Below are 121,896 nucleotides of genomic sequence, written 5' to 3' on the forward strand. Positions count from 1 at the left end.
TTGCCCAGGGGCTTGTACCACATAATTTAGCACTCAACTGTGCTCTAATTGTTTCCCTAATGCCAATTATGCTTCCCCAACAGACTGTAGGAGACTGTTAACTCTTTGAGGTTATAGGATATGCCTTCCATTTAAATATATTTAGTCAAGCTCTAGCTGGGATGCTCTTTAGAGGGAAATGAAAAGCACAGTTCAAACATGACTTTAGGTTTTTAAGCCAATTCCCAGATAACAAGAGAATTTCTTCCTGTGCTCCCGAAATCCTCTAAAATAAGAATGTAAAGTTAGGACAATAGTTTGTTTATTTGCTGAACTTACATCCCCCAAAAAGTCCTAGAGTCTGTAAGGAAATCTTTAAAACAACAAACATACCTTAAATCAGACAACAGCAAGATTAGAGGGACCAGCAGGAGAGAAATACCCAACAAGCTCAGAGAGGGAGGAAAGGTAAGTACAAAAAATGTCAGATTCCAAAAAACGCTTAGTTTAGAGTTTAGCCCAAACAATATTCTTCTGGGCCCCCTCACACTCTGTGGAATCCAAGCAGGCCAAGAAAACCCAGAAACAATACAAATGTCATCAATAAAAGACTGGTTAAAGAAGTAATGGTGCCTTCATACTGTGGGGTGGTATGTGGAAAAAATAAAGAAGGTAAAGCTATATACACGGACATAAAAAGTTTGATCATTATATAGTTTAAGAAACAAGTCTCGGCCGGGCGCGGTGGCTCAAGCCTGTAATCCCAGCACTTTGGGAGGCCGAGACGGGTGGATCATGAGGTCAGGAGATCGAGACCATCCTGGCTAACACGGTGAAACCCCGTCTCTACTAAAAAATACAAAAAACTAGCCGGGCGAGGTGGCGGGTGCTTGTAGTCCCAGCTACTCGGGAGGCTGAGGCAGGAGAATGGTGTAAACCCGGGAGGCGGAGCTTGCAGTGAGCTGAGATCCAGCCGCTGCACTCCAGCCTGGGCGACAGAGCGAGACTCCATCTCAAAAAAAAAAAAAAAAAAAAAGAAACAAGTCTCAGAGCAATATAGATAATAGAATCCTTTCAATTTAAAAGTTGTATGTATATATGTATGTGTATGTGTGTGTGTGTATATATATATATACACCAAATTGTTTGCCATGGATATTTCTGGTAATGGGGTTATAGGTAATAGGTTGGGGGAGACAGGTAGGAGAATTTAATAACTTATTTTTGCTTTATATATTTGTGAAATGTTATATATCCTACATTTGTTTTATTTAGAATGAGCGTGTATTGTTTTGATAAAACAATAAACAATAGAAACAACCACAGCATTCATTGATCTTTGTTTTGGTGAAGACACACATGTTGTAAGGAACATGATCATTACTACTGTTTGGTTTGCTCCTTGGAGAATTGTAGGTGCCTTGTGTACCTGTGGGAGCACTTCTGGAGAGAAATCCTAAGCATTTGTCAATGGACTGTATGTGGTTATCCCTTAGGGGACACTCCTAGGGGGAACGAAAGCGTATCCAAACTGAAGACATGGCAGGGCACACCAGGGGAGAAATGTGGAGGCAGCTAGAGGCAGGTTTCACAAGTTTACTTCCTAATGCAACACAAGGATGCACTGAACAAATGCCTTCATGATTTTTTTGTTGTATAAATGAATTCCTAGAAAAATATGTATAAGCAAAATTTTATATCAACTGTAATTTTAAGCAGTAAGGGAAAACACTATTTAAGAGATGCTGAGGTTAGGAGCATGGCTTTGGAATGTTAGAGATATTTTGAATTCTAAGTTTGCCACTTACTAGCTTTGTGATTTGGGGCATATTGTCACCTCTCATGTTTTCTTACTACCTCTCTGAGTCTCTTTTGGGGACTCTTCCTTCTCTTTCCATTCCTGAAATGCTGGCACTTCCCAGGCTACTGGCCAAGGCCCTCTTTGGTCTTTTCTGGGTAATGTCATCTTCCCATAGCTTCAGTTCCCACTGCATGCCCATGGCACACATCAACTCAGGTCAAATCTCCTCAGTTACATGCTTGGACTAATACCTAATGAATCTCCATAGACACACAGTAAAACCCTTTAAGATATTTTATAGGGTGCTTCTAAATCTGGGTCCAGTATATCTTTTTAAAAATTGATACAAAATATTTTACATATTTATGGGGTACATGTGATATTTTGTTACATGCATGGAATGTATAAGAAGTCAGGAGTATTTATTATTTGTAAGTGTTGGGAACATTTCAAGTCCTGGCTTCCAGCTATTTTGAAATATACAATCCATTGTTGCTAACTCTTGTCACCCTACTCTGCAACTGAATATTAGGACATATTTCTTCTAACTGTAAGTCTGTATCCATTGACCAACTTCCCTTCATCCCCCTGCCATCCCACACACCCTTCCCATCCAGTGTACCTTTTCAGTCTTATTGCTGAAACCTCTCTTTCCTCTCTACTCTAATCATACCAAATCACTTTTCAGTTCTTTAACCATGTTATATGCTTTCTTAACTCTGGGGCTTTGCAACTGCTATATCCTCAGCCGTGAGCCCCCTTTCTCCTGCTTTTGTGTTGGCTAATTCGTGCCCATATTTAGATCTCAGCTTAGACCTCACTTTTTCTGAGAAACCCCCCTTGATCCTCCTTGTCTAGGCTAGTGTGTTAGCACCTAACCTAGCAATTTCCTAGAACTGCTCTCCTCACACTGCAAGGAATGGTTCATTTATACATTTGGATTCCTCTCAAGATTGTTAGTACCATGAAGGCCAAACAGTTGTGAGTCCCTCGGTATCTGGGGGGAACTGGTTCCAGGACCCCTGCAGATACCAAAATCTGGAGATGTTCAATGCCCTTATATAAAATGGCATAGTATTTACATGTACATTCTCCCATATACTTTAAATCATCTTTAGATTGCTTATAATGCTTAATACAATGTAAATTCTATACAGATGGTTGCTATACTGTATTGCTATATTTTTATTATAATTTTTAATTTTTTTGTCCCAGATATTTTCAATCAGCATTTGATTGAATTCATGGATGGGGAAGCTGCAGATTGGGAAGACCAACTGTATTTGTCTTGTTTGCCGCTGTATGCTTACAGCATAACCCCTAATACTAGCACTTAATAGTCCCATAATAATTGTTGTATGAATTACTGTTATTATGAATATGAGTAAGGTGATACAATGGTTAAGAGTTGAACTCTGGTTTCAAATTGGCTAAAATCAGCAGATACTATGACAAAGTCATGTGGCAGCATCGGGCTCAGCAGGGACTTTATTGGGAGTTGCCTTCCAGATGGGCATCCGAGACGTTGGCACTGGATGGTCTCTGGGAGATGCCTCTGCTTCAGGGAGTGGTCTCTGGGGACTGTTGTTATCTCCAGAAGAACCCTGAAGATGAACTGGCTCTACCTTTAACAGGAACAGCTGCTGAGAACCCAAGTCTGGGCTTGGCAGCCAGTGGGGAGGGGAGCTGTCCCCAAGAGGTGCTGCTTGAGGATGCTGTTGGGAACCCTGGCTGGAGGTGCTGCCCTGGGCAGCTGCAGGTAGTAGCATTGCTTCTCAAAGGGGCCCCAGGATTACCTGCAGCTAGATTCACCTAGAGAGTTTGTTTAAAATGTCTATTCCTTGGCCCTGCTCCAGATCTTCTGAATCAGGATCTGTATTTTAAACATCTTTTTAAACATCATTTTAAAAGTCTGCTTCACAGATTTTTCCGAGGTATGTTAAGGTTGGAGAACCACTAACAGAGGCTGAGTTGAGGAGACCTTGGGATACCAATGCATCCCAGCCTCTGCTGTCTGGAGTGCAGAGGCATTTTTGTTTCATTACACTCCCCTTCCTGAAAATCCAGCAAAATTAGAGTCCCAGGCCCTCTTTGTGGAACTTCACACTGACTTCTCAGAACTTAAATAGTCGCCAGCCCTCAAAGACCAGCTGGAGGATGTAGCCTGGAAGAGATGTTTGTAAATCAAAGTATAACTTTCTTTGAATTATTAGGCATTATATGTACTTTTCTGAGGAGAACTTGAATGAGCATTTGGTTTGCAGGAACTGTCTTGCTAAAAATGATTTTCTTTTGTGAGAAATCTCAATTATTGTAGACGAGCCTTGGTCTGGATTCTTCCTGTTGGGTCCTTTGAAGGCAACAGGGCCATCCTAGCACACTTGGTTCAGGTGAGTGAAATGTTTTGTAGGTGACATCTACTCTCTGTATCTGTCAAACAAAGATGGATGAGCAGGGCCTCGGCTGCCGCGGGGGACATTACCGCCTTGGTTTTTTCATCAAACGCTGTCAGGCTTTGTAACTTGAAGAAATGAAACAGGAGCTGGAGAGGGACAGTTCCTAACAAGCTGTCAGCAGGGCTGCCACGGGCTGGAAGCCTCCCTCTCTGTCGGCCTGCCTCAGCCCTGACTTTGTTCCAATGCCATTAGGACAAAATCCTTGATTTTCTCCTAGAGAAAAAGAAATGGTCTGGAGCTGAGAGGCACAGATTTATAAGTAGTTTCTCTCATTATGCACTTCCAATGCTTAATCACCATTTCAAAGAGGAAGAGCTATCACAGCAGACTTCGAGGATTTCTCCCTAGACAGGATGCAGATCCCTTCTCCTACAGCTTCATCAGTGTACTTTTCTCACTTGCCTGAAATGGAAGCGACCTAACTCTCAGCGAGGCTGAGTTGTAGATGGCTGTCTGTCCCCAGTGATTTTTAGGGCTAGACCAAAGAAGAATTTACAAAGTACTAACATCAAGATCCTCCTAGAAGTACAGTGCTCGCCTGGGTGAGTTTTCCAAGGAACCAGAGAGGCTGTTAGAGTCAATGCCAAACATAACGTTGGATAGGGAGGGTGTCCAGAGAAGTCAGGGAAACACAGTCCCAGCCATCTCAGGGTCAAGAAGTGACAGGCTCCATAACAAAAACCCTGCGTGTCCTAGGAGCTTTTAGTTTATATTTAGATTTGCTTTGTTTTTTTGTCAACCACTATATTATTTATTATAGAATTATTCATTCAAAATCGTAATATTAAAATAATAGTTTAAATAGTCTATTATCCAGGATTATAGATGGTATGACAGCTGACAGCCCTGGAATATGTTTTGAATAGTTATGCAAGTAGTACATGAATATGTTTCTGTTGTAAAATGTTTAGAGGTTTACATAGTAAAATGTCCCTTTCCCTCCCATTCCTATTCCCAGATGTAACCACTGTCAACAATTTGGTGCACGTCCTTCAGTAATCTTTCTAGACGTTTATGTATATGTGCATGTATATATGCACTAGCTTTTACATAAATGAGTTCATGTATCACATATTGTTATGTAACTGTGTTTTGTTTTACTTAATTATATATCTTGGAGATGTTTCCACAGCAGTACATATAGGTCTGCCTCATTAATTTTAACAGTGCAGTATTGTGTCATATGGATGTGCCCTACTTATGTAATCACTCACTAATTGGTGGACATTAAAATTGTTTCCATTATGTTTGTTATTACAAACAATGTTGCCACGAGCCTTCAGGCACATACATCCTTGTACAATATTTTGGCAGGACAGATTCCTGGAGGTAGCCTTGCAGGGTCAGTAGCAAAGCTCAAGCTATATTTTTCAAGCAGTTTTTAGCCCCTTAGCATTTCTATGTTTGCTTATTACACAATGGATCTAACTCTGCTCATCTCATGACTCATCACTATCAGTGGTTTTTAACTCTGGCAGTATGTTAGATTCATTTCCACTGAATCAGAATCTTTTGAGAATAGGGCTCAGGCTTTGGACTTGCAGAAAAATTTAGAAAATTCTAGTGTAGCAAGGATTGAGAATCATTGATCTAAACAAAATAAAATAGAATTCTAGAACATTTCAAGATAATATTTAATAACCAATTATGGAAACAAATAGTCATTGATTAATCTTCATTTACTCTAAAAAAGTTTGAATAAGTCAAATTGTCCAGGTGCAAATACATTTGGTATTTAATAATTCTATTGCACTTTTATCTTTTGAAAATGATCTTTTTTTTTTTTTTTTTTTTTTGAGACGGAGCCTCACTCTGTCACCAGGCTGGAGTGCAGTGGTGCGATCTCGGCTCACTGCAACCTCTGCCTCCTAGGTTCAAGTGATTCTCCTGCCTCAGCCTCCCCAGTAGCTGGGACTACAGGTGCGTGCCACCACGCCCAGCTAATTTTTGTATTTTTAGTAGAGACAGGGTTTCACCATGTTGGCCAGGATGGTCTCGATCTCTTGACCTTGTGATCTGCCCGCCTCAGCCTCCCAAAGTGCTGGTATTACAGGCATACCTTGTCCAGCCAAAAAAAAAAATAAATAAAAAATAATAATAATAATAATTTTTTAAAAATCTCAGAGCATCTTCCCTTCAAAGCTGTGAGCAGGGTGGGTCAGGAATGACCTTGTACATTTTACAGTCCAGGAAGCTCATGGGGATAAAATGATGCTTCTTAATTTACTGTGCTTGGGAAAAATCTGAGGATCATCTTAAAACACAGATCCTGATTTAGTAGGCCCAGGGTGGGGCCTGAGATTTTGCATTTCTAACAAGCACCTTGGTGGCGCTATACTGCTGGTCTGAGGACCAATCTTTGATTAGAGCACCTAGATAAAAGTCAGCTTAATACAAGGAAGAAGGAAATTCCCTAGAAGAAACTATATGTCATCGAAATGATAAATACTTGCCATAACAAAGAAGTGAAAGGAGAAGGAAATACAGGGTGGGGAAAGGTGGGAGACAAAGAAGCTCTTCCTCTACATCAGCTAAGCAAGGGTGTCCTTCATCTTAGGGTCCCCTGCCCTAAACAGGGGCATGTCCTGAATATGACATTAAAGGCATTCTAAGCTGTTGGTTGTCACACCATCTATAATTCTGGAGCTTTTCCAATATTGTTTCTTGCCTCTGACTATATATAACCTTCCCTTCTGGGGGATGCTGATGGAGCTCATGGACCCTTTAGTTCTCACTGCACGGCTTTCCATGCCTCACTCACAGCCCAATCCTCCCTTGGGAGAACCAGAGGCCCCAACTCTGAGCTTGACCTGTCTGTGCCCATCACCTGCTCTTTTGACACAATGGTCTTCCAGAGGAGAATTTGCAGCCTAGCTCTGGCCCCCATGTCCACCACACATGAAGGAGATGCTGCGTGTGACTCGGTGATGTCCACGTACTACCAATGACAGGGCTGTCCTCTTTGGGCAGTGCCAGTATGTTTTCCTTTTAACCTTTGGAGATTCTTGTCCTATGTAGAATAACAAACACAAATAGATGTTTCTGGTTCTACCTTCTCTTGATATTTGTGTCTTTCTTTAACTTGATAAAGATCTATGTTATTCTTACAGGAAATGTCTTATTCTTCACATTTCCCAACAGAAACACAAACATAAAAGTACTTATATCTTATGAATGCAAATTAGATTTTTAAAGTGATATTTTTGTCTTTTGGGAAAAAAAGCTAGAAGCAATAATAAAGTGACAAGACAGTAAATTAAAAATATTATTTTTAATGGGCCATTTTCAATTGAAAACACTGGCTGCCAACATGGACTCCAGAACTTTGTCATATGTGCAAACTGTAAGGTCTAAGAGGTATAGCTGGGGTAGGAATTAGAAGTGGAATACTATCCGTGCTGGATGGAAGATTCTGAGGGGGAAAGAACTGGCCTCAAGTAAATTAATTCCCTCTATTTTATGCTTTCATGGACTTTTTCCATGAAGATATGTGGCACTTACCATGACTGTATCTTAGTAATCTCAGATTACTAAGATATGTAGCACTCATATATGGTTACAGTTTAGTAATCTTAGTATTTTACTTGTGCAATACTCTTATTATTTGTTTCCCCATTAGATTACAATCCGTGAAGAAAGGGATTTTGTCTTTTCGTTCACTATGTTATTCTTAGCACCTAGTGCAATGCTGGAGCACAGTAGATGGTCAATAAATATTTATGGAATGAATGAATGAATAAATGAATGAATGAATCATGAAAAAAAGAAACACTGGTATTGTTATGGAATGGAGTTAAACTAAGGCTAAAATGAAAACTGGCTGGGCGTGGTGGCTCATGCCTGTAATCCCAGCAGTTTGGGAGGCTGAGGTGGGCGGACCACCTGAGGTTGGGAGTTCGAGACCAGCCTGACCAACATGGAGAAACCCCGTCTCTACTGAAAATAGAAAGTTAGCCAGGCGTGGTGGCACATGCCTATAATCCCAGCTACTTGGAAGGCTGAGGCAGGAGAATCACTTGAATGCAGGAGGCGGAGATTGCGGTGAGCCGAGATCACACCATTGCACTCCAGCCTGGGCAACAAGAGCAAAACTCCAACTCAAACAAAAAAACAAAAAACAAACAAACAAACAAAACACCAAAAAACGAAAACTAGCCAGCAGGTGGGTTGTGCTTATAATCCCAGCTACTTGGGAGGCTGAGGTGGAAGGACTGCTTTTGCCCAGGAATTTGAGGCTGTGATAAGCTATGATCACGCCACTGCACTCCAGCCTGGCAACAGAGACTCCATCTTAAAAAAGGAAAAGCCTACAAAGCTTAGATACCAAAAAAAGATTATTGATTGAAAAAGTTGGAGACTCATTGCTTTAGTTATGCAAAAGATTAAAAGACACACACACAACCTTACCCCTTTAAACAATTTTGACATTGTTATGTAATTCTCTGTAGGCCCCATGCCTCTTCCATTTCTAGAGCAAGATGTTTCTGTGTTTGGAACTTGGAACTGTTGTCATGGAAATGAATATGATGTCAAAAAACAAATACAGTGACTTTATCATAGGAACAATGACCTCCCATGTTCTTTTTAAACACAACTAGTAAAGCAGTAATATACTAAAACATGATTTTAGAAATATGCTCTACCTCAAAGGGAAGTTGTGGGAATGATTTTTACGCATGGTTTGGTATAAAATATTCTGAGCTCTCTGGGGCAAAAGCATAATATAATTGCAAAAACAGTAACACTTTATTCATTCTTACATTTAGTAAGTTTTTATCATGTGGGATGCAATATGGCACCGTGGAGAAGTGACCCTGGAGGCAGACTGTGTTCATATCCCCACCATTGTCTAGCTGTGTCATCGTGAGCAAATTACTTAATTGTTCTTTGCCTCAATTGCCTCATCTGTTAAACGGAATAATTAGACCACGTACTTCACTTATACAACTTGAATGAGTTAGTGTTTGTAAAGAACTTAGAACAGTACCCAGCATATAACAAGCACTATATAAATTCTTTTAAATAAACAAACCTTTGTGATGTGTTAGGCAAGTAGAAGTAGTGAAGTAGTATCTATTAAACATTTGTTGCAGACCAAGTAATAGTCATTAGGCAATTTTACATCTATTCTTATAAAAACTTGGGTGCAAATATCCTCATTCATTCCTTCAGCCAATATTTATCATCTGTTTGATGTCAGGAGCTATTCTAGGACTTTGGATACAGAATTGTGGTAGTCATTTTTTTTTCTTCAACTCTTAAGTTCAGGAGTACATGTGCAGGATGTGCAGGTTTGTTACATAGGTAAATGTGTACTGTGGTGGTTTGCTGCCTAGATCATCCCGTCACCTAGGTATTCAGCCAAGCATCCATTAGCTATTCTTCCTGATGCCCTCCCTCCTCCTACTCCCACCCGACAGGCCCCAGTGAGTGTTGGTCCCTCCATGTATCCATGTGTTCTTCATCATTCAGCCCCCACTTATGAGAACATGCGGCATTTGGTTTTCTGTTCCTGTGTTAGTTTGCTACGGATAATGGGGATTCATATTTTTAAAAATTATTTTATTAACTAAGGAGCGTCAATAGCTCCCCAGATTTCCAGATCAACTCTAAACTATAGCACACCACATTGTTCTTTATTTAAAAATAGTTTCTCATAATATCTGAAGTTTTAAGTTACTACACACATACATACTTTGCTTTGGAGAATTACTTTTTCCTGTCTGTTCTACTTCATTATCATTGTTAGAAACGATCTTAGTTTTCTATTCCTGTGAAGTGTCTCTCAAGCCTGTTTTTTAAAATTTTTTATTTATTTTTATTGACTCAGCAGGTGAGTTGTTACACATGCCTTAGTGGATTCCGACTTCCATGGCCACTGTCCTGCTTCAAACCTGTCATTTTTTCTTTTAGTAAAAACTTGATTTTTTTTTTAGGCTACAAAAATAATACATGTGTTTACTCTTTTTCTATTAAAGCAAAGCTACAATGCATAACTGTATGCCTACATATCTATCTTTGAAAACTTGTATACATTTCTTTAGGATATATTCCTAGAGGAGAAATTGCTTGGTCAAATGGTATTATGTGCATTTTAATTTTGACTGTTATTACCAAAATGCACTCTAAGAAAAGGCTTTATTGATTGACAGTCTCCCCAGTAGTGCATGTCAGTGCTCTTTCCCCTCAACACTATTTTTTCAACATTTAAAATGTTTGTCAATCTAATGGGTAAACATTGATAGAGTGGCTTCAATTTAATAATGAGGATGATTTTGGGTATGTTTATTGGTTATTTGTATTTATTCTTTTCTGAATTTATTTATATCCTCATTTTCCACCAATACAGTAAAGCTCTGAGTATATAACAGATGTGACTAATAAGCATGTTGCAAATATTCTTCCATGTTATCACATATTTATTTATGGTGTCTATAGCCATGCAAAGTCAATTATTTTCTTTATAGCTTCTGAGATTGTGCTATGATTAGGAAAGTCTATTCTACCCTAATACTATGTTTCAAAAATATTATTTTCCCAATATTGTTTAAAATATTTAAATCTATCCATCTAGAATTTATTTTGTGCAAAGGAGAAAACCAATTTTTTAACATATCAAACAAATTTGACATAATTGATAGTCACAACATCAGATGAAAATCTGTGCTAGAAAAGGTGCTTTGTTTTTAAGAGTTAAACACAATCTTGCCATCCCGAGAGTTCCAGAACTCTCTACAGCCAATGCAAGGTCCTTTTCTGGGACAGTTTCCCTCCATACTCCAGGCCTCACACATACCGGCCAAATAAAAATGCTATTGTGATACCAATAGTGATTAGAAATAATACTTTATTTTCGGTAATTAACAAAAGGCAGATATCCTGAAAATCAAATAATTGGCAAGCGAGTTTATATTTTAAACTGATAATTTCCTGCTCATAAATGTTTAATTGTATGTTAGACAAAAATCACTCATGAAAGCATTTTATAGCGGCACCTTCTTTTCTGGCATCTATTTTCAGGTTTATAGAAAATGGCTAGGCCAGGCACAGTTGCTCAAACCTGTAATCCCAGCACTTTGGGATGCTGAGGCAGGTGGATCACTTGCGGTCTGGAGTTCCAGGCCAGCCCTGGCTAACATGGTAAAACCCCATTTCTACTAAAAATACAAAAATTTGCCAGGCATGGTGGCAGGCACATGTAATCCCAGCTACTCAGGAGGCTGAGGCAGGAGAATCATTTGAACCTAGGAGGCAGCAGTTGCAGTGAGCCAAGATGGTGCCACTACACTCCAGCTTGGGCGACAGAGCAAGGCTCTGTCTTGGAAAAAAAAAAAAAAAAAAAGAATTCTGGACGAAAAAGTCCTAGAGATGTGTTGCACAACAACGTGCATATAGTAAACACTAATATACAGTATAGGTAAAAATGGTTAAGATGGTAAATACATGTTTTTTACCACAATTTTAAAAAGAGTTAATTATGTCTTATGGTTTATGTTTTTAATCAACCAACAAATATTTGAGTACCTAGATACCTTGTTGTGGAGGATACCAAGAAGTGCAATTGATGGTTTCAGTTCTCAAGGAACTAGCAACCAAGTTGGGAGAAAACATTAAGCATGCATAAAAGTTAATTAACAATCTCAGGCAATAGAATGATATCAAATGAGAAGAAGAGACATAAAGTCTTCTAGGCAGGAATCTTTTTCAGCTACAGGGATAGAAATATTTGTTAGGTACTTAAATGGCTTTCAAACCATTTTAATATATATTTTCTAAACTGACCCTTTTAATAAATCTAGGAGGTATTATCTCCATTTAACAGGCGAAATAAAAGCTCAGAGGTTGTAATTTGCCCAACTTCACACGGCAGAGCTGGGAACTAGACTCAATGTCTTTCAGTGCTTATTCCTAGTGGGATTTATCTAAATTGGCATTGAAGATTTGCTGCCAAAAGTGTTTTCAGGGTTAAACAGAATCCAAAGGTGCTAGAATTACCATGGTTTTATATTTGCTAAAATTAGAATTATTCTGTCATCCTGCTAAAGAGCATCAAGTAACTTTTAGTACAAAATAACAGATCTTTTTTTTGCTATTTACTGGTTAGGGAAACTCAAATCATACTGTGAGAGAATCAGGACGAGCATACAAGGCTTCAATTTCACTACTTATACACAGCCATTTAGCCAACTGCAGTCCCATGAAAGACATTCCTTACCCATCATGTCTGACACCATTTCTTAAAGTCATAATACACATACTGTATTTGAGATAGTTCTGACCTGACCCATGTAAAACAGAGAGCAACACTAACACAGCAGAAAGGGCTAAGCCTATACGAGTTACACACATTTCTTTAAAACCACATCCTGCTATTTCAGTAGATTGACTTCTATCCAGAAAGTGCAGGAGCATTAAGTCTGTTCATACAATAACCCTATCTGATTACCCAGGGTCAAGCTACTGTTTATCTTTGCTAGACAGAACCCATATCCTGAGTGGGGGACCTCAAACCTTCCGTGTTTTTTGCATTACCTGGTGTACCACTTCCAGGCAATCCAGGCTCTGACATTCTTTATACATAATCACCTAAACCATAATAAAAATACTCCGATTCTTTTTTTTTTTTTCTTTTTATGGTAAAAGTAAACACAGACAGAGGGATCAGGAGCTTTGCCTTTATTTTCCTTCTCAAGAGTGCTCAACATTTTGCAAAAGAAGGACAGTGCTGCCCTCTACTGCTGAATGTTGAAATATTATTAATACAAGAGATTCCTACTAGCTTTGTGTACTAGATTACCACAATCTATTACATTGTTCTAAATGAACCTTTTAAGAGTTATTTAAAAGACTGTGTTCTTGGCAAATACACTGAATTTGTTTCCTTCATTATCTCTTCATATACCTTCATCTTGTAACATCTTGCATCTTAGGACATGATGCAACCAAAAGAAGGACATTACAACTTAAGGGGAAAAAAGCTTAACATGGCTCTAGAAGTAAGAGACTGTACTGGTGATCCATTTAAGGAGAAACAGGGCAAGGAGAGGAAATTTTCTTCTGACTTCAAGGTCTGTAGCTTTCCCATTCTTCTGTTATTTGGAGTGTCTTTGTTTTTTTGCTAAGGCAATTCATTTCCTTCTTTGTGTTTCTTTGGAGAAGGCTGCTGCCCCAGGATGTGGACAGAATAGTGTTTCTAAAACATTTTCTATTCTTCAGAAAAAGATAATACAGGTATACAAAGGGCTATCATTAACATTTACATTTTAATTAATTACTAATAAAGTTGTCTTGTTACCTTTAAATTGCCTTGAGATTTTATAGATCTCTACAAAGACTTCTCGGAGGCTTCTAGATATTTTGAAAATTGTGTTCTCTGCTTTCTTTTTCATTTGAAAAATATTTCGGAGTACATGCCTGCAAGGGGCCAGATCAAGCAGACTTCAAAGAGAGTTTGCCTAACCATTACCACCCTACAGCAACCCAGGGGCTAATTTCTTATCTATGACAATAGTAAAAATAATAATTTCTATAACTGTGTTAAACATGTGTATATCAACACTAAGCAAAATCCTTTTAAAAAATAATTTACATATAAGAATATTAAAACTCAGATACATCAAGTAATTTACTCAAAGTTTCAAAACTAGTAACAGGCAAAGCTAGAATTTGATTCCAGGCCCAAGCCTATGTATTGTTCTACTATGCTGCTCATAATTTAATAAAAAAGCTAAACAAATCTCAAAGGCAAGTGCTTGTAAACAACATCTGTAATGATAATGACAGGCCCAGTTAATATGTGAGTACTAAGTGTCAAGTACAATTCAGAGTTTTGTATGAAATCATGTAATTAAATTAAATAATTTAATCCTCATAGCAACCCCATGAGGTAGAACTATCATTATTCCCAGATGAGGAAACTGAGGCATACAGAGGAAATCTAGTTCCAGAGGCCATGCTTTTAACCGTTAGGCTAAACTGCTTCTTAAGCAACGTACAAAAACTATACAGCACAATTTTAAAATGGTGCCATGGAACTTAATCACGTTCAACAAGTAGGTAAAACCATCAGTTTTCAGTCCTATTGATCTATCTGTTATACAAAGATTTCAGCAGCTTTAAATAAAGTTCTGCATGTGTGGGTACTCAGTTCAGGAACTAACCTTAGACTCTGTCCACTCTATGCCCTTCTATGAGGTAGGAAGCAGATAAATATTCTCAGTTGGTTCAATCCATGTGTGTGGATTATGGGAGGAGTCATACATAAGGGAGGGAAGGAGATAACTGAGGGAAGAGAAGGAGACATGGTTCCATGAAGGCACACTCAGGAAACAAGCCAGTTAATTTGAGAGGAGAGGTTGATAAAGGATCACTTTCCTTAGCAAGAAGAGTAAACTCATTACAGTGGGAGAACAGCACCACCTCAGGAGCCCTATGCTTATCTTATAGCACACTATTTAGCCACACTGTGACTCTAGAACAGATCTCTTCATACAGCTTTGGTTTTTAAAGAAGTATTTGCTCAGCACACAACTCAGCTTCTAAATAATATCCTACTCATAGTGCAAGCACTCACCCAAATATAACGACTCCAAAGCACTTTGTGCTTGAGTGCAAAGAACGATAAACTCATCCCTCCCCTGACTTTTTCCTAAGTTTAGGCCTTCTGGGTATTCAGGGGAAAGACTGAGTAAAATAAGCATGTGTGGCCTGGTGCAGTGGCTCATGCCTGTAATCCCAACACTTTGGGAGGCCGATTGCTTAGCCTAGGAGTTCCAGACCAGCTTGGCCAACACAACAAAACCCCATCTCTACAAAAATTCGCTACGCATGTTGGTGCACACCTGTGGTCCCAGCTACTTGAGAGGTTGAAGTGGGACAATCACCTTGGCCCAGGACGCGGAGGTTGCAGTGAGCCAAGATCGTGCCACTGCACTCCAGCCTAGGCAACAGAGTAAGACTGTCTCAAAAAAACCCAAAAAACAAAAAACCATCCACATGCTGATTTGCTTACAGGTTCATGCAGTGCTCACTGCTCTTCTTGCCTGTCCAGCCCTGCAGGCTTTAGATTTCCAAGACAGTATGTTCTAAAGGAATTCATTCCAGGTGATGCTGTTGCTATATGGGTTCCCTGTTCCTCTTTTCCACTTCTTTTGAAGAAAAGGTTTCAGGGAAGGGAGCACGGCAGAAGGGAGATGCTAGGAGGACTCCTGAACAGACAGTCATAAGGAAGGCAGGAGGCAGTGACAACACCAGCCTCTTTCTCTTCTGACCCTTACTGCCCTTTCCCTGGGCACTCACTTCATCTGGCTGCCTACCTGTCTGGGCAGCATCCAGCTCTTGAGTCTTTTGCTTGAATTATCCATTCAGCAAGGAGGCAGTGTTGAATCAATTCTAAGCCAAAGTGTTAAAATTAGCGATGACTTGGAAAGCATTCTGTTTATTTCAAGACTGGCATTAAATTAGAGGGGCAGCCTACAGGGCTCAAGACAGAAAGGCACTGCACTTAATCTCCAAGAACCTCACACTCCCCAGGAAAGCAGTTTGAGACTTGGATCCTACATAATATATAGGCTTCCTTCTCCCCCAGTAATTGCCCTTTTTAAAATTCAGATCGGATACTGCGGGGACATGGAGAAAAACTGCACATGGCACCCTCTTTGTCCCTATCAGCGTTGGCTTGATTATGGGGCTGCTTAGGATGTTAATAAATATTTGGTCTTAGCCAACAGTGTTTAGGTAACCTAGGGCTGTTTTTCTCCCAGGGAATGACGTAGGGAGTGACCATGATATTGCTGGCCAACGCTGTGAAGATCATACTTTCAAATCAAATTCTGAGAAGGTTAGGCTATACAATGTCCCCCTCAGCAGTTGCCCTCTGCCCCCGCTTTTGGAAGCACTGAAAGTTCATTGTCATTTGACCTTCGGTGTTGAACTTGTAATGCTTAAAATGTTATTAGTGAAACACTGTGGGCAGTAACCTTTAAAACCAGAAGCAGTGTTTTGGAAAAGTAGATAATACAAAAAGTTGACAGATGTTACATATCTACAAAACTTTGGCTTGTGTTTATTACTCCGAATGAAAATTCATTTTAAGATTTATAGTACTATCCAGTGGAGAGGGTCTGTGATATTGTTTTCTTCTGAGACACCAAGAGAACTGACTCTTCTACCATTTGTTGAAGGCTTAGTAAGTGCAAGAAACTTAGGGAGACTTACAGGTCCCTAGACAAAAGAAGCTACATGGCCAAGAAGCATATAAAATACTCAACATCACTAATCACTAGAGAAATTCAAATCAAAACTACAATGAGATATCATCTCACACCAGTCAGAATGGCTATGAATACAAGTCAAGAAATAACAGATGCTGGTGAAGTTGTGGAGAAAAGGGAATGCTTATACAATGCTGGTGGGAACATAAATTAGCTTAGTCACTGTGGAAAGCAGTGTGGCGATTTCTCAAAGAACTTAAAACAGAATTACCATTCGACCCAGCAATCCCAGTATTGGGTCTATACCCAAAAGAATACAAATAGTTCTACCATAAAGACACATGTACATGTATGTTCACTGCAGCTCTATTCACAATCGTAAAGACATGGAATCAACCTAAATGCCCATCAACCTAAATGCCCATCACCTAAATGCCCATCAGATGGGATGAAGAAAATACGGTACATATACACCATGGAATACTATGCAGCCATAAAAAAGAAAGAGATCATGTCCTTTGCAGCAACATGGATGGAGCTGGAGACCTTTATCCTAAGTGAACTAATGCGGAAGAGAAAACCAAATATTACATGTTCTGACGTATAAGTGGGAGCTAAACATTGAGAACACATGGACACAAAGAAGAGAACAAGACACCAGGACCTACTTGAGGGCAGAGGGTGGGAGGAGGGAGAGGATCAGAAAAAGTACCTGTCAAGTACTATGCTTACTATCTGGGTGACAAAATAATTTGTACACCAAACCCACCTGACAAGCAATTTACCTATAAATCAAACATGTGCATGTACCCCTGAACCTAAAAGTAAAAAAAAAAAAAAAAAAAAATAAAGTTTACCATCTACGAAGGGTGTGGCAGATATGCAATGGTAACAATAGCTGACATTTAGAGAGTGGTTCTTATATGCAACTAACCACTTCGTATATGTAATAACTCACAAAATCCCCACACCAACTCTGAGGAAAATACTATTATTTCCACAGAGCAGGAACTTCCACAGAAAGGTTAAAATAACTTGACTAAACCTGCCAAGTTCGTAAGCGGCAGCCAGAATCTAAATCTAGATAGTCCGGTCCCGGGGATAGGTTCTTAACCACAAAGGCATTTTCTAAAATTGTTAAAAGTACAGAAGCACAGGAAAGAGACATTTTGGCCAGAATAAGGGTTAAGGGAAGGTTTCATGGATGAAGTGGCATTCGCTCTGGGTCTTGAAGGTCAACAGATGGAGAGGGCTCCTGGGGAGGAAGGACTCTAACGGGGAAGGAACAGCCTGACGAAGAGGCACTTTGGGTACCAGCCAGCTGACGACAGCAAGATTTGGTCCGGTGCGCGCGGGAGGAAGCTGGGAAGGGACGCCGCGCCCAGATCCCGAGGTCCTTGAGCACCAGGCCCTCTGCAAGGAACCGGGGAGGAAAATCTCAAACTATTAATAGAAGAGCGGCAAAAAGGAATTCGTGGGCACCCCTCCCTGTTGGAAGGACTTTCCCTGCCAGAGACCAAGGCTGGCAGCACAGCTACACTTCCCTCAAGGGGAAACAGCCGACCAAAGTGGTCAAGGTCGCCCGCGCGGGCTCCGGAGCTGTACGTCCCGGCCGAACACTCGCGTCCCGAGCACAGACGCTGCGTATTTGGCTGCTAGCCCGTGCTCAACAGGCCGGGCCTGGCAGCGCCAACACCTGCTCGGCGTGAACAGGAAGACCTGTCCTCGGAACTCCCTCCGGACACTTCCCCGTATCCTCCTGGTCCTCGAAGGTCGAAGGGGCGCCCTCTCCGGGACACCAGCCGCGCGCTCGGCTCCTCCCCTCAGCCGGGAGACCGAAGGAATAACAGCCTCTGCGATAGGAGCACGCTCTACCAATCAACCGTAGTCTCCGCCCACGCCTCAGCCGGAGTAAATTGCATTGGTTATATCATTCTCGGCCGCCGATAAGATTGTTTTCTTGGATTGGCTAATAGCGTTCCTTCCCGCCTGTCTCTTCTTCGTCACAAGCTGACGATTGGTTAATCCCGTTGCCAAGCTCTGGACGCGGCTCGACCATTGGAGGCCGCGGGCCCGCCCCCGTCGGCTAGGTGAAGGTGAGAGTCTCCTCCAGTCGCAGCGGCCAGACCTGACCGGCCAGCTCCGGTCGCGGGGTGAAACCATTCGATTCCTGCTCTCTCGATATGGCGCCTCCGTCAGTCTTTGCCGAGGTTCCGCAGGCCCAGCCTGTCCTGGTCTTCAAGCTCACTGCCGACTTCCGAGAGGATCCGGACCCCCGCAAGGTCAACCTGGGAGTGGGAGGTAAGGATGCAGTGCTCTGGAGTGTGAGCAGCTCGGGGAGTGGAGCGGACCCACCCCAGGTCGTGGACACTGTGGGAGAAGCCGAGGCCCAGTGTGGCGCTGCTTGAAGAGGGCGGCGCCGGAGAGGAGGCTGGATCCACGAAAGCTTCCTAAAACCTGCCCATTTTACAGATCCGGGTGTGGAGTCCCTGGAAAGGGGTGATGTGTCCGAGGCCGCACAAACCAGATGTAGCAGCCAAGACACAAACTCAGTCTTTCTGATTACCCATTTTGCGTTCTTTATACTACAGCCTCATAAGAAATGGGGCTGCCGGAGCTGGTAGAGAGAGGGAGAAAAATAGGAAGCCTGATAGGCTTAGGGTTCTGGTTGCTGGGAAATGGGTAAAGGAGAACTTTTAACGCTAGGAAGCTCTCTTCTGGGTCGGTAAATATTTGAGTGACCACCGAGTGTCAATCAACTACCTTATTAAGCTTTGTGGGGGGAGACTGAGGTTTGATTTTTGCCCTTAAGGATTTAAAAATCTGCTGATGTTACACATGCTTTGAGACAGGTTAATGCTGCCCCCGGAGGGTCTGGGGAAATGGTTCTGGCCCTCACAAATGTGGTAGGAATGGGTAGAGATGGTGGAAAGGAGTGAAGTATGGATAGTAGAAGCTTACTTTCCACACATCCTGTCTTCATTTCTTGATTCAAATGATTCTCATCTGTGCCTTGGACAGCTAAGAGCATGGGCCTCAGTTTCCCCATCTACCAAGAAGAAGATTTGTATTGCAGTGCCTCTCAAATTTTTTACCCCTCACCCTCTCTGATGAATTTGTTATTCTTCTCACTGTCATTTGGATGTTTGAAGCCCCACAGACACTTACTTTCTCCGTTTGGATTTTGCCACATGCAAAGCCAGAGGGATGAAAATGGGTAGGATAAGGCCTTATGCTAGGGAATAGACTTAGAATAAAAGGACTAGACATTGTGGAAAGAGAAGGTGGAATCATTTTGTAGCAGAGTGTGATATGAAGGACGCTCAGAATCAGGTTTCTCATAGATGATGTTTTGTCTATGCATAGGATTTGTTAAAAAAAAAAAAAAAAAAAAAAGTCGGCCGGGCGCAGTGGCTCAGGCCTGTAATCCCAGCACTTTGGGAGACCGAGACGGATGGATCACGAGGTCAGGAGATGAGACGATCCTGGCTAACACGGTGAAACCCTGTCTGTACTAAAAATAGAAAAATTAGCTGGACGTGGTGGTGGGCGCCTGTAGTCCCAGGTACTCGGGAGGCTGAGGCAGGAGACTTGCTTAAATCCGGGAGACGGAGGTTGCAGTGAGCCGAGATTGCGCCTGGGCGACAGAGTGAGACTCCGTCTCAAAAAAAAAAAAAAACAGTCTTCCCTAAGGAGTATGGGGAGGGGTAAGGAAAAATCCATTGAAAAGTGATGGTTTGTTGAAGCTGGTAATTTGTTGAAGCTGGGTGGTGGGTACATGGACATACGTTATATTATTCTCTCAGCTTTTGTATAGGTTTGAAATTTTTCATCATAAACCTTTTAAAATAAGTTTAGCCCACTGAGGGAAAATGATGTTTTTAGCAGGCAACAGAGTGGGAGAAATGTTGAAAGATTGCCTCAACTTGAATTTGAGTGGACACCATTTGATCTCTTAATTTAAATCCAGTCCAAAACTTCCAAGTGTTTCTTTGCAGCCAAATATATACAAAGAACTAGTATTACTGTCAGTGTAAATACATCTTTTTAAAACGTCAGATTTGGCCAGGCGCGGTGGCTCACACCTGTATTCCCAGCACTTTGGGAGGCCAAGGCAAGTGGATCACCTGAGGTCAGGAGTTCAAGACCAGCTGGGCTAACATGGTGAAACCCCGTCTTTACTAAAAATACAAAAATTAGCTGGACGTGGTGGTACACACTGGTAGTCACAGCTACTCGGGAGGCTGAAGCAGGAGAATCGCTTGAACCTGGGAGGTGGTGGTTGCAGTGAGCCAAGATCTTACCAATTGCACTCCAGCCTGGGTGACAGAGTGAGACTCCATCTCAAAAAAGAAAAAAAAAGAAAAAATCACGTCAGATTTATTTTCTTAATTCAGTTTACCTTTGAACTATCTTACAGGGTTTCTGTGAGGATTAAGTACATTTAAAGTGTTTACAGCTGTATCTGGCACATAAGTAGGGTTTATATAAGTGTTAGCTATTACTGTTATTGTTCTGGCATTTCTTTGAGTGATTCTCATAAAAGATATTGAATAAAAATTTTCAGTTCAAGAACTGCAAAATGAACTAATTTATGACATTAGTTTGGAAATAAACTGCTTATGCAGAGAAAAAGCACCCCGACAGCACAGGCCAGAAGCGATGGACTCAGGATTGGAGTCATTGGCTCAGACGGCCACCCTAGCTGTGATGGTGCCTTTGTCCTGTTTTCCAGGAACTCCAGCTCCTTACCATGAGCAAATGATTTATGCATGTAATCTCATTTAATGCTCACAACTCTGGAGGGTGGTTTATTACTATTATTGTTTAGAGGCAAGGAAGCCAAAGACTGGAGAGGTGAAGCAATTTGCCCCAGGTCATTTGACCACTGGGTGGTCGAGCTGGGAATCCAGGCCAGGTCTCTCAGACCTCAGAGTCTCTGCCCACACCTCTATTTCAGGTACCTCCAGGTGGTAGCCAGTACACTGTAGTGGGAAGAGCCAGGAGACCTAGGTACAGGCCTAGCACCGTGGTCCAGCAATGTGACCTTGGAAGGGTTATTTAACATCCCTGGGGCTCAGTCTGTTAAATGAGGAGCCAAGACTGAATGACCTTCTCTGAAATTCTACCTTTAAGATTCTACTGTATGGCCGGGCGCGGTGGCTCAAGCCTGTAATCCCAGCACTTTGGGAGGCCGAGACGGGTGGATCATGAGGTCAGGAGATCGAGACCATCCTGGCTAACACAGTGAAACCCCGTCTCTACTAAAAATACAAAAAAAAACTAGCCGGGCGAGGTGGCGGGCGCCTGTAGTCCCAGCTACTCGGGAGGCTGAGGCAGGAGAATGGCGTAAACCCGGGAGGCGGAGCTTGCAGTGAGCTGAGATCCGGCCACTGCACTCCAGTCCGGGCAACAGAGCGAGACTCCGCCTCAAAAAAAAAAAAAAAAAAAAAAAGATTCTACTGTACTAAAAGTCTACTCCACAATTCACTAGCACATTCTGTGACTATAGTGTAGGATAATAATTTTACTGGCCTCATCAGTTGTCTGAGGATTAAATGAATAATTATGTGTGAAATGTGATATGTAAATGAAAAGTGTTATATATAAATGTTATTTTTGATTATCAATGTGACCCATCTTTTTGTGGATAGCAGGTGTTTGGATAAGGATCTAATTACAGTAGAATAAAAGGCCTCCTTTCAGCTTTTAATGTCCTAGCCTTATTTATACACATCCCCAATTATACCCCTTGTGAAGAAAATGTAATTAAAAATTGACCTTAGGGAAGATACTTTTTTCCCCCAAGTTAAGATAAAACCGAATGGAGGTTATCTAGTTAATATACCAGTGATTTTTGACACGTTTAGAATAAACTGCAACTGTAATCTCAAGTCAGTTTCTACTTGGAGCTAGTTTCCCCAGAGTTGTTCTTCTTGCTGTGATGATTTAAATAATTTCCTTATAGGTAAACAGAGGAGAGCATCACATTTTCCACTGCTAAGCACAATGCTTTCTAAGTTGATCATTTTAGTGCTTCTCAAAGCTTCAGACTGAAGTGGCTTTAAGGACATGGGAGATGGATCCAACCTGGTACAACCTGTAGCAAGAAGTTTCTTCAAAGACTCCAGTCTATTTTTTCATGTGAGCCTAGCTTTCTTTTGGCCCAGATATACTCTGCTAGCTTTAATATTTCTTGTTTTCAACATGGTTTCCTAGCATCTTCAAATAAAATAGTTGGAAATATATATTTTATCAGGTGTTTCTGAGTACCCCGGCCTTCTCCCTAGTATCCTAATTGGGCTTTTGAGTGTGGATGGATGAGGGAAGTGGAGATCTTAGGAGGAAGATGTGGGTGATGGTTTGACCATTTAAATCTCCGTCTTCTTTCTTCCTTTCCTTCTTGCAAAGCAAGACTGCTGGGCCCACATGGGCCCACCTGTAGACTTTGTGAGTCCCCTAAAAGGGCTTGTACCCAAGAAGAAGACCAGTGGGGCATGGAGCTGGGGAGCATGCTGATAAAAAGGCCCTAACATGGTCCCAGGGGTCTGCTTGCTTCAGGCTTTCTCTAGACATCTCTTGCTTTTAAAAAAGCACGTGGATCCATGAACTGACAGCCTAGCTCTTATTATCTCTGTGATCCTGGGCAAATCATTTGACTTTTCTGGCCACAGTGGCCAGATCCTTAAAATAGACATCACAGTATCTATTTTGTGGGTTGCTATACAAACTAAATGAGAGTAAAGAAATGTATTTAGCGCAGTACGTTGTATGTACAAAGTAGTAAATCCGTGTTATTATTCTGCCCTCAGGTTCCATCAATGTCTTTCTCCGTGTCCCAGACCTCATCTCTGAATGTCAGGCCTATAGTGGACACATCCTACAGCTCCCTCAAATTCAGCGTGTTCAAAGCACAACTCATCATTTCTACCTTCCCCTTGATCTTTTCTTTTATCTTCCCCTTGTGTTCTAGAGCTTGGTCCACCCCGCCACCACCGCCCACTCATTATCCAGATGTGAGGGAGACCTTGGAGTCAACAGCAGTCCTTTCCCCAGTCCCCTGTCTGTTTATTTGGTCAATAGGTTCTGTCTTTTCTACCTCAAATCTATTTCCAGTGGCACTCCTTTTCTTTATCCCTGCTGCCACTGCATGAATTCAAGGCCTCATTATTTCCCTTCTGGAATATTGCGGTAGCTTTCTACTGCTTCTACTTCTAGTGACTCACCCTTCTTAACTACTGTCTCTGTCCTTCTCTCCGGTTTATTTTCTGTGGTGTCACTCAAATGATCCCGTTAAAATGTGCAACTGTTCATGTCACTCTCTTGCTTAAATGCTTTCAGTGGTTACCCATTGAAACTGAAGTTCCTTAAAAGAGACTCCAGGATTCTTTTAGCCACTCCTTAATAATAAATAAGCTAATAATTAATAATAAACTAATCCTTAATGGATTCCACATCAGAGTCATGAAAATGCAGATCCTCAAAGACCTCATGCTCCCCAGGCCTCTGGGGCCTTACACAGGTGTGCCCTCTGGCATGCCCTTCTTCCCTTGTTTACCTTTTAAACTCTAATTCATCTTTCATTCTTCATCCTCTGCAAAATCTTCTTTGACTCCTCAAAGTAGAATTAAAGGTTCTATCTATGCTGTGTGTTTCTTGGGGGGCAGACGGGATCTTATTGTATCAATCTCTGTAGCTTCTACTAGCCAATGCCTGGCTCATGGTGAGACTTAGTATTTGTTATGTGAATGGGTGAATGAAAGAGTGAATGAGAAACTCAAGGATCCACCAAATAGGGATAAAAATTCTTGGGGAGAGCAGGAATAGTGGTTGCTGATAATGCCTGACCTCACTGCTCCAGTCACCCAAGAGGAATCTGGTTCTGCTTCACTAGGGCAGTTAGGAGAGGCATTGGGAACAAATCTAGAACTCAGCCTGGGAAAAACTGGGCAATGGAGAATTGGCCAGTTTTTTTTAGTCACAGTATAGACGCAATGCCTCTCCAACCATCCCTAACCCAATTTTAGGGATGTTTTAGAGTTTCACAAAATATGCAGTAGTGTTAAGAACAGTAGTATTCCAGTTTTTTCTTTCTCTTTCATATTTTATCTGTAACACATTTAGAGTGACATATTATCATAAATGTAACATATAGCCTAATAATGTTATAGAATAGATATAACACCCAGACACAGAACTAAAACATAACAGAACTGGTTTTTTATAAACACCCCAAATTTTTGTGCATCTAAATAGTATCCTTTGTAGGTAGTTCAAATATGCTTTTCTTGTTCCAAGATTTCTGGAAACCCCTTTTAGACTGGCTGTCAAGGCATGTAGGACCCACACAAGAGATCATTTTTTAAAATAATTGTTCTCCGTGAGTTTTACTCAGTGTATTCACCCACACTCTTCAATGGAGATGATGCAAATGCTATTCCCAAAAAATAATTAACTTTGAAAGGACAAAGATTTGGCACTATCGAGGATATTCAAAATAATGAGATGTGGCCTCTAAAAACAATTCCAAAAGAAGTTTCAAGAATATTTTGAACAATGGTAGCATTATGATCATAGATAGGTTGATGTGCTTTAGGGACAACTCTTACTTGGAAGTAGTTATTTTGGTACATCTTTAGAGAAACCAGACCAAATCCCAGCTGGCGAAGGAAGCTTTTTGAACTTGTTGAGAAGTTTGGTGGACTAAGGGGTATACTATGAATGGTATGAGAGTATCGTGAGTTGGGCCAGGCATGGTGGCTCACGCCTGTAATGTCAGCACTTTGGAAGTCCGAGGCAGGAGGACTGCTTGAACCCAGGAGTTTGAGACCAGCCTGGGCAACAAAGTGAGGCCCTGTTTCTATGAAAAATTGAAAAAAAAAAATTAGCTGGTCATGGTGGTGAATGACTTTGGTCTCAGCTACATGGGATGCTGAGGCAAGAGAATTGCTTGAGCCCAGGGGGTTGAAGCTGCAGTGAGCTATGTTCGTGCCACTGCACTCTCGCCTGGGCAACAGAGTGAGACCCTGTCTCAAAAACAGAGAAAAATATTGTGAGTTAGATTCACTAGAGCCGGAAGGTAGACTATGAGTGGTATGAGAGTATTATTTGATTCTCCTACCCAGAGGCATTTGGTCAGTGGCTCTCAGTCCGTAGCCCTGCCCACATTTCTATTACTAGCTTGAAATGTTTCTCAGATTTGCAGATGACACATTCCTGGAGGGTAGAGTTAGCTGATAGAAGACATTCAAAGCGATCTTATAAAGTCTTTTATTTACTGTATATCCTGTGACCTAATAAATTAACATTCAGATATTTTTCCTAAGAAAACACTCAGGAATATACATAAATATGAGCATTTATCACAATGTTTATAATAGCAAATAATTTAAAGCAACACAGTTAATACATTATATATAAAAAGAAATATTATTTATTCTCTAAAATGATGTTGTAAATGGCTCATATGTATGAAAAATACCCAATTGCATTCATAATAAGAGAAATGCAAATTAAAACTACTTGACATATTATATTGGCAAAAATTCACTCAGTGCATAAGGCTATGTGGAAGCAAACACCCTTAAACAGTGCTGGTGGGAATGTAAACTGATATAATTCCTGTATCAATTTGGACAATTTGGAAATATTTGTCAAAACTACAAAAACACATACTTCTTAGCCCACTCTTTTGTTTTCCACCCGGCATCTTACAGATATATTTGCATACATGTGAGATGACGTATGTACAGGGTGGTTCACTGAAGTATTGTTTTAATAGCCAAAGATTGTAAACAATTCAAATGTCCAACAAGAGACTGACAAAGTAAAATAGGGTACATTCATCAGTTAAGCAACTGTAAAAAAGAACAAGGACACTATGTGCAAATGTAAAACAATCTTCAAGTGGAAAAAGCAAGGAACACAAAACAGTGTGTAGTATGCCGTATGCTACCTTTTGTTTAAAAGGGCATATGTAAGAAGCTGTGTTTGCTTGTGTAAGCATAGGGAAATGCTGGAAGGATATTTAAGAAATGTTACTTGGGAGGGATTTGATAACTAGGTAGATAGAGGGTAAGAATGGGATGGAGACATGCAAACATGTCACCTATTAGAAGAATAGTTAATAAGGAAGAAAAATTCATAATATATATTTAAAAGGAAAAAAACATGTTGAAATTCTATGTACAGTATGATCCATATTTTATAAAAGAATATGGCCATCGAAAATAAAGCTTAGAAGGTTGTACACCAAAATTTTCATGCTCCTTGTCTCTGAGTACTGGGATTATATGTTATGTTAGTTCTCAACACTGCTATAAAGAACTACCTGAGACTGGGTAATTTATAAAGAAAAGAGGTTTAATGGACTCATGGTTCCACAGGCTATATAAGAAACATGGTTGGGAGGCCTCAGGAAACTTAGAATCATGGAGGAGGGGTGAAGGGCAAGCAAGCACCTTCACATGGCGGAGCAGGAGAGAGAGCAAAGTGGGAGGTGCTGCACACTTTTAAACAACCAGACGTAGTGAGAACTCACTCGCTGTCACAAGAACAGCAAGGGAGAAATCTGCCCCCATGGTCCATCAACACTGGGGATTACAATTGAACATGAGAGTTGGGTGGGGACACAGAGCCAAACCATATCATTCCACTCCTGACCCCTACCAAATCTCATTTCCTTCTCACGTTTCAAAACACAATCACACGTTAATTATGTTTATTTTTTACCTTCTGGGCTTTTCCCAATTTTCTGCAATCAACGTGTTGTTCAGTAAACAATAACAACAACCCTAAAATGTGATTTTTTTTTTAAAGTCAGGGATTAATGTTGGGCAGAAATCAAGAAAATAAAAATCAGAATCAGTCTTAAAATTTTGTTTCCATTTCACAATCACTTGCGCACTTGCGTAAGTGTAGGCTTATTCAGGACCTAAACATTCAAGCAGAGAGGCAAACGACCCCTGCCAGGAGTCCTACTTGGAGAGATTATTGACGTGGGTGCAAGGCTAAAGCAACTGCCCTGTAAAGCTCTAATCCTAACATAATCATAGAATAGTGTAGGGAAAGAAATTGGTGATGGATAACTCAGAGTGACTTAAAAATACTTTCAGAGGAAGAGGAAATACTTAGAGGTTTACTGTAGAGCAAGATTAAATATTGTGAAACAGATCAATTTAGATCAATGAAAGGGTGAGGCAGATGAAGTGGGATGAAGTTGGAATGGTAAACACTGGCTGAGGTCAAAATACAGAGAGGATAAAGATGTGTTTAAGTGGGTCCCTGGGTGATTGTGTCACCTGTTGTTGAAATCCTCAGGGCATTTGCTTATCATTCGTCTTATTTCTGCTCTTCTAGGACACGAGGAGTGGTGGGCCTTCTTCCACTCCTTCTCCATGTTTGTGTTAAAGGTGCCAAGTTCATGTGGAAGTAGCACCTAGGCTTTTTCTGGAAGTCTTTTGGGGAGATGCAGAAGGAAGAAGACTGCTGGGCCAATGGCCTAGAGACCTCAACGCAATAGCGATATTGACATGACATTTGCAAGATGCTTTTTACTTTGCAGAATGCTTTTCTATGTACTGTCTTATGTGACCAGGCTCTGTGATGTCCCAGTTTTATTTCAGCATTCTACTTTTTGGAGGTCACATAGTTAAGAGCTGTAAGTTCCACAAGGATGGGGAACACATCTGCCCTTATGTTTGCCCAACACCTACCCCAGTGCTTGGCTCAAATTAGGTATTCAGTAAGTGAACGAACTTTTCTCCAATTTCCTTCACTGTTCTGTTTTGACTGGAAGGTGGTGGGATTCTCCCAGTTCACAGTTACAAACTCTTACCTTGGATACAGCCTGAGCCTCCTCTGTGTATAACCCTTTTCCATTCTCCAGCGTATCGCACGGATGACTGCCATCCCTGGGTTTTGCCAGTAGTGAAGAAAGTGGAGCAGAAGATTGCTAATGACCATAGCCTAAACCACGAGTATCTGCCAATCTTGGGCCTGGCCGAGTTCCGGAGCTGTGCTTCTCGTCTTGCCCTTGGGGATGACAGCCCAGCTCTCAAGGAGAAGCGGGTAAGTTTTGGGTGAGAATGTATTTTCTCTTTAGAAACAGAAAGTCATCCTGTTCTTACAGTTGCTGACTTCCCCTCACTCCACTAGAGGTCCTGCCATTCTAAGAGCCTTGCTGTTTTCTAGACTTACTGGGCCCTGCCATGACTAAGAACCTTTGCCTGGCCCTTCCCTCCACTTGGAATGCCCTCCCTTACTTCTCTAGCTCTCCAGTCCCCACCTCTGAGTCCTTCAAGAGCTGATCAGGGGTCACTTCCACACTGAGTCCTTAGGTATTTTAGGCAGAGCTTGTTGTTTAAGCTCTCTAAGTTATCACAGGACTTTGTTCACAGCTTGGGAATAACAGTACTTAACTGTGCTTACTATAGTGGACAATTTTATAAGTCTTCATCTCCCACAAGACCCTAACTTTCCCCAGAGCAGGGATCATTGCTTACTTATTTACCTTGCAGATTTTCAGCATTTGGCTCTTATCCGGGTACCTCAGATTACAGAGGTTTGGATTCATTCATTCCTTCAGTCATCAGATGCCCACTACTAGAGCCAGGCACTGTTCTAGATGCTGGAGCACAGCAGTGACTCAAACATACAGAATCCCCTGCCTTTGCTTTCAGTTTTGGGGAGAGGAACAGACTATAAATGTAATCTTATTGACTGTATCAATAAGAAAATGATGTAGTATACTAAAGATGATAAATGCTATAAAAATAGAGCAGGAGGAGGCATGTTAGGAATTCTGGGAGTGGATACAGTTTTAACTAGGGTGGTTATGATAGAAATAGAAATGACATTTGAGCCAAAACTAAAGATGAGACATAAATGAAAGAATGAATGAACTAGAAAACCAGCAGTAATCATTTCTTCCCTTAGATTTTTCTTCTCTAGATTCAGCATTTCCATATCCTTTACCCATTTTGTGGAGACCTATTTTCTACACTCCTCACTGCCTTGTACTACTTTTCCACTTTTAGATCTTAGGATCCAGACAGAAATGTTCATTTTTCATCCCCAGCATAGTACTGTTTCAGCTTTGAGATTATTGAGCATTGTAGAAAGGAGGGCTCGTGGGCCATAACTCATTGTCACATCATGACATCCCACTCTTGCTTTGATTGCCTGTAGGAGACTTGGGGCTTTTGCTGTGGCTCACATCTTTTCACCACTTGCCGAGACCAGCTCGGACGGGGAGACCCAAACCCAGCGGCGCTAGAGGAATTAAAGACATACACACAGAAATATAGAGATGTGAAGTGGGAAATCAGGGGTCTCACAGCCTTCAGAGTTGAGAGCCTCAAACAGAGATTTACCCACTTATTTATTGACAGCAAGCCAGTGATAAACATTGTTTTTATAGATTATAGATTAACTGAAAGTATTCCTTATGGGAAACAAAGGGATGGGCTGAAATAAAGGGATGGGTTTGGCTAGTTATCTGGAGCAGGAGCAAGTCCTTAAGGCACAGATCGAGCTTGCTATTGTTAGTGGTTTAAGAACGCCTTTAAGCGGTTTTCCACCCTGGGTGGGCCAGGTGTTCCTTGCCCTCATTCCGGTAAACCCACAACCTTCCAGCGTGGGGGTTATGGCCATCATGAACATGTCACAGTGCTGCAGAGATTTTGTTTATGGCCAGTTTATGGCCAGATTTTGGGGGGCATGTTCCCAACAACCACTGTCTTCTTTCTTCATCTAGTTCAGCACATGCTTATGTAGTACCATGTGCCAGATGCCGTGAGAGATGCTGGGGCCACCCAGATGAATGCAGCATGGCTGTGGCCACAGGCAGCTCCTGGTTGCTCTCCTAGTCCTCACAGTGAAGTCATAGTATTGACAAATTGTTATCTCAGACAAGGGTTCTAGAATCCAGCAATCATGCTGACATGTCTAGCAGTGGCCTGCTCTGTCTAGCTTCATACCAAGTCTTCCTGGATTTCCCTTGTTCTGGATACTCCTGTTTACCCAGATCCAGTTGCCTGGCTCCTTGTGAAGTCTGTACTTATTTGCTTTGATGTTATGATTTTCCTTTATAACAAGTACATTCTTAGGCTGTAGGACAATTTGCCAAAAATCAGTTTGCAGAATGACCAAACTGCTATGTTATTGATTCACCAAAAATTTGTTTCTGTTAATTGCTGATATTTAGAGCAACTTGTGTTTCACTGAAGCCATCCAGTATTTCATATAGTTTTAGGGAGTGATAACTTCTTGAGAATTTGATATTTCAAGTGTCATATATATCATGGATGTCAAGGATTAGTTAATGTGGAGTCGGTTTATCTCTTCTAAGCACATTTTTAATGTATTCTGACTTTTTCAAAAAATGAATTGGCTTTCTGTAGTGGGAGAGAAAGGGTGGAGTTAAAAGTTGGGCACAGGAAGTGAAAAATTATGCCTGGAAATGTTTCCACTGGTATCTATGCATCTGTCATGTTTCCAGAAGTTAAAACCATGTTCAAGGGAAGTCTTGCTCATATGCTTAGGAAGTATTAGCACTCCAGAGTGTCTTAGGTATCTGAAATGTGAAGTCATGTATGAAGTTGACATTCAACTTAGCTGGATGACAAACCTATAAAAAATAAATGCACATTTGTGTTGTATCATCTTGGTAGCAATTTGCATAAAGAATTCAGGTAAGCCACAATGTGGGGGCAAAACTTTTAAAGTAATAGCAAAGGATGAGTGCTCAGTAAAGATCACTGTAAAGAACAGAGAAGTTAGCCCACCAAATCTGACATACACTGAGCATTTTCACCCCAGTGCACTGCCTTCGCTCCTCTCTGTAATGTACAGCTGTGTTTACTTCTGCATCCCCTTGAGTGTCAACTTTGCTTATGTTTCATATTTCAGATAATATTCTTTCACAGATGCTCACACCTGTAAATACAAACAGAACATTGGTGCATAATAGTGCTGATAATTGGTATCATTGCCTTGTTCCTGGCTTAAATGGGGTTTCTGCTAAACGATTTATTGTTTTTAAGCTGACTTATGGGTTGAATGAATTTTTTTCAGTCATTTTCAGGGAGTATCCACTGTTTCCTATTTTACTAAGCATTTATCTCAGGAATAGCCAAGCTTTTCTTATCTGTTGTGATGATCATTTGGGTTTTCTCTGTCTAGCAGCATGACAGGCTTTATGTCTCTTATAATCCATTCATGGGATGACTCTCAATCAAGGGGGTAACTTGAATGTACTGCTGGATTAATACTGTTCATTAGTGTTTACTTGGGAAGTTAGTATCAAGGTACGAGCTAGGTCTCTCATTCTACTTTTTTCCCTTTTGTTGTCTTTTAGCATCAATGTTATGTTAGGTTCTTAAAAAGATTTAGGAAGCTTTTCTTCTCTAAGAAGAGTTTTAAAACCTTTTTATTGGCCGGTGCGGTGGCTCACACCTGTAATCCCAGCACTTTGGGAGGCCGAGGCAGGCGGATCACCAGGTCAGGAGTTCGAGACCAGCCTGACCAACATGGTGAAACCCCATCTCTACTAAAAATACAAAAATTAGCCAGTTGTGGTGGTGCGCGCCTGTAATCCCAGCTACTCAGGAGGCTGAGGCAGGAGAATCACTTGAATCCAGGAGGCAGAGGTTGCAGTAAGCCGAGATCGTACCTCTACACTCCAGCCTGAGCAACAGAGCGAGACTCTCTCAAAAAACAAAAAGCAACAACAAAAAAACCTTTTTATTATGGAAAATTTCAAATCCATATGAAAGTAGAGAAAACAGTATGAAGAATGAATCCCTGCTAGTATGAGGAATGTATCCATCACCTAGCTTTGACAATTATCTGTATAGGGTCAATCTTGTATATTTCCCTCTACCCCACTCCCTGCCTCCCTGCCCTCCACCAAAGCTGGATTATTTAATAGTAAATCCCAGACATCTAAATAGATGTTTTAAATTGTTGTAAAATTTTATGACTAATACATGAATACGTTCATCTTATTTTTAAAAAAACGACTTACAGATTAGGCCAAAGTCCCTTTCAACCACTACATCCTTGGACCCCTCTCCAGAGGTTGCCACTGTTAGAAGATTGGTGTGTGTCCCTCCTTGTATTTATTTATTTATTTGAGACAGAGTCTCGCTGTGTTGCCCAGGCTGGAGGGCAGTGGTGCGATCTTGGCTCACTGCAACCTCTACCTCCCAGGTTCAAATGATTCTCGTGCGTCAGCCTCCCGAGTACGTGGGATTACAGGTGTGTGCCACCATGCCTGGCTAATTTTTTTGTATTTTTAGCAGCGGCAGGGTTTCACCGTGTTGGCCAGGCTGGATCTCAAACTCCTGAGCTCAAGTGATCCACCTGCCTTGGCCTCCCAAAGTATTGGGATTACAGGCGTGAGCCACTGCGTCTGGCTAGATATACTTTTTCATGTGATCTTTTTCTTCCTTTCTCTTCAATCCTTTAGACAAATTGGGCAATGTGGTTTATGACATTTTTCTGCTGACTTATGCTGAAACCTAATTAGAATTTTGAAGAGGCAAAGTCAAAGATCTATAGGCAGAGAACTACATCATTAGAATGTAGTGACTTGGTCTGGAATGGAAAACCTGGATTTGTGCTGAGCTGTGCCACTCACAGCTGTGTATCCTTTGGGAAAACACATCTCTGAATCAGTTCCTCATGTGTCAGGGGATATAGACTTGACTTTTGAGGGCATGTGGGCATTGAATGTACGTGAAAGCATTTTGTAAATGATAAAATATAGGAATAGGAAACCAAACACCACATGTTCTCACTTATAAGTGGGAGCTGAACAATGAGAACACGTGGACACAGGGAGGGGAACATCACACACCAGGGCCTGTCAGTGGTTGGTTGGCAAGGGGAGGGAGAGCATTAGGACAAATACCTAATGCATGTGGGGCTTAAAACCTACATGACAGGTTGATGGGTGCAACAAACCACCATGACACATGTATACCTATGTAACGAACCTGCACATTCTGCACATGTATCCCAGAACTTAAAGTAAAATAAATAAAGATAAAATATGACTTTTATTGTTGCCTATGTTAGGTCACTTTAAGATGAGAGGAAGCCGGCCAGGTGCAGTGGCTCACACCTGTAATCCCAGCAGTTTGAGAGGCCAAGGCAGGTGGATCACAAGGTCAGGAGTTCGAGACCAGCCTGGCCAAAATGATGAAACCCCGTCTCCACTAAACATACAAAAAATTAGCCAGACGTGGTGGCAGGCACCTGTAGTCCCAGCTACTCAGAAGGTTGAGGCAGGAGAATCACTTGAACCTGGGAGGTGGAGGTTGCAGTGAGCCGAGACCATGCCACTGCACTCCAGCCTGGGCAACAGAATGAGACTCTGTCTCAAAAAGAAAAAAAAAAAAAACAGAGAGGAAGCCAAGGAGAGGAAAGTAGTATTCGTGCATCACCTCTGTTTTGTTAGAATGTACTTCTAAGGATTAATAAGCCTGAATTCTAGAGATGAGGAGTAGTACAGATTGATGTCAATGACAAGTTAGGAACACTGTTTTAGAGGCTTATGCTAGAGGGTAAGTTTGATCTTAGGATGGGTGCTGAAGAGATGGGTTTGCCTTCCAAGGCATGTGCACGCGTGAACATGTGCGTGCACACACACACACACACCCACACACACACATACACACTGTGGCCTTCGTGTGTCCTCTACCTCTATGTTCAGAAAGGAAGCTTCTTCTAGTGTCAGACCTCCTGGGTTGAAGACTGGCACTCCTGCTTAGTAGCTGGTAACTTTGAGCAAGGTTCTTCACCTCTCTCAGCCTCAGTTTCCTTAGTTGTAAACATGGGCAAATCATAGTACCTTTTTTATGTAGTTGTTGTAAGGTTTTGATGAGATAATATGATTAAAAGGCTTAGCACAGAACAGGCACAGAGTAAGTACTCATTATTACCTTATTTTTATAAATATTATCTAACCTCACCATTATCAGCCTGTGACCTATTTCTTCTCTTTCAGGTAGGAGGTGTGCAGTCTTTGGGGGGAACGGGTGCACTTCGAATTGGGGCTGATTTCTTAGCGCGCTGGTACAATGGAACAAACAACAAGAACACACCCGTCTATGTGTCCTCACCAACCTGGGGTGAGTTTTTCAGTTGAAGTGAGAGGAAAAACAGAAACCAGAGAGAATTATCCTCATGACTCTCCCTGGTTACACAGAAAATGTAATCCAGCCCTGGAACAACTTACCATTGGGAATGGTTTGAACAGTGGGTTATGGCAGTGCGTGAGAAACCTGCTGCTCAAAATCAAGAATACTCTTTCTCAAGACTCTTGGTAGACTTGTATCTACCAAGGCTATGTTGAAACTCCCCAGAGGAGGCATAGAATGTAGATGCAGGAAGTATCATTGTAGTAGAATATAAGTCTGGCATTAATGTGACTGGCTGAACTTGTTCTTGGTTACAGTCATTCCTCTACATCTTAACCCCCAACCTGGATGATGCCCAGTGGACATTGAGCCTGGGAGGGCCCTGGAAGCTGACTTGCATCCTTTCCACTCATGCCTCCTAGTGTTTGTAAAAGTGCTTAACTTTTTACTCCTTTGCATGCAGAGAATCACAATGCTGTATTTTCTGCTGCTGGTTTTAAAGACATTCGGTCCTATCGCTACTGGGATGCAGAGAAGAGAGGACTGGACCTCCAGGGCTTCCTGAATGATCTGGAGGTGGGTGATTTAGAGGAAAAAGTAGAGAATCGCATGGTGTCAGGAATAGCAGGCAAAGTCCTTGGACCAGTTGCTAAGTGAAGGGGTCTGAGACACCTTCCCCACACCAGATGGTGGTTTCTGACATAGCACCTAAGAGAGAGGGCACAGAAGAGACATGAAAGAGTGACAAGAATATGATTGCCGTTTGCCCTCCATCACTGACTGACCTGCTGCTGTCTCCCAGTATTCCCGTCAGTGTCAGAGCTGACATAGCTTCCTTCTCCTCAGAACGCTCCTGAATTCTCCATCGTTGTCCTCCATGCCTGTGCACACAACCCAACTGGGACTGACCCAACTCCAGAGCAGTGGAAGCAGATTGCTTCTGTCATGAAGGTAACTGCCTCTTCTGAGCATCTCTTAAAAAATAGTATGTGTATTTAATGTATTCAGAAGTAATACCTGTTTGCTGTTTGCTGAGAAATTAGGAAAATGGGAAAAGTCCAAAGAAAAAATAAGTATTAACTGTAAATTTTATTACCTAAAGAAAGACACTGTTAATGTTTTGGTAGATAGAATGTCAGACTCTGTGTGTGTGTGTGTGTGTGTGTGTGTGCGCGCGCGCGCGCGCGTGTGTGTCTAGTTTTAGATATATATGTTTTACAAAGATGAGATCATTTTGTCCGTACTGTTTTTTGCAACACAATTTGTTTTTCATTTTCACTTCTTTATATACATGTCATTGAATATTTTGCAGCATCATTTTTCATAGCTATATTATATTCTTTTCATGGATGTGTCATGTGAGGGATGGGGTAAATATCTGATGAATATTTAGGTTTACTTCAGATTACTTGATCTGATGAACAATTACGTAACAAAACTTCCTTTTATGATTTCTTTGGTGTGACTTTCTAGGTGGGAATTCCTAGCTGAAACTGTGTCTATTCTTCGTTAACGAGTCTGTAGAATACTTACTAAGGAACTGCTGTGTACTGGGGACTGTGGGAATACAGTATTGAACGGAGCAGATGCAGTCCCTACCCTCAAAGACAGACAGCCTGTTTGGGGAGATGGACGAGTACTAAGGCAGCTGTGATACTGTGAAATAGCTGTGTTGATGGTGTTATATGGGGGTACATAGTGCAGACTTTGGGCAGTGTATATGTAGGAGTTGGGGGGATTGATGGCAGGAACCTTCCTGGAAGAAGTGGTTTCCATGTTGAGTCCTGTAGGATGGGGAGGAGTTAAGAAGGCATCAGCAGACAGGTGTTGACAGGGAAGGGATGTACTCTGCAGAGGGCAGAGCATAGTCAGAAGCACAGGCAGAGATCATGGGGAGTGTGAGAGATGAGGCTAGAGTGAATAGGGGCGGGATCTGTGCTGAGGCTTAGACTTTATTCTCAGGGCAGTAGGGAACCACTGAAATCTTGGATGTCAGGGAATGACATGATCTTAAGGTCACCCTGATGTCACAGCGGGGAATGGATCAGAGAGAGGCAAGACTAAACAGGCTGTGGGAGCAGCTAGGAGACCGTTGCCGTAGCCCAGGTAGGAGTTGATGGTGACCTGGATGAAGTAGGTAGCAGTGGGGACATTGAGATGCAAAAGGATTTGGGAGCTCTGAAGAGACAGGACTGATAGGACTCGGGGAGTGCCAGGATGAGCTGGGGGGCATGAGCTGCAGAGGAGTCATCCTGGACTAGGAGTCCAGATACCCCCCAGTCCCGCCTAATCAAGATACACCTAAGAGATGGGAATCAAAGTACAACCAAAGGCTTGGACAGTTCTGGGGACGGAAGCGGTGTCCACTCAGAGAGCCCAGCTGTAGAAGCAGGTTCCCTGTGGAGAGCTCTTTGAGGAGATGAGTGACAAGAATGGAGGCTACTCTGTTCCCTTCCTCTTGAGTACCTAGTAGAATAGCCTCGAGGTTTTGAGGAGCCCTGGGGATACTAAGCCTACACTTGACTAAGGCTCTCACGCCAGAAATTCATGGAGGAGAATCCACCAACGTAGGACACTGCCTCCTTGCATCAGAAGTAAGCCCTGTTTATCTAAGCTGAATTGGGACATTCTAGGACAATGTACTTTTAAAAAGTTTACGGAAAAGGTGGCACTTGCTGGTTGTAGAGAGAAACGGATGTAAAGTGGTGTTTGGGTGCATATAGTCAAGAAATAGGAGAAATGGACAGCGTTTGAAATTCCCTCCAGGCATCAGCTGGGGAAGGAAGGCTGGTGTCTGAGGTTGGTGCCAGAAGGATTTCCTGCCTTGACTCACTTTCCTTCCCCGCAGCACCGGTTTCTGTTCCCCTTCTTTGACTCAGCCTATCAGGGCTTTGCATCTGGAAACCTAGAGAGAGATGCCTGGGCCATTCGCTATTTTGTGTCTGAAGGCTTCGAGTTCTTCTGTGCCCAGTCCTTCTCCAAGAACTTCGGGCTCTACAGTGAGTGCTCTCCCGAGGAGTTACAGCCCCATCTCCCCGCATCACTCCCCGCTTCGGCAGCCACAGCTGATTGTGTTCCCTCTCTTTAGATGAGAGAGTCGGGAATCTGACTGTGGTTGGAAAAGAACCTGAGAGCATCCTGCGAGTCCTTTCCCAGATGGAGAAGATTGTGCGGATTACTTGGTCCAATCCCCCCGCCCAGGGAGCACGAATCGTGGCCGACACCCTCTCTAACCCTGAGCTCTTTGAGGAATGGTAAGGGGCTCCCAGTTTGGTGGGCCGGGGGGGAGAGTGCAGAGCAGTAATTGTCCCAGTACATTTAACTGGGTCTCTTCCTTTCATTTTGGCAGAAGCAGGATCAAATTACTTTAACTTCTTTGACTCTCAGATATTTGTAAAATGGGCTGATACCTACCTCACATGTGCATAACACAACACCTGGAAGAGAGGAGGGGGCACTTGGTGAATGGTAGTTTTCCCCAATTCCTCCTCCACCCAGTCTTCCTCCCCATAAAGTTAGAAAACCCAGGAAGGCATTCCCAACAGAATAGAATACCCAGCATCTAGGCAGTTTCACAGTTTGGGAGCTTTTGGTTTTTGTCTGTAATTTACACTTTATCTTATTTTAGAACAGTAGTTTTATATAGTAGCTACATCTGCAATCTCTATTTAATAAGTCCTGATGAAACATATTACCCTATTAATATCTATAGCAGCACCTCGGTGAAGCCTGAGTTGAAACGTGAGTGTATTATGGCCAGTATACCCAAGACCAGCACTAGACTCGCTAGGAAATGTAGTCCTTCCTTTCTTCCCCCTAAGTCTTTCTCTCTCTGGTATGTTCATCCACCCATCCAGACATCCACATGCCATAATAGGCAGGTTGTGATCCCATTGTCGGCTGTCATTTAAATTACGGTTTTTAAACCTGTGTGTTTTCGGGTACCGTCTTTCCTGTCTGGATTGGTATTTATGTCGCTGTCCATGCTTCAGGAAAGGTAATGTGAAGACAATGGCTGACCGGATTCTGACCATGAGATCTGAACTCAGGGCACGACTAGAAGCCCTCAAAACCCCTGGGACCTGGAACCACATCACTGATCAAATTGGCATGTTCAGCTTCACCGGGTTGAACCGTAAGTGGCCCCCACCACCTCCAGCACATGTGTGCATGTAGACACACAACATTCCTTTCAGTCGCTGGCCTTGAGCTCACCTTCATGGCCTTTGCCTAATTGGGTAGCCATTGCTTTGGACCAAGACAAGTTAGGTTTTCTTATGGTGTCCCATGGTCTCGTAAACTCTTTGGGTCTCAGAAGAGTATTGTGGTCTGCCCTGCGACCCACAGCCATGATATTTCCATTTTTGTGGGCTGGGAAGTGGCTCAGAGCCAGCCGGTAGGTAACAGGATTGGTAGCTGGGAGCCTTAATTTATGAAAGGTTCTTATAAATGCTCAGGTACATTTTGGGTTTGCCTTAATCCTGAATATAAATATGTATGATTATTCAGAGACCTGATTTCTTAACAGATCTTTCCTATTTCTAGGTATTATCCTCAAAAAGGGGTTACAAAGTTATCTCTGCATTTCATAAACAAGAACCTAGATTGGGCTGGGCACAGTGGCTCACACCTGTAATCCCAGCACTTTGGGAGGCCAAGGCAGGCAGATCACAAGTTCGGGAGATCAAGACCATCCTGGCTAACACAGTGAAACCCCGTCTCTACTACAAATACAAAAAAATTAGCTGGGCATGGTGGTGGGCACCTGTAGTCCCAGCTACTTGGGAGGCTGAGGCAGGAGAATGGCGTGAACCCGGGAGGCGGAGCTTGCACTGACACCACGCCACTGCACTCTAGCCTGGGCAACAGAGCGAGACTCCGTCTCAAAACAAAAAAAAGAACCTAGATTGGTGGTTGGAATTAAAAGCTGATTGAAAATCTAGTAGGCGGTCATGCGTGATCTTGGTCGATTGTCAGTAGGGCACATCTGCCATCTGCAGTCCCATCTGATGACAGAAGAGGCATTTCTTCTTCTTTTGTTTCTTTTTGAGATGGAGTCTTGCTCTGTTGCCCAGGCTGGAGTGCAGTGGTGTGATCTCGACTCACTGCAACCTCCGCCTCCCGAATTCAGGTGATTCTCCTGCATCAGTCTCCCAAGTAGCTGAGATTACAGGCGTCATTTCTTTAGTAATTCCCACAGTGCAGATGTGGCCACTCACCTGTGTGTCCCAGTGACTCTAGGGAGGGATGTGTGGCTGGCTTGGTTTGTAGATAGAACAGCAGAGGCCGTGGGGAGGTATTTAACTGGGGCCATCACGGCGCCAGCGTGAAGTGCTCTCAGAAAAATCCAAAGAAAATAAATATAAATGAAAGTGAATAGAGCTTGTATTGTGGACCCCTCAAAATACTTTGGGGTAAAATGAAGCTACCTAAGAAAGTAAAGAAATAGCTCAATTAGCTATAGATGTCCTCTTGACTGTGGAACGGAGAATTAATTCACTCACAATTGTAAAAATATTACAAGTAACAGAAATATTAATAATCTTTAGTAGTAATAGTCTAAAAGCTCACAATATGGGAATGTCTCCCTGTAAAATATCCATATCTTCCCATTATCCACAGGAGGAAATTAGTTTTATTAATATTATGAATTGGGAAAATGATGAGAATAGAACTGTGCTTATAACACAAAAGTTGTATTTTTAGCGCTTGACATCATTTGCCCTTATTAAAAACAGGGGTTTTGTTTTCCTCCCAACTTTTTTTTTTTCTTTTTGAGACAGAGTCTTGCTCTGTTGCTCAGGCTGGAGTGCAGTGGCACAGTCTTGGCTCACTGCAACCTCCAGAATCCTGGATTCCAGCGATTCTCCTGCCTCAGCCTCTCAAGTAGCTGGGACTACAGGCATGAGCCACCACACCTGGCTGATTTTTGTATTTTTAGTAGAGACAGGGTTTCACCATGTTGACCAGGCTGGTCTCAAACTCCTGACCTCAAAGTGATCCACCTGCCCTGCCTCCCAAAATGCTGGGATTATAGGCATGAGCCACCATGCCCGGCCTTTTTTTTTTTTTTTTTTTTTGAGACAGGGTCTCGCTCTGTCACCCAAGGTAGAGTGCAGTGGTGCAATCTCGAGTCATTGCAACTTCTGCCCCCTGGGCTCAGGTGATCCTTCCACCTCAGCCTCCTAGTGGCTGGGACCACAGGTGTGGACCACCATGCCCATCTAACTTTTTTGTAGAAACGGGGTTTCACCATATTGCTTAGGCTGATCTCAAACTCCTGAGCTCAAGTGATCTGCCTGCCTCGGTCCTCCAAGGTGCTGGGATTACAAGCGTGAGCCACTGCACCTGGCCAGAAAAGTTGTAACCATACAGAAAAGTTGGAGGAATCGTACAGTGAACTCCCATACACTCGCCATCTAGTTTCTACAATTCTCACATTACAATACTTCCTTTGTTATCTTTTTTCTGTCAGAATGGGGCTTTTAATCTGGAGTCCCTGGATGTACTTTTACCCCTGAACTGATGTTTAAAAAATTGTGTATGTGTATTTTGGACCTACTCTAGGGAAAGAGTCCATAACGTTTACTGGCTTCTCAAACTCTGACACTCCCTTTTCTGAAAAAGTAGAAAGGCCTCATTTTTACTAAAACAAAACCAAAAACCAGCCTAGGAGCCGTTTAATCACTGCCTCAGGGCACAGGTTTTTAGAAACAGTGGTGCACCTGGGGCTGTGTTGGCTTGAGGCTCTATCCCCTTGGGTGACCAGTTCACACAGGTAAACCATTTCTGAAGCTTGCTTTGTTTGTTTAGAGGGGTCAAGGGAAAACTTACCCTTTGCCCTCTGAAAGTTGGCTGGAAATCAGCTGACAAAAGGCAGATTAATAGGAGAAAAGGCATACACGTTTATTTATTTATTTTTGAGACAGAGTCTCACTTTGTTGCCCAGGCTGGAGTGCAGTGGCACGATCATGGCTTACTGTAGCCTTGACCTCCCAGGCCCAAGCAATCTACCCACCTCAGCCTTTGTAGTACCTGGGACCACAGGCATGTGCCGCCACGCCCGGCTAATCCTTAAGATTTTTTTGTAGAGACGGGTCTCCTTATGATGCCCAGGCTGGTCTTCAACTCCTGGGCTCGAGCAATCCTCCCTCCTTGGCCTCCCAAAGTACTTGGATTACAGGCAGGAGCCACTGTGCCTGGCCAGCATGCAAATTTATTAACTTGCACAGGTGTCTTACAAAATAAAACTAAAATAAATGGCCAGAAGATTGATGCTTTTATACCATCTTGGGGTTACAGAAAGAATGGGAGCTTGGAGCTTGGCAAAACAGGTTCTCTTGGCAGACAAAACAGGTTCTCTTGGCAGACAGAGAAGAGAAGGCCTGGTTAGCAAAGGTGGTCTTGTTATATTATGTAGATAAGTCACAGGTAGCAGCCCTCGGAGAAAATAGCTGGTAAAGATCTATTTCTTTTAGACCTTTAAAGGCATCAGACTCTCAGTTAATTTCCCCTAGATCTGGACAAGGGAGGTCGTCAGAGAAAGTCTAGCTGCAGCCATGCATATGTTTTCTACAGATACAGATCTCTCTCACAAAGGACAGCTTTGCAGGGCTACTTGTGTATGTAGGCCCTCTGAACAGCCATCTCAAAATATGTCAAAGTATCTTTTGGGGTGAACTGTTTTGGTTTCCTTCAAGGAGCCCTGAGTCCAGGGTCCAGAGTTTTTACTTCCATAGAGAGGCAGTGTAGCATCACAGTGTACAGCCTGGACTTAAAATCCTGCCTGAAAATCCCACATCCACCACTGACCGGCTGTGCGACCTCGGAAGGCCATTTAACGTCTTTATGGCCTATCTGTAAGATGGGCACGATAAAGTTATTATCAGGATGAACTAAGATGCAGTGCTTAGAACATTGCCTGGCACATAAGTGTTCGCTCCTCTGATTATGATGATTTTATTATTATTCCATTTCCTCAGATTGGTGGTATCTTAAAAGTACTAATTACTTAAGCAATAATTCACTAATTTTTTTTTTTTTTTAATTTTTTGAGACAGAGTCTCACTCTGTCACCCAGGCTGGAGTGCAGGGGTGTGATCTCAGCTCACTGCAACTTCCTTCTCTTGGATTTCAAGCAATTCTCCTGCCTCAGCCTCCTGAGTAGCTGGGACCATAGGCACGTGCCACCACGCCCAGCTAATTTTTGTATTTTTAGTAGACACTGGGTCTCAGCATGTTGGCCTAGCTGGTCTCGAACTTCTGACCTCAGGTGATCCACCTACCTTGGCCTCCCAAAGTGCTGGGATCGCAGGCGTAAGCCACTGTGCCCAGCCAAATTCACTAAAATTCTATCAATGGATTTGCCAACTCGCAAAACTGCTCTAGAGACTGTTGTATAAAGGAAGCACGGTAGTCTGTTCTTACTCATATGTGATACATTTCTGCAAACATGGAAAAACTCTGCTGCATCTGCAAGAGAGCTGAGAAATGAACAGAAGTCTGATGGTGCCAGGTCAGAGAGGTCTGTGTATTTCTCAGCTCATTGGTTAATTCACACAGGATTGATCAGGTACCTCATGCCTGGGGCCTTGTCCAGTGTATTGTAAATATGAAATGTCAAAGGGAGGCTGCTGCGGGTGCTCAGTGTTAAGTCCAGGTTAGGGAAGAACTAAAGGAAGCACTTCATAGCCAGCGTTTCATAACGCTGTCCACCTGATGGTTGTTTTTAGTTGATAGGGGTGTCCTGGTGGATGTAAATATATAAGGCTTGGTTGGAAGGCAATCCCAGATTAAAATTCCCATCAGTAGTAGCCATATTGAATTTTCTGGGGCTTCAAAGGTGAACTAGTAAGAGTACTTACCAGAATCTAGTGAGTATATTTTTCTGTTTGTCAGTTGTTCAAAATAGCACCTTTTGTTTTGCTTCTCTCTGTTAAGGGGAAAGAAGGAAAGCTATAATTGTCATACAATTGCTGAGCCTCCACTGCTTTAAGGATCCCCTCTGCTCTGATTATGTCTCCTTTTGGTTTTCAACAGCCAAGCAGGTTGAGTATCTGATCAACGAAAAGCACATCTACCTGCTGCCAAGTGGTCGAATCAACGTGAGTGGCTTAACCACCAAAAATCTAGATTATGTGGCCACCTCCATCCATGAAGCCGTCACCAAAATCCAGTGAAGAAACACCACCCGTCCAGTACCACCAAAGCAGTTCTCTGTCATGCGTGTTCCCTGCCTGCACAAACCTACATGTACATATCATGGATTAGAGACACTTGCAGGACTGAAAGGCTGCTCTGGTGAGGCAGCCTCTGTTTAAACCGTCCCCACGTGAAGAGAACATCCCTTGAGACGAATTTGGAGACTGGGATTAGAGCCTTGGGAGGTCAAAGCAAATTAAAATTTTTATTTAAGAATAAAAGAGTACTTTGATCATGAGACGTAGGTATTTTGTCCCCCTGGCTAAAAGGCAGGAGTGTTGCGTGTGGCAACCACGTGCTTCTGTGTGGTGTTTGACTTTGTACAAAGTCTAGTCCCAAAGATTAAGTTGTCTGAAGGAGCCAAAGTGTGAATGTGGGTGTCGGCTGTGGCATTAAACTCATCATCTCAACCCGGAGTGTCTGGTCTCCCTGCTCTTTCTGCATGATTGTGTCCCTAGTCCTAAGCTTTGGTTCTTTAGGGCGACTGTGTTAAGAAGGATATTTAATCATGACACACACGTATTTAACTGAAACAGAAGTTTGACCAAACAGTATTCACTCGTGATGTGTGTAGTGCGTTCTATTTTTGAGCCATTCTACTGTGTTCTACTTCACCTAAAAAAGTAAAATAAAAATGTTGATCAAGACCCATGGAGTTGATTTTGTGACCATTAATAGGTTGTGACCCCCAGTTTAAAATGAATGCTTTTGAGGGTTTTACTAGTGGCTAAAGGAATAGCTTCCTTCAGTGAACTCACCATATAACTCCCTGGCGATTTTGCGGGCTTGTCATTTGGAGGCCAGCTGTCTTCTTATGTTACTTAAGAAACTGGACTTCTTGGACTTGTGAGAGGGGATGACATCACTTAGGTTGATTATAGAACATCAGCCTGTCCCCTGCTGTCAGAGTCCCTCCTGGTTTATTGAAGCAGTTAGAACCATAGAAACATAGATCACAATTTTCAGAGTCCAAGGGCCACTCCAAGTGGCCATTTTGTAGAATTTGGTGGGATTGGATGTTACTTAACACAAGAGGTCTATTATTTGGAGTTTTTAAATATTTAAAGTTAATTCTTGTGATTTTTATAGGATCTGCCACTTTCTAGGACTCATGTGGGTTGTTAGAAAATCCTACAATCCTGAGGGATGATTGGGGTCTTAGAAGTCATCAAGTCCTGCCTCTCCCCCAGTGAAACAGTCTGTCCCATACGTCTCTTACTCATCCATTTAAATTGGTGGGGTGCTGGTGCTGGTGATGGACTCTTTAAATACCTGGTGAGGCATCCCATTCTGCTGGTGGAGCCTCTTAATTAAAAAAAGGCTTATTTACCTTTAGCTCATGGTGAAAGTTCATCTACCTTCAACCAGAATTTGATCTTTGTCCCACTCCCTTGCCCCTCCTTTCCTTCCTTTAAATCACAGATAGTAAATCTACTGGCATTTCTAATCTACCACCTTTCAAGTATTTGAAAGTAGCAGTTGTCATTCCTTGTTTACACTTTTCCATGTGAACTGCCTCTCCTCCACCACTTTTGTTTCTGCACAGGATGTGGTTTCCAGATCCTTCCCTGTCTGGCCGGAGCCCCGGGAGTCCTTCAGAGGGTACTCACTCTGCCAGTGTGTGGTTGGACTGGTGGAAGTTCATGAGTGAACATGATTAGATGCCCTCCCACCCATCTCTTCACAGCCTTCTGAACAAATCAGTCTTTGTTCTCCTTCCAATTTAAAGATGCTTGTCATTAGTAAGGGAAGGCAGCCAATAGAGAAGTGGAAGGATTCTACCTTCTGTCAATCTGGCATTCTCTCCAAACACTTTAAACCACTCATTCTCCATGGGGATGATACTGCCTCCATGGGGACGAAAATTGGTTCTTTGGGGGGCAAAAAAAGCCTGAAATACTAAAATGTCGCCTTCCAAAGTGCAATCCTACCTGACCATCTTATTAGTATTTAATTTCTCATTAGGGAAAATTAAAATTTTCTCTTTAGGGGGCTGCCAAAACCATTAAAGATAAACACATCTTTAAACCTAAGTGACAGTACCAAAGTGCTCAAATGTTTTTAGCACTTGAGAAAAGCCCATCTCAGTGGGAATCTGGCCTTCTTACTTCTATTCTGACAGATACATTGGTTGGTGTGCCTCCCACTGCATTCACCTGAAAAAGGGTTGTGAGTTTGGGAAGCCAGCAGGACTCCTCAGGCTTCTGACATGCCAGTGAACTTCAGAGGTGGGATTGTTTCACCAATTTTGCCCACTCAAGAGCAGGGCACTCCGACCTCCAGGTTCTACCAGTTCCCAGGTGTGTAACCATGAGCAAGAAGACAGTAACCTCGCAGACAGGAACCGCCCCTCCACAGGGTGGTTGAGAAGGAAATGAGCTAATGGGTACTTGACACAATACTTGGAACATAAAGCCCTTGGCAGAATAGTTGTTTCCATCATTTACTATTACCGTTAGTGAAATGAATAGCCTCTACTGAGGTTCCTGAGAAGAACCTTAAGAGGTTTTGGCATAGGCCCCTAATCCTCCTGTTTGCTTTGAGAAATTAGTAGTAGGTGTCAGATTTCAGCCTTCCTTCCACACGGGCATTAAATGCCCAAACACACCTTCCCACCTGCCTGGCTGTTCCCTCCCTCCAGCATCGGCTTAAAACTGACCAACAGGCCTGGCCCAGTCTTGTGTTCCGTTCCCTAGCCTTTGGTTGCAAACTGCCAGAGTCATGCCACTTGGACTCCTTTCTGAAGGTTCCGCGGAAGCCAGCTAGTGTGACCAGCATTCTGTCGCAGGGGCTTGTCTGGGTTTAGCCCCCAAGACCTTGAATTTGGACCGCACCTAGCACAGCACCTCACCCATCACATGGGTTCAGCAAATGCCAGCCCTTCTCACTGTTGCCTTAGTGTTCCTTCCTTGTCTTTATGCACACTGGCTTCTCATTTGGGTTTTACTTCTCATTTCTGGCATTCACTCCTGGAAAATCTTACCATCTGGCCTCCCAAAGTAGTGTGCCAAGGCTTCCCCGTGACCTCACCACAGCCTTACACCTGGCCCGGAGCAGCATGCTTCTTCATGCAGGTGGGCCACAGGTGAGATCATTACACATGGGCATCACTCAACCTGCATCTCAAATGAAGCCACGTCAGAAGATTCCAGGGGCAAGGAAAACAGCCACATTCCAGGAAAGGCATTTTCATTTTATTTAAAAATTATTTACAATTTATTGAGCCTTCATAAATGCTTTATTTTAAAATCTTTTTTTAAACCATTTTTTTTAACCTGAAGAAAATCTTTGTGGGTTGGGGGTGTATCGGGAGGGGAGTGGTGACAGGCTCCATAGGGATTTTGCAAAGGGATGGGTGTAATGCAACAGCAGTGGCTTGAGTCTGGTGGCCTCAGGGGTGATGAAGACCAGCCAGGTAGGCACCCCCGGGGCCAGTGGTCAGCTGGCAGGAAGCCTGCATGATGGTAGTTCTTGCTCAAAACTCACCATTTATTGGTTTGGGTCTAGGTACTCAACGCTGAGGGCTGACACTTCGCCTATTCCTACCAGGCAAGAGCAGGTGTTGGGACTGGATGGCTGTGAAGTTATCTACGAGAAGTCATGCACTGCTGAGCCTCAGGCCAGGCCAGGCAAGGGGTGTGGTGACGTCAATAATCGTTGCTGGAAAAGGCGTCTCTAGCTCCAAAGTCTTTACTTCCACATGCTGTGGCCCTCCTGTCTGCAACACCTGCTCTGGGTTATTGGGAAGAGGGGACAAAGTTATGTGGGGGTGTTGGTTGTGCAGTACTCTAGGGTGTGCCAAGAATTTCTGAGGACTTCCACTTCTTGGTGGGTGCCAGCCTTCCCCATCAATTGATGGACACTTGAGAAGACCACTTATAATTAAAAACCTGTCTTGAACTGCCCAGTTTCCACTTCACTCTGCATTATAGAAACCCTGGGCTGAAAGTTCCACTATTTAAAATAGTAGTTTTGTTTTGTTTTGTTTTTTGTTTTTAACTCTTTGTAGGTCTGAGACCTTTGAGAACCTTATGAAAGCTTTAACGCTCTGGAAAAAACATACACGAATAAATACATTAAATACTAACAGTTTTAGGGGTTTCATAGACCCTCGGAAGTCCAACTATGGACCGCCTGGGGTGATGGACCCCAAGTTAAGAACCCCTGAGTTAACGGTTCCTGTGGGTAAGCATTTTCTTCTGAGATGCAGATAACCCAGAGGAATGATCGGTCTCCCTCCTCCCTGTGAATGATTGATGGGTGTGGGGAGGTGGGAGTGAGGGTTTTGGAGGAAGGGGAGGGAAGCTGGATGGTATACCATGGGGAAAGGTTTGGGAATGGTTTGGAGATTTAGCAGACAGCACTCAATCAATGAGTTCAATGAGTACCTGACTGAGAGCATCTAAAGGGTAGGAGATAGATTGGAAAGGGAGATACTGATTCTGAAGACAAACTTCACTTCCAAGTTTTCCCTAAGGCTGGCTATGGGCTATGGTGCTTTTCTTTTTCTTTTCTCTTTCTTTCTTTCTTTTTTTTTTTTTTTTTTTTTTTTTTTTTTTAGACAGAGTCTCGCTCTGTTGCCCAGGATGAAGTGCAGTGGTGTCATCTCAGCTCACTGCAACCTCTGCCTCCCAGGTTCAAGTGATTCTCCTGCCTCAACCTCCCAAGTAGCTGGGACCTACATGCCCAGTAGAGATGGGGTTTCACCATGTTGGCCAGGCTGGTCTCAAACTCCTGACTTCAAGTGATCTACTTGCCTCGGCCTTCCAAAGTGTTGGGATTACAGGCCTGAACCACCACGCCCAGCTTTGTGGTTGCATTTGAGAACTGTTTTATTCTTGGAAGCAGGTATGTGCGGTCACTCTGCCATCTGGTGGTTATGCTTGGAATTGCACCTGCCCCAACTTCAGGAGAAAAACCAGAGATCTAGTAAGTTCTTGGAATAAAGTACACTCAGCTGGTCTGCTAGGGTGTAGTAACGGGTGGGAGAGGGACAAATGCATGAAAGAGAAGAATGATTCTTCAACATTCCTGTGTAACTCTCACTGACGTCCCATGAGAGTATGTATCTTTCTTGGCTAGGTCACCTGGGCACTCTTTGGCTTGTCATGGCTAAACTTGCTTTCAGCACTTACAGTTTTTCCATGTAAGTTTTGTTTGTTTTTTGCTTTGATTTACACTTAAGACCTGAAGTTCCATCTCTGGCTCCCAACGGGGTCTCTCTGCATCCTGTTCCTTCTCTTCCAGGGCAGAATTATTGATCTATTGAAGACTGCTGATTGGGAGCCAAAACAGATGTGTCCCTGGTAAAAACAGTGACTTGAGGTTCCATCTCACATTCTTTCCATTCCAGCTGAGACATATTTCCCCAGGCTTCTGGAACCCTTATCTAACAGGAAACCAGTCACTAACAGTTTTCTGTGCTGTAATGTCAATCACATGCCAACATGGCTGAGTCCCACTTCTTTAAAGCTCTGGGTGGAATTCTTGGTCCATCCCCTGAATTAATCTTCAGACTTCCTACTGCAGCCTCCCATGTGCCTGTCTGCCAATGGCACCTTGTGAGCCAAGCTATGCATGAAATATATTAGAAAGTTAACATTTTGTTCTGGAGGAAAGAATGGCGAGTTCCAAGATGATAGGTCTCCTGTGGCATCAGGGGATCCCCAAGAATGAAGAAGAACATCAGGGGTCCCAGAGTGGCATTATCAGCTTGCAGTCAGACATCTCTTCTCCAGTCCTAGACTATGCCGTGGAAAAGACCATTTCTAGCATGTTCCATTAGCGGCACCTCCTTCTGTTATGGCCATGTCAAGGTTGTGAGTCAAACTGGAGGTAATGAGGGAAAATCTGCCAAACTGACAGCTAGGGAGGAAGAGATGGAAGGGAAGGCAGAACGTTCTGTCACCTGTGGGAGGCCTTGGGGGAAGCAGATGATGGGAGGGTGGGTTCTTCCCCAAAGCTCTGGAATTTCACACACCCAATGAATGCTGGCTTCGCCCTGTCATGTGATCAGAGGCGTTAAATTGGAGTTGTCCTCAGAGCTTCTCTCTCCTTCTGGTGACCTCTTCCTTTTTCGGCCACCTGAAAAAAAACAGGTTGCAAGTATCAGCCTGTAACACTGGAGGAACATTCATAATTGCTTGGCAGTCTGAGTTATTTTCAAAACAGAAGCAGAAATGGAGACAAAGCCCTTGACAGCTTGGCTAGAACTAACCTGCATTGTATGCTGGTGCTGATATTGGCATATTTACATCTTGAAAGATTAGGATGTACTTTTCACATAAGATGCCATCTCTGAAAAGTCACAAACCCAGGCTAGTGCCTGGAATTGAGATTTCCTGGAGGGGATTCAGTAAAGTCCATGTAACACCTCAGGCCCATGCCTCCCGCGCCCCTTGGGGGCCAGCCCCTCTGACTGCCAGACACCCTCAGAGAGGACCAATCTCACAGGCTTTGATGTCCCATGAATCAGGGTTGATTGCTGTAGCTGGGAGCCATTTCCAGGGACCTGCATTCTCTAGCTCTGAAGCAACCTCCTTTCTGCAGTGGGGCAGGTGGGCATAATTACATAGTTGTCCTCAAGGATGAGAGAGCAATCTGTTCCCAGGTCTGTTTTTAGGAAGGCATATCTTCACCTTGTTCTCTCCACCATTGACTTCCGTGTGTGGAGATTGCTCTCTTTCTATTGAGTCTCCTGGACACTAATTCTTTAAAGAACTAGACAGTAAATATTAGAGGCCTGTGGGCCATATGGTCTCTGTCACAATTACTCGTCTCTGACATTGTTGCCATAGATAACAAATGGATCTGTCTGTGATCCAGTAAGTCCTTACTTACAAAAACCAGTAAAGGAGGGAGGTCAGAATTGACCTGTGGGCATGGTGTACAGTCTCCTGTCCTAGAGGAAAACAACTGAATGGGACAGATCCCAAAACTATCAAGGGTGCAGTGCTGGCCCAATCCCTTTTGCGGATTTCCACAATTGTACTTCATGTCTAAGAGGAGTCCATGGCTCCTCCCCCAGGAGGAAGATGCTAACATGCTTTTCCTACTAACCATCAGCAGGGTGGCTTTCATCTGGGTGAAGAACTAGCTACTCACTCAAGGTTCTCAGCAGCTTCTTGCCCACGTTTTCCTCAAAATCGCTACTGCAGGGGCTGGTCTCTGTATCCAGGTTGATGTTACAACATTCACTATCTGATGCTGAGAAAGGAAAGAAGAGAGAACTCAAGTTGTCTCAACCTACACACTCAGGCATCAAGACAGGGTGATTCTGAGTGACATTCCTCAGTAGGTGAAGTTTAAGACTTGAGCCAAGGCCGGGCGCGGTGGCTCAAGCCTGTAATCCCAGCACTTTGGGAGGCCGAGACGGGCGGATCACGAGGTCAGGAGATCGAGACCATCCTGGCTAACACGGTGAAACCCTGTCTCTACTAAAAATACAAAAAAAACTAGCCGGGCAAGGTGGCGGGCGCCTGTAGTCCCAGCTACTCAGGAGGCTGAGGCAGGAGAATGGCGGGAACCCGGGAGGCGGAGCTTGCAGTGAGCTGAGATCTGGCCACTGCACTCCAGCCCTGGCGACAGAACGAGACTCTGTCTCAAAAAAATAAAATAGGCCGGGCGCGGTGGCTCAAGCCTGTAATCCCAGCACTTTGGGAGGCCGAGACGGGCGGATCACGAGGTCAGGAGATCGAGACCATCCTGGCTAATACGGTGAAACCCCGTCTCTACTAAAAATACAAAAACTAGCCGGGCGAGGTGGCGGGCGCCTGTAGTCCCAGCTACTTGGGAGGCTGAGGCAGGAGAATGGCGGAAACCCAGGAGGCGGAGCTTGCAGTGAGCTGAGATCTGGCCACTGCACTCCAGTCTGGGCGACAGAGCGAGACTCCGCCTCAAAAAAAAAAATAAAATAAAATAAAATAAAATAAAATAAAAAATAAGACTTGAGCCAAGGCGAGGGTGGTGTAATGAGGCAGGGATGCCCAGGAAAGTGCTGGGTGTCGTTAGTTAGCAAGAGGCATTTTAGTGCCACAAAAGGAAGAAAAAGATGGAGAATAGGAGCAGGAATCCAACGATCCATGCAAAGTCAGAAATCATTCCCTCTCCTCAAACACTGTTTGGCAAGAGAGAGGGGTTAGAGAACAATGTGTTCTCCACCCAGTCTATTTGCCAGACTAAAAGCACATGTGAGGACAGGTGGAGGTCTCCTTGGTCCATTTGCACAAACCCTGGAAAGCCACAGAGTTCAACAACAATGTCCTTGTCTTCTCCCGCAGGACTCAATGGGAATTCAAAGAGTTACAGAACCTGAGAGCCCAGAAGGGGGCCAAGCCTTACCACCAATGCAAATAAAAAACTAAACAGAAGGCAGAGTGGTGTGCTGGAAACTGCACTGCACTAAAGCCATGAGGCTGAGCCTGCTTCTGATGCAGTTTTTGGACTTGAGTAAATTGTTTCCCCTCTCTAGGCCTCCAGGGTCCTCATGTGTCGCAGGACGAGGGTAGACTAGATGATCTCCAAGACTACTCCATCACCTTCATTCTTACTCTTTTGTTACATTTTCTTGCTGTGTGCTTTAGCTGCTAGATTTGGTGTTGAGGGCAGAAAAAGAACATCAGTCCTAAATTCAGGTCCTGGAACAGGGACCATGTATGTCCAGATTTTCTGGGTCAGTCACAAGTTCAAGCATATTGTCTTGTTGACTTTAAATTTTTTTTTTTTTTTTTGAGACGGAGTCTCACTCTGTCGCCCAGGCTGGAGTGCAGTGGTGCCATCTCAGCTCACTGCAACCTCCGCCTCCCAGGTTCAAGCGATTCTCCTGCCTCAGCCTCCTGAGTAGTTGGGATTACAGGCACCCACCACCATGCCCGGCTAATTTTTGTGTTTTTAGTAGAGACGGGGTTTCACCATGTTGGTCAGCCTGGTCTCGAACTCCTGACCTAGGTGATCCGCCTGCCTGGGCCTCCCAAAGTGTGGGATTACAGGCACGAGCCACCATGCCAGGCCATCTTTAAAAATCTTTGAGCGCTTTTTCAGGTTGTTGCTCTGGACTTGAGGAGCCCTATACTATGGATTGAAGTAAGTCTGACTGGTCGGGCAGGGGAACTACTGGCTTGGGTGCAGGCCTAGGGGGCTACTGAAAGCTTGGGGAAGTACATCTCGGTGAGGCAAACACAGAAGCTTCTCAGGACTGCTGGGACCCTGGGCGCTCAGAGCAACACCACTGTCAAGGCAGCAGTGTTCAGCGTCTCAGAGGTGATATGATCTGAGACCTCAGGAAAAGTCTATAGACTACACCTTTGGTCAAAGCCACAGCTAGTTAGAATGTTTCCTAATCAGTTTCCTAATCTGTGAGATAGGCCTAATAATAGCTACGTAACATTTATAAAGCATGGTACTGAACACTGTGATATGCCTTTTATGTACACTATCTCATTTATACTCAAAGCTACTTTATAAGATAGCTGTCATAATTTATACCTATTCACATAAGGATACTTATTCTGATAAAAAAAACTGAGTCTTAGGTTTAATAACTTGCCTAAAATTGCATAACTCCTAAATGAAGGAGGCAGGGTCTGAATCCAGGCAGAAACCCAACTCCTAATACTGCCCTACACAGTTTTCCTGGGAGAATGAATCAGACAGGGCCTGATGCATGGTAGGTGCTCAGTAAATGTTTCCTTTCCCTGGCTGTGTAAGGAGGTTGGAGGTTTAACGCAGGGGCTGCGGTCCCAGGGCTCCCCTCAGCCAGCTTTCCTTGGGCCATCCCAGTACCCAAAGGCAATGATCCCCCTTGTTCCGCTAGGCCCAGTCGGCCTCCCTGACCTGCTCTCGTGGGAACGGCTGCAGGAGACAGCGTGAGCTGCTGTGTGCTGTGCTCCTCGAAGTCAGTCATTTCTTCCTGGGTGAAGGCCAGCTCCTCCATCCTCAGGTACACTACCTCGCCAGGGCTTCTCAGCCCATCTGAGCGGCTGCCTGGGGAGGACAGCGAGTGCATCACCTCTCTGCTTTGGAGAAGACCCAGGGCTCAGGTGGTGTGAGCCCTGGGCAGGGCTAGAAGAGGAAGGCAGGGTCGTCCTCACCCCACACCAGCCCGGCCTGTCCGTCTGCCCAGCTGACTTACACGGCAGGCTGTTCCTGTTGTTCAGGAGCGTGATGGCGGGGTCATCCTTAGGGGTCTGGGGTGTGCCCCGGGTCGTGGGGGCCTTGGTGGAGTCCCCGTCTGTGAAGGCCTCCATGTCAGGGGACTGAGGTGAGCTGTCCATGTGGCAGGCAGTGAGTGCGTTCTGATACTGCTGTCGTGTGATCTGGAAGGAAGAGGGCAGGAGCTTAGGAGCAGCTAGGCAGAGCCCTCCTGGATGCAGCCAGCCTTCCCAGGCTCAGGGCCAGCCTCGCTGGGGTGCTTGGAACCCTTGGCCTCTGAGGCCTGAGATCCACCAACGGGGGCCTTACTCACGCTGTAGCAGTCCAGCAGGGACAGTGAGGGGCCCTTTGCTGCTCTGCCACCAGCTCCCACTGTTCATTTTTATTTGCACCTGGAAGAACCAAACCTTCTGAGACGCTGGAGAGGATGGAGGGCGTCTTCAGAAAGCAGGGTGGTTGTCCATGGAGAAGTTTAAAACACACATTTATACTATTGCCAAAGGCCCAAAGGGTCAGTCGGGGGTGACTTGGTGAGAATAAGGTAGGACTCCAGCAGCGAAGCTCTCATGCCCTAGGTCTCAGTGTTGGGAAGCTGGAGGCTAAGGCCTGAGAGAACACGGGCATTTCTGATTTGGGCTAAGCCCATCCCTGGATGTAGGGTCATGCTCCTATGTCGGCAGGGACCACAGCAGGAGGTCTCCCAGCTGTCTCCTCAAATCACAGGAGTCAGACTTGTGATTTTCCTGATGTGTCCAATGTCACCCACAAGTGAAGGCATCTGGAGGGTCAGGCTGCAGCCAGACCAGACAGGAGTCTCCACGATTCCAGGCAGGAAAAATACAGATCAAATGTCTCTTCTAAAAGGCAGCAGGGTGTCTCGGTCACCCCTGTTCTCTGGGTATACAACACAGACTGGCACTGTGAATCCTTGCTAGCAGTGAAAACAGACTAGGTTGTGTGCCACCCTGTACAGGGATGTGAAACCGCTCGCCAGTGGCTGGCACTGGGGGAAGAATGGAAATAGTATGTGGCATAATATCCTTCCCAATCATACCATCTCCTAAAGCGTTTTCATCCCCCCTTCACTGCATTAGCGCTAGAGAATGAACAAATTCTGCTCATTTTGCCTTCTCTTTCCTTTGGGGCAGAATTGGTATCACATGTTGAAACAGAAAAGATTTCTGCTGGCAGTAGGAGAGGGGATGGTTAAGGCTTACACACTGTGACTGAGAGTAGGCTTGAAGTTGGCTTTGTATCTGGTAAGGTCTCAACAGTGGCTCCTAGTCAACTACTCACAAGACCCATTATTTTACTGGACACGATCAATCCTTTCTTTAACAAACTTCAGGATATTTTGCAAGAGAACCAAGCAAATTCTAAGCACAACTAATCTAATCACAAAACACCAGTTAAGAATGCATGCCTTTTTGCAGAGCATATGGGACACACACAGAGATTCCAGGCTTCTAATCATACTCCTGCCCATTTGGGTGGGCAAATAGGGTTTTCTGTTGATGGTTTAAATCAGTGATTCTCAAACCTCAGCATCAGAATTATCTGAAGGACTTGTTAAAACAAGATTGTTGGGTTTAACTCTGAGTTTCTCATTTGCTAGGTCTGGGGTGGAGACTGAGAATTTGCGTTTTTAGCAAGTTCCTGTGTTCCTGGTGCTGCTAGTCTGGAGATCACACTTTGAGACCTGCTGACTTAAGACCTAGTTAAAATCAGATACAGGTACTACTCAGGTTTTGGTTTTTTTCTTCTGAAGGATTTTAAAGGACAAAGCAGCAAAGTGTTAACAACTGGCTTTGATATTTTTTAGGTCAAAATGGTATGTTCTTTGTTCTATGGCGTGGAACCACAGGTCTCCACTTAGCATTTATCCAAAGTCTTCAATCGATTCAATGTGCTTGTTGAGAACACCTGAATTTGCCACTCCCTCTGTTGGGAAGTGAGAAGTCAGGTTCCAAAATTTCCCCCAAAGATGAGGAAGTTTGGCTCTAACACCAAAGGACAGGAAAATTCCCTAAATGACACTTGGTAAGCCCAGTAAAGCAGCTGATCTTACTCTATTTGGGTTCTTTAGTTATTTAGATTTGGCTTCTACTTTAGTCAAAAGACAAATGTCCCTTCACCTAAGAAATACGGCAGGAAACATACTGCCAAGAACTAAAGTTCAAGTCCCAATTTTGCCACTTTCAAGCTGGGAGACCTTGGCCAAATATATATACATTTTTAATCAGCCAATGGGCAAATGAATACACTGGCCACATTGTTAACCTCTCTGATCTTATAAAAGAGGCTCAGAGATAATGAGATAACATGAGTGAATCTATTATACAAAACTGTTAGGAATGGTTGTTTAAAACATGCCCACATGCATGTCTCACCATTTGACTTTATAATGGGCATACATTTCAGAGACAACTGTCAAGCTTACCATCTCATCATGTCTAAATTGCCCATGGCACACAGGGTGGAGGTGGGGCAAGGAGCAGTGTCCCCTCTGCCCCCAGAGTCAGTGTGACTGGAGACGCTGTGAAAGCAAGACTAGGTCTTGGAAAAATAAATCCTTAATCAAGAAAATAAAGCAAAAGGAAAAGTAGGGGAAGGAAGGCAATTCCAAGTATGGACAGTGGAGAAGGGGGACAGAAGGAAAGGGACAGTAAGTGAAGAAAGGAGAGGAGAAAGAGAGAAGGAAGGGGCTGTTTCAGTAGGCTTTGAAATGGATTTGCTGGCTCAGGTCTCCTCTGAGTTGGTAGACTGGCTGTATCCCCCAAGCTGGAAGTCTCTTGGGAATGACTATTGTTGCAAAATGCTCTATATTATTCAACTAATTTATTTTTGGAAAAGTTCTGCCCAGATTTTATCTTCAGTGAGTTCTACCAGTCTTTTTAAAAAATTTTTTTTTGAGATGGAGTCTCGCTCTGTCTTGCCCAGGCTGGAGTGCAGTGGTGCAACTTCTGCCTCCCAGATTCAAGCAATTCTCCTGTTTCAGCCTCCTAAGTAGATGGGACTATAGGTGCACGCCACAGCGCCCAGCTTATTTTTTTGTATTTTTAGTAGATACGGGGTTTCACCATATTGGTCAGGCTGATTTTGAACTCCCGACCTCAGGTGACATCACCCTCCTTGGCCTCCCAAAGTGCTGGGATTACAGGTGTGAGCCACTGCGTTTTTAAGAAACAATGATAAGCCCCTCTTGTTACCCGGAATCAAGGACCCAGGAACTCTAACCCTCTCTTTAAGCATCCTCAGGGAGGAAAGGATGGGAAGAAAGTAGTTTTGGTAACAATACTGAGTGAATGGGACACAATTCCTTGTAAGGTACTGAGTTCCTCATCATTGGAAGCATTCACACAGATGTTAAACCACCACTTGTCAGTGATGCTAAAGAGAAGATTCAGACAGCCACAGCCAGGGTCTGCCATTAGTGGGAAGAAGCACAGCAGTGTATGGCAGTGAGAGTGGGGAGGGGCAGGGGCTGGAGAGGGTCTGCACTGTTGGTGGGTGTTTATATAAAAGGAAAGGTACCACCCAATGGCTAAATCATCTATGTGACTCATGGCCTTAACAGCCTTGCTTTCACACAGCTCCGTTTTTTTAAAAAAAGTTTTTAAAAATCATGAATTCCTGCCATGTCAATGTGTTGCCTTAAAAGAAATAGTTGACAAAGTGCCAATGTATCCAGGGAAGCAACTCTGCTCTGCTTCTTCCAGAGGCATTTCTAGGTTCGGGTATCACTTCTTGTCAGTTCCTTCCCCTTGTTCAACAACTTACGATAACTTCTTTTAATCTAGCATAATACTGCTGAAGAGAAATATAACGTGAGTCCCACGGGTAATTCAAAGTTTTCTAGTGGTCACATTTTACAAAATAAAAACAGGTAAAGTTAATTTTAATAACATATTTCAGTTAACTCAATATATCCAAAATAATTTCCCATCATCATGTGATTAGTATAAAGTGATTAGTGAGGAATTTTACATTCTTTTTTGTACTGGTCTTGAAATACAATGTGTATTTTGCATTTATAGCACATCAGTTTGAAAGAGTCACACTTCATGCGTTCAACAGCCACGTGTACTAAATGGCTGTATTTATACATGGCTACTGGCTACTGTACTAGATGCTGAAGGTTTAGTGGACCGCCTAAATGGCTGTGCCCAGTCTCCATGACCTGGCCTCGCAGGGCCAGCAGCACTCCCACTACTCACCAGGACAGAACCACTGGTCCCGCCCAGCTCCTCTCTCTACCCAGTCCCTTGAATGCACCATGTCTACTTGCCTTCCATACGTGTTTAAGGGTGTCCCTTTGCATGGCATTGCCTTAACTCTCCTCTTGTTCTTTCCAAATTCCTAAAGTACATTCTCCAGCCAATTAGTGCTTAAAAAATTCCAGATAGTGGCTCACGCCTGTAATCCCAGCACTTTGGGAGGCCGAGGTAGGTGGATCATGAGGTCAGGAGTTCAAGATCAGCCTGACCAACATGGTGAAACCCTGTCTCTACTAAAAATACAAAAATTAGCCAGGCATGGTGGCGCACGCCTGTAATCCTTACTACTCAGGAGGCTGAGGCAGGAGAATCACTTGAAATCAGGAGGCAGAGGTTGCAGTGAGCCAAGATTGTGCCACTGCACTCCAGCCTGGGGGACAGAGAGAGACTCTGTCAAAAAAAAAAAAAAAAAAAATTCCACATAATTTTGTAATGAATTAGATAGTACCCACATTGGTCACTATTATTTAACTTACCTTAAGCTTCCTCTCTCTAACTAGGTCTTAATCTACTTATAAGGCAGAGGATATATTTTTATTAGATTTATATTTCTGCAGTATAGCTCATGGCACCCAGAACTATTGTTAATGCTTAACAAATACTTATTGATTAGCTGATTGAGGGAATCAAGCCACTTTTCAACAGACTCCATGTTTTTGTTTCCTCTTCATTGCAGTAGATATAACCATTTATTAGCAACAGCTTTAGTTCAAATTGTCTTCTCTTATAGAGTGGCCAGTTTAGAATCCAAGCACCCACTAAGCTACAAAGGAAGCGGAGGTCTGTTTATTCTGAAACTAGCAAAAAGCAAGGGTGCCTTTCTGGACATTTTGACTTAGCAGCCAAGGTGTCCAGAAGTTAACCTTTAGGCTAATGTGATGTCTCCTGTCATTTTATTTTAGAGACAGGATCTCGCTCTCTTGCGCAGGCTGGAGTGCAGTGGCATGATCACAGCTCACTGTAACCTTAAACTCCTGGGTTTAAGCAATCTTCCTGCCTCAGCCTCCCGAGTGGCTGGGACTACAGGTGCATGCCACCATGCCTGGCTAATTTAAAAATTTATTTTTGTCGAGATGGGGTCTTACTTTATTGCCCAGGCTGGTCTCACACTCCTGGCCTCAAGTGATTCTCCTGTCTCAGCCTCCCAAAGTGGTGGGATTACAGGTGTGAGCCACTGCACCTGGCCTCCTGTCATGGTATGATGTTCTGTTTTCACTTTCAAGTGGTTTATTCCTCCCTGAAGACACAATGCTGCAATCTAGGGATTTGGCCACCAGATGGTGATGAGGAATCTTGGTCAAGGTTATGCAGTCCAGACTGTAAGACATCTGCCAAGTATTCTTAGCTTAATGATGACATACAGCACATTTCAAAAAACCTTCATAAGAATTCTTTGGTACCTTCATAACTTATTAACTACGATTAATCATGACTTTGTTTAACACCTTTCCCAGATAACTATTAGATGCACCTTTCTATCTTATTTTGTAACTTATCTTGAAGTTCAATTACTCCTGGACTTAATTCTGGACCTTCAGTCTGTTGGATATAAAAAGCCCTTGCAAAACCTTCCAGCAGCCAACCACAGGGGCTTCAACCTGTGAAACTACTTATATTGCAGTCTTCTCTTTGGCTTCCCCGCAAACCCTCATGTTAAAAAACACAGTAACAACAAAAGGAAACAGGGGGAGAGACAGGTGAGGGAGGCAGATAAATGAGCAGCCTAAATAACGTCCCTAACACAGTCTAATCAATCAGGAGGAGGTAATTTTCAATGTTAATCTAAGGCAGAATTTTATATTAAAAAAAGAAAAGAGAAAATCAAAACAAAAAAGACACGTGTTAAAACAAGAGTTAGAACTCACAGAATTCCTTTTTGGAGAACTACCCATTTTAATCAAAGTTTTTTTTTTTTTTTTTTTTTTTTTTTGAGACGGAGTTTCGCTCTTGTTGCCCAGGTTGGAGCGCAATGGCACCGATCTTGGCTCACCGCAACCTCTGCCTCCCAGGTTCAAGCAATTATCCTGCCTCAGCCTCCCGAGTGGCTGGGATTACAGGTGCCTGCCACCATGCCTGGGTAATTTTTATATTTTTAGTAGAGATGGGGTTTCGCCATGTTGACCAGGCTGGTCTTGAACTCCCGACCTCAAGTGATCTCCCTGCCTCAGCCTCCCAAAGTGCTGGGATTACAGGTGTGAGCCACTGTGCCTGGCCTAAAGAGGTTTTTGAATAACACTTTTTTGTTTTTGAAGACAGAATCTCACTCTTGTCACTCAGGTGGAGTACAATGGCGTCACCTTGGCTCACTACAACCTCCGTGTCCTGAGTTGAAGCGATTCTCCTGCCTCAGCCTCCTGAACAGCTGAGATTACAGATGTCCACCACCACGCCTGGCTATTTTTTCTTGTATTTTTAGTAGAGACAGGGTTTCACCATGTTGGCCAGGCTGGTCTGAAACTCCTAACCTCAGGTGATCTGCGTACCTCAGCTTCCCAAAGTGCTGGGATTACAGGTGTGAGCCACTACGCCCAGTTGAATAACACTTAATTGGTTTCCACTTCTCTACTTTTGAAATTTAGTCTTCTTAACTTCAAAATATCCAGATGGAAAGAAAGACCAAGTTCTGTGATGCTCAGCTGCACTGATCACAGCAAAGTCTTCTGTTTGGACAAAAAGGACAGACACACCCAAGAACTGACCTGGGATTTGGCGTTCTCAACACTGCCACTATCTCACATTAGGAAACAGACTTTTATGTTCCTTGTGATTTGCAGAATGTTCCTTTTCCTTATGTTCTAGGGTTGGAGATATGAGATCATTGGCAAGTTTTGTTTTTGTTTTTGTTTTTGAGACAGAGTCTCCCTGTGTCGCCCAGGCTGGAGTGCAGTGGCACGATCTTGGCTCACTGCCACCTCTGCCTCCCAGGTTCAAGTGATTCTCCTGCCTCCGCCTCCCGAGTAGCTGGGATTACAGACGCCTGCCACCACGCCTGGCTAATTTTTGTATTTTTAGTAGAGATGGGGTTTTGCCATGTTGGCCAGGCTGGTCATGAACTCCTGACATCTGGTGATCCACCCACCTCGGCCTCCCAAAGTGCTGGGATTACAGGCGTGAGCCACCATAGGCAAGTTTTAAGGAAATCCTTACAAACTTAACGCTAGGTAATCATCTTACCACATTCCTCTGAGGAGTTGCCAAATCCATCTCCTGAAAGTACTGTCCAATCTGTAAAGCCTAATGATGTTTTGCCCATTGAACATGACTCTTCAAAATCTCCTTCACTTTTCTACTCCAAGCAGCAAACCAAATCTTCATACTGATTTTCTCAACTTCTGATATGAACGGTTATGGACTGAATGTTTGTGTCCCCTCAATATTCATATGTTGAAACTCTAACCCCAATGTGGTGGTATTAGCAGGTGGGGCCTTTGGGAGGTGATTAGGATATAAGGGTGAATTCCTCATGAATGAGATTAGTGCCCTTATAAGAAGAGAGCTTGTCAGCACTTTGGGAGGCTGAGGTGGGAATATCACTTGAGGCTAAGAGTTTAAGACCAGCCTGGTCAACATGGTGAGACCCTGTCTCAATTTAAAAAGAAAAAAGAAAAAAAAGGAGAGAGTTTACTTCCTTTCTTTGATCTCCACCATGAGAGAATACAATGTGAGGTAATCTGAAAACTAGGTAGTGAGCCTTCATCAGATGCTGAATCTGTGGGCACCTTGGACTTCGCAGCCTCCAGAATGGTGAAAAATAAATATCTGTTCAAACCACACAGTTCATGGTCATTTGTTACAGTGGCCAAAACTAATGTAAATGAAAAGAGAAACAAACATAAAAATTCTGGCTGAGTGCCATGGCTCATGCCTGTAATCACATCGCTTTGGGTGGCTGAGGTGGGAGGATTGCTGGAGGCAAAGATTTTGGAGTGAGAGCCCTGTCTCTACAAAATAAATAAATAAATAAATTAAATAAAAATCCCACCACACTTAAAATAGAATCCAAATTCCTTACTATGGCCTAAAGATCCCAGGTGTCCACCTCTGATGCTACATTCTCATGGAGCCTCTGCCTTTGCACACCATGGGCCGGCACTCAGACCTTTAAACTACCAAGCTCCTTCCAGCCTCTGTTGTTTCTATCTTGAACATTCTCCCCCTCCCCTTTCAAGTCTCAGCAAAATTGTCCTTCCTCAGCCTATTTGATAACCATTTCAAGAGCAGTCTCCTTGCCTTCTCTGCCCAATCACTGATCCCAATGACCTCTTTATTCCCTTCACAGCCCTTATTACTACCTGAAATTACCTAGGTTATGTACGTGGTTGTCGTCTTTCTCCCCCGTTAGCCTGTAAGCTCCCGAAAGGCAGCAGCTTGCTGTCTTCACCACAGTATCTCAACAGTGCCAAGAACACAGTAGGCCTCCATTAAATATTTGTTGAATCATGTACTCATATTATGACTTTCCATTTCTTTCCTCACAGATCACATGTCCAACACGACAACCAACCAGACTTAACATATTAGAGTTCTTCTTTTCCCACTTTTTTCCCTACCTCCCCTTCTGGGGAAGGTCTGCATTAGCAATGAAAAAGCTTCAGGACTAGAAGCTACGAGGAGCAGAATCATGGGCTATGGTTTTCTAAGGTTTAACCTCCTTGTCACATTAGACTTAAGTGTCCACAGTCGTATGCACCCATGAGCATTGCCCGGTCAGCTCGTAAAGGCACTTCCCTGGGTTCCTTTAGCTCCGATGTCCTATCACTCACTCTAAAGCCCACTGACTTTAGGCCTTGGATTCTGGAGGCGGAAAGACCCAACTTTGAAGCTTGGCTGTGCCATTTACTAGCCATGTGACCTTATACTCCTCAAACCTCAACTCTTCATCTAGAAAATAGGAATGACAGCAACACCTACCTCATAGGGTGGCTGTGAGATTAAATGGATAATTCAGGCAAAGGACTCAGTAAAGTGCCTTGCACAAATTACTGCAAAAAATAGTTATTGTCTCACCCCGTCCCCCAGGTTCTATCCCTCCCTCGGAATATTCCACGGTTACTTTTCAAAGTTACTTTTATAGGCTGATATCAGTTTTAACTCAGGGCTATCCACAAAGTCCTGAAACACAGAAAACCAGCCAGCACACACCCCTCTCCAAATAATCAAGGTATGTATTCTGGAAAGAAGGACCTTCTTCCACCCTAGTGATTTCAGTGCACCTCTCATGACCCAGCCTGCAACTGGTACAACAGCTACCAAGTGAACTCACTGGGTGTTTTGTTGGCCTGGGATAAATGGGGCTCTAGCTAGATCTCAGGCCAAAGTTTGTAACGGTTTGCAGAATACTAGGAAACAAAACAGGCCGGGTGCGGTGGCTCACGCCTGTAATCCCAGCACTTTGGGAGGGCGAGGTGGGTGGATCATGAAGTCAAGAGATTGAGACCAACCTGACCAACATGTTGAAACCCTGTCTCTACTAAAAATACAAAAATTAGCTGGGCATGGTGGTGGGCACCTGTAGTCCCAGCTACTTGGGAGGCTGAGGCAGGAGAATCGCTTAAACCACAGAGGGGGAGGTTGCAGTGAGCTGAGATCATGTCACTGCCCTCCAGCCTGGGCGACAGAGCAAGATTCTGTCAAAACAAAACAAAACAAAACAAAAAAACCCAAACCAAAACAACAACAACAAAAAACACCTACGGAAACAAGAGAAAAGGGAAAATGTTAAAGGCTCCTGTGTGATGCCAATCCCAGTGAGGAGTATGAAGAAACAGCTCCCCTCCTCTTTAATTATGAGGCCATGAGCCTTGCTACCTCTCTCCTGGGCAATTGCACATGGTTTTCTTCAAATAGCTTAGTAATTTTCAAGCGGTCCCACCAGTGACTACAAAAGATTTTCAGTTAACACACAGGTCAAGTTGTGTTTTAGACTTTAAGGTATAAAAATATATTATCATATGTAAAAGTATAGCATGGTTTCTTCTTTTTAACCAACAGACAGGTAGATGTATAGCATGGTTTCTTCTATACATCACTTGGTTTATTAATCACCTGCAAACTTATCTTAGAAAAATCTTATCTTAGAAAAACCAATGAATAAAATCAAACTGATGCCAATGGTAGGGGATCCAAAGGAAATGATTCTGGCAGCAACTTGTGTCAGACAAGCTAACCTATTGCTTTGTGCTTCATTTTCCCACATGGTAAAAGGGGGCCAGGAGATGTCAAAAGAGTGACAAATAATGAACAGTCCTAAAGCTGACTCAAAACAGCCTTTATACAGCCAGTAGCAGTTACCACCCAGCAGTGTATTGGAACACAGGGGGAGTCTTCTTGCCCCGGTCACCCAGCCAATGCTGCCCACTGGGAAGGAGAGGATAACCTTCTGGGAGAGTTACCTTCACAAACTGCACATCGCTGAGGATGTGGACTGAGTAGTCGGGCGTGTAGAGGTTGTTGTTGCTGCTGTACAACTGGGTGTTGCTGCCCCCAAAGTCACTGCGCTCTCGGTTTGGAGACTCAGAGCGATTCAACCCACTGCAGCGAGAAGGGGACCGGTTTACTGCAGATGGTGAGAGATGGAGAAAAGACAAGGAGGGATGGGTGGGGAGGAAGAAGTGGAAGGGAGGGAGGGAGACAGGGAAGGAGGGGGGAGACAGATGTTGTTTACTGAGGTCCCATACAACTTTCAGGCAATGGTAACACTGGGTGGTGGTGACAGGGCTCACCCGTCCCATCAGAGCCTGGGAAGTTGCTGAGCTGCTTTGTTGATGTTTATTCCTTTGAGGAACAAATACCTAAGACAAACACATGGCTCCCTTCCACTTGGGCTGCTCCCCACAACCTCTCCCAGTGAGGAGCTGGAGCATCTGTTTCCCCCAGACGGGGGACGGGTGGTTCACATCTTCCTTGGTTCTTGTCTTCAGATTAGGTGCACGTGGACCCTGCACGAGATGATGTCGGTACTATAAGCGTGGCTTGCCACCCTAGACCATGAGCCCCTCTACCATGGTGAGGTATTTTACATCAACTCCAATCACAAAACTTATTTTAGAAAGGCCAAGGCCTTGGGTTTGCCCTCAAAACCATCTGTCACAGCACAGGCAACCAATCCTCACGTGGCCTTACATTATAGTGGGAAGAACTCAGGCCTGCTCCCACATTGGCAGGGCCTGGGACAAACGGAAGCCCACAAACCACAAGGATAAATATTTTTAAGTTAGAAGTTACATTAATAAATGGTAAAAATAGGCTTATCCTCTTCCTTGACAAATGTTCATAGCAACCATGCCAGAAAACAGAGCTGTGGGTGGATAGCCAGCCCTGTCCCCAGGGCTTCTGGACCCCTGGTCCCCTAGGACTGTTTGGGTGGCGATTCCAGGATTCTGGATATCTGAAATGTGGTTTAGAAGGGAGGACACAGGCTTTGGCTCAGCACATCCCTTTGGCCCTGAGAACTCCTTGCCCCATATAGATGGGCTGGACTGAGAAGGGCCAAAGTGTGGGTCTAGGGCTGGGCTCCCTCTTGCATAGGCCTGAGGGGGGCACTGGGATAATCTGCATGTCTTCTGTCAAAGATCTCCTGAATGCTTCAGCCAGGTTCTTTTCACATTTTTAAGAAACACTTCTTGGAAAAGTTCGATTAAGACCGTGTCACTTGGTTTTATGTGAGCTGCCCTCTCCAGGAACAACAGAAAAGAGGATACCAAAGGTGACTCCAACATCATCTCAACCATGGAACCACCCCAAGTGGTAGACTGCAAAGCTCCCCCAATCCTTCTGCTTCTTCCAAAAAAGGGGATGAGGAGGCTGTCAGCTTCTCTTAACACAGATTTAGCTCAGGGGGCTCAAATGAAGAATCAGATTATTTATAGATTCTGCTCTTTCAGGGTAGAACCTTGGGAATTTAATCCTGTCTCTTGAGATAAAGCAAAATATTTGATTAGCATCTATTTGGAATGAGTCATGGAAAGTTGATGATCTATTTAGCTGCCAAGCTGTTGCCTGGCAAACCATGCAGCAGAAAGAGTAAAACGATAGGTTGAATAATTTTCTCATTAGAACCATAATCATCACTGCCTTGATCTGATTATAGAATTAAGTAGTCCACTTCCAGTCTTCCCCCTTCTCAGTAAGTGTCATCCACTTACATGCAGTTCCTGAAACCAGAAACCCGGGATTGTCCTTGACTCCTGCCGTTCCCTCAGCCCCACATGGAGCCTCGCTATCCATCTGACATAATGAGCCCATCGGTCCTCTCTCTGTCTCCACTCAAATCCCAGCTACCTCAGCCTCACCTGGACCACAGTCTCCCCACTTACTATCTTATAAACTGTTTTCACCTCAGCTGCCAGAATCGCATTTTTAAAACACAAATCAGCTTCCTATTGTGTCTGAATAAAATCCAAATTCCTTGCCGTGACCTGTTCCCTGCTTTCCTATCTGATCTTATCTTGGGGCCTCCTTTCCCCTCTCTTGCTTTGCTTTAGCCACTGGCCTCCTTGGGTATCCTTAACCATGCAGGCTTTGCCCACCTCAATGAATGCCATTTCCCCTCCCCACCCCACATCCTTCCCCCTCAGCTAATGGCTGTCTGCTCCTCAGTCACTAGCTCTCAGCTGAGGCACCACCTTCTCTGAAGACCTTGTCTGGTCACCGTAGGATGATTCCTCCTGTTCTACTCTATCATGATCCCCTGTCCATCCTTTCAAAGCACTTTCACAAGCATTAATTACATATTAGTAACTACTTGTTACATCTACTTAATTCAACTTTTAATTCCACGAGGGCAGAGATGTTGTCTTCTCTGATTATCCTCATTGTACGCCCAGCACCTAGCACCGTGCCTGGCCTAGAGAAGGTACTCAAGGAAACTGTGTAGAATAAATGAATCAGCATGTCAGGGTCCCACAGGGCAATACAATGACTCTTATAGTTTATAATCTAAATTTGTTGTAAAAGAAGGTTTCAGAGATCTTAAATCATCACAAAGCTAAAGTCATTAAAGCTCTTAAATCATCAAACTAAAGCTCTTAAAGTCACCAAAGCTCTTAAATCATCACAAACCTAAAGTCATTCTGGGGAAGCTGACTTCCCCAAGAAGCGAGGGTGGGGAGCAGGACACTCCAGAAATGTGGCTGGATAGAGTAAAATAGTGTGCAACTAGAATCAAAGGGCACCAAGAAGCCTTAGGCCTTGGCCCAGTAACTTGAGGAAGAGGCCACATGGAGCAGAAAGACTGTTTGTTAATAAGGGCATGTGAAACAGGGGGCCCTGAAGTCAGATGCCTAGGGCCCTACCCATCCACTGTGTGATGAGGGACCAGACCCTTCTCCAGAGCGACTAAGAACTGACAGGGACAGGGACAGTGATGGTGCTATAGAGAACAACATGCAGCACCAAGGTGATTGTAAAAAGCAGTAGTGTTGGACAGAAAAAGGTACATTTCACTTCTGGGCCTGATCCCTTGAAAACAAACTGATGAATTTTTAAAAATAGAACTACCATTCAAGCCAGCAATCCCACGGCTGGGTATCTACCCAAAGGAAAAGAAATTATGTAAAAAAGATACCTGTACATGTATGTTTATTGTAACACTATTCACAATAGCAAAGATACAGAATCAACCCAAGTGTCCATCAATGGATGACTGGATAAAGAAAATGTGATTCTCTACATATGTGTGTGTGTGTGTGTGTGTGTGTACACACAATGAAATATTATTCAGCCATAAAAAGAATGAAATCATGTCTTTTGCAGCAACATGGATGGAAATAGAGGCCATTATCTTAAGTGAAATAACTCAGAAAGTCAAAGGCTGCATTATTTATCTTGTAAGTGGGAGCTAAATAATATGTACAAGTGGACACAGAGAAATAATAGACATTGAAGACCCAGAAGGGCAGGAGAGGGTGAGGGATAGAAATTACTTAATGAGTACAATGTATACTATTGGGGTGATGGCCACACTAAAAGCTCAGACTTCACCACTATGCAATAGATCTGTGTAACAAAAATGCACTTGTATCCCCTAAATCTATAAAAAAAAAAAAAAAAAAGAAAAAAAAAAACAAATTGATGAGTTCTGACTTGGCCAGACCCATCTGTGGCTGTTTTAGGGTGGCGGCTGGATAAGTCTGCGTTCTTTCCTCCAGGCTAGCTGCTGCAGAAAAGGGGGGCAGAGAGTCCTGCCCAAGAGTAGCTTCTTCGGCCCCAGTGCAGCATCTGGAAAACCATACCTTGACCTGGTGGGTTTTGACCTCAACTCGGTTTGGACATAACCAAGGGAAGACAGTGTGAGCAGGGCTTGTGGCTTCAGCTGCCCAGAGAATCACCACCATTTCTCAATAATCCTCCACTTTGCCTGGCCAGACATGGGCTTCACACACCCTACACCAGTTGTTCCACATCCTCATCTCTTATGTCACAGTTCAAGATATGTTCAGGGAGGACAGCAGGGAAATAGCCCTATTTTATCTACTAAACTCCTTCCATCTGTGGAAGCTTCTCCTGTTGGAGACAGAGGCAACAACTACATCCCAGTTCCCTCCAAAGCTCTCATCGTTTCACTGGCACCCAGTGTGGGTGACACCCACAGGGACTCACATGTCAAACACAAGCTACATCACTGTTATGCTGGGAGGAGGAAAACCACGTCTTTTTTTTTTTTTTTTAAGTAAAAACAATGCTATTGAAAGTTTATTTATAAAATCATAAAGGATTTCCAACACCAAATGATACAACTGTCTTACAAAGATCGAGTCTATAAAGGCAATTTTTAAAAGAAAAAAGAACCTTTACTCCATGAGAAAGTCCTAGCTCCTCTGAGTATTGTGCAAGATCAATGTTTTCGTGTCCTAGAGTCTGACATTCCTCAATAGGTGGGATGCTGATGACTTGGCATTTTGGTAATTGTGCACATACACTCAGAGGTTTCTGAGCAAGGGACATGGGAATGCTTTTAATAAAAAGCAGAAGAAATCAGTAACAGACGAGTGTCCTGGCAGTATGGCAAACTAGTTCAAGTTGTGTAATTCCCCTTGGCATATCCTAAAAGCACAGAGGCACAGTTTGGGGGAGTGAAGCAAGGAGGAAAATCCTAAGTATAGTGCAAGGAGGTCTGGAAGGAGACAGATCAAACAGTGATATGTAACATCGACCGTGTGACCTGTCAACAGGCGGCAAGCTAAGCCACCAACCTATCCCTTGCCCACTCTTGCTCTTGCATCAGACCCTCAGGTTGGCTCAGGTGTAACTGGGTGATGAGGAGCAGGGTTTTCTGCTCTATGAAATTGTGACAGACCTCATTCCTGTAGCCTTTGAGTGGTCAGTCTGTAAGAGATATCTGTCTTGGGTTGGCTACTTGGATTGCTGAGGTTTGGGTGGAGAAGGCACCAGGGTAAAATCGGGGACAGGGTGGCAAAGGGTATGGAAGAGGAATTCACACTGTAGTTGGGGCTGGATGGAATCTCCTCTCCTTCTGCAGTCATAGTCAGGGGCCCTGAAAATCTGGACGCAGCAGCTCTGGGACTCTTGCTTCATTTGTGACACCTGTATCCAGGGAGCCTTCACAACCCTATCCTGGAAGCAGACCCCAAGATACAGAAGTAGAATGCTAAGCTCCCATTTTCCTTATGGGGATTTGAGGAAAAAGGAGGGTTCAGGGGTTGCCTGCCTGTATCTTTTGTAGCATCAGTGAGGGATGAGGGGGAATGGCCTACTTTGGTCTGACTGTGATTGTGCCATGGGCCATCTCTGTTCTCCAAAATGGATAAGGAAGCTTAATTACATAGACCTGTAAGAGTACAAACTAGAATTATTAAAATTCATTATACTGGGGCAACATTTAGCATCAGACAACCAAACACCAAAGCCAGCTGTCTGTCAAAACTGCAGTGTGAACTCTGAGCCCAAGTTAGGATCCCAGATGAACTCACTCACTTTACACGGAGCTTTAACGGTTCCCAAATGCTCATCACACAAGAGCCAACCCGAAGGATTATTTCCACTTACTACATTCTGCAAAGTAGAAATATTATTTTTAGAGATTCCCTGTATATTTGAGGAGAAAACTGTCATTATTGATCTCAGTGCACATTATGAATTGATAACTGAGCACTGAAAAAGAACCCTTGGTTCCAAAGTCTCTGTCTCTGTGCTTTTGTGGATTTGAAAGGACTGTCATGGGGAATTCAAAATTATCTCCACCACCAGGAGAAGAAAGGAGAAGTGAATCTGGGGAAAGGGAATGATAACTGCAGTGGGGCTGTGTACTTTCAGGGGAAACCCCTGATCAGAAGTTTCATTTTTAAATGAAAGCACCTGCCAAGTTGGTTAACCACACCACACCCTGGAGGTAATCTGCAAACCACTGTGCTCTTATTTCAAACTAAGGCTCAAATAGAAAGAGACTCCCCATGGATAATGATGGCAATATTTGGTGCAGAGACCTCTGGCCTCAATCTAGTGTGAGCACCAGATTTGTTATTAGCACTGCTTTCAAAATGCAAATAAATCACAGCCCTCTAGAGGGCACAAAATGTCTATATTCAGAGGTGAAGCAAGGTCTCAGGCAGTAGGTGGAGAGCACGATCTAAGCCTTAGATTCCAGTCCGTGTCCCTCTACCTACCTACTACACATACAACACTGACTGACTTTCTCAGAGTCTGTTTTTTTGTCTGTTGTTTTTCAATGACAATTCCTGCCTATCTCCCAAAGTGATTGTGGGGAGTCAAATAAGACAATGACAGTTCTTTTTTAGACTTAAAGACCCTACTGGTTTCTAGGATTTATTTTTCCCCCATATAAGATAGGGTTGAGATTTAGCATATATGTAAATTAATGTATCTGGATCAGAAATCAATATTTCCACTCAGCACATTTTGCAAAGTAAAAAGATTTTTTTAAGGTATTTTGGCATATTCTAGGAGAAAATGGCATCATTGTTGATCTCAATGCACATTATGAATGGACAATCGAGCACTGAATAAGAACCCCTGGTTCCAAAGTCTCTGTGCTTACAGGGCCAGAAGTTACCTGGAACTTCTTTCTACAAAATCCCAGACCTCTGAGGCTACTTCTTTTAATGATATGGAACAAAAGCAAGAATGACAGAGGAAATATCACAGAATAGGTCCTGTGGATATCACCTGATCACTGGGAAGGCACAGTGATTAGCTCTAGATAGAGACCAGACATAAGGTGGAGAGGAATAAGCCAAAGGAGAAGCTAGGCACTCCCTACCTTTGGTTTTCTCCCACTGTACCGACCATTGCTCCATCCTGCAGAGTTAAACCAAGGGTGGGAATAAGCTTACCTCTTTATGAGTAGGGTTTGCATTGTGTTGACACTAATCTCTTGTGTTGAATACCCACAGTCATGGAAAAGGGGGGAAAGTTGAAAATACTCTCAGGGGCACGTGACAGCACCCAGAGTTGGATCAGAAGCCTCAGCACTTCCTGGAGGTTCTGCACAGCAGGAAGGAATCACTTTCATCTCTGTCTGACATTGGGTTATCATGAACTTCATCATAATCAATACAGATGAACTAGAATTAACCTTCCTTTAACTGGGAAGTTACAGTTAACTAGGTCATCTGGTTAACTGAAGGTTAATTAAAAAGGAAAACGTATCCTCGCTTTGATCTTTTGGGCTGAAAGTCTTTTAAAATGTGCATCTCCCCTTTCCTCTGAACCTTCACAGCACACTGTTGGCATCACCAAGATTCACTGCATGTGAAGGAACTTGAAGGTCCATCATGTGGTCATTTCTAATTTTGCTGGCATGTAGGAGTAGACCATTTAGCTGGCGAGGGCACCAGATTGGTATCTCACATTGACTGTCCGTTCCCGTAGTCATCATTAAGGCATGAGCTCTCACAAGGCAAGAAAAACTATTTCTTAGTGGAAAATCACCATCGAAAGAGAGAGAGAAAATGTCGGTGAAATTTGAGAAGGTGGTTAACTTATCTTGTATAGATCAACATGAGGACCAGATGGTTTTTGATGAAAAAATTTGATTTTGGGAAAAAACAGAAGTCAACACAAATACTACTGAGGTTGCAAATTGGAGAACATAGCCTTTTTTAAATGTTGAGGGTCTACTATACAGACAGAGAAACATAAGCAATTTCTCGATGACTGAGGATATGGTGGGGTCTTAGTATCATTACCCCAGCAATGTGATAAGGGATACAGATTTAGAGGTAAAGGAAATGGAACTATGTGCTCACTGCAGGGCAATTTAACACATACATTCCTGGTTTAGTCATTACTTGCTCTATGAGCCCAAGAGAACAACCTCTAGAGACGAAAACAAACAGTTGATCATTCAGATTTGTTGCATTCTACTCAGTCATTCAATTATTGTCTAGCTCTATGAGGAATTGTTACCTGATTAAAAAGAAACCCAGTGACTATTTCACTTATTAACAAAAGAGGTTAAACCTAATGAAAAGTTGTTTTGAAAGTTTTACATATAGCATCCTTTGTATGAGCAGAGCTAGTGAGAATATGATGATCACACAGTAACATTATTAGGAAGATTAGGACATGGAAGGAAACAAAAGTAGAAAGAAAATAGGTAGAAATAAAGCATAGTATTCCACTATTCCCATTTCATTCATGCTGTCCTCCTCATTCCTCCATTCTGTAGTCAAACAAATGAGGAAAAACTCACACTATCCCTCACCCCCACCATTTTTCCATGTGCATACACAGATACATTCCTGGGAGGTAAGCTCACAAATCACACCACTGAACCAACAATGCCTGGGTGGTATGTGCAAATGAGTGCTGTTTGTGCAAAGTGCTATGCCTTAGTCACAAGAGTGCCTGTTGGAGAGATTAGTTCTCAGGCAGGAAAGTGACAGAGGCCAAAGGCTTCTTGCAAACCCCTCTGGATCTACGGAGACCCGAGACACCCGTGCATGTTTACCTGGGGAGCCTGCCAGAGAGTCCCCTCTGCTGACAGCGAAGGTACGAGACACAGAGACGGGCACTAAAGAGTCAGGGGCCAAGGATTTGAGTTGCAAAAGGGAAGATATAAACACAAAAGGAAAGAGACAAAGAACAAAGTGGGTGAGACAGTCTGTTCCTGGATCTTCACAACATTACACTTCTCTGCAAAAAGGAATCTTGACTCTGAAAACACAGAAATCACATCCTCTTACAAAGTCATTCTCCAGAAAGACAAGAAAATAAAATGGATTTTGCTGAAAGTCATCTGAAAAGATGTGCAACACATCTTGGAATCAGAGGCACAAGCACAAGCCGAGCCCTGTGGGAAGCATGTAGGCAGCACTCTCTGAGGCCCCCATTTTGAGCCAGCAAACATGGTGGGAGCCCAGCGCTGCATTCCCACCAAGCTCTCCCAGCTCCCATGGAGCTCAACTGCCAAGGGCACCTGCATGGGTACTCAGAGGCCTGAATGGAAAGCGTGTGCTCCTGCTAGGGGCATCCTTGAGGAAGCTACATCCTGCCTCTGACTCCTAGGAGCTCCCTCTGGTCACAGTGTTGGTGAAGAACTGTGCATTGCTAGAGGATAGGGATAAAGGAAGAACAATATCTCTAGCAGTGTTAATGTGAATCAACTTGAATTAAATCATAGCCACTTCGTGGTAAGTACCAGTGGTCCAAAGCATCTCTCTGTTCCCTTTTCCTTCTCTTTCTCCACAGAGTTGGAAATGGTGCTGGCTATCACTTGGGGGCCTGGGTAGAGTTGAGTGTGTAGTAACAGTCCAGTCCCTCCCCCTTCAAGTAGTGTCTAGGCACGGGACCCATGGGAACCTGTCTTCATCTCTCTTATCTGATCATTCCCAGAGTCCTTTTTAAGGAGCTAAATGAAACCAGTCTACAGATGATAGCATACGGAAATAGATAGCTTCTGCAGTTTTATTTGCTAAACCAAATGATTTTATTTGAAATGACCTACCTGATAATCCTTTACTCTGACATGAGATGTTAATGAATATTAGAATGGGCCTCCAATATTATGAGACACAATGGAGTTAAGAAACCCTCTATTCTCAAGAAGAATCATAGTTCTAAATGTAGAAATGTATACACCAAATTGTACCCATTGTATACACCACACTGTAAACATTGTATACAATGTATTATACAATGTATAAATGTATACACCAAACAGAAAGGAGACTTGTTCTTTCCACATCTGCACACCTGTGTGTGTACCTATTCCAGCTACCCTGGGTTCCTGGCAATCAGAACCAAGAAGAAGACAGTGTAGATTATGTTCCCTTTGCCTCATACAGAAAAGCCAGAGACTTCTTTGTAGCCTCAAGTTCAACTTTGAAGCATAGGTCATCGTGCCAGTATTCCAGCAAACTCATAATCTCACTCCTCATCCTCAAAGGCTGATCAAGCTAGCTTCAAGCATAGGAGGAGGGGTCTGGGCCAAGACCCTACAAGATTTTATTGCCTTTTGGCTTAGACTTAAGCTCTCCCTCAACCTATAGGGTTGAGGTTCTTGGCCAATGAAAGATGCTGGGTGGCTGGGCCATGGGCCGAGCCTTCACCTGGGATAACTGGGATATGGCTGGCCTTTGCAGTTACTTCACACTTCACTCACTGAGTATGGATTCAGAGAGGATGGAAAATGTCTTTTTATCCCTATTGGCTAATAATATTTCTTTTTCCTTCTGAAGATTTACAGAGATGCTCAGTAACATGGGGAGAGAAAAAGAAAGAGTGTTATGCTTCTTTTCAGTTAACTAGTTTTAAAGGAGAAATCAATGTTGCAACTTTATTTCTATCTCGCTGATGCCATTAAACACTTTTGAAAGAAAGAACTAGAGACAGGAAGGAAGGAAAGGAAGAAATCGGGTAACACATTCCTTCTACTTAAAACAATTTTTTTTTTTTTTTGAGATGGAATCTTGCTCTGTAGCCAGGCTGGAGTAAGGTGGCATGATCTTGGCTCACTGCAATCTCCACCTCGCCGGTTCAAGCGATTCACCTGCCTCAGCCTCCCAAGTACTTGGGATCAAAGGCATGCACCACCATGCCTGGCTAATTTTTGTATTTTTAGTAGAGATGGGATTTCACCGTGTTGGCCAGGATGGTCTCGAACTCCTGACCTTGTGATCCACCCACCTTGGCCTCCCAAAGTGCTGGGATTACAGGTGAGAGCCACCATGCCTGGCCACAGCACTGGGCTAGGAAGCCATATGTAGGCCTTTTTTTTTCTCAGAATTTCCACCTCTTTCAGTCTTCTGGAAGAGATCACAGACATTTCTAGGTAACATATTAGAATCCCAGTGGTCGTCCCTAATGTGATGGATGATGGAAATTTCCTTTAGAGAACTAAGGTTTGCTAACGTCCTGTAACCCGTCCCTCACCCATCGAGAGTTCTACTGAGCACTGAGATTCGTTGTCTTAAGTATAATAATGTACCAGGGTCTTTTCAATTTTACAGATCTCCTCCAACTCAAGTTCTGCCACTCTTCAGACTGGACAGGTACTTCATTTCAGCCACTGGCTGGGCTATTACACTGTAACAATTACACTGTAAATTGTTCCACTATTTTCACTTAGAAATTGCATTCCAGAATATGATGGATCTGAAACCTGTATTTTCTTGTGCTGTGTGAACTAGCCAGGACACCGGGAAGCATCTTGGCCGGTCACCAACTTACTGGGTGATTTGAAGCAAGTCATTTCCTTAGTTTCACTCATGTTAAAATGGTATCTACCTTGCCATGTTCCGGGGACTATGATATCAAGCTCTGGGACTCTCTGACAATTCCCACCACAAGGGAATATGTAAAGTCTTTTCTTATGATGTGAGGAAAGACCCTATTTGGCATTGAAGTGGCCACTGTAAACACTAACAGCTGAAAGCAAAATTCAGATCCGTGAATCAGAAAGAAATGTAGAGAAATAATTCTTTCTGGATCACACTTTTAATCACAAGAAATGCCATGCCCTTTAAACACAAGTGCAATAACTACATAGGAAACAGCAAGAAGGCACAGCACAGAAGGGGCAGAGCAAACCAGCCATCAGCCCTGTGCCTGCACCCCACCAACAGCATGCATGGCCAGCTGGCAGATACCTCTCCACTAGCTGAGAGGTGGAGAAGCAGGAAAGAGAAGCAGATAAGCAGCGCATTGCACAAGGGTGGAACTTACATCCCCAAATCTTGCAGTCACTTCTTACTGCAGACAAACCCCACAGACACAATAATAGCATATGAGAGTTTTTGAGTAAAGGCCATGGGTGAATTGTTATTGCACAGAAGGAAGGGCTGAACCTCTGCCCAAGCACACAAATCACCTGCCTGCATTTCCTGGAAGGTGGCAATAAGCAGTGCCTCCCCTCCCAACCCCTGCATCCCCCCAACCATGTGAGCAGAGAAGCCGCAGAAAACATTCCAGACACAAGAACCTAAGCTCCCATGGTCTGTGGGTACCTGGCAGGAAGCAGTGTTCCTGGCAGAACATTACAAAGAGGCTGCCAGCATTTGTCTTAGCCCCAGCCCAGGTCCAGGTCCCTAGAGCGGGCTGAGGCAGGACTATGATGGGGAGGACGAGGAAGGGGTTTGAGAGATACATACGAAAGACAGAAGATCCAGCCAGACTTCCAACCTTCCGCACGTCATTATCTAAGGACAGAAGGATGCAGTGGGTTTCAGAGGCAACTCAGAAAACACACTTCTTATGGGAATCTTCCCTCTTCTATCTACCCCCAGCACCAATTAACCCTGTAAAAATCAGGCAATTAAATGGAAGGGTAGGGAACCAGTATAAAAAGCAAAATAAACTTGTTTTTTCACACTGAAATCTACCACTCTAGATCCCTAACACTTGACAATATTACTGCTTTTTACAATTCAATTTTTGTCACTTTTCTTTAAGCACTAACTGAATGAAAAGTGATTCATACACCCATTTTGCAGAGGAAGGAACTAAAGCCAAGGAAGTTAAATGGCTTGTACAGGATGATTAACAGGAGTCAAAGGAGGAGTCAAGACTTGAACCCCTCTGCTTTTTCTACCATATCCCATTAGTTTCCCAATAAACAAATGGAAACTAGAATACCTGAGCAAGCAGTGGTCATGATGGCTGGGACGCCATAGTAAGTAAAGGCTCCATTCTCAAAGCGAAGGCCTTCCTTACCAACCTCCACCTCCACTTTACCCTGGGAAAAAAAAAAAGGAAGTGTACTATGAATGTGTATGAGCACTTCCAGTTCTACTATTGACTAGAACCCTAAGCATTTCTGCTTGGATAACAAGTGGACTAGACCCATGTTCTTATCACAGAGGAATGTTAATTCTCTCCAGATTTACATTTGAGAAAGCACCTCCAAATTTAGTAGCTCTTTGTAGTAAATTCAGTGCTTCATTGTTCATAAAACAGCATCCAGTCATGAATAACCAAGCTGTCCTTGCGTACTGTAATGGCCCTTCCATGATGCAGGCCTAAGCACCAGCTAACCCAGGGCCTCATAAACTGCCCCACTGGTTTAGTCCAAGACTGGACCATTTCTAAGTCAGGTCAAGATAAAATCTAGGCCGGGTGTGGTGGCTTACGCCTTAATCTCAGCACTTTGGGAGGCCAAGGCGGGTGGATCACGAGGTCAGGAGTTCGAGACCAGCCTGGCCAATATGGTGAAACCCCATCTCTACTAAATATACAAAAATTAGCTGGATGTGGTGGTGCACGCCTGTAGTCCTAGCTGTTTGGGAGGCTGAGGCAGGAGAATTGCTTGAACCAGGGAGGCAGAGCTTGCAGTGAGCTGAGATCGGGCCACTGCCCTCCAGCCTGGGAGACAGAGCAAGACTCCATCTCAAAAAAAAAAAAAAAAAAAAACATAAAATCTAATTCTGTGCAAAGCTTGTTTAATTCATTGCCAATAATAGTGATAGCTGACGTGTAATGCATAGCATGCATGGACATGACACTGTGTTATGTGCACTGCATAGATTCTCATGCAATTAGCCCCACAACCCCATGAAGCCCACGCCATTTTTATCCCTGATTTACAGGGGACTCAATTTTGAGGCTCAGAGATTGAATAACTTGGTCAAGGTTAGTTAGGAGATGGCAACGATGGAATTTTAAAGCCATAGTTTTCAAATTTCTGAGCCTACACTCTTGCTACTACATTTTATTCCATGTTTTATTTGAAAACTGTTAAGTTTATATTCAGTATGAGGCATGAAACTATGTGCTCATTACATTATACAAACAATGTAACAGGATTCTTGTTGATTTCCAACAGTGAAGCACATGACTCCGTTTTTTGGAGAAGAGAGGTCATTTTGTTCAGACCATTTGGAAGGATATATGTGAGGCAAATTACAGTGACAGAGCAGAGAGGTTGGAAGTGGACTGTAACAAGGAGACAATTTCTAAGTTCATGTGAGCTTAATTAAGATTCTAAAACACAATCAGCGTATTTAGGATTCACAAGGTTATGTTGGGAAGGGACAGGGAATCAGTGACAGAGCTCATGGTTAAGCCAGACAGGGCACCAGCAGTGTTACAAGCTGTAATCATGTCAGACACTTATTTAAGACAGGCCTATTCAGGTATCCAGAGCAGAAGGTGATCATACTTATGTGAGCACTGGGGAGAGGTTGCACTTCTTTGAACAGGTCATTTTTCCCCTTCCTGGTCCTCTTAAGGGGGAGAAGATTCCAGGAACTACAAAGGCTGAAATGCAGCTGAGAGAATGAATGTGTCCCGTGCACCTCCAGAGAGCAGAGCAGGGACCAGTAAGGAAGTCAGAGATGGTGAGATTTCCACTGGACAGAGAGAAGGGTTTAAAGAAGAGTTGTCTAAAGTTTAGCAGGCAGTGGGCAGTTTCATTTCAGGGGATGTTCAAGCAGAGATGAGGAGGTATTATAGTTTCTGCAGAGCAGCAGTTCTGGAAGTTTAGAAGCAAAACCCCTATTGGAGAGGTATTCACCCCACCCCAAACATTGCTGAGTTGTCAGACTAAATGTTAAAGATCCCAGCACTCCCAGGACACCAGTTTTCTGTGTCTAGCCCCCTCCTGTGGGTCATGAAGAAATGTCCACCCAGCTGGCCTTGTTCCTGAGGCAGCCAGCTAAGTCTCGGAACTTGGTGCTGAAGGAGGCATGGCCATTTCTTCACCCTGGAGATGCCCTCATCTGGCTCTTAGAGGTTCCCTGACTTTCCTACTCACCTGTAGAAGCAGCACAAAGTAGTCCACAGGGCGGTTGCGCTGGTAGAGGTAGTGTTCCGGGGCCTTCTTGTTCTTCTCATCAAACTTCAGCTCCTGGATCACGTTGGGATGTTTCAGGAGGCGGAGCAGGATCTTCTCCGAAAGGTACAGAGATTTAAAGGGCTCCACTTCTAGAGGAGAGTGACGGGGGAGGGAGGAATCAGCATCAGCTGTGTCCCACCCATTCCAGCAGTGGCAGCTGGGAGGAGTCCGAGTGGGCACGAGGGCCCCCTATGCATGTACCAGGGCACCAGGCTGGCAGGGCTTCTGCGTTCCTTTGGAGTGGAGGATCCTAATCCCAAGTATGCATCTCAGGGCCTCACCCATGTCCTCTGGAGATGTGTGTCCCTGCACTGGCACCTCAGGAGAAACAGGTCTCCATCTGGAAATGTCTGTTTCGTTACTAATTTTCTTTGATTTTATTTAAAATTGGACACGGATAACTAAGCCACATAAACAACAAAGACTTTACTGCTATAATTGAATGAAATGTAGATAATTTAATCCGGCTTATTTGTATGACATATATCTGCTGAATGAAATGAAATCCCACATTACTAGAGACAGGCAATTATTTAAATAATAAGTTGTCAATAATATGAGGCATCCTTGCATCATATTTATATATTACAGCTACTACTTATATTACATATGTAAAACTCATATTACTTATATTATATATGCTCTGGGAAGTAGTTAAAAGAAATCTGTATTCAGAACTAGAAATTCTATCTTAAAGCAGCTCCAACTGAAAATTTTCTACTCATTAGCATCTACAACAGTGCTAGCGCTCATTATATACTCAATAAATACATGCTGGATTAATTAAATATTGAACTTCGTGATAGATATGATCATTCTAGGTCAGCACATTAATTAGGCATGGATGGTCAGAAGGTTCAAAGACAAACTTGACCTTCACAAGAAGCAGCTTATCTTTGGATTGTCTCACTTTTTTTTCTTTCTAAAGATCCCAAGATTCACAATCCACTTCTGCATTTAAACAATCCATAGCTCACAGGCTTCTATGGCATTGTTCTAGGGCACCGCAAGTCTAACAGACAGGGAGATGGCCTCAGGCTTCAGCCAGGAAGTGAGTAGAAAAGGGAAAAGTGCGGCAATGGTTTCTTTAGCTCTTTTCTCTGGTAGAAGAGTTGAGTTATACTCATTTCTTCCTCTATAAGATCAGGCCTGGGGCTCAATATGACAGTAGGTGGCATCCATTACCCTATCTAAGGCAACCTCCTTCCTAGAACAGTGCTTCTCAGTCCTGACAGCGTACTGGAATCAGGCTGGAAGATTTTAACAAGGATCGGTGCCTGGGTCCCACCCTAGGGATTGTGTTTTAGCTTCTCTGGAGTGGAGACTTGTCCTACCTGTGGCCATGAAGCGGTGTGTGGCCAGCAGAAGCTGTGGTGAGATCTTCACCCGCATCTCTGTGTCCGAAAGCTTAAACAAGGAGAAGTCATGCCGCTTCCGCTCCCGGTGTGGGACCCTCTGCTTTTTCCGATTGTCAGCTGTGGGGTCACAGAGGACAGATTGCAGCTATCTCAGAATCATTGTTGGTCTTTGGAGGTTTCCCCAGAATCACAGGGGACAGATAGAACATTTCTGCAGTGTCAACTATGGATGACATCACAGTATCACCCAGGAAGTAGAAGGATGTTGGTGAGGGATAGACAATGGGAGACTGCCATCATTTAAGTGTTTTCCACACTTAGCGAGTGTATAGTAGAAAAAGGGGAAAGCTGGCTTGGGGTACCCAAGTCTGGGGTTCTGAGGCTGGTTCCACTACTTACTCACCATGCAACCTCTCTAAGCATCAGAGTTTTTATTTTAACCTGTACAAGGAGGCTAGTCATATTTAATATAGCTCTCGTACTCATCTTGTGCAATTAATTATGAGACTCCAACTGGAAGCGACCTGTGAGAATGCTTTTACACAAAGTCATACACACACAAGGGACCTGCATTCTTAGTATCGAGTGGGTTGCAGGGCCCAGGGAATTTCTGACTCTGTCCCCCTCCTTTCCCCTGAACTGGCCTCAACTAGTCTCCTGCTGCTTATCTGAACCATGATCTGAGTGGTACCTGAAGCATGCCACACAAGGGAAGAGGGCAGCCACTACCTCTTATCTCACAATTTCCCTGCTTCAACCCCAGTCCCTCCACTGGGAGGGAATCAGGGGAAATATAGGGAAGAAGAGAGGAGAAGAAATAAGATTGGACCTATAATCTCTAAAGGTGGGTTTTCTGGGTGGGGGGCCTCAGGCAGGGTCTGGTACCTCCCAAGAGCCTATATATCAGGCATGTAATTATTGGTTGAAAAAATTTGCTTTTTCCAATTTAATTTGTTCTCATTCTTTTTAAAGCTTGTCTAAATATATCTACTTCCCCCCCCCCTTTTTTTCCTTTCTCTTTTTGGTACAGGAAATGTCTCCTTTGGTTCTTTCTCTTTTGTTTTCCCTGAGTTTTGAGTAAAATTTTGAAACTGCTAGCCCATCTTATCTGCATTAAGGGGAACAGGGAAAAGGATTTGGGTTTTCTCCAAACTTGGCCTAAAGGGAAACAGGGCTGTGGGGGAACATCTGGTGCAAGCTGAGTGGCTGCAGTAAGAATGAAAGGGAATGAACCCTTGCGGCAGGAAAACAAGGCCCCAGAATCTGGCTCCTTGGTGTGCCCTCTCTCCTTTTGGGGCTTGCTTTTGGGTTTCCTTCTAGAAGGGACAAAGTGCCCTCCTGCTGGTGCAGCTCTTCCATGGCCCACTCTGACTCTGGGACTTCGCAGTCATCTGGCCCCTGCTTTGACACTCCTTTTGCTCAAGTCACAGTGGGCAGACCTAGACCCAGGTGTCCAGATCACCTGAGGTCAGGGTCATGCAAGAAGAAAGACAGTACCCCTGGCTTCTGGGCCTTTTCACAGTTCTTAAGGAATCATGCCAGCAGCTGATTTACCCTAATCTGCTCCTGTAGAAAGAGGATCACTCAGCAAAAGAGTAGCAGATACAGGTTATCAGCCTCGCTCTCACTAGTGAGCAACTTTCTGATTTGTATAAGTTTGCCTAAATAGTTCCCCTCTCCCCCATCAGATTGCTACTTAAAATGGCATCATTAGGGAGTCATTCGTCTGCTTGCCCTTTCATTCCTTAGATTTTAATAGTGTGTGCTTGAAGCCTTAATGTTGTTCAAACAAGTGCCCTGGGAGTTTACTCATTTAGACTATTATCAGCACCTAACACCTTAGTGTGAATGGCTTCACCAGTTTATTTGAGACATCCGGGATTTTTCTTTTTTTTTTTTTTGAGACAGTCCTCCCAGGCTCCCATGCTGGAATGCAGTGGTACAATCTCAGCTCTCTGCAGCCAGGACCTCCCAGGCTCAAGGGATCCTCCCACCTTGGCCTCCCAAGTAGCTGGGACTACAGGCATATGCCACCACACCTGGCTAACTGTTATATTTTTTATAGAGATGGGGTTTCACCATGTTGCCCAGGCTACACCTGAGAATTCTAAATCATGAGTGGCAGGCAGAGGTTGGGGAGGGAGAGGACATTTCCAAGCTCGATCCCCACATGAGGAAGACATGCCTGGTTGGGGCAAGCACAGTAGTGCCAGGCTCTTGGAGGGAGGTGCCATGATTCTCCTGCTTGTTTTTGTCAAGGCCTGGCCCACCTTTAGGGTTGATATTTTTGTCCAAAAGGAAGGCACCCTTTCTGCACTGCTCACTGCCTTATGGCATCAAAGCTCTTTCTACCAGGAGCCAGTTTCTGAAAGGCCGCATCTCACAAACTAAGGACCCAAGTCTGAAATGAGTTATCTGCGAGGAAGAAAAGGATGGCTATTCCATGAGATTAAATTCTGAGGAGGAAACAATTCCTGGCCTAGGGACTCCCATGGACTTAGATAACGTTCCAATCCTAGAGACAAAGCATGCCTTTGTAGTGTTTGCAAGCAAAGTTTTGATGAAGTTCAGTAACCCAAAGTATTCACATCTGCATAGAAAAGTCTATATTGTTCCTGAGTGAGGGAGTTAGGACGGGGAGCAGACCAGAAAGAAGGAAACAGAGACAAGAGCAGGGATTCTAGTGGCAGGGAGAGAACAGAAACCGAGGGTGGTAGGCTGAAAGGCATAAGAGGCCAGGGAAGTGTGTAAGAAGGAATATTCCATTTTTGGCTTAGGTTGTGAGTAGGCAATCTCATGACCGTCTTCACTGCTCACTGCTGTTCTGGTGTGAGTGGAACCCCTGTTGGGGTCTGCATCTAGGTGAATGAAGCAACCAAACAAGAACATGGGGGACAGAAACAAGGGCAGAGAGGCCTCTGGGCACCATCCTGGGAACACTGTGTTTCCTGTAGTCCCTTTTCTACCCAAAGGCTGGGAGGTCTCCTTTTCATAGTCTTGGCTCAGTTCCTGAAGGCTGCCTCCTGATAAACATTTAGCTAGCATGTTCCCAGTGACTCAGAAGTGATTCCAGCTAGGGTATCTTGCCACAGCAGCACCTGGCATAAGTGGCTGACACACATCAGGGCACAGAGTTTGCCCTGACACCCTTTCTATAAATCAAACAAGGCCTTACCTGAGAGTCTTGGAGGGAAATAAGATGACCCTGGGAACAGCCAAGGCTGTGCACTTACTGTAGAGATCCGTTTCATCCAGGATCTCTGACTTGATGATCTCCTCTATGATATCCTCCAGTGTGACAATGCCCATCACCTCATAGAAAGGGTCTCCTTCTCCCTCATTATTCACCCGCTGGACAATGGCCAGATGAGATTTTCCTAGAGAACAAATGAAATCACAGTTAAGTATCGGGGACATCTTCACAGACCTTTCTTTGTGAGAAAAATGATACAAAGTTGCGTCTGACCAATCTCAGGACTGCACTCATCCCTGGACCTCCTTAAAATATGAAGTTTTTATGCAAGGGCTTATAAATGCAAACCTTATTCTTTTAAATTTGTGTTTCTATTTAGGGAAGTTACTGAATATACTCAAAACCAGCTGATTTTTTTTCTTTGAACTTTTACATATTAGCAAGTATGTGTTAGCTAATATAATATATACGAATTGAAAGAGCAATAATTTAGAGTCAGAATTATGGTAAAAGTCATTCTCCTCCCCAAGCCCCCTTCCCCACTAACTATCCCAGTTACTATTCCTTGGCAAATCATTTAATCTCCACTGATTTACCATCTCTTATCTAGAATCAGGAAATAATGCCAGTGTGGTGATTTTAAAACATGGCCTTCGTGGTATGCCTCCCATGGAGAGGTGTGGTCTACAGCCCCTTCCCTTGAATCTGGGTGGGCTTGTGACTACTTCAACCAAAAGAGAATGGGAAATGAATGTCCATTATAAGATTTCTGAGGCTAGGTCATAAAGGCATGTAGCTTTAGCTGCAAGAACATCGTAAGAAGTCTGACTATTACCCTGAGGCCACCATAGTGGAGAGGCCACATGTAGGTGCTTAGGTGCCAGTCCCAGCTGGGCCCAACCTTCCAGCCTTCCCACCTAAGTGCCAGCAGCTTGGCGAAGAAGGTGTTTTGGAAGTGGATCTGCCAGTCTCAGCTGATCCAGCCCCTTGTCTCACTTACTCCCAGCCAGGCAGGCAGCCTTCCTTCCTTCCTTCCTTCCTTCCTTCCTTCCTTCCTTCCTTCCTTCTTTCCTTCTTTCCTTCCTTCCTTCCTTCCTTCCTTCCTTCCTTCCTTCCTTCCTTCCTTCCTTCTTCCTTCCTTCCTTCCTTCCTTCCTTCTTCTCTTTCTTTTCTTTCTTTCTCTCTTTCTTTCTTCTCTCTCTCTCTCTCTTTCTCTCCTTCCTTCCTCAGCCTCCCAAGTAGCTGGGACTACAGATGCCTGCCACCACGCCAAGCTAATTTTTGTATTTTTAGTAGAGATGGGGTTTCACCATGTTAGCCAGGATGGTCTTGATCTCTTGACCTCGTGATCCTCCCACCTTGGCCTCCCAAAGTGCTGGGATTACAGGTGGGAGCCACCTCGCCTAGCCTCTCCCCAGCCTTTCAAGCAGCTTCCAGCTGTGACCCCAGACACTGTGAAGCCGAGATAAGCCATTCCTGCTGTACTTCTTTGGAATTCCTGACTCACAGAATCTGTGAGCATAATAAAATAGTTGTTGTTTTATGGCTCTAAGTTTTAGGGTAGTTTGTCAGTAGCAATGGTAGCTTGAACAATCAGTACCTGTAAGGTGATTGTGGAGCTCCAATGACCTAGTGAATATGTGAAAAGACTATAAACTACAAGATATCACTGGCAGAGAATTCACAGACTTCATTTTTATTGACTGATGACTGAACAATAATAGTTTCCGTTTATTGAGGTCTTACTATGTGCCAGAGAACTCTAAATTTATCTATTTAATTCTCATAACAACCACTGAGGTAAGTGCTATTCTCCACATTTTACAGATAACAGAACTGAGGCACATATTGGTTAAGTAGCATGTCTGAAGTTACACAGCCTGTAAGAGCAGAGCTGGATTGCAAACCCAGGTAACTAGGTACAGTACTAACCTGGGGACTGAAGTTTTGTCTAACAGTCCTGCTTCATATCAGTTTGTTTTCTTCTGCCGTATGGACACATTTCCTGGTCCTTTCTCTCTTTTTTTTTTTTTTTTTTTTTTTTTGAGGTGAAGTCTTGCTCAGTCGCCCAGGCTGGAGTGTAGTGGTGCAATCTCGGCTAACTGCAAGCTCCACCTCCCAGGTTCACGCCATTCTCCTGCCTCAGCCTCCTAAGTAGCTGGGACTACAAGTGCCCGCCACCAGGCCCGGCTAATTTTTTGTATTTTAAGTAGAGATGGGGTTTCACTGTGTTAGCCAGGATGGTCTCGATCTCCTGACCTCGTTATCCACTGCCTCGGCCTCCCAAAGTGCTGGGATTACAGGCGTGAGCAACCGTGCCCAGACTCCTGGTCCTTTTTCTAAAATGAAAATCTGGTTGGTTCTTTTCCTTGGCTCAGAGACATTTAAGGAGAAAATCTGGGGTACTGACTCAGATGTTATTATGATAAACAATAAAAAGCAAGTTCATGCTTTATTAGTACCCTTTATAAACTCTTGCTTAGCCATTGCTAAAAAATATCAGTCAAGAGGAGTCATCAGTTTGCAGGAGGCATAATTAACCATTAAAATGTAAATGAACTTCTGTATCAAATATCTGAAATCATAAGATAGCTACCCCTTGGAGTATTTAAACTAAAACGAAATTGGAAAGATGGCATTTGTATCACCCAAGAATGGTCTCTAATTTCTTCCCCACCTTCATCCTAACCTTCAGCCTACTGTACTAATCTGATCGTGTTACAACTCTCCTCAAAAACCCTCTATGGCTCCCTACTGCTTACAGAATCAAGTCCAGGCTCATTAGTTTGATATAATATCATCAAGATTCCACAATGTGGCTCTTCCCTGTCTAACTGTGTGCCCTGCTACATCCCCCAATCATTCCACACTCCATGTGTACCAGGTTACTACCACTTCCTCGATTTCTCTTCGCCATTGCCGCCATCTCCCCTACCGCCAACTTTGAGCTCTAGCCTAGGTACCAGCTCTCCAAGAAAGCTCCTCCTGATCTACCCCACACTGAATCTGAACCAACCTCTCTATTTCAGCATTTATCACACATTGCTACTTCCTGTAACTAGCAATGTATGTGTCCTACACTAGACAGCATTTCCTCCTCAGATCATGAACTGCTTTAGAACAAAGGATCATATACTTAAATAAGGTTCCCTCCATATATCGGACAGCCAATCAGTGCCTGATGAACTGAAGACTGAATAAAAACTCATAATTTATACAATAGGTGATATTAAAACTGGATACTAAGGAAAGCCTTTATTTTCTGATAAAATATAATAGTATGTTTAAATTAAAATTTAAACCCTTTAGAAAGGTTCTAAAATTATCCTTTCTGGAAACAACTACATCCTACCCAGTTGGGCCAAAGTACTTTGTAGCTTAAATTAGATTATATTAATTGTTAGAATGTGCTCAATTTAAAGTTTTTCATTTCTAACACATTTTTCTTAACTTATGGCACCTATTCTCACTTTTCTGCTAACATTTGCTAGCAGATGACAAAACAAATGACTAGTATAATGAAAAGCCTTGGAAAAGTGATTTCATAAAATTGTTTCCTATAATTGGATTTTTTTGTAATGTGAACCCTGGAATACATATAATACAGCCATACTCCCTACCACTAAGATAATTTGTTCCTATGATGAAATTAAATTAACAGTTTTTGATCTTTTGCAGAGTATGATAATTTCCACATGAAAACCCGCCATTGCTGTATACTCTGAAAGTTCAGTTTGAGGACACACTATGTTATCCCCAAGGAACAGAGACTTTCAGCTCTAATTATATCATATTTAAGATAATGTGCCCAGGTAAGCTATTTAGAAACATTTTATTATTTACTCTCGGCCTCTGAGCTTCCCTCCAAAGCCTGTCAAGATCTTCTACAAACAAATGAAGGAAGCCATTTCTTCTTATGTACAGACCGGCATGGGAATTGCCAATCACAATCCTTATTCCGAGTTGACACTCACAGAGACAAGAAAACCAGCTGTTTCCATGACACACATACCATACACACTCATGAAAGGTTGGTCTTTTAGAACCCTATGCCTGCACCTCCCCTACTCCCTTCCTGGGCCCTAGAGGTGCTGGGGGTGGCCCTATGTGAAGCCAATCTTGAGACAAGCACAAGTCACTCCCTCTTGCCACAGCACTTTGCACACATCTCTGTACTGGCATTTATAATAACAATGATAGCTGTTATTATTATTATTGAAGCTACCTTTTGCTATGCACACTCCAGGGGCCAGGCACAGTGTCAGGCATCGCACACACATTATTTCACCCTAGTTGTTTTCTATTTATATGTGATCTCCACCCCCACCTGTGAGGGTAAGCTCCCTGAGAGGCAACAGGTATGCTACGTCCCATTTACTTCTGTTTCCTCAGAATCTAGAATAGCACCTGGCATATCATCAGTAAGGAAATACAAATCAAAATCTTACAACTCTTAAAAACACAACTCCAAAAGTGGGCAAAAGATGTAAGTAGATATTTCTCCAAGGAAGATAAACAATTGGTCAATGCACATGAAAAGATGCTTAACATTGAGAAGTCAACAACTAGTAGCTGATAACTGGATATCCACAAGCAAAAAAGTGAAGTTGGATGCCTACCTCATACTATACATAAAAATGAACCAAAAATGGATCAAGCACCTACATATAAGAGTAAAAACTATAAAACTCTTAGAAAAAAAAAAATAGGAGAAAACCTTACCATAGGCAGTGATTTCTTAGGACACCCAAAACACAAATAAAAAAAAAATAGATCAAATGGACTTCACCAAAATTAGAAACATTATGCAAAGTACACCACCAAGAATGGTAAAAGACAATTCACAGAATGGGAGAAAATATTTGCAAATCATTAAAGGACTTATATCCAGAATATATAATTAAATATTACAACACATAAAAAACCAACTCAATTAAAAGGTGAGCAAAGGATTTGAACAGATATTTCTCCAAAGAAGATATACAATTGGTCAATAAGCAAATGAAAAGATGCTTAACATTGTCATCACGAAGGAAATTCAAATCAAGATGCTAATGAGATACTTTATACCCACAAGATGGCGATAATAAAAAAGACAGATAATAACAAATGTTGGTTAGGATGCAGAAAAAATTGAACCTCTCAGACATCGTTGGTGGGATTGAAAAATAGTCTGGTGGTTCCTCAAGATGTTAAACACAAAATTATCAAATGTCCTGGCAATTCTACTTTTAGACAAATGAAAATATATGTCCACACAAAAACTTGTACACAAATATTCAGAGCAGTATTATACCTAATAGCCTAAAAGTGAAAACAATCCAAATGATTCCAAACAAAATGTGTTATATCAATACAATTGGATATTAACCTGCCATAAAAAGGAATGAAGTACACTCTACAACATGGATGACCCTTGAAAGCATTCTGCAAAGTGAAAGAAGCCAGACACAAAAGGCCATATGTTGTATGATTCCATTTATGTAAAATTTCCAGAATAGACTAATCTATAAAGGAAGAAATTAGATCATGGTTGCCAGAAGCTGGGGAAAGGAGAGTGTGGGGCATGCCTAAGTGAGTACAGAGTTTCTTTTGGGGTGATGAAATGTTCTGGAATTAGATTAGTAGGGATGCTTGCACAACTCTGAATATACTAAAACACATTAAGTGTGCACTTTAAAATGATGAGTTTTACGGTATGTGAATCTTATCTTAATGAAGCTATTATTTTTTAAAAAGAAAGCCAATTGGAAAAATTAATAATCCATACCTGAATGAGCAGGAAGTTGGTGTGGCTGAAAGTTACAACCTACAACACAAGTTGAGTAAAAGTAGGGACTGCTTCATAAAGAGAATGAGTTGAAATGAGAGGAATGCTGGTTTGGACTTGGGTAATAATTTACAGTACACATTATCTAGGATGTGTGGAGAGTAAAAATGGTCTCCCACAGGTGAGGCCACTGGGAGACCAGAAATAGGGGAGAAGGCACCATATTATGAGTTATGTGCAGGTGGAAATGGTGAACAGGGATGAGGGCTTGATCACAGATGAGAGGGAAAATATGAGAACAAAGAGCTGTTGGCCTGGGACATAGCGGGTTCACATCTTTCAGAAACCTCATCAACTCTCGGGGATGACTTGTGAATATTTACAACTCCTAAACCAGATCCAACTGGGGCAGTGGGGGCTCAAATATCCCAAGTGTTTCCATCTTTCTCCGGGCAAATGCTCGTATCTAACACACATTATTTCTCCTTTCTACCTGTTCACCATTTCTACCTTTACTTCCTAATGGCATATGTCATAGAGTGGCTTAAGTTTTGGTTTTTCTCTTCTGCCTTCCTATGAGATTATGTGAATGAGAACTGTGGCCTTTTCTGTTGAGCCATCCCTCTACAGACTAGCAAAACTTCTCAAATGCCTTCTCACAACTATTAGTCTGATCTCAGTTTCCTTCCAACTTTCTAGAAAAGTGAGATGCCTGTGAAATAATTTAGGCTAATAATGAAGAAAAATATCATTTATACAGAACTTCATAGTTTGTGAGGAGGCTTTATACAGAGTACAGAAGAGCACTGAAGTTGGATGTTCTTCAGGACCTCCTGTACCCCTCATGGTGTGAATCAATGATTGGACAGGCTCTCAGCTTTCTCCAGAATCTATGGAGACATGTGTCTTGTGCATATTTTTAAACAAGTTAGCCTTGTTTCCAACTTCCATTAAAGAATTCTATCTCATTTGGTGGGCATTTTCCTTGGTGAGGAGGTGGTGGTGGTGGCAGAGTGGAAGCAGAGACTGTATTCCCTTAGGATCATTACTGCAAACAAGACCACATGGTAAAGTCATATTAAGCTACAGATGTTGAGGAGCAGACTAAACTAAGTTTGCTCCACACACTCTCAGTCTTGAGTCAGGTCCAAAACAATTGGGGCCCTGGCAAAGTCACCCTTCCAATTTCTAAAAATAGTGAAAGTGACAAACTTTAATCCTGCTAAGTCCAAGGGCATAATGTATCTCATAAAGATTCAGCGGAGGCAGAAAGTACTTCTTTGGGTGGAAAATTCTTGAATGATACCAGTTTATGAGGCATTTTTACATGTTTCTTGAGCATACTACTGTGCCATTGAACATCAATAGATGAGAAATCTCTGGGCTGAGTTGAAAAGTAAAGGAACAGTGGGTTTTATGAAAATGCACTTTCTAAAAATGAAGGCTACATCTGTCTCTGAGGTCTAAAGAACATATTTAACTCTGAGCTCACTGGTGTCTCACTTCGGGTCTGGTGACTGCAAACTCTTTGGCCTCTGGCTTGATTTTCTGCCATGTTCCTGGTGCTCAGCCTCAACAGAAGCCCAGCACTGTCCTGATGGCCTTTCCTGATTTCTACCAGCTGTGAGCTCCTCAAGCCTTAGTTTGCTTCCCTCAAGCCTTGACTACTTCTTCCCAGCCCAGCCTCTGATTTACAATCTCTGGCTCCAATCCTGCCCACATCTTGTTGAGACACAACAAAGATGAACTGCAACTGAGATTTGAACCTTGTTTGGACTGCAGTGTTGAGATGCATTTGGGTGGAACAGGAGAAATAATCCTCAATGAAGCCTGAGGGGTTGGAGTCATACTTCTCTAGGACTAACTGATATTTACTGGTGATCTATCTTTCCTCTATGAAACAGGGCCACCTGGTAAGACCCTCCACTCTCAATGCTTTGGAATGCATCTCACCTAGTTCAATGGTTTTCAATGCTGGCTGTGTATTAGAATTACCTGAGAAGTTTTAAGTATATTCTATTAATATAACTGGATCTCATACCTGGAAATTCTGATTTCATTGGTGAGGGGTGGCGTCAATAGTTTAAAATGACCCCCAGATGAGTCTAACATTCAGCCAAAGTTGAGAACTACTACCTTGGCTTATGACATTGGTCCTCAAAGTGTGATCCTTGGACCACCAGCATCAGCATCACTCGAACTAATTAAATATGCAATTTCTGGCTGGGTGTAGTGGTTCATGACTGTAATCTCAGCACTTTGGGAGGTTGATGCGGGGGGACTGCTTGAGCCCAGGAGTTTGAGACCAGCCTGGGCAATATGGGGAAACCCTGTCTCTATAAAAAAATACAAAAATTAGCTGGGCACGGTGGCATGTGCCTATAGTCCCAGTTACTAGAGAGGCTGAGGTGGGAGGATCACCTGAGCCTGGGGAAGTTGAGGCTGCAGCAAACTGTGATTGTACCACTGCACTCCAGCATGGGCAACAGAGCAAGACCCTGTCTCAAAAAATAAAAAAATAAAAACGCAAATTCTCAGGCCCAACCCTAGACCTAGTGAATCGGAATCCCTGGGGGCATAGTCCGGTGATGTGTGGTTTAATAAACTTTACAGGTGGTTTGATGCAGGGTAAAGTTTGAAAACCACTGGTTTATGGGTAAGATTTGTCCAATGGTTTTGAGGAAGAGAAATCAGTACCGAGACATCTAGTAAATCCTGGTCCCTTTGGTGTACCTAGCTTAAAGGTCACAAGATGCTAAGTACTCATGAAAAGAACCTCCCAAAATAAAGGGTAGCTGCAGTGGCAAGGTGATTAATGCTGTATCTTATATTGTGTGAGTGGCTGTAGTATTTTGTTGACATGGGCAAAAAGTAGTCATTGACTCTTCAACGCTGGGTTTGGGAAAGGGTCTCTTTGTGGCTTCTGTACCAATCTCCTCTGAGACACGCTTGAGATACCACATTACCTATTAGGCTCTTGGCACATTTGAGGTCAGTAAAATTACCCATTACAGAAGGTCAAATTAGTGTTTTCCATGACCCCAAGAATCCAAAGTGCAGTCATAGTACTGGTTACTGGCAGTGTTCTACCTAAGGTTTTATATCACTACCTCGTATCGACATACTCGAACTACAAGTCAGATTTCTTAGAAGATGAGGTTTTCAGGCATTGCTTTTAAAGCAGTGGTTCTCAAATGGAGGTGATTTTGCCCCCCAGGGGACATTTGGCCATGTATGGAGACAATTTTGGTTGTCACAACTTGGGGCAGGGAATGCTACTGGCATTTGGTGGGTAGAGGCCAGGGATGAAGCTAAACATCCTTCAATGCACAGCACAGTCCCCAACCACAAAGAATTACCTGGCCCCAAACATCAATACTATTGAGGTTGAAAGCCCTGGCCTGTTGGGGGTGGGGTGGGGGGAGGGAGAACATTAGGAAAAATAGCTAATGCATGCTGGGCTTAACATCTAGGTGATGGGTTGATAGGTACAGCAAACTACCATGGCACACGTTTACCTATGTAACAAACCTACACATCCTGCACATATACCCCGGAGCCTGAAATAAATAAAAGTGTAAAAATATACAGAAAGGCAGTGACAGCAACATCACAACTGTATTTTGATATTTGAAGAAGCTAAAATAGCTTCCAAAGTCTTTAATAAATATAGCCTTATCTCTTCTACATGGTTTAGGCACATCCATAGAGAAGAGCTCTCAAGGACTCCATTAGCATACCTCCGATGCCTTGGGGGAACAAAAAGGCAAATAATTGATTTGCTTCCTCTCTTCTTCAAAAATAGCTACAGCACTTTGGTAACTGTTCCCAAGATAAAATATAAAAGCTAGGAGGAAAGCATATTGCTTGGAAATAGAGAACTAAGCAAAATCGTTTTAGGATTTTATGGTTTCTGCCTCACTTGTGACCTTCACCTTACAAAATGTAGTGACTTTTGCTACGTTCTTCTTCCTGGTGTGCTTGCAGCATCTTTTATTCACTTGGCAGACAGAATTGAGTGTCTCCTCTTTCTTACTTTGGTCTTGGTGACTTGGTACCAATGGAAATGTATTCCTTGGAGTAGCAGCATGAACACTACCTGGGCCTTTGTTCAAAATGCAAGATCTGAGGTCCCATCCCTGCCATACAGAATCAGGATCTTGCGGGTCCAGATAGCTGTTTTTTTGTTTTGTTTTGTTTTGTTTTTTGTTTTGTTTTGAGACTGAGTCTCGCTCTGTCACCCAGGCTGGAGTGCAATGGCGCAATCTCAGCTCACTCTGCCTGCTGGGTTCAAGCGATTCTCCTGCCTCAGCCTCCCGAGTAGCTGGGACTACAGGTGCATGCCACCACTCCCGGCTAATTTTTGTATTTTTAGTAGAGATGGGGTTTCACTGTGTTAGCCAGGATGGTCTTGAACTCCTGACCTCGGGCAATCCACCTGCCTCGGTCTCCCAAAGTGCTGGGATTACAGGCGTGAGCCACCACACCCAGCCGAAACACTACTCTTGACATGTGCTACTCAAAGTGTAGTCCTTGGATTGGAAACATGGTATCACTTGGGAGCTTGTGAGGGAAGCAGAAATTCAGGCCCTCATCCTAGCTTTCTGAATCAGAATTTGCATTTCCTCAAGGTCTCCAGGTGATTATTAGGCACACTTGGGTATCAGAAAACCTGGTCAAGACTACGCTACTTCTCTTCCCACCCTTATGACTGGAACTTTTCTGTTTCCATTGTGGATTTCTTTTTACAATCCTCACCTATAGATAAATATATCTTAAAGACTCCGACTCAGTGATTCTCAACCCCGGCTACACATTGGAGTCACCTACTGATGCCTATGTCCTACTCACAGAAATTCTGATCTAATTGATCTTGGATGAGGCTGGGACACTGGAAGGTTTAAAACTTCTTCAGGTGATTCTAATGGGCACTTGCAGTTAAGAACTTCTGCTCCGGTCCTTGATCTTTTGCTCATCTCTCCTGTTGATTAAAGATCCCAGCAAAGCCTATTAATTTAAATATCACCATCACCTCTTTCCTGAGAACTGGATTTATATCTGAACATAGGTGTCTATTTTTTTGTTTTGAGACACGGCCTCACTCTGTTGCCCAGGTTGGAGTACAGTGATGCAATCTCAGCTCACTGCAACCTCCACCTCCCAGGCTCAAGGGATCCTCCCACCTCAGCCTCCTGAGTAGCTAGGACAACAGACTCAAGCCAGCAGGCCTGGCTTTTTTTTTTTTTTGTAGAGATGGGGCTTTGCGATGTTGCTCAGGCTGGTCTCGAACTCCTGAGCTCAAGTGATCTGCCCACTTTGGCCTCCCAAAGTGCTGGGATTACAGGTGTGAGCCACTGCACCTGGCCTCGATGTCTATTCTGAACATCCATCCTGTTTTAGATAGTTTGCCTGAGGGGTCCTCTTGTCAAAATCACTTAACCAAATAGGAACTCCTAATCTTCAAGACACCCTGCCCCTGCTCTCCCTCCGTCTTTGATACACTGCCCCTGCTCTCCCTCCGTCTTCACTACAGTAAATGGTACCATTAACTCTAGTTACCCTAAGTCATAACCCAAGAGTCATCTTTTATCTTTCCTTTATGTCGGTTTAGAAACAAATCCCCACATTCTTTCAATTCTTCTTCCTTTATTCTTTCAACAAGTACTTACTGAATGACCACCATGTGCAGAGCACTCTTCTAGGCACTTGAAATGCAGCAATGAGCGCAATGCACAAAATCATTTTCCTCCTGCGGCTTACACTCTTGTAAGCAGAGGTAAGAAATAATAAAGCAAATACATATGTAAAATATATAGTGTAAGGCTGGGTGCCGTGGCTTAAGCCTGTTATCCCGACACTTTGGGAGACTGAGGCAGGAGGACTGTTTGGGCCCAGGGGTTTGTGACCAGCTTGGGCAATGAATCAAAACTTCATCTTTATAAAAAGTTAAAAAAAAAAATTAGCCAGGTGGGGTGGTGCATGCCTGTAGTCCCAGCTGCTTGGGAGGCTGAGGCAGGAGGATTGTTTGAGCCTAGGAATTTGAGTCTGCAGCTAGCCATGATTGCATCACTGCACTCCAGCCTGGGTGACAGTGAGATGTTGCCTAAAAAAAAAAAAAAAAAAAAATATATATATATATATATGTATACACACACACACATCATATATATAAAAATATATATATAGCACAGTGCTAAGGGGAAAGCAAAGCAGGGAAGAGTGACGAAGGAGTGTGTGGGAGTGAGAGAACAGGTGTTACGATTTTAGGGAGTGGAGACCCGGGATGAACTCCCTGAGGTGATGTTTCAATAAAGCTCTGAAGGCGGTGAGGTAGGGAGCCCTGTGGAGATCTCTGCAGCAGAACAATGTGTAAAGGCCATGCACTGGGAGTGTAACTGCTTAAGGAATGGCAAGGAGGCCAACGCGGTGGCTGTAGAATGTGGGAGAGGAAAGTAGTGGGAGCCAAGGTCAGGGAGCTGAGGGGTGAGGGAGGTGCTGATGGGACAGAGCCAGGAAGGCCTTTGTAAGGACTTTGGGTCTTCCTCTTAGTGACATTAAAAAAAAGCCATTGTAACATTTTGTGTGTGTGTGTTGCAAAAAGGTGATATGATGATCTGACTTATGTATGTGTGTGGTTTTTTTTTTTTTTTTTTGATACAGACTCTCGCTCTTTCCCCCAGGCTAGAGTGCAGTGGCGTGATCTTGGCTCATTGCAACCTCCGCCTCCCGGGTTCAAGCAGTTCTCTGCCTCAGCCTCCCAAGTAGCTGAGATTACAGGTGCCTGCCACCATGCCAGGCTAATTTTTTTTGTATTTTTAGTAGAGATGGGGTTTCACCATCTTGGCCAGGTTAGTCTTGAACTCCTGACCTCGTGATCCACCCGCCTCCACCTCCCGAAGTGCTGGTATTACAGGTGTGAGCCACTGTGCCTGGCCGACTTATGTTTTAAAAGGAACTCTAGCTGCTGTGTTGTTGTTTTTTTTTTTCTTTTAACTTTTATTTTAGGTTCAAGGGTATATGTGCAGGTTTGTTATATAGGTAAATTCGTGTCACCGAGGTTTGATATACAGATTATTTCATCACCCAGGTACTAAGCACAGTACCTAATAGGTATTTTTTTCTAACCCTCTCCCTCCTCCAGTGTCTGCCGTTCCCCTCTTTGTGTCCACGTGTTCTCATGATTTAGTTCCCACTGATAAGTGAGAACATGTGGTATTTGGTTTTCTGCTTCTGCATTAGTTTGCTAAACCGCTGTGTTAAGGATAGACATAAGGCCGAGTGCAGTGGGTCACGCCTGGAATCCCAGCACTCTGGGAGGCTGAGGCAGGAGGGGTGTTTGAGCCCAGGAGTTCCAAGATCAGCTTGGACAACACAGTGAAAGCCCATCTCTATAAAAAATTAAAAATATTAGCTGGGCATGGTGGCTCACACCTGTAATCCCAGCTACTAAGGAGACTGAGGTGGGAGGATCACTTAAGGGGTGTGTTTGGCAAAAAGAGTAGGAGCTCAGTTTTGGGCAGGTTTAAGTTTGAGACATCTTTTAGACCTCTAAGTGGAGATCTTCACTGGCAATTAGAAATGTAAGTCTGGAGTTCATGTTGACAAGTTTGGCAGAATGAATGAAATAACCGAGGGAACAAGAGTAGACAGAGAAGAGTTCAATTTCTGAGCCCTGAGGCACTGTAACATTTAGAGGTCACAGAAATGCAATTCATGGAACAAATATTTGAGCATCTGCTATGGGCAGGCACTGTGCCAGATGCTGAAGATACATCAGTGGATATGATGTAGGCAGAATCAGTAAAGGAGACTGAGGAGGAGTGTTCGTATGTAATGAAGTCTAAGAGATTTTTTTCCTCTTCTAATTAAAGGTATCCTTAATTTCTATGCCCTCATCCCATCTTGGACAATTGCACCAATATCCTAACCATTCATCCTTTTGCTTTTTCTAACTCTAATACATCTTGTACACCAAAACCAGATTAACGATCCACCAAATACTGCATTTGTGAGGTCACTCCCCACCTCAATCACATGTAGGAGGATCACATAAGACTAAGCAGGATCATTTCTGAACTCTTCTCCCTTGCATTAAGGGCTCCCATGATTTTTTGGTATATTTTTTGCCTTCTTTCCCACTACTATGTCAAAACGTATCATGCTTATTCCCCATTCATAAAATAGCTGGTCCAGAGGCAATCCAGAGCCCAGTGTGGTGGCTCATAATCCCAGCACTTTGGGAAGCTGAAGCAGGAGGATCACTTGAGGCCATGAGTTTGAGACCACCCTGGGCAAGATGGTAAGACCCCACCATCTCTTAAAAATTTTTCTTTAAATTAAAAAAAAAAAGAAAACAAAAATAAAATAACTGGTCCAAGAATACTCAGCCAATAAATGGTGAAGCCAAAACTGGGCTCTGGCTAGGATTTGCGGAAAGCTTCAAGACCCAACTAGAAAAGGCTGGATACATTAAGCTCAGGCCACTCAGATACAGAACTGGTCTTGGAGACTGCCTGGGTGGCCAGTTTGACTCTCTCTCTCCAGGTTCAGACTAACCATACCCAGGATCCCCTGCTTAAAAATCCCATGGTGACCCAGAGTGATTTGGCTAACCTTTGGCAGATGGTGTCATTCTCAGGACACAAACCAACCTCAGATATGAGGATGATACATTGAAAGGCAAATAGGGCCAACTTTAGTCATCACTTAGTTCTGGGCCAGCCAGGGAGTGTGGTCAGTCTAGGCTAGTCCCTGGGAGAAGAGAGACATGTGGACTCTCAGGGGCGCTATTCGAAGTAAGCTAGACACCTGAGATGATCTTTAAATCTACACTTTTGAAGGTTCTCATTGCAGCTGCAGACAGCCTACAGATTCTTCAGTGTTCTCCACATCATTTTTGATCTAAACCAAGCTGAATCCTGAGACTCCATTTCCCAGTTTTTGCCATAGTAGTTTCTGCAATACCTACTGTACATTAGGTGCATATGTTACCTCTGGTCTTCATCATATCTCTGCAAAAGGGGGATTGTTATTACTAAAATATAGATCAGTAAACAGAGATTTGGAAAAATAAAGTGACTTATCCGAGGACAAATATTAGTATGTGATGGAGCCAGGAACAACCCCAGGTCTGTCTGCCTCCTGATCTTGTGCTCTTTCCAACACAATGCAGACTCCACATTCCTGGCCAAATCTCAGGTTTACTGTCTCTGATGTGTTAACGGCAATGGGCACATATTCTGTAAATGCCTAGAGGCTGCAGGAAGGCATGGTGAGCTAATGCCTGGCACCTCCCTAGTGATTAGCAAGGGAGGAGAAGGGCTTTGACCTGGGAAGGGGAAAGGAGTTACAATTCCACCTCCTCGCTACACTTCTGCCTTCAAGTCCAAGCCTTCCTATGTTTAGCCTGATATTTTATTTTAGTAGACTGCTTGGAGCTTTGAGGAGTTTTGTTTATATGGCTGTGATATTTGTTTATATGGTCAGGTTTTTTTATTTGCCTGAGATGTCTGAGGAAGGGCAGAGTGATGGGGGAGGAAACTGAATTCTAACTGACGACAGGATAAAAGAAATAGAAAGAACCTCCCACGGCCCATTTTTCATCCCCTGGGCCCTCCCCAAAGTAAACAGCCTTCAATTTTGTTTTCTTATTATACATAGTTTTACATGGGCTGGATCAGAGAGAGAAAGAACTTGTTATACAAGATGACTAACTGTATACAATTCATTTAACTAGATCAGGGAGGTAAGAGGCAAATGGTGGAGTCTCTTTAGGGCTACACAGGAACTGTCTTCAGCCTTCACAGTAAACTCACAATGTAGTATCACTATTCCCCCCATCCCCCCTTGTTTTTTTGGAGTTGGAGTCTCGCTCTGTTGCCTAGGCTGGAGTGCAATGGCATGATCTCAGCTCGCTGCAACCTCCACCTCCCCAGTTCAAGTGATTCTCCCGCCTTAGCCTCCTGAGTAGCTGGGATTACAGGCACCCGCCATCATGCTTGGCTAATTTTTATATTTTTGTAGAGATGGGGTTTCATCATGTTGACCAGGCTGGTCTTGAACTCCTGACCTCAGGTGATCCACCCACCTCGGCCTCTCAAAGTGCTGGGATTACAGGGGTGAGCCACCACACCTGACCTATCTTCCTTCTTCTTAAAAGGGGAATAGGCTGGCGCAGTGACTCATGCCTGTAATCCCAGCACTTTGGGAGGCCGAGGCGGGCTGATCACCTGAGGTAAGGAGTTTGAGACCAGCCTGGCCAATATAGTGAAACCCCATCTGTACTTAAAAAAAAAAAAAAAAAATTAGCTGGGCGTGGTGGCAGGTGCCCAGCCAATTTTCGTTGTTTCAGCTACTCAAGAGGCTGAAGCAGGAGAATTGCTTGAACCCAGGAGGCAGAGTTTACAGTGAGCCGAGACCATGTCACGGCACTCCAGCCTGGGCAACAGAGGGAGACTCCATCTGAAAACAAAAAAACAAAACAAAACAAAAAAGAAGGAAGACAAGTCTCAGAGTGATATAGTGAACTGCCCCAGTCATAGCTAGTCAACGAAGGTGCTGGGATCTGAGTTCGGGCCCCTGGGCCCCTCTGTCTGTGTCTGTGTCCATGACTCCATGGTCTGAGGTGGCAAGTCAGACATGTGAGTTCTGGTTCCACCTCTGTCACTAACATTGAGCAGGACACTTCTGTCTTTAGATCTCTGGTGCTGCATATACAAAACAGGGGTAAAAAATGCTGACCTCACATTTATGGTGAGCACAAAATGAATTACTAAATTGGACATTTTGTTTATATGGCTGTGATATTGTTTATATGGCCATTAAAAACATTTGCCAATAAATAAATGTAACGCCTTTGCAACTATGAGGGATTATCATTGCTCTTTTTAGTATTTGTCCTTTCTGTGCCTCAGCTTTCTCAGTCATAAAAGATGTACCAGCCGGTCACGGTGGCTCATGCCTGTAATCCCAGCACTTTGGGAGGCTGAGGTGGGCAGATCACCTGAGGTCAGGAGTTTGAGACCAGCCTGGCCAACATGGTGAAACCCCGTCTCTACTAAAAATACAAAAATCAGCCAGGAGTGGTGGCGGGTGCCAATAATCCCAGCTACTTAGGAGGCTGAGGCAGGAGAATTGCTTCAAACTGGGAGGTGGAGGTTGCAGTGAGCCAAAATTGTGCCACTGCACTCCAGCTTGGGTGACAAAAGTGAGACTCCATCTCAAAAAAAGGGGGGGGGGTAAAAGGTGGGACCAGGTTCCATTTTTGGTTCTAAAATTCTATGCTTTTATAAGTCTAAACAGCTCTGGGCTACAAAACAGTTTGGTTTCACAGGGTACTTCTTTGCAATGATATATACCAGAATTTTTAACAATGCTAACAGTTAGAGCCTCCTGTGTTTATGAAGGGCTCTGAGCTCCTAATCTTTGTATCTTAATATTTGAAAGCCTCCTTTGGAATGAGATGAGAAATAGCTACCCTGACACATGCTAGATTTTTTTTTTAAACCTATACAATCAAGTGAAATCACTCTCTACTAAATCAGGAAGAGAAACACAAAAATGTTATTCTACCAATCCTGCAGCAACTACCTTGATTTGGAAAAACAAAACTGTCCCTTTCTGTAGCTTAAAAAAAGGCTGTGCTTTATAGTAATTATCCTGCTCCACTTTATCAGAAATAATCAACACCTTTAACACAAAATAACTTCTTGAGCCACTAAAAGGCAATTATAAAAAAGCCAACCGTGTCATCCAAAGCACCATGGTAACCAACATCACTAGGGCATGAAAAAATAGTTGTTCGTCACTAGAATCTAAGCCAGTTGGTGGTTTGGCTTGCTAAGCAACACTGTAAAAATAGCAGAGTAACAACCCATTATCTGGAGGTCTGACTTCCCACTGTTTTGAATATGGTCCCAGAAAGAACTGTCCCAGGTCTCTCCATTGACTCCATACCCTAGGCTTACAGTCAAAACCTGACTAATCATTTAACCAACAAGTACTGATTGAAGCATACTGTATATCAGGCACATGATTCTCAACATGGTATTCACTTAGTTTATCAGTGCAACAGAAACTATAAGTGAGATGAACACAGGAAGAGTGGGTTTGTGGAGAATGGTGGAGCAGGGATTTGCTGGAGGCAGGTTCAAAGAGAACTAAGAGCTGTTAGCCAGAGGACAGAGAAAAATGTAAAAAATATGGAATACAACATAAAATAACTACACTCTCATGATCATGATCCTGCGTCATCAAGAAAAGATTAAGTTATATTTAGAATCCTTTGTTAAGGAAGGCAGGAATGGGTATAAAACATTTCAGAAATATCACCATCAAAAATGGTTAAAACATACAGTTTTAGCATTTGAAGGAAACAAAATTATGTTTGACAAATATCTCCTGCTGCCTAGCTCCCCGTTTTGCTGGAATAAAAGCAGCATTATGATAATGGCTTTCCCAGTGTTCAGACACAGTGTCAGCTCCCTCTCTGCCTTTCTTTTTCACCTCAAACTCCTGCCTCAGCTGGAATATTCTTTCCCTTCATAATTGCTTAGCAGGGTCCTTCTCCTTTTAAGGCTGAGCTGAAATTCCACTTTCTCAGAAAAGTTTTCTCAGATCATCCTGGGACTATTTCTCTCTTTCCTTTTCACCCACAGATATTTTCTGGATTCCATTGTCTGGACCCCAGGCTGCTTCATATTATCATTTCCATCATGACCCTTCCTTCTTTCTTGTTCCTGGAGGGCAGGGTCAGCACTGCATTTGTATCGATGTCTATCTGCCGAGCCTGGTACTCAGTACATGCTACTGAACTGATCTGCCCAGATGATGTTGAGAGTCACTGGGGGAAAACGGGAGGGTGGCTGGCAGAGGTGGTACTTTCCCTCCTGGATGTTACACAGCCCAAGAGCCTGGCATGGCACCCATGCTGGCTCTTCTTCCTCAGGGCCTTTGCATGTCTGTTCCTGTCTCCTGGGAAGCTCTTCCTCTGATGAACTCCTTCTCACTGTCCTTTAGGATTCAGCTCAAATACCACTTGGTGAGGGACAGTCTATCTTTACCTATAAGACCAAGTCTATCTATTATATGTTCAGAGCTCCCTATACTTTTTCTTCAACTCACTTAGGACAATTTGTAATTATTTATAGCTTGGTATCTCTCTCCTACTCGACTGCAAGCCCTAGGAGGGCAGGAATGGTGTCAGTCTTGTCCACACTGCATCCCCAGTGCCTAACACAGGCCTGACAGAGAAGAATGGCCATTCAATACAGGAAGGAAAGAAGGAGACAGAGAGAGAAAGAAAGAAAGAAAGGGACGGAGGGAGAGAAAGAAGAAAGAAAGAAGGAAGGAAGGAAAGAAGGAAGGAAGGAAGGAAAGAAAGAAAGGAAGAAAGAAAGAGAGAAAGAAAGAAAGAAAGAAAGAAAGAAAGAAAGGAATAGAATTGAGGAGAATCTCATTTTGAAAAGCAGCATAACAGCAGCAAATAAAAAGAGAATTTAGAGTTGTTATTGAAGGTCTCAGAATCCCCAGACATGGGCCTAGAAGGAACTCAGTTTAAGAGAATACTACTAGGAAAACCCACAGACCTTCCTCAGAGACACCCAAATGCTTTAAGGGAGCGAGAAACACAATCAAATGTATTTGGCGGCTAAAAAATGGAATTGAGACGAGTTATGATATTCTTCAAATAAAAGAATACTCACAAAGGATGATAAATAGAAAAAATGGAATTTAACTGCAGCCTATGGGATTTAGATAGATAAATAAAGTCTGACAATGAAGGCTGGTATGGCCTGGAAAAGATAACTAAATCGGAAAAAAGTGTGAATGAGATTCCCTCACAGGTTTTATTAGTGTCCCTTCCAGTTCAGATTCTATTGTTACCTGGCATTTCTTTTGCCAGACTGGAAAAAAAAAGAATATAACAACATTATAACAATCACAATGAAAATGTTTAAAGGAAAAAACCCCACAAGTTTATCATCTTGAATATTAATTATTTTCCCTTTTTCCTTTCCTTTCTTTCTTTCTCTGTATATACAATGGACTACACTTTGTTTACTGTTTGCTCTATTGTTTAGAAAGTAAGCATCTCATTATACATTTTACTAATTATTATTTAGCAACATTTGACACATTTTAAAATGTAATACGTCTATTTACACCAGTGAAATGCAATTGTGAATGAAAAATTTTATTTTCTTTTATGGAAGACAAAGAATATAGCACTAATGTTTTGGCAGGTTTTTATAGAATTAAGCAATGGAATGGTTATTCTTCCTGAAAAAATAGCTAAGGTCAGCATTTGGAGTGTAAAATAAAACACTGGCTTTTTGGACTAGATTGTTCTGCAGTGAAAAGGTCACATTGTGTGTCTGGGCCAGGAGCACTTACTGGCTGGTTGGACATGCTTTAGGCCAGAGGTCTCCAACCTTTTCGGCACCAGGGACTGGCTCTGTGGAAGATGATTTTTCCATGAACTGGGGTGGAAGGATGGATGGTTTGGGGATGGAACTGTTCCACTTTAGATCATCAGGCATTAGATTCTCATAAGGAGCATGCAACCTAGATTCCTTGCATGTACAATTCACAGTAGGGTTCTCGCTCCTAAAGCCCCAGTTGATCTGACAGGAGGTGGGGCTCAGACAGTAATACTTGCCCACTGCTCAACTTCCACTGTGCGGCCCAGTTTCTACCAGGCCACAAACTGGTACCGGTCTGCAGTGTGGGGGTTGGGGATCCCTGCTTTAGGCAACAGACCACTTGCAGGAAGACCAAAGATGGAAGAGGATATTTTTAGCTCCATAATGTCTGCCTACCTCACCACTGTATTCTCAGAGTCTAGTATAATGCCTGGCCCAAAGCAGGAGTTCAAAAAATGTTTACTGAATGAATCAATGAATAAGCGAAGACTGAGTATGGATTGTGCAGTAGACTGTGTTATAGCCATGCTAGTGTACAGGTGGAACAACCTAGCATACATGAATTGTGCTCTGTTGTTTGCAAAGATGGTGTTACTAGTCCAGCAAAGCTAAAATGTTTAATTGAGTTAAATGTCAGTCAGTGCTGTATTACTCAGAAGTCTTTGACTTCAGAACAAAGCTTTATTCCTTTCCCCTGTTGTCTATACAGGACTCGGTGTCTCCTAAAAGCAATCCAATAATAGAGTAGTAAATTTAAGAAATATGATAAATCTCTACGGCTCCATTTTTAAAATTAGTCTTCCCAAATTATAGAACTCAAAGCTGAGGAAACTATAGCAAAAATGCCATCCTGTAAGAAAATCACTGTTAGGATTAGAATGGGACATTTGATTTGTGCTTGATGGCAGGACAATGGGTTTTTCCTTTTGTTTTCTTTTTAAGAATTTCATTAAGATTGTTATTATGTGCAATATATTTTTAATATGACAAAATATTGAGTTACTATTTCAGGACAGTGGGATGATTATCCTCATATGATTTTCATACTTCTTTTTTCTACTATTCTATATTTATATTTTTTCTGTATAAATTATAGAAAGATAAACTTCAGTAAAAAATTTATAAAAGCAAAATATGACTGGGTGCAGTGGCTCACACCTGTAATCCTAGCACTTTGGGAGGCTGAGGCTGGTGGATTGCCCGAGCTCAGGAGTTCGAGACCACCCTGGGCAACATGGTGAAAACCCGTCTCTACTAAAATACAAAAATTTAGCCGGGCATGGTGGTACATGCCTGGAGTCCCAGCTACTTGGGAGGTTGAGGCAGGAGAATCACTTGAACCTGGGAGGCGAGATCATGCCACTGCACTCCAGCCTGGGTGACAAAGTGAGACTCCATCTCAAAAAAAAAAAAAAATGCCACCTAGTCATAGTTATTGTATCCTCCATGTTTCCATTGCATTTTTGCATTTCTAGTATAGCACTTTCATTTTAATGCTTTATGTACCAAGGTCCGTCTTACCCATATCCTGTACTTATATACTGAGACATGACTTGTAAGTTCGAGGTCACTGGAAGTCATGGGAAAGGTGAGTGTCCAGCTTGCCTTCTAGCTTTGCAAAGGGAAGTGTTATTCACCCACTATGCTCTAGGCTCCTCGGGAACAGAGATTTTTATCTCATACCCCTAACTCTTAGCACAGTGCTTTACATATGAAAAGAAATTGTTGTAATAAATATTAATAGATGTACCTAAAGAAACTGAGAAACAATATATGCAACACTTTTCTTCTAACACTAACAAACTTCTAAGTTTGATTTGTTCTGCTGCATAGTCCAAAATGATTTAATTCATTTACTAGTGCTCTGCAGATCTCTTCCATTATATTAAAGTTTAACTCCTTAAGTCATCCATTCAGTCTTTAAACAAACATTTATTGAAAATGTACTATGTGTCATATCCATCGTTAGCTGCTGGAGCTACAAAGATAGATAAGACAGTCTTGCCCTGGAGATACTCATTGTATGGGTGAGAGGCACTTATAAACACACACTGATAGTACAGCTTGTTAGTTCAATGATTGAGACATGCACATAAAACAATGTAGCTGGCCAAAACATCTATTTTTGTATTTTGGGGTTTACAGGAGAAGTTTCCCAGAGGAGGTGGCCTCTGAGCTGAGTATTAAAGAGCTGGCAATGAATTAGTCAGGCAAAGCATATTGCTGACAGAAGTGCAGTGTGAATAAAGGAACAAAGACAAGAATAGCACAGTGCACCACAGAGTTCAGCGTTGCTGGAGGGTAAAGCTGTGGCAGGGAGTGGTGAGCGATGAGGCTGGAGGGGAGGACAGGAAGCCTTGCCAGCTTAGCTCCTCTCCCGTAGGCAGCGGGGAGCTGCAGAAGGGTTTTAAGCAGTGACGTTACTGGAGATTATTTTAGTGGCACTGGAGAGAATGAATTTGAGGGAGACAAAAATGTGAAAAAGTGTAACTTCTTAGGAGGCATTTGCATAAATGAGTAATAGACTTGTGTTTATATTTAATAATCATAGCTAACATCTACTTAGTAATTACATGACAGGTAGCAAGTTAGCATAATGCAATAGTCTTAATATTTCACACAATCTTATGAGTAAATATTAGTATTATTTTCATTTGAAATAATGAAACAGACATAAGCAGTTAAATAATTTGCCCAGGGCCAGTATCAACTCAGGCATTCTAGTAAGTCTTATGTTCCTTTTTTGAGACAGGTTCTCATTCTGTTGCCCACACTGGAGTTGACTTACTGCAACCTCTGCCTCCCAGACTCAAGCAAGTCTCCTGCCTCAGCCTCCTGAGTAGCTGGGATTACAGGTGTGCACCGCTACTGCCCAGCTAATTTTTGTATTTTTAGTAGAGATGGGGTTTCACCATGTTGGCAGGCTGGTCTCTAACTCCTGACCTCAAATGATCCACCTGCCTCAGCCTCCCAAAGTGCTGGAATCACAGGTGTGAGCTACCACGCCCGGCCAAATCCTATGTTCTTAATCACTATCCTGTTTGCTTAATTTCTGTCTCCTGTATTAGAATGAAGCTCTATGCAGACAAGGACTATGTTGGTGGTGTTCTCCACTGTGCCAACACAACTAGTTGTTGAATAAAATCAGTGAATAACCTAAGTGGAAGAAATAGTGGATTACGTTATGTACAGATTTAAGAAATCATCATGTACTGCTTAACTATGGAGACACTTTCTGAGAAATTCATTGCTAGGCAATTTCATGATTGTGTGAATATCATAAAATGTACTCACACAGAACCTAGAGGATATAGTGCACTACACATATAGGCTATCTGTTATAACCTATTGCTCCTAGGCTACAAACCTGTAGAGCATGTTACTGTACTGAATACTGTAGGTAACTGTAACACAATGGTAAGTATTTACGTATCTAAACACAGTAAAGGTAATGTGTTGCTTTACGACAATGTTAGGTGTTATGACTGCTAGGATATCACTAGGTGATAGGAAATTTTCAGCTCCAGTGTAATCTTATGGGACCACCATTGTACATGCAGCCCATCATTGACCAAAATGACATATGACTGCAGTTGGATGCAATATTGGCATCCAATTATTTGACCAGCTTTGGTGATTGTTATGGACTGAATGCTTGTCTTCCCACAAAATTCATATGTTGAAGCCCTAACAACCCCCAGAGAGGCCTCTAAGGAAGTACAGTGGTTAAGATTAAATGAGGGCATAAGGGTGGGCCCTAATCCAACAGGATTGGTGTCTTTCTAAGAAGGGAGGACCAGAACCTCTTGCTCTCTGTGGGCATGCACTAAGGAAAGGCCACGGAGAGAAGGTACCCATCTGCAAGCCAGGAAGAGCGTCCTTACCAGAAACTGAGTTGGCCAGAACCTTGGTCTTGGCTTTGAAGCCTCGAAATGTGAGAAAACAAATTTGTGTTGTTTAAGTCACCAGTCTATGCTATTTTGTAATGACAGCCTATGCAGACTAAGACAATGATTAATAGGATGAGGTGAATGCAAAGGAGAGCGTTCTAGCCTGGGTGACTAAAGGCACAAGTGGTGCCACTTATTGGGGATAGAGGCCCATGAAGAGGAAGAGGAGAGATTTGCTGGGATTAAGGAACAACATTAACTATTCTGTACTTAGAGGTCACCTCACTCAAACATAGAAATAAAGAAGTTAGGTATTAAAAACCATTTATTCAATAAATGTTTATACATTCCCTAGCCATGGTGGTCACTGTACTTGTCCTGATAATACAAAGTAAATAAGATTCATTTTCTGCCCTCAATGAACTTATAGTCTAGTGGGGAGAAATACTGTTCCCTTTTGTAAACCTAGCACTCTAGTGTGAAAAACCATTTTCCTTTTCCCCACTTCTAAAGACTTGCAACTCGTAAGAAGTAAAAAGATAAGATCCCATATCATCACCTGTAACTGCAGAGTTGTTTAAGATTGGACAAGAGAAGGTATATAGAAACGTTCTGTCAAGTGCAATATGCATGTTAGCAATTACTGTAATTATAAAGCTACATTACTGACCTCCAGAACTGGAGGTGAATCAGCCATGGCAGCAATCATAGGTGAAAAAGCTACCTTTGAACCCTGTGGGTGGCAGGCATTCCAGGATGGAGGAAGGAATAAGATGGGTGAAGCACGGAAAGAAAAGGCTTTGGGGTCCTACAGATGTAGTTCACATCACAATTCAGTCAGTTATTAGTTATGGAAAGTTGTACAAGTCATGTTATTGATCCGAGCTTTAGTTTCTTCATCTGTAAAATGGGGTTAATCACATCTACCCAGGAGGGTTGTTCTGAGTATGTAAAGGGCCTGGCATGGTGCCTAGAAGAACTGATGATGCTCAATTAATGGTAACTGTGGCTTCTATTAATATCATCATTTTCCTCTTCTACCTTCTAAGGGATTTGTTGGTGGTTAAGTTACTTGAGATGCAAGGAAGTAAGAAAAATGGAAGAGCTATTAAAGACCTGCTTTAAAAATTATTTTTTAATTAATTATTTATTTATTTTGAGAGAGAGTCTTGTTCTATCACCCAGGCTGGAGTACAGTGGTGCGATCTCGGCTCACTGCAACCTCTGCCTCCTATCTCAGCAATTCTCCTGTCTCAGCCTCCCAATTAACTGGGATTACAGGTGTGTCCCACCACACCTGGCTAATTTTTGTATTTTTAGTAGAGATGAGGTTTCACCATGTTGGCCAGGCTGGTCACCAACTCCTGACCTCAGGTGATCCACCCACCTCGGCCTCCCAAAGTGCTGGGATTACAGGCGTGAGCCACCGCACCCAGCCAAAAAAGTTATTTTTAAAGGCAAAGAAAAGCAGTTCAATCCAGCTTTCATCTCCTAACCTACGGTGCAAATGTATAACTCCTAAAGAAAATGACCACTATGTTATATGGCTTGCAGCCTGAGGACATCCACCTTCTTCACTGTCTCATATTCTATCCTAAGCAGATCTACCAAACACTGTTAATAAGGAGTCTCTGAAGGCAATGCTTCTCAAACTTTAATGTCACGTAGGAGCCACCTGGAGGCTTGCTAGAATGCAGATTTTCATTCAGTGGATTTAGGGTAAGGCATAAAATTCTGCATTTCTAATATGTTCCCAGGTGAGACTCATGCTGCTCTTTCATGGACCTTACTTTGAGGAAGCAGCAAGGCTATGAAAGGAAGTGGAAATATCTTCCTTGGCATAGTATTCTCTGTAATGGCTTGCTTCTCTTTAGTGATCTACCTAAAAACAAAGTAGCTATTAATAGAACACTAAAGGAACTTTTTTCAGACCAGGTTTAGAAACTCTGAACAGGGATTCATTTCAGATCAATATCAACTTTTTGGAACAGCTTACTATGTACAAGGCACTGTGTAAGGTGCTGGGGATATAAGAGTTGATATGACAATTCCTGCTTCAAAACATTGCCCATTATGCCCTGTATATTGCTAACCTCCTGAGGACAGTCTTCTTGTCTCCCCGGTTGCCTAAAACTATACAGATGTTTAAAAAATACTAAATGAGGCTGGGTGCAGTGGCTCTCTACTAAAAATACAAAAATTAGCCAGGCCTGGTGGTGTACTCCTGTACTCACAGCTACTTGGGAGGCTGAGGCAGAAGAATTGCTTGAACCCAGGAGACACAGGTTGCGGTGAGTCGAGATGGTGCCACTGCATTCCAGCCTGGGCGACAGAGTGAAACTCTGTCTCAAACAAACGAACAAAAAAACAAACAAACAAAAAAACCTAAACAAGTGAATGAATGAGTTCATAGGAGTTTCATTTAAAAGATCTTCTGCCAGCATATGACAATGACACACTGCTCCGTATCTTAACCATCACTTTTAAGAGGTGACTGAGTTAAAATGAGGCCAGTAGAGTGGGCCTAATCTAATCTGACTGGTGTCCCTGCTAGAAGAGAAAATTTGGTCACACAAGGAGACACCAGGGATGCATGCATACAGAGGAAATACCATGTCAGGACACAGAAAGTGGTGACTGCAAGCCAAGGAGAGATGCCTCAGAAGAAACCAAACCTGCCCAGACACCTTGATCTCAGACTGCTAGCCTCCAGAACTTTGACAAAAGAAATTTCTGTGGTTTATGGCCCCCAATGCCCAGATCTAAGACCCTACTTCTGTAAGATACACAAAATATCAGCACGATTCTAAGAGTGGATAGATGAACCTCAAGTTGCAGTGGGAACTATGAATGCAAGGATTAAGGTGAGATGGACTGAACAGGGTGAGACAGCAGCCGAAAATGGACTAAAATAGCTGCCATATATACATTTCTCTCCCTTTTCATCATACCAACACAAAGTCTAGGGCTGTTCTCTCAAATCTGAGACTGAAAGTAGCTTTTAGACCTTTTCCCCCCTCCCAGGCTACATTTTAATATTTAATATGATTTCAAAATATTGTGTCAGGAACAAGACCCCAGATTTGTTTGTATTCAAAGTTCTAAAGATTATTTATGACGTTAAAGTAGTGAGATTGAATTTTTCCTTTCCTTTCCTTTCCTTTCCTTCCTTCCTTCCTTCCTTCCTCCCTCCCTCCCTCCCTTCCTCCCTTCCTTCCTTCCATCTTCTCTCTCTTTCTCACTTTCTTTCTTTCTTTTTTGAGACAGGGTCTTGCTCTGTAACCCAGGCTACAGTTCAGTGGCACAATCATAGCTCACTGCAGCCTTGGGCTCAAATTATCATGGATTACATTTTTGACAAAAAAATTTATACAAAATGCAGTCAAATGAGAGTACTGCTAGCCACAAGGAAGCTAGATCTGAAGCCTGAATCTGAAGTCAAGGGATTGATTTTTTGGTTTTTGTTTTTAATAACATTCCAACTCATATCAGATGAGTGCCTCCTTCAAAGGAGTCATTCTGGAAAGTTCTACACTTATTCTAATTATGTCCCTGTTTTCAAATTATGATGTCTGGAGTTGCTTTCAGGGTTTATGAGATAGTCTTTTGAATGCTCTCAATGTTGACTCTTGAAAGTAGATTTGATTTTAAAAAACAATCAAGGGTTCTGGGCCAAATCTGGTGAACTAGGGGGGCAGTCAAACTGTGTAATGCCAAGAAGAGTGACTCTAATGTATCCAGGCTGATTTTTCTTGAGTGAATTTATAGTCACCAGAAGGCACTTTCTGAAGACAAACTCAGACATTAAGTAAACATGTTATAAGCATGACATCAAGCTTGAGTTTGGGGAGGAGGGTTGGAGGATGGTGACTGCGCTGAAAGAAACCCCACTCATTTGGGTATGCAAATTTTCTTTTTCTTTTTCTTTTTTTTTTTTTTTGAGACGGAGTCTCTCTCTGTCGCCCAGGCTGGAGTGCAGTGGCCGGATCTCAGCTCACTGCAAGCTCCGCCTCCCGGGTTCACGCCATTCTCCTGCCTCAGCCTCCCGAGTAGCTGGGACTACAGGCGCCCGCCACCTCGCCCGGCTAGTTATTCATATTTTTTTTAGTAGAGACGGGGTTTCACCATGTTAGCCAGGATGGTTTCGATCTCCTGACCTCGTGATCCGCCCGTCTCGGCCTCCCAAAGTGCTGGGATTATAGGCTTGAGCCACCGCGCCCGGCCTGGGTATGCAAGTTTTCTAGGATCTCCTCTACCCAGAATATTTCTTCAGGTCCAGATCTATCCTATTTCACAGGACCACAGTTCTTAGAATTACAAGGATCCTACTGCCTTAGTCAACTTTTAACCCCCAACCTGAGTACTTCCCTCCCCGCTCAAAGACAGCGTCTTGTTCTTTTGTATAGTGGTGGGATTACAGCTCACTGCAGCTTTAAACTCTTGGGCTCAAGTAATCCTCCCGCCTGAGCTTCCCAAAGTGATGGGATTACAAGCATGAGCCACCGCGCCAGGCCCTGAACCTGAGTACTTGATATGTGTGCAGCCAATACCTGATGGGAAGTTAAATATGGGGAAGAATGTCTAAGGTGTTTGGGTTTAGTCTACATGATTCAAAAGGCAGAAGAGTTAGGATTTGGAGACACAAATTTCTGCTCTATATGGGGAAGACATTGTCAGCCACTGGAGCTGTCCAGCAATGGGACTAGTTTGCTCTGTAAATAGTGAGCTTTCAGCCCTGGGAGTTTAAAGCAAAGGCTGCTTGTATGGGAACCTGTAGAGGTGCCTCCTGTAATAGGTGGGGAGCTATGCAATGACCTTCAACGGCTATCTCCGACCTACACAGTATCTGACACTTGGTAGGCTTTGGAAAAACACTAGTGGAATGGAACAAATAAGGAATATGTTGCATCTTGTGAGTCAAGTAGAGGGGAAGAGGCCTGGGGCTCAATCAGGAGCAAGAAGTGAGGTAGAAGTGAGATGAAAATAGCCAGGGAGCCAAGAGGTAGAGTCTTCCTTGGGTTTTCGGTACCATAGGAGAGAAATTGCTTTGGGTACCTAGAGCCTCACGTGGTTAGGAAAGGATAAAACCTTTGAAGGGGATAGGAGTTGGGGGAGAAGATAGACTCCTGCTCACCCTTCTTAAACTCCTCCAGTACCGTGTCCAGTCGGGTGTCATTGAAAACACAATGCAGGGGCCGGTTGTAGAAGCGGGTGACAGTGAGGAGCGGGGTGCAGTCGTCGGGGTCTACGAAGGCCAAGTCCTTGACAAATAAAATGTCCACAATGTTGTGCCGCTGGTCGCCCTCATACACTGGGATGCGAGTGTAGCCGCTGCGCAGGATCTCGGAGACAGTGGCGAAGTCGAGTACCGCGTCTGAGCGCAGCATGAAGCAGTCTCCCAGGGGGGTTAGCACCTCCTCCACCACTTTGGTGCGCAGCTCCAGGGCACCCTGTATGATGTTGAGCTCCTCCTTCACCAGGTCGCTGTAGGGGTCTGCGGCCCGCAACGTCTCCAGCAGCTTTTCCCGCGTGTAGAAGGTGCTTATCTCCTGGCGCAGCGCCCAGTCCAGCAGGCGGCCCAGCGGGTAGCACACGGGGAAGGCGGCTGCCATCAGAAGCCGGGTCAGGCACACGCTGTGCGAGGCGATGGCCAGCCCGTGCCGGGAACACACTGAGTAGGGGCAGATTTCGGCGCCCAGGAATACCGCGCCGGTGCACACGAGCGCCGGCAGCCAAGGGAAGTGGATCCCCTCTTCGCTGTAGTCTTCCCCGGTGCCCCCGACGCCCGGCGGCAGCGAGGCGTACAGCCAGCCAGCCAGGGCCGCGTTGGCTCCGGCTTGGCCCAGGAGCAGGGTGCAGAGCAGATGGGTCCCCCTGCCGCGAACGGCCTGCACTCGGCGCGCCTGCTCCTGCTCGGCGGCCGAGCCGCTGTTCCGCAGCACCCGTAACTCCACCGGGTCCAGCGACAGCAGGCTCAGGCGCAGGCCGCTGAACAGGGCCGACAAGGCTAGCAGCAGGAGCGCCCCGAGCGCCCGCAGCCACGCAGGGGGCAGCAGGTCCCCGCCTGGGCCGTACAACCGCGGGCGGACGCGCAGCAGGAAGCCGCCGGCGGCGCCGTGGTGGTGCCACGCGCGCCCATCCCAGGCGCAGAGCGAAAAGAGCTTCCCGCCACCGCCCGCACCGCCCCGCTCCGCCTCGCCCTTGCGCAGCTCCCGCACTCGCACCTGGACCAGGGCCGAGCCTGCCACGCCCCCGGGACGCAAGGGCCCCAGGACTTCTACGTCCGATGCCCAGTCGCTCTGCTCCCGGCAGCGCTGCGGTCCCGGGGGGCGCGTGGGGACCGCGCTAGGGGCCACGCTGCTACCGCCCGGGGGCTCCTCGATGAACACGAGCCGCGGAGCCCAGTCGCCGGTGCCATTGTCCCCCGAGGAGAAGGTCGGTGAGGGCACCGGTGCGGCGGTCGCCGGCGGTCCTGGCTGGAAATAGACACGCAGGAGGAAGCTGGTGCCTTCGGCGGCGCGCAGGGTGCCCCCTTCCAGGGACACGCGGCCTCCAGCAGTGTCCTCTGGCCGCAGGCCCAGCAGCCAGGCGGCGGCGGCCGGGGGCCGAGGAGACAGGGAAAAGAAGAGCAGAAGCACAGCGCCTCGGCTGCAGCAGTCCCGGAGCCTGACACCCACCGCTGCTGCCGCCGCCGCGGCCGCCGCCATCCTGCAACCAGCGCTGCTGCACGTGATACTGCAGAAAGCCGAGCGAGAGCTGGCGGGAGGAGGAGCCGGAGCCGGGAACCCAGCCGCAGGCAGGTCACCACGTGTACGCCCACTGCGCGCGTGGGCTGGTGGCGGTGGGCATTCAGACTCCGCCTGGGCAGGGGGTCCCCGCGGGAGGCTGGAGGTGGCCAGGCATCACCACACTGTGCGTAGCCGGTACACACTTCGATATATCTGAGCTACAGCCTGAAAAGGCTGGGCTTGCAACACGGCCTCCTACTCCAAAAGTAAGGTGCCCCTCTGCGAACTCCTACCCGGCAGTAATTCCCTGCCGGCTGCACTGCTTCCCTATTGGCCCGGGAAATTTCCCAGCTTTTCGCGTCTCCTGCCACTTGCATTCCCCCTTCTGGCCAAAAGAATACTCTGGAGTCAAGTCTTGAATATGTGAAAACTTTTACCCTCAACTCCAGCCTACTTTCATTATTGTAAAAATTTCTGAATTATTTAAGTTCAATTCTTAAGATCAAAATTTCCATCAATAAGAAACTGTTGAAATAAATGAAACCACTGTGCAATGGAATACTATGTGGCAAGAAAAAATAATGAGGTGGATCCATTGTATATGTGATATGGAAAAAAATCTCCGAAGTAATTGGGGAAACAATGTGAGGTGCAGAACAGCAAGTATAATATGCTACCATTTGTGTTAAAAGTATTTATGCATACATTTGTACACATACATTTATATGAGATTTATTTATTTATTTATTTTGAGATGGAGTCTTGCTCTGTCACCCAGGGTGGAGTGCAGTGGCACAATCTTGGCTCACTGCAACCTTCACCTCCCGGGTTCAAGCGATTCTCCTACCTCAGCCTCCTAAGTAGCTGGAATTATAGGCGTGCGCCACCATGCCCAGCTAATTTTTGTATTTTTAGTAGAGACAGGGTCTTACCCTGTTGGCCAAGCTGGTCTCGAACCCCAGACTTCAAGTGATCCATCTGCCTTGGCTTCCCAGAGTGCTGGGATTACAGGCATGAGCCACCGCGACCCACTGGTTACATCTTTTATTTATTTTTTAATTAATTAATTAATTTTGAGATGGAGTTTCGCTCTTGTTGCCTAGGCTGAAGTGCAGTGGCGGGATCTCGGCTCACTGCAACCTCCGCCTTCCAGGTTCAAGCGATTCTCCTACCTCAACCTCCATAGCTGGGATTACAGGCGCTCGCCACCGCGCCCGGCTAATTTTTGTGGTTTTTTTTTTTTTTTTTTTTTTTAAGTAGAGACGGGGTTTCACCACATTGACCAGGCTGGTCTCGAACTCCTGACCTAAGGTGATCTGCCTGCCTTGGCCTCCCAAAGTGCTGGAATGACAGGCGTAAGCCACTGCGCCTGACCGGTTACATCTTAATGATAGTACAATATCAAAATCAGGAAGTTGATATTGGTGTAATGTGTGTGTGTATAGTTCTCTATCATTTTATCACGTGTATGGATATATGTGACCATCGCTGCAACCAAAATACAGATCTATTATCACAAAGACCTAGGAGGGAGACTTTCTTATTAAATTCCTTGTATTGTTTGAATTTACCCTGGGACTATATTATTTTTATACATTTATTTTTAAACTTTATATAGTAAAATTCACTTTTTGGTGTACTGTTCTATGAATTTTGACAAATGCATATACATGTAACCATCACAATAAAAAGTAATTCCATCACCACCACCCCCCCGCCAATTCTCTTACTGTCCTATTGTAGTCAACCCCTCCCTCCGTCTTATCCTCTGGGAACTGCTGATCTGTTCTCCCCTATAGTTTTCTTTTCTGGAATATCATATAAATGGAGAATATGGTCTGTAGCCTTTTTGGGTCTCCCTTCCTTTACTAAGTTAGCATAATGCATTTACGATTCATCTATGTTGTTGTGATTTTCAGTAGTTCATCCTTTTGTATGGCTGAGTAGCATTCCATTATATGGACATGTCACAGTTTGTTTATCCATTCAATAAAGAATATTTGAGTTATTTCCAGTTTTTAGCAATTATTAATAAAGTGGCTATAATCATTTGTGTGATGGTTTTTGTGAGAACATAAATTTTTATTTCTCTTGGGTAAATTTATAAGTCTGTATTACATTTTAAAATATAGTAATCCCAGCTACTTGGTAGGCGGAAGTGGGAGGATCTCTTGAGGCCAGGAGTTAGAGACCAGCCGGAGCAACGAAGGGAGACCCTGTCTCTAAAAAATTAAAAATTAAAAAATTAGCCAGGCATGGTGACACATGCTTGTAGTTTCATCTACTTGGGAGGCTGCAGCAAGAGGATCACTTGAGCCCAGGAATTCGAAGCTGCAGTGATCTATGATCGTATCACTGCACTCCAGCCTGGACAACAGCATGAAACCTTGTCTCTAAAAATAATTAATAAATTAAAAAGGAAGAGTTATTTTACATACGACCCTTGGCACCTCTGTTTAGTGTAAAAAATCATCCCTATGTGTGAAATCTCATTTTCCATGGCATTTGTGACATGCCATTGTCTCAAAATACACTAGATCCTGTCCACTATAAGCTGCTTCTTGCATGGGCTACTTAAGAGACAGAATGACTGGTAGAACTTGTTTGGACCCTAGGTTGATGCTCCCTCTACCTGGTAGAGCTGACTGAAATAAAATATTTAAAAACTATTAGAACAGGAATTAAAAAACTGAAATTTCTGGTTATAAAGTATTACATGCTTATTAACAAAACTTTTAATGCAGAAAAACATAAATAAAAATACACTATGACCCACCAACCAGAGGTAAACACTGTTAACATTTTTTGTACTCCTTTTTACATTTTCTACATAGATAAGTAATTGAGAAATACATACACACATACACATATGTGCTCTCCATATAATTATATATTTTATAATTGAATATGTATCATATATATAATCTAGTCAGCTCCTGTTACTTAACACATCAAGGGCTTTTTCCCCAATGCAATAAAAAATCTTCCGTAAATGTAATTTAAATAAATCAAATATATATGTATTACAGATGTATTGAGAAAGAGAGAGAACTGTAAGAATGAGCCTATTCCCAATTGCACCAGCTCTATTATTAACAAGGGTTAGGCTTGGAAAATCAATCCACTTTTCTGGGCTCATTTCCTCATTTGCGAAGTGAAAGACAGTTTTAAGCTCCCTACCCTTTCATGAGTCAGTGAGTAAGGGCTAATGTACACTGTGTGAAGATAATCTAGAGAGACTGAGTACTTTTCCTTTTACTGAACAGGAGGTTCTGGAAAAGTACTGCGTTTCCAGAGCTCTGCTGTAACTGAAGGGATTCCTGGGGACAGGTTCAGGCAGTGTGATTCTCCTAAGGAAGAGCTGCCAAAAATAGCTCCCCAGAATCTGAATGTTTACTGTCTTCTTAGCTTACAAGATGGGCACTTCCTCTCTTCTTGGAGAGACGGAGGAAATAATACTCACCTTTAATATCATGACTATGTTATTTCAGAATGTACATGCTAAAATGCTTTTGTTTATTTCATTTCTTGTTCATCCATTCTATAAATATTTGTTAATCAACGAAGTGCCAGGCCTTGTGCTAGATATTGGGCATAGCCGACACCATCTTTGTCATCTTGGAGCTTAGATTCTCCTGAGGAAGACAGACATAAACCAGAAATTGCCTACCTGCCTAATTAATTAATTACTCCCATGAAGGAGCTGTTCAAAGTGCCCTGAGGGTGTATAGGACTCATCATCTAGAGAAGAGGGTCTGGGAACTCTATCCACAAAAATTAGATGTTATAAAAATGGAAGAATTTATACATAGGAAGAACATAAAATTATTAAATTTTATATCTTCTATTCCTTTTTTGTACTTTAAAACCATGACAGTGTATTAGTAATATTCCCAATAATATAATCTGTTAGCTCTTTTTTTTTTTTTTCGAGGCAGGGTCTCGCTCTGTTGCCCAAGCTGGAGTGCAGTGGCGTGATCTCTGCTCACTGCAACCTTCGCCTCTGGGTTCAAGCGATTTTTGTGCCTCAGCTTCCTGAGTAGCTGGGATTACAGAAGCACGCCACCACTCCTGGCTAATTTTTGTATTTTTAGTAGAGAGAGACGAGGTTTTGCCATGTTGGCCACACTGGTCTTGAACTCCTGACCTCATATTATCTGCCCACCTTGGCCTCCCAAAGTGCTAGGTTATAGGCATGAGCCACCATGCCCGGCCTGTTAGCATTTATTGAGTGTTTGCCATGTGCCAAGTACATTATCCCTTTTAATTCTCACAATAGATGAGAAAATTGAGGTTCGGATTGGGTGATTTTGTGAAAGTCACATGATTAATGGCTAATGGAGCTCAATGAGACACATAGTTTGAGTCCAAGGTCTACAGTTCCAAAAGTTAGGAAAATAGTAATACCAGGTAACCTTTACAGAAGGCTAACTATGTATCATGCATAAATTAACTCTTTTAATTCTCGTAAGAACCTTTGGAAGTAGGTATTATTATTATAATTTCCATTTTACATGAGGAGGCTGAGCTACAGAGAAATTAAGTACACTGGTGTCCAAGATTATACAATGGATGGCCAAGGCACTGCCAATACACCACACTATTTTACACAACACTACATTATAGCAATCTGTTGTACTTTTGTTTGTTTACATACATCGTTTCACATAGTTGCACTTACTTTTTTTTTTTTTTTGAGAGAGTCTTGCCCTGTTGCCCAGGCTGGAGTATGGTGGGGCAATCTTGGCTCACTGCAACCTCTGCCTCCCAGGTTCCAGTGATTCTTGTACCTCAGCCTCCTGAGTAGCTGGGATTATAGGCATGCACCACCTTGCCTGGCTAAATTTTTTTTTTTGTATTTTTAGTAGAGATGGGCTTCCACCATGTTGGTCAGGCTGGTCTCGAACTTCTGTCCTCAAGTGATCCGCCTGCCTCAGCCTCCCAAAGTGCTGGGATTACAGGTGTGAGCCACTGCACCTGGCCAGTTGCACTTACAATGTTCTTACCACTGTAGACTCTAAACTTTTTTAAAATTCCTCATTATAGCACATTTTCCCTCACTAAAACTATAAACTTGCTTTTCCTTTTTCCTTCCCTCCTCCCACCCTCAGTTGTTGTTGGTGGTGGTGTGTGTTTGTTAGTTTTATCACAGGCACAGATAATTGAGTTAATCATCTTCCTCAGTTGATAATTGATGGTACACTAGCATCATCAGCTATAAAAAGCCTCTCTTACCCCATTCTAATCCCCAATCTCATCCCTTCCCCTTTCAGATAGCCACTCCAATATTGATTGATATATCCTTAAGAATGTATGTATCCTTGTAGAATACTTAGTATTGGTTTGTGTTTTTCCTTTATTGAGATACAAATTACATACCATAAAATTCACCCTTTTATTTTATGTTCTGTCTTGTTCTGTCACCTTGCCTGTAGTGCAGTGGCATGATCATAGTTCACTGCCCTCTTGACCTCCTGGCCTCAAGTGATCCTCTCCGGTAGCTGGGACTACAGGTGCACACCACGATGTCCAGCTAATTCTGTTAAAAATCAAAAAAACTTTTGTAGAGATGGAGTCTCTTCATGTTGCCTAGGCTGGTCTCAAACCCCTGGGCTCAAGTGATTCTTCCACCTTGGCCTTCCAAAATTCTGGGATTACAGGTCTGCACCACTGCACTCAGCCAAATTGACCCTTTAAAGTGTAAAATTCAGTGATTTAATTTTTTAAGAATATTTACAAACTTGTTCAACAATCACCATGATCTAATTCCAGAACATTTTCATCACACCTAAAATAAATCCTGTACCCGTTCACAGTTTCTCTCCAATCCCTGCCCCAAGCCTCCAGCAACCACTAATCTACTTTCTGCCTATAAATGTGTTTTAAATTTTCATAAAATTATTATAGAACTTGTGCTGCTTATTACATTTTCACACAACACTCTTTGTGTAAAATCTGTTCATGTTGCTGAACATACACCTGGTTTGGTGTTCTAAATGCTGCATGGTGTTCCATAGTGTATAGCCAGAACGTTATTTTTATCCATTCCTTTGGAGATGGACACTTAGGTTACTTCCCACTACTACAAATAGAGCCACAGGGAAATCCTTGACCATGGTCCTACTGGATCTGTGAGGCAATTCCTTTAGGATGTAGCTGCCATGGGACTGTGGGGCCACAGTGTATGCATTCACTCAGAATTGCCTCTCCACCAGTAGCGCCTAAGGTTTTCTGTTTTCCTACATCATAGCCTGCATTTGGTTTTGCTCACTTTCCAATTTGGCTAAGCTGATGGGCATGAAGTGTTACCTCATTCTTTCAATTTAAATGTCCCTGATTCCTAGCAACCTTGTGCCTCTCTTCATATATTTGTTAGACTTTCAGGTGTGAAATTGGGAGCTAAAGTTTTGAATTGGCATTTAAAGTACATCTGTTCTCTTTTATAAGACATTCCACATTCAACAGAGCTTCACACATGGAAACATGAACCTAGGCTTTACTGTGCTTAAATCTCTGGACCCAACTCAGGCAGAAGCTGAGAGATGCAGCTTCCATTCCACAGCACAGAGCCGGCTGCTTCTACACCTGCCAGTAGAGCAGGTACAAGACAATCTAGACTTGTTAATGCCCACAATAAATGATTAATTTTGTGTACAGCATTTCTGAGATATGCTGTTTCTATCAGTTAGTAAGAGAAGCTGCCTAGGCTAGGGAGGTTTTTTGTTTTACCAAAAAGGTTAAGAAGTTTTTCTGGAGGGAATGAGTAATCCCCAGCATCTGGGCAGTCAGAAGGTCAATCCCACTTTGGCTACCAGTTTATTCAACACCCGGATCAGGTGACCTATCAGACTAGGTCAACAGAGAGCCAGAAGCAGAGGTGATAAACTCTAGCCAAACAGAAAAAAGACTGAAGATGCTTTCTTTACTGAGAGGAGATGAAAGAATGGAAAGTTGTATATATGTAACTGGCTTTGAGTGTTGTTTGTCAGGATAATCGGGCTCTTAAATGGGTAGGGGAAAAAGTCTGATTGAGATAGTCTTTAGTGCAGTTAAACATTCATTC

The 121,896-nt window shown here is 43.4% G+C and overlaps 2 protein-coding genes across 3 annotated transcripts; one reads left to right on the forward strand and one right to left on the reverse strand.

The window, feature by feature from the left end:
• Nucleotides 1-17,516: 17,516 nt before the first annotated feature.
• On the forward strand, nucleotides 17,517-44,442 carry GOT1 (glutamic-oxaloacetic transaminase 1). Its single transcript, XM_033186282.1, has 9 exons — nucleotides 17,517-18,749; nucleotides 28,336-28,517; nucleotides 34,462-34,585; nucleotides 35,058-35,170; nucleotides 35,441-35,545; nucleotides 37,443-37,593; nucleotides 37,683-37,848; nucleotides 38,587-38,729; nucleotides 43,634-44,442. The coding sequence occupies exons 1-9, from the start codon at nucleotides 18,632-18,634 to the stop codon at nucleotides 43,771-43,773; spliced, it is 1,242 nt and encodes a 413-aa protein (XP_033042173.1). The 5' UTR covers nucleotides 17,517-18,631; the 3' UTR covers nucleotides 43,774-44,442.
• A 2,525-nt stretch (nucleotides 44,443-46,967) lies between these two features.
• Nucleotides 46,968-115,585, reverse strand: CNNM1 (cyclin and CBS domain divalent metal cation transport mediator 1). 2 transcript variants are annotated; one of them, XM_033186296.1, is made up of 12 exons: nucleotides 113,240-115,585; nucleotides 84,063-84,206; nucleotides 80,806-80,946; nucleotides 79,391-79,560; nucleotides 77,275-77,374; nucleotides 76,791-76,838; nucleotides 73,151-73,213; nucleotides 64,614-64,777; nucleotides 53,925-54,108; nucleotides 53,627-53,776; nucleotides 50,900-51,001; nucleotides 46,968-49,879 (listed from the first exon to the last, which is right to left on the reverse strand). In XM_033186296.1, the coding sequence occupies exons 1-12, from the start codon at nucleotides 114,810-114,812 to the stop codon at nucleotides 49,800-49,802; spliced, it is 2,919 nt and encodes a 972-aa protein (XP_033042187.1). In that variant the 5' UTR covers nucleotides 114,813-115,585; the 3' UTR covers nucleotides 46,968-49,799. The 2 variants fall into 2 exon arrangements, with proteins under 2 accessions (XP_033042187.1, XP_033042198.1); XM_033186307.1 differs by lacking the exon at nucleotides 73,151-73,213.
• Nucleotides 115,586-121,896: the final 6,311 nt, after the last annotated feature.

Source organism: Trachypithecus francoisi, unplaced genomic scaffold (genome assembly GCF_009764315.1).
Source record: "Trachypithecus francoisi isolate TF-2019V2 unplaced genomic scaffold, Tfra_2.0 Contig01579, whole genome shotgun sequence".
In the NCBI taxonomy this organism is placed as follows: Eukaryota; Metazoa; Chordata; class Mammalia; order Primates; family Cercopithecidae; genus Trachypithecus; species Trachypithecus francoisi.

Coding starts and splice junctions, on each gene's coding strand:
- GOT1 (XM_033186282.1), top strand. CDS start 18,632: ATGGCGCCTCCGTCAGTCTTTGCCGAGGTTCCGCAGGCCCAGCCTGTC. Junction 37,594..37,682: donor CAAGAACTTCGGGCTCTACA/GTGAGTGCTCTC, acceptor CCCTCTCTTTAG/ATGAGAGAGTCGGGAATCTG. Junction 38,730..43,633: donor CAGCTTCACCGGGTTGAACC/GTAAGTGGCCCC, acceptor GGTTTTCAACAG/CCAAGCAGGTTGAGTATCTG.
- CNNM1 (XM_033186296.1), bottom strand. CDS start 114,812: ATGGCGGCGGCCGCGGCGGCGGCAGCAGCGGTGGGTGTCAGGCTCCGG. Junction 79,561..80,805: donor ACACCGCTTCATGGCCACAG/GTAGGACAAGTC, acceptor ACTCTCCTCTAG/AAGTGGAGCCCTTTAAATCT. Junction 54,109..64,613: donor GCGATGTGCAGTTTGTGAAG/GTAACTCTCCCA, acceptor TCTTCCTTCCAG/ATCACACGACAGCAGTATCA.